This window comes from Homarus americanus, unplaced genomic scaffold (genome assembly GCF_018991925.1).
Source record: "Homarus americanus isolate GMGI-L3 unplaced genomic scaffold, GMGI_Hamer_2.0 scaffold39155, whole genome shotgun sequence".
Classification (NCBI taxonomy): Eukaryota; Metazoa; Arthropoda; class Malacostraca; order Decapoda; family Nephropidae; genus Homarus; species Homarus americanus.
The window spans coordinates 4,819,486-4,928,121 of NW_024737042.1; the positions used below are offsets into that span (position 1 = coordinate 4,819,486).

The following is a 108,636-nucleotide window of genomic DNA, read 5'->3' on the forward strand; positions in this document are numbered from 1 at the left end:
AAACTCAGTCAATTAAAATGAGCTAGTAGTCTCATTTTACTTTTATCCTCTTCACCACTGAATCGGTTCGTTAGACGCTTGGGCGATCGGTCACGTCTCTGTTACACACTGTTGGCAAGTACTGGGCTGCATTTACAAGGTTCCTTGCAAGGAATGTAAGATGTTCTACTTAGGCCAGATGGGTAAAGATCTTATAACTAGACTTAAACAGCATAAATATAGTTTTAGGACAGGCCAGAAATCCAATGCTCTGTTCATTCATATGAGAGATAATAAGCATTGCATTGACTGGGATAATGCCTCTTCAATATTACCTTGCAATTCAATTGTCAGTAGGAACATTATAGAATCCAGTCTCATTAAACATACCTAATCTGTCAACATGAATTTGAGTAATGGTATGTACAAACTGGATAATTTTGTGATTAAGAAGATTTGTAACCAGGTGAGAGGGTTGGGTCATCTTACCCTAGGGCCTAACTACGGACAGCTGCTTAGAGATGGCATGGTCAATTTTTTTATTTAGTAATGGTTGGGTCACTGCCTTATGACCGGAACATTGTGGACACCTGCTGTCCCCTAGGGACTTGATCTCACTCTCCTCTACTGTATATATTAACCTTGTCAAGTATTACTCCTTAGTCTGTACTCACCTCTGAATTACACGAAAGCGCTTGGGAACTTTGTGTTTTCTTGTTTCTTTGTGGTTATCAGCATATATATATATATATATATATATATATATATATATATATATATATATATATATATATATATATATATATATATATAACGGTCAACCTTAAGTAGATGAAGTATATTGTGCTGATAATTCACAATACCGATTGTTATCAACATAACCACACATTTGTTTGTGCCTACTTTACAGAATAAATTTTATAGTATTTATGTACTCAAGGACAATAATATAATCAACTCTGAACCTTGATGGGCCGCCGAGGCCCTCAGGTTAACCACTGCTGGGTAAAATAAGTAAAGTCTTGCGATAGAAAAAAAAACATATGTTGTGGTAGCGAGCTTAAAGAGAATCTCAAGAACAAGAACTAAAAAAATCAGGTACAGTATCATAGATGCTAAGTGTATATTTCGTTTCATGATATACTATATTTTGTTTCCGAGTGCGCAACTTTTGCCGCTCACCAGTCTTGCTGACTGCTGTAGTCTTCGATAGAAAACAACTTTTGAGTAGTTTCAGTATACCTTTTTCAATTATTTGTCATGTCATATCGTACACGTAATGAATGCAATGTTGATAAGAGTAATTACATTCTAAGTTTTATTTATAATGTAGATTAAAATTTATTAGAGCAGTAAAAGCATTACATGTGAGCGACATTTTTTGTGCTGTGTTGATGTAAACAATGATGGCCTGGCAAGAAACATAACATGACAAACAATACTGGCTTTACGGGGTCACATGACGATTGCTCCTAGTTTAATTTCCATCTAATGAATAAACACTCAAACGCTACCAGGGGGGGGGGGGGGTAAGGTTAGGTTAGCGTTAAGGCAGTTTAATCTTAAGGTGAAATAAGAAAGCCGGGAGAATAATTTTTAAGTGACCCGTTTTATGGACAGTGGACAGTAATACTGACGATGGCGGGCTTATCAAAGCTTCACAATATTTCTTAACAGCTGTACTACACAAGGATAAAAGTTCCAATAACCGTAATATTAACAATAAGCATAAATCTGCAGACTAGAAACGATAAACGCGTATAATGGCTGCTAAGATGGGAGACCGTGGTATGGCAGTCCGAGGCCAGTACTTGTAGAGGATTGAAGTGTTACTAGGCCTGGAGGGCAGGTACTATCTATAAAGTCTCCCAGTATAAAAAAAATGGCGGGTGAGAGAGATAGGAGAGGGGAGGGGAGCGTTGAGGGTGTTCTCTCAATTTGAGGAAACGCTGAGTAAGACTCAAATATTACTGAAGAGATGTCGTGCCTAAACGACCTCCCAGTACTCGAGAAAGACAGGAGTGAGGCCCAGAGTCTTGGCGCTGAACTGTGTACCATTATGGTCACTCGTCACCCTACACTCGCACCCTGCACATGGCCCGTACCCCCCCTCCACCACCACTGAATAAGTCTCACCGACCACCAGTTTGACGGGGTGATCAAACCTGCAGCCAATACCCTGCCAGCGGCCCTCCTCCACTAAAGTAGTCGCTGAGAGGACCTTCACGATGGTGTCTTTCACACTGGTCACACCGGGAGCCGTCAGCTGGGTTACATATATTGTTGTGGACACTTGAAAGTCACGAAGTATTTCCTGGTCATTGCTGGCGTAGTGATGCTGACAAAACAAGAGATTTGCAGAATTTAATTTGCTCTTTCTTTTGTCTCTGGCACTCGTTGCTGCAAACCTTGGCAGGGGAATATTAGGAATATTTTTAATATTCATGAGTATTGCAACACTCTCATCGCTGGTCAGGACACCAGATGGAAGCACGTGTTCCACAAATTCGTCCGTCTTCATAGTGAGGAAGCGAACCTGAGGCAAGAACTCATCAACTACCTTCCGAAGGCTTCTGCCGGTGGTTTCCTCGCCTGCCACCCACTGATGCTGCCTCAGGGGGACGGTTTCTCCCTTGACTGAGGGTATCTTGTGCTGCAAGTCCATGTTCACTGCAACATCACACTCACCCGTGACCTGAATACAACTCATAGTTGTTGCTTCCTGATCACTCATCTTCACCTGGGGCAGAAACTGATTCACTTTACTACTTAGACTTATGGTCGGGTCCTCGTCCTTGCCCGGTGTGGGTGTTGACACTTGTGAGGAGACTTTCGGCGGTGGTGGTGGTGGCGGATAGTTAGAGTGAGGGGTCCTGGGTGCTCCTCCCTCACCTCTCATTCTAACTTGCTCCCGACCCCTGGACCAAGAGTAAAGAAAAAGATACTTGACATCAGTCTACAAAGATTTAAGATTACAGATACATACATGTAGGGATTATCCATCATTTCTAAAGTAAATTTTGGAGACTAAAATTATTAAATTATAAATCAAACACAATACTATCGTATTTCCACGCTAACCTGGCCATCTTCTGTACTAATAGCTGATTGGTTCATAGAAAATTAAAACTAAATGTGTTCACAATTGATAAGCAGACCTGTTATTATCTAAAATAATGTTAAATAACTGGTTCGAATAAACATACCGGAAGGTTCTGTAAAGTCAGGAGTATGTTTCTGTTTCAGGAATAAATTGCCAAAATGTTATTACACGTAAATTTTGGGTTTGATGAAACATTGTCTTTTTTCTTTTTCTTTTTTGCATGAATCAACACCTCAAAAACTAAGATTTAGTTAACCAACTCTCAGCGAAAGCTAATTATGGAGGTGCTAGTTATAACGGGTAATTCATCAGGGCGGGGGTAGAAAATAGGAAAAAATGGCTGGAAACTCTTGTTCTAATTACACTCTCACCAAGTGATAATCGCACGGAACACGAAGGTTTCAGACGAGGCTGCGAGCTGGTGGTGGTGCAGTAGGTGGCGGAGGGAGGCGCGGCCCAACACGCCTATGTCCCGGGACACTAAAACGTCGTCTGAGGACACCATCAACTCCTGCAGAAGAGAACACTGGCCAGTCACTGTTTAGCGTGGTTCCAGCTGACTCGTGCATTCTTGGAACCATTTATGAGTTTTTTGTTTTACCTTTCTCGAGTATTAGATATACAGTATACCATATAGTGGTAATACCCAATAATTGTTGAAAACTTGGTAAGTGACATTATATTCCTTATTATATATTTCAACCACATCGACTAGTATCATGCATACTTCACAGTCATGACTTTATGATTTAACGACTAATCACCAAAACAGTTTTCTGGCTGACCGCTGCTACATAGGATTATTATAATTGTGTGACATGCAAGTTTTCTTCTCATAACCCTTTTTACTCGTTGCAGGGCGGAATTTTTTACGTGATTATCTAGTATTATCCTGATTTTGGAATGACATGTTGATCTAATTTAACCTCTCTCTTTCTAACTAACTTTATCTATCTATCTATCTATCTATCTATCTATCTATGTGTGGATAAAGACTTAGGCACAACCTAACCTAACTTTCACACACCACCACCAGCGTAAGGGAGGGACAGAGGGAGGGAGGCAGCAGGAGCCGGCACTCACCTGCCCACACCTGGCCAGCAGCTGAGTGTCGTCCAGCAACACGGCAGCCTCGTACACTCCCGGGAAGGTATTTGGTGTCACCTCTCGGACCAAGTACTAGAGGAGATATAGAAGAAAAACGAGATTAACGTAACACTGTGCATTATAGACTGTATACAATTAACAATATAACAACAGATCTCTCTCTCTCTCTCTCTCTCTCTCACATACAAACAAATAAAACACACACACGCCCCAGCTTGGTGTAAATGTGTACGTGTCTTGTACATTTAAATAAATCTGTTAACTTCAGGAGCAGTCGAAGTTAGGTAGCTTCATAACATATGGAGTTAACTTCAACGTCTTGATCAGACACGCACGGATTATACTTAACACAGCTGACGGCCACACCTGCAGCCGTTGTTGTCAGATACGGGCAGCACAAGCACCTGGATTTTGTACCATCTCTTGGTATCAGCTGACAAATAAAACTGACTCGAGTGAATGTTTACTGTGCCATGTTTTATCTGGCACTAATAGATGTTCATATCTGGCACTGATGGATGCCTATATCAGGCTCTGATAGACGTGTATATCTGTCACTAGTAAGTGTATCTGGCACTGACATGTATATACTTGGCACTAATAATTGTATCTGGCTTTAATAAATGTACAGTAGCTAAAACAATTATCTGTGCATACTTTGTGGGAAACACTATGAGACCATGGACGATAAATTTTGGTATATGAGGGCTGTCACTAGTCACATAAAATTTCGGAGCATATCGACCCCACCTGCACAGATAGTTGTTTTAGCTACTACCTGCCACTGACAGATGTATATAGCTGGCACTAACAAGCGCATATACCAGAGCCAGAATCCAATACGGCTACCGTGGATGACCATCTGGGCGTCTCACCTGCGAACACAGCTGGCACAGAGGATCCATCTGGTACTTGGCAGCCAGATGGTACACCTGTAGAGCCAGCTGCACCCCCGGCAGCTGGGTGTGGTTTAGGTACAAATGGTCAAGCAGCCACTCGAAAGCGTCAGGTGGATCCTCCGGCAAGGCAAGGACGTCTCCCTCAGCCAGCGGCCCGTACAGCATGGCCTCGAACACAGGAGAGCTCATGGCCAGCACCCAGCGGTGGGCCTGGAAGGGGAGGAAGGGGTGATATGTGTACCTGGCTAACATAAGCTGGACTCATGACATTGGTAAGCTATCACTTATAACACTAATACTGCGTTGCTACTACTGCTGCTGCTGCTGCTGTTACTATAACTACTCCTACTACTACTGCACCACTTACCATCTACTACTACTACTACCACCACTACTACTGTACTACAACTACTATTTTCAAATTGGCGAATACCACCTCGGGTTGCCACTGAGCTAACCCGCTGTACAAAGTGAGATATAAGCAGTCTCCTCCGTCTCCCGTACAGTATTTATATAAACAAGAGACTCAGCAAATGTTTCCTCTATAAAACATGTTAACACTAAACACGTGGATATGATGAAATAAAACTCTTGTAAAACAAAACAAAAAATGCGTTATAAAATCCTAATTATAAATGATATATTTATCTTACAGTGCTTGACAATCCATCATAATCGGATCAAATGAAGATTTAACACTGACAACCCAATCCAACGTAATATAACCTAACCTATCCTAAATCCAACTTGATATAACCTAACCTATCCTAAATCCAACTTGATATAACCTAACCTAACCTATCTAACCTAACCTAACCTAACCCAATCTAACCAAATTTATAATCTAGGGTGACAGCAACGGCATTATAAAATTATTACTGCTTTTTATAATGACACTTCAACACCTTTTATCTCCTAGCAGTTTAAGTTCCTCCTTCAAGCCGTCTCCTATGTGTAGTGTGGTGACCTGTATGGTGGTGTGGTGTTGACCTGTATGGTGTCGACCTGTATGGTGATGTGGTGTTGACCTGTATGGTGGTGTGGTGTTGAATGATGGTGTGGTGTTGACCTGTAGACCTATGATGGTGTGGTGTTGACCTGTAGATCTATGATGGTGTGGTGTTGACCTGTAGCCCTATGATGGTGTGGTGTTGACCTGTACACCTATGATGGTGTGGGGTTGACCTGTATGATGGTTTGGTGTTGACCTGTAGATCTATGATGGTGTGGTGTTGACCTGTACACCTATGATGGTGTGGGGTTGACCTGTATGATGGTTTGGTGTTGACCTGTAGACCCTTGGTGTGGTGTTGACCTGTAGACCTATGGTGGTGTGGTGTTTACCTGTAGACCTTTGGTGGTGTGGTGTTGACCTGTAGACCTATGATGATGTGGTGTTCACCTGTATGGTGGTGTGATGTTGACCTGTAGACCTATGGTGGTGTGGTGTTGACCTGTATGGTGGTGTGATGTTGACCTGTAGACCCTTGGTGGTGTGGTGTTGACCTGTAGACCCTTGGTGGTGTGGTGTTGACCTGTAGACCCTTGGTGGTGTGGTGTTGACCTGTATGGTGGTGTGGTGTTTACCTGTAGACCTATGATGGTGTGGTGTTGACCTGTATGGTGGTGTGGTGGTTACCTGTAGACCTATGGTGGTGTGGTGTTGACCTGTAGACCTATGATGGTGTGGTGTTGACCTGTATGGTGGTGTGGTGTTGACCTGTAGATCTATGGTGGTGTGGTGTTTACCTGTAGACCTATGGTGGTGTTGTGTTTACCTGAATGATAGTGTGGTGGCCAGGGAAGGTGAGGGTGATATCAGACAGGTGGCCAGAGTGGCGCAGGTAAGCGAGACGCTCCCCAGGTGTGGCCAGGAAACACTGCCACTGTCTACCTCCAGCCTCCGCCATCTTCGCTCACCTGGTGGTGGTCAATATCGACAATGATAATGATGTTAATTATGTCAATGATGATAATGGTGATGATACTGGTGATAATAATGATGATAATGATGATATTAATGATAATTTATTGTGATAATGATGATAATAATAATAATAATAATAATAATTAACAATAACAATAACTAGCATGATTGGTTAATTATCTTACACTGAGGTTAATGTTACGCGTCACACTAAGACTTGGGCTGTTGTGTTTAATGATTCTTAAAATAAGTCTAATGCCTTTTTGGTGATTACGGTGTCATAAGAGCCTCCAGTGAACGGGGTTGTGACCGGTGAAGAAGGGGGGTGTGGACGACAGGTGAGAGAGGGGGTGGGGCGACAGGTGAGAGAGGGGTGGACGACCGGTGAAGAAGGGGGTGTGGACGACAGGTGAGAGAGAGGTGTGTGGACGACAGGTGAGAGAGGGGGGTGGACGACAGGTGAGAGAGTGTGGACGACAGGTGAGAGAGGGAGGTGTGGACGACAGGTGAGAGAGGGTGGACGACAGGTGAGAGAGGGGGTGTGGACGACAGGTGAGAGAGGGAGGTGGACGACAGGTGAGAGGAGGGAGTGTGGACGACAGGTGAGAGGGGTGTGGACGACAGGTGAGAGAGGGGGGTGGCGACAGGTGAGAGAGGGAGGTGTGGACGACAGGTGAGAGAGTGGGTGTGGGCGACAGGTGAGAGAGGGGAGGTGGACGACAGGTGAGAGAGCGAGTGTGGACGACACGTGAGAGAGAGAGTTTGGACGACAAGTGAGAGAGAGGGGTGTGGACAACAGGTGAGAGAGTGTGGGACGACAGGTGAGAGAGGGGGGTGTGGACGATACAGGTGAGAGAGAGGGGTGTGGACGACGGTGAGAGAGGGAGGTGGACGACAGGTGAGAGAGGGGGGTGTGGGCGACAGGTGAGAGAGGGAGGTGGACGACAGGTGAGAGAGCGAGTGACGACACGTGAGAGAGAGTTTGGACGACACGTGAGAGAGGGGTGTGGACAACAGGTGAGAGAGTGTGGACGACAGGTGAGAGAGGAGGGTGGGACGACAGGTGAGAGAGGGGTGTGGACGACAGGTGAGAGGGGGGTGTGGACGACAGGTGAGAGAGAGAGTGTGGACGACAGAGAAACTTTCACCAATAAAAACCTCACCGGAAACTTTCACGCTCGAAAAAGAGAATTCCCGTCAGACATTTTTGCTACCGGACAAAATCCCACCATATCTTTTCATACCAGACAAAATCCTACCCCAAAAATACAAAAACGGACAAAATCCCATCACATTCTTTCATACCGGACAAAACCCCGCCTCCAAAGATCTAGAACGAAGAAAATCACGCCACATTAAACATTTACTTTTTTTCAATACATCCAAAATTCGTACTGGGTTCTTTGGGTGAGGTTTTAGTCACAAGCGGAGGAGACGCCAAGAGGAGAAACACCTTGTCACTGTTATCTTCAAGAGTCCGTATGCAGTACATGCCCAGTACAGTATGTCATCCGTGTGCAACTATATCTTGCGCTAGTCAGGCCGTACCTCGATTATGCGGTTCAGTTCTGGTGCCCTTATTATAGAATGGATATTAATTCACTAGAGTCGGTGCAGCGTAGAATGACGAAAATGATTCCGGGACTTAGAAACCTTCCATATCAGGATAGGTTAAAGAAACTAAACTTGCATTCCCTAGAAAGACGAAGAGTGCGGGCAGATGTGATAGAAGTATTTAAGTGGGTGAAAGGAATCAATAGAGGAAATATAGATACAGTTCTTATAATATCCGAGCAGGATAGGACTCGAAGCAACGGATTTAAGTTGGATAAGTTTAGGTTTAGGAGGGAGATAAGAAGGAACTGGTTCACAAATAGGGTGGTGGACGAGTGGAACAAGCTTAGCAACTTTGTAGTAAGTGCTGGAACGCTGGAAAGTTTCAAAAGGAGGCTGGATGGATTCATGGATGATAGAGAGTGGTAGTAACTCTCGACAGGAGCTGCCATGCACATTGCACAGGCCAACCGGCCTATTGCAGACTCCGTATTTTCTTATGTTCTTATGTTCTTAACAGCCCAACCTGCTAGTAAATTGACAAATGGCGAAGAGGATATGGTAAGGTAAGGTAAGGTAAGGTAAGGTAAGGTAAGGTAAGGTAAGGTAAGGTGAGGTTAGGTAAGGTGAGGTAAGGTAAAGTAAGGTGAGGTGAGGTGAGGTGAGGTGAGGTTAGGTGAGGTAAGGTGAGGTGAGGTAAGGTAAGGTGAGGTAAGGTAAGGTGAGGTAAGGTGAGGTGAGGTAAGGTAAGGTAAGGGTTGTTATGAAGAGCTCCTCTCTGTTCAGGTTGAAGCACTTGTTCTTCAGATAATTTTCGGATAATTTGAGTATTACTGTAGACACTCCAGCTTATTTTTTTTACGGGCATTATCCCACCTGGGCACAAGTGGGGGGCGAAAATATAATAAAATAATAATAATAATTATGATGATGATGATAATAATACTGATAATAATAGTAATAAAATTAATACAAATATACAAAAATAAATAACAATTATAATAAAAGAAAATAATATTAATATTTTTTTAATTATAAATAATAATAATACCAATAATAATAATAATAATAATAATAATAATAATAATATTAAAAATAAAGAGCCATAAATAAAATAAAATAAATATCAAGAGTGGGAAACGATATATGTATGTTGTGTTGCCAAAGTAAGAAAAACAATTGAGACCCAGCAATTGTGTGTAAATGAGGCAGAAAGTCAGATCAGCAACCTGGGACTTGGTCACAATTTTCGTGATGCCATATGGCAGCAGGGTCTACCATTAGACAACACATGATGCTTCCAATATCTTCCCAGGCGGTAGTACCTCCCTGTTTGATAGCTGCCTAACGTTACATAGGGTGTTTAATCTTCTTGTTATCCTAAATTTCCACCTAAAATATCGCCAGATGTCGACCCTAAACTTAAATTCCTCCACCACGGAAAATTTATGTAAAAGACGCTCAAAACAATCATTTTCGTGGGAAAGTTATGAACTTTAACTTCTTGCTTCCCTCCTCCGTGTCTTTCATCACTACCATGAGTAACTGTAACAACACTATCGTAATGAAGTTCTTATGTACAGTATAAGGCCGGGGTGTGAGAGGATTATAATATATGTTGGCTCACGCGCTGCAACGGCACAAACCCAGGAGTGACATAATGCCTCTGCCTGTGTTTATCTTCAATAGAAAATGAGGGAGCGGCGTTTAGACAACTTGACATTGATATTGTCCGCCCTCACTCTTCACCATATCCTAGACATATGAAAATTATTTTCGTGATTATGAAGGTGAATATATAAAGTGGTCCGTCGTCAAATTGAGACGAAACTATATCAAAATACCTGTGATAAACACAGCCGAGGTGAGGCAGGTGATGAGAGGCAGGCAGGAGGCACTACTGAGTGCCCTGGGCAGCTGCCAGACTCTAACCATACATGAACTAACATAGCGTACAATCCGGCCAGCGAACACTTGAGTTAATACACACTAATATGGGATCAACTAAAGATTAATCCTAAGCTTATTTCGCGATAAGATTAACCTAACCTAATCTAACACTAACCTAACCTAACACTAACCTAATCTAACATAACCCAACACCCAGATAGCGTTAGGGTGTTAAATCATTGCGTGAAATAAGCTGGAGTGGCTACATCTTCATATGATCTTATGTTTATGTGTCTGACTTCAGCAGCAGAACTCCAAATAAACAAGAGCACCTGGAGCTACTACGTCTATGAGGTAAGAGGTGAAAGTCACAGCTATGAAAGACATTAACCGGCCTGTGGTGAAACATCGCTCGAGTGCAGTGAAGGTGTTCAAGCGATGACATAATTAAGTGTACATCTCTAATAGAATCTAATCTACCACATAAAGTACGATAAGTTCGCATTACCGTCTTCCTTTCTTACTTAAAAAGTGTAAAATAAACACAGAAGCAATAAAAAATAATGATTATTAACTAATAGATAGAAATGTTAATGTAAATAAGAGCTGTAGCAATTAAATATATAACATGACAAACATATATGAAATATCCCTGCATAAACTTGGCAAACTCTCGTCTCTTACCAGATCACCAGACCAAAATATCTTACTGAATTTCCGCATGTACAAGTACTTGGTCACTGCTGGTGTTGTGAGCAGTCCTGGACGATGACGACATAGGGAGTCACAACACGTGCCTGGTTTTGTGTCCTCAGATCCTCAACGCTACCAGAGGAGAAGGGGGAGGAGGAGAAAGGGTTGAAGATATGAGGATGGGGTGACTCGGGTGAAGGATAGGAGGAAGGAGGAGAAGGGACTCAGGTAAAGGGTAGAAGGGAGGAGGAGGGGGGAGGAGAGCAAAAGAATAGGTATTGGCACAATGGGGGCCGTCACCAGTGTGTGGCCCTCCATGTCTAGGGCGCCTGAACTGGACGTCCACTCTTCCTCCTCATTGACCTTCTCACGTCCTGCTTTTATATCACGAACAGGCTACGAACTTCTGATAATGCAAGTCCTCACTTTCCTCCCCACTGTGAGGTGACCTCCGGGGCTTCCCGACCCTCTGGCCCCGTGGCTACCACCTTTTTTGTCGTCCTGTCCATTGTTGACTCTCTCGTGCTCCCGGCCACCAGGTCTTAGATACCTCACCTGCCCACAGGACAATCGTGTACTGTATACAAGGGTCGTCTAACGCTGCCATGCCCTTCAACACAAATTTAACTCACAAAACCTCGGCGCCTCATATACACATTAAAAAAAAAGAAGATAATTGTTCTTAGAACACTAATGGACTAGCGGATCCCTATACTATATGCAATTTGTATCAAGGTTAGGTTAAATCGCATAAAATAGACGATTGTCCAGATGAGAATCGTTCGTGTGAGATGTAATGTGATGGTGGAGTGACTGACCAAGAAAAATAACAGGAAGACAATAGCTGACGATGCTTATGTGACTTTTACCTCATTGCTGGTGCTCACTGAGAACCAATCTGGCCAAACTTTACGCCAACACAATATTTATCAAAACTTTAAAACACACTTAAACACTGTTGAAGTTCGTGATACCTTCACAGTTTGTGAAACCTTTACAGTCTATTCTTGAAGGTCATCAACGTAAGATGTTCCGTACGTCCACAATGTAATGTGAAGAGTTATATTGTGCCAGTTTGATGGTCACGTCCTCCACCATGTATATTCATCGGTTCCATGACAAAACCCCAACGGGGTTGTCATTTATCAACACTAATCTAACCTAACCTAACCTAACCTAAACATAAAAATGTTTTATATATGAGACTGGGGTTTTGTCCGTTAGGGTTTTATCCGGTCACCATATTCATCAGTGCGTCCTGAACGTCTTCGTTAAGTCCTCAGGTATCCTGCAGGACACCGTCGATTGAATCTTTCATCCATCCTGCAGCGTACTGTCACGTCTGATGAAACCAGCATGTAGTAATAACCTGTGTACTTTTACTTTTTTACTTTTATCCTCTTCACCACTGATTGGCTCGTTAGCCGCTTGGACGACCGGTCACGTCTCCGTAAGAAGCATTAATGTGTGACATTCATAAATATTTAGTAGCTAAGTAAAGGTTACGGTGACAGAGTATCATATCCTGTACAGTACTTATAGTTTTAAGCTTACTAATCAATTTACATATTACTATTCAGAAATTATGCCACATAGTCTTACTGGTCAATAATGTATATAAAAAAAATTAACCCCTGATATCTTTCTTTTCACAAACTTAGCATCTCTTTCAAGTCATCGAGAGGAAAACGATCAGTTTTCTACGTCGTCAGTTTACTCCTATTCCTACCACCACTAACATGAATAATATTCATTACTTTATTAAGGTGTCACATTTTGCCATCACTTCTTTCCTAATTATAAACAAATAAAACTTATTTTCAACCAGTTTATCAATTAAGATTCTCCATAAGTCTCTTTATTACCAGAAAATAAATAACTTCCTCACATTAGGATTGTCTTAGTCCTGTTGGTTGCTCGTGTGTTATCTACCAGTTATCTGAGGAAGTTGTGAACTTGTGATAATTCTTATTTCGGCTTCAGTACCTACTACTACTACTACTTTGCTATCACTCGAAATCGAGTATGACGATCATCCAGTTATGATATAATGATACGAGTTATTAGGGCTGTCACCTTCATTGGTGATTTTTGAGGTGACTAAAGAAGCCGATACGGGACCGGCAAGGTCGTTCACATGTGTTGCACAGGTGGAGGGTTACATCGAGTGCGGGAGGGGCGGCGGCAGCGTCTTTCCGGTGTTGGTGCTTGTCTGCCTCAGTTTGTAGTCGGGATAACTCGAAAGTATTGATACCTTCTCATGTGGTGCTCCTCCAAGCGTTACGATGTGGAGTAATCGTCTCCCAGGTGAGGGTCGATTTGGCGCTTTTTCAGGTTTGTCTTTAAGACTAATGGTAGCCTCGATGTTCTTACAGTTGGTGTCAGCAAGAATACTGGCATTTGTTCTCTTGTATTCCCAGCGAACTCGGAGGATGGAACATAGACTATGTTGGTGAAAGTTTTCAAGTGCCTTGAGGTGCCTCCTGTATGTGATTCATGTCTCGCTGCCATATAGCAGGGTGGGGAGGACCACTGCTCGATATACGTGCAACTTTCTAGATAATTTTAGCTCCCTACAGCTGAAGACACGGTTTTAGAGTCTGCCAAAGGCTTGAGATGCATATCTGATTCGATGCTGAATCTCTTCATCGATGTCCGTGGTGGTGGACAGGTGGGCGCCGAGATACCGAAAGTGGGGAACATTAGAGAGGGTAGTGCCGTTAAGCTGGATGGATGGTGGAGGTGTGGCTGAACCAGGGGCAGGCTGAAAGAGAATCTGAGTCTTACGTACATTCACCTCGAGGCCGAAGTGTGCATAAGCATCTGCGTAGGTGTTCAAGATCTCCTGTAGATCACGTTCAGTGTGAGCGACAAGGGTGAGGTCGTCTGCATACTGAAGTTCAGTAATGGAAGCTGTAGACACCTTTGTTCCTGCCTGGGGTCGTCTTATATTGAAAAGACCCTTCATCCGGTACTGGATGTCCACCCCACCAGCTAAATTGGCACTGGCACCAGTAAGGGAGGCAGCCAAGAAAATGGAAAAAGAGTTGGTGATAGTACACATTCTTGTTTTACCCCCTTTTGGATGGGGAAGAACTTAGACTGGATGCCATTGTGTTGGACACTGTCGTTCATGTCATCGTGGAATTGCTTCACAATGGCAATGGATTTTGGGGGGCAGCCAAAATGGCTGAGGGTCCGCCAGAGGGCTTCCCTGTTCCCCGAGTCGAAGGCTTTGGTTAGGTTGATGAAGGCCATGTACAGGTCAAGATGCTGTTCTCTGCACTTTTCCCTGTATTTGAAGGACAACAAAGATTATGTCAGTAGTGCCACGTGATGGTCTAAAGACACATTGAGATTCTGGGAGGAAGTTTTCCACCTCAGGAAGAAGTTTGTTTAGGAGCACTTGGGCAATAATCTTGCCAGCTACGGACATCAGCGAAATACAAGGTAGTTGCCACAGTCTGACCGGTCTCCCTTGTTCTTATAAATATTAATGATGGAGGCATCTTTCCCCTTTTCCCATATAATCTCCAGGCCCCGATGTGGGTCAGTGACCTGTGCCTGGGTGGACTAATCCCCGTAAAAATAAATAAATAATTAAATAAATAAAAGATGAGCAGAGGAGGGGCTGCACCAAGAGTGATTAGCCCATAAAATGTTTTAGTGGAATTGAAAAATTCGCCAATCTTGTGCTGATCTTCAAGTTTTTGCGTTTCACATGCTTTATTTTTAAACCAATCATTCTTTAGATTGCAAAGTTCGCCCTGGGCCGCTGCTTTCTTCTTGTGGAGGATATCAGCTTTGGTTCGAGACTGATGGAAGTTCTGCCAGTCATTTAAAGCAGCACGTTTATCATTGACGAGTACATTGATTTCCGGGTCATTTTTATCAAACCAGTCCTAGTGTATTCTTTAAAACTGGCTGAGGGTCTCTGCAGGTTTTTGTCACTACAGTGTCGAGAACACCCCATTAGGCGCTGGGATTTGGGTTGTTTGTTGTCGGATTGTTTATCAGCCCCTGTTCGAGCTGCTCTCTGAAGGCATGTGCTACCGCTGGATCCTCCAAACGTTTAGTGTTAAAACCTCTTCTGGAGGCTTGTTGTCTTCGCCAACTTGGGGCAACGTGAAGTGAGAGCTTGGGTCTAACGAGCCAATGATCAGTGTCGCAATAGTCTGAGCCATGCATGGCTCGGGTGATGAAGACCTGTCGGCGATCTCTTTCTCTGACAATAATGTAGTCAATGAGATGTCAGTGTTTGGATCATAGGTGTTGCCACAAACCCTTGAATGTGTCGGTTTGCCTAAACAAGGTATTGGTGATAGTGAGGAGGAGAAGGCCGTTAGGGTTACACTTGCCTAGTCTATTTCTCCCTATGATTCCCTGCCAAATGTCAGCAACTCTGTCAACTCTGGCATTGAAGTCACCTAGGAGCACAACCTTATCTTCTCTGGGGATAGAGGTTAGCACTCTGTCAAGGTCAGCATAAAAGGCCTCCCTTGATGTTATCTTCTGCAACAAGTGTTGGGGCATATGAACTGATGAAAAAGGCATGACGCGAGTGATTCAGTGGGAAGCGGAGCGTCATGAGATGCTTGTTGATCCCAACAGGCATTTCAGTTAACCTATGCAGGATGCATTGGCGGATGGCAAAGCCAACTCCCTAAATGCGGTTTCTCTCCATAGCAGGCTTACCCTTCCAAAAGAGGGTATAGCCAGACCCCAGTTCTCTGAGTTGACCCTCGTCTGGGTGCTTGGAATCACCAATGGCTGCTTTGTCGATGTCATACCTAGCCAACTCTTTTGCCACAAGGGCAATTCTTCTTTCAGGACACTCATTTGTGCCAGGAGGGTTCCGACATTCCGTGCAGCGACCATAAGAGGTTGTATAGTTTTTGTTTTGATCTGTAATTGTGATTGTGTTTTCGACTGCATAAGGATGACCTTATTGGGTGCGGTTGCCCAGTCAGGTTGGTTCTTTCTTTAGGCAGGCTATGTTTAGGGCACCTTTTCTCGCCCCCTCCCCATGTGGGGTGAGCAGAGTTTGTCTTCGAGAGGGCTGCTCAGTCCCACAGACAGGACCAGATTGCACTGCTGCCTAGATTCCAGTGCATAAACGACCATCTTATCTATGCCGGCCCTGTGCAGAGTTGTAAATAGATACTCCCGGCAGTCATCTCTGCCTGTCCCCGTCGCCACAGGACTTTTGGGGGTATAAGGGTTTGATGATGATGTGAAGTATAATGAGCTAGATGTTGGCTAAGCAGGAGTTGATTTATGTGGGGAGGCAGGAGCGCAGGCTGCAACCACACATCTTGGCTCTCCCTTTTCCTGATCCAGTTGTGCATTTGTTACAAGGACTGGGGAGAGGGAGAGTTGCAATGGACTGCCGATAGCCCAGTTTCTTGGGTTTCGCCTTAGTACCCTGTCGGTTATGCATTGCCTTCATCCGCCGGTATACTCTTTGGGTTCCCATGTTGGTCACCTCTTCCGCCTATACCGCCTTATACCTACCAAGGTTAATCCGCAAGGCAGCAGGGCAGTGGTTGGTAGGCGTCAGGATGTGTCCACATGCCAGTGGGCCTATGTGCCGTCCCTCTGGGGCCCATTGCTGCTCTGAGATCCCCTGCTGGTCTAGCCTGGGCCCACGATGCACCCAGTTACCGTGTGTTACCACGAGAAGGCTCAGCAGCGCTCTTGATGGTGAAGAGACTGTGTACTGGCAGGCGAAGACTTGTGCAAGTTGCTTCCCTGTTCACCACAAGGGCTAGCCAGTGGCGGTAGCTGAAAGCGAGAAGGAGCAAGCAGCGCTTGCACCTTAACACTAACATAATGCTGCCAAACTATACGCATTACACCACCCTGTGTGTACACAGACACACACACACACTACCACAACATTCAAACACAATATTAGACAAGCATAGAGGAGTGTCAATCGATGTGATGATGAAATAAGTGTACATAAGCAATACTTTTATTCAATATATAGTGGAGCTATTTTTTGCAAGTTGTTAGAAAAGAAATTTATTCCCGGGATGTCACTCTTCATTCCAAGGAGGGGGGGCGGGGGGGGGAGAGGAAGAAGAGGAGAAAAAAGGCGAAGAACGAGAGAAAAAGAGACAGAGAGGATAATGAAGACTTCTTATTCTCCGAACCAAAACAATCCATCAGCTGATACAAAAGAAAATGGGAATCTTTGCAGACTAAAACAACGTGTACAAGCAATGAGAAAAAGTCCAGTAACTCAAACAATAAGATGGTGAGGCGACAAAGCTGGCTACCGGGTCGTCGCTCCTGCCACCTCATCAACTGTTGTGTGAGTGTGAGTGTGGTGGGGTGAGAGGGAGTGGGAAAGAGAAGGAGAGGGGGAGGAAGAGGTGGGAAGAGTGGGGTAGAAGAAAAGATAATGGGAGAGGGATGAATAGGTGGGAGAGAGAAGGAGGGGTTATGGGAGAGGAGTGGAAACAGGGAGAGGAGGAAGAGGCAGGGAGAATGGGAGAGAAGAAGGATGGAGAGGAAGGAATAGGTGTAGACAGTAAGGAGTGAGAAGAGTCTTGGTGCAAGAGACAGCCAAGAGGGGAAGTGTTAGCTCTGAGAGAACCACAAGAGGCTATCAATGTCGCCCAACAACTAGAGAAGTAATGAATTAAAAACGAAAAACAAAATTACACTTGGAAGAAAAGAAAGATAGAGTATGAAATAAATGATAAATAAAAACAATATAAAAATTGGATCACCTGAGCATTAGCCCCCACCTGATGATTAAACACCCTGACGATACATGGGGACTTGGTTAGGTTAGGTTAGTTTAGATTATACTGTTTAGGTTAGGTTAGCTTTAGATTTAGGTGAGGATAGGTTAGCTTTAGGTTAGATTAGCTTTAGGTGAGGATAGGTTAGCTTTAGGTTAGGTTAGCTTTAGGTGAGGATAGGTTAGCTTTAGGTGAGGATAGGTTAGCTTTAGGTTAATAATAATAATAATAATAATAATAATAATAATAATTAACGGTTTATTGAAAGAGCTTGGCAGCCAGAAGGCTGAAAATATACAGTTACATATTTGGGGAATGGGTTACGAATTACAAATAATATACAAGTAATATAAGTGATACAAATAAGATATATAATAACTAGATGGGGAAAAGCTCAAACTACAGTTCATTTCAACATAGTGACAGTGCAAGGAGTAGTGTATACTGGGAGTGAATACACTGATTTATTACAAGTTATTGATAATTTTTACAATGGTTGGGACTGGTGAGGATAGGTTAGCTTTAGGTTTGGTTAGTTTTAGGTGAGGATAGGTTAGCTTTAGGTTTGGGTAGCTTTAGGTTAGGTTAGCTTTAGGTGAGGATAGGTTAGCTTTAGGTTTGGTTAGCTTTAGGTGAGGATAGGTTAGCTTTAGGTTTGGTTAGCTTTAGGTGAGGATAGGTTATCTTTAGGTTTGGTTAGCTTTATTTTAGGTTAGGTTAAATTAAGCTAGGTTAAGTTAGCATTGGGTTTGGTTAGATTTACTTTGGGTTAGGTTAGGTTAGAGTTAGGTAAGGCGAAGTCACATTAGTCATGGTTAGGTTAAATAAGCGTCAAAGTATATAATCATCTGGTAAAATAAGCTGGGGTTTAATCTTCAGGTAACTCCCTAAATAGAACAAAGAAACGTTGGCTTCACTTATGTCAACTAACATTCGGTGGTCTTTATTTATTTTTATTTATTTATTTATTGGGCACTCCCCTACATCCTTGTGTAAGGTGAAGCGCAGAAGCGTTTACAGCGCCCAACAGGGAAGCATGCTAAGTTCATGCTTGCATTCGGTGGTCACCATCCCATCTACTATGACCTTCTCCACCTTAACCTTTGACCTTCCTCGTCCAAGAAGCAAGAGACATCATTCAATTGTCTCAAAGAAAACGCGACAGCAAGAACTTCATGGATACGAAAATGATATGACAAACAGACATCCTGGCACGCTTGGCTGTTAACCTAAAGATTAACTCGCCCTCAACTTATTTCAACTGAATATAAACCACCCTAACGCTACCTAGGGGGTTAAGTTAGGTTAGGGTAGGCTTTGAGGTTTAGTTAGATTGGGTTAGGTAAGATAAGTTTGGTTTGGTTAAGTTAGGTTACGTTAATTTAGCGTCAGGTTATGTTACTTTAGCATTAGGTTAGCATTTGGGTAAAATAAGCGGGGGTGTCTAATTTTAAGGAGATCCCAATTGGCCGCCATATCAATACATTCGCCAATTTTAGCAGGTTGATAATATCTTCCAGTTCATAAGATAATTTTAATGTACCCTGTACATTAAAATGCCCGCACACGTCCAGTGGCGCAACGGAGACCATACCGACCGCCCGACCAACTAATAAGTCGATCATAGGTGAAGAGGAAAAGTAAGTCAGATAAGTAAGTTATCCCCCGTTACATTATGACAGACAGATAAGTATAACAGAGTTTATTATCTTCGATGTCAAGACGGAGGAACACACTCGAATTCGTTTTCTTTTCTTAATAATAATTCAAGGACGCCGGAAGTCACCATCCTACTTTTACTTTCGAGGAAAATATTTTACGTACAGCTTTGACCCCTGGTCATGAGGGTGTAGCGTTGACGTGGGTAGTATCGACACATAGTTGGGACTCCCTTATATTAGTTGGGGGGGGACAGGCAACGCATTAGTTTTGATCGAGTGTCAGTCCAATTTTGTCCTCAGTTTTGGCTGCCATATTTATAATTTGCTTAAGTAAATAACTTGACGCATTTCCAAATACCAATAAGGAAAATAAACCTACAGTTATTTAAAGGATATGAATGATCCCGGCCGAAATGACCTTGGTAGTTGACGCCCAGGAAATTAATTGGAAGAAAAATGATTCGTCGAATTCTTACTCGTTGGAGAATGTTAAGCTTTTTTAAATCTCCAAGTTAAACATTGAGGATATGTCCAACAGGCAGCAGGAAGTCTGACAATTGAAGGATTTATTTTTGCTACCGTTTTAACAAAAGCACAGGAGATGGGCCTCTGCAGAAAACAATTTGTGAGGCATGTATCGCCCCTCTGTCCGCCGAGGCTCCTCTTGTTCGCCATTTCCCGCCTGAACTACAACAACAATGAAGGGCGGCACCGAGCAAAGATGGCGACGAAGCGAAACATTACAAAAGTGCCCCCCGCCACTTTGTTTCTTGTACACGGCGGCCGAGGATTTATGGAAACCTCGGAGGCTTCAGCGGCAGTAGGGTCTGAGAGCTGATAAGGAGTAGAGGTGCGACGGACGACTGCAGGAGCGAAGATTTTTGAAGATTAAGTGTGCGGGACCAGCAGCTATAATAGTGACTACCTACACGGAACAACCAATTAATACATAAACCAAAATTCAACATGGTGAGATATATTTTCAAATGAGTTTTAGAGTTCTTATTTTGATCTTCAGTCTTTATTTATTTATTATACGTGTATAATTAACGGTGCCCCTTTTAATTAATGTTTGATAAACTGACGTACTGTATTCAAAACCGCGAGAAACTCCAAAAGGGGGAAATTTAAGTATGAGGTGTAGCGTGATATGTAAGTTCACTCAAACTTGACAATTATCATCTTGTCTGCTCTATTCAATGAAATTACAATTTCACCATTTATTTATAATATGTGTACTGTACGATTATGTCTAGTCGGGCCGGTCCTTGGGAGGAGTTCAACGGTGAGAGGCCCACCAGCAGAGGTTTTTGCCCAGGGCCCCATGAGTGTTAAAAGTGGGTTATAAAGCACACTGAATTATAAATGCATCATATTGTAATAATAATCTAACCTAACTTGGATTGACTAAGAAAATTTATTGTGACCACTCACTCAGGAACCGAATTAGCAGTCTTGATAGTGACCTGGGGTGAAGTACGGTATATCCCCAACCTGACTATGACTGAACCAGTTGAATACTTCCTTCCAGCAAACCTGAAGACTAAACTAATCAATTAGTGGCCTCGAAAGGTCTCAAGCAAAAATACTAGACCATGGCTGTCCAAAATCGAGACCGGTCTTGAGACCTACACCACTAATAGACATACTGTATATGTCATCTCTAGATGCAATGTCACATACTCTTTCTGTGTGTCAGGTGCTTGTGGTGGTGATGATAGCTGCGTGTGTGGTGGTGACTCAAGGGGACCCCGAGGCCAGCACACCTAAATATGACCCTCCAGTATACCCCAGACCCAGGCAGGCCGATGCCCTGTCAGACCACACTACCGACGACGAGGTCAAGAAAGGTTAGTCATACAGTACACCCCCACGTTTACGCTTCACTTGCTTGTCTTCGACTGCAGGTCAGAGTTACGTACTGTTGGTAGATACTGGTCATGTATAAGTTTATTTATTTCATCACTTATTTGCCGTTCTAGTACAGTACAGGAGGAAACCTGTGATGTTTGGTATAGGCTCACATGACTCTTGGGCCAACGGTGAGATACTCGCCTTACACTGTACCACCAACACCCAGATGCATGGGCACTAATTGTAATTGAATATCCCGGTTAACTTTGGATTAAAAAATAAAAACGTTAATTGTTCACACTGCGCAAGATGTATTAACTCCTATAGCTAAATAATCATATAATTTCAAGAGTTAGTGTCTGTGTAGAGTTAATTTGAGGCGTCTAACCCCTGTTCCCCGTCGTTTTATGTAAGAATACTAAGATTTTCTCTGATGTAACGGTCTATTGGAATGTTCATGTCACTCAAGATTCATGAGGAACTACCGGGTGTGGGGGAGGAGTGATACAGGGAGGTTGTTGGTAAAGTAGTGTCCTGCCATCTTCTCTCGCTACTAAAGACAATATGACATATGTTTCTGTTACACTTGTTTACTTTGAAACAACACAACCACAGGCGACAATTAACACACACACACACACACAAATCTTCGAGTTTTAAATATTTACAAGTCAGTTTCCGGCAAGAGTCTGGCGTCATATACCACTCAGGTGGCACTACAAAATATATAGATTCATTTTTTTTTGTGAAAGGTGATCAGCCAATATTATTTCTCGCTTAAAACAGTGCAACTACTTCCTTGCTGTGACAACTTATATTTAGCACCACACATGAGAAATTTAACGATGTTTGTGTACTTTTTTTTATTCATGTATCCTTATTCTTAAAAATTCAATCGGTTTGTTTTATTTGGAGTCCTACCCCAAAAATGATAGCTAGAAAATTGAACTTTGGACACCGGAATAATGCACCATATTTCTACTTATTCTAAATCACATTTCGTCTATAGCAGCCTTCCGTTAAATCACTTTTAAGGCTGCGACCCTACAGATTAATATTACAATGCATAGCTAGTTCATGTAGCACGAACATAAGATTCTGAGGGGAATTATTGAAAATGATGATTAGGGTCCAAGTAGAATTAATATAGCAAGCACAAAGCACCAACAATGAAGATGTTTTAAGATCAACCCAGTCAGACTCAAGACAAAGGAAGCGGCTATATTCAAAACCTTATCAATTATTTTTAAGTGTTCTGCAGTTGAGAAGAGAACCGAGCGGGGCTCACCCTGAAACATATTAAATCAAGTACCGTTTGTTTAGATGTGACACTTGACTCACGCCATACTATTTCCCGTGGCTGGGCTCTCCTGGGAACACCACCTCCCGCCCTTCTGATTATTATAGGTAGCTAGGGTGGTCGTGGATCTATACCTATCGCCATCTTATAATACTCCCAGTATATACTGTACAGTAGTGATCACGGCTACAGAGGCCATCATTCTGAAACTACTACCTACCTCTACAGCGACCATTTGGCAACACCAATTTTTTTTGGATGTTTATTAAGTCGGTCACCTGCGTGAGGCTAACGTCAATGTGCTAAAAAGAGTCACATTTAACATCTTGATGTTGACAAGTGAAGAGAAGTTAAAATTATTAGGCCTGTTGTGACGTCAATCGTGGAGGAAATAAAGATAATGAACAGTTGAAGACCCGTTATCGAAGTATGAGGCTGCAATCATCTCATTGCTTTTGCTACAGTATAGCGAGGGTATAAACCAATCACCATTATGTGTCAGTGTAGAGTCAAAGTCACTGACACCATTGCTGACGACCAGCCATTAACAGTGTGGCCACGGTAACACAAAGGCGATCCTATAAATAATCTTTAATCCACCTTTGATTTACCGACTTCATTTCCTTTATCCCTGGCGTGTGACTGAACTTTTATGTAGTTTGGTTTTCGGGATTAATAAATATAAGGATACACTACTAGATAAACACACCCTAGAGTTAGTGGAGCTCCTGCACTCAACACCCAGATGGAAGGGAATGCGAGGTAAAAGCGCCAAGTGTTATAATACTGCATTAAACGAGGTATACAAAGGAACAACACTTACACAACATCAAGTATTCCACAACAATATTATTACATTTCATCATGAATAACAATCAAGTGAAAAGGGGGATTGTGAACTCACAAAATTCCGTTATCCATAATTAGTTTTAAGAAAAAAAAAATCATATTTTCGGTGACAATGAAGAGAACTTTCGGTAACTGCTATCTTGTCCTCTTCATTATTGTCTTCATATTTACCTTCAACTTAGGATTCCTTGTTTTAACTCCGAGAAAACGATGGGGATGTCAGATAAGTTAAAGTATATATGTTTTATCACAAGAATTCACAAGAAACAATGACAGTATAGGTATTTTTAAGAACAATGTCACTTGTTTCCTGAAGGACTTGTCTCTGACGTCAGATGTTAATGTCAACAAACGACTACACTTCCGATGGTCGAGACGCGTCAAACATAATTAAGTGTGTCTCGGAGACTACTTCATCTAATTCACTGCTTAAGAGACTGGTATCAATTTAGAAGTTTTTTTTTTAGCATCTAATAACACTGCTACCCATGATATCAGATCTGCTATTTGTCTATACACTACCGCGATGATAACCGAGAATTGTCACTTGATATAGAGCCTCGCCTCTACACGCACCGTATATTATACGGTACGTGTAGATGCGAGGCTTGTCGGTCTTCGTATTGAATTGTAGATGTTTTCTTTACATGAGGCAAGTAAATTTACGGCAGGAATTTTGAATGGCAGTTTTATTTATAGTCTCTCTGTGGGCGCCTTAAGCATTGGAAAACTGCTACAACATTGTGTGGTCATTGGATAGTAGGATGGTCATAGTGGTGTAGACAACACAAAACCGCAAAGCATCAGGACTCTCGCTCTCGTTCACATTTTCTTGTGTAACTTCCTCCTGCCATTGTGTTGACCCCTTCTCACCCCCCCCTCCCAAACCTCAACACAATGGTTTTCACTCTCTTAGAATTACTTTCATCGCGAGGGAAGTTATGTCTCAGCCTTTCTTTTCACCTGCCCATAGCTCCAACTTTCTGTTTCTCTGTATTCAGAAGGTTGGCAACCTTAATATGGTTGTTTTGTCCACAGCTAAAACGTCGCTTCATCATAACTTCACAAGCTATGAATAATAATTACAATATTTATTCAGTAAAATTGTCATACAGGTTTTCAGTTGGATAGGCATGTATATACAGTAAACAATGCAGTTATACAGTACAACATGAATAATAGACAATGTAGGTATACGAGTACAGTGCACGTAGGCCGTGGGAGTATATACGAGTACATTCTCCTGTGTAGCGAGACAGTACAGATATACAACAATGGTAAACTGTAAGGCAATTTGACCAAGGCTAGCCGGCAAATCTGTCAGATGTTTATATCCGGGAGGACGTCTTAAACCTACACTCTCGTCTTGTTTATATTCATTATCTCCGTTCCACTTGGCGGCAGTTGACTACTAAGCAGTGGACGGGTTTAACTCCGTGTATATAGCTTCTGATTCTGTTAAGTGTGTCAAAGCTCCTATACCTTTACTTTTACAGTCCTTGATGTTTTTGTTGCGATGAATATTTTGGTCCGATAATTTCTGCAAGGTTGGACTGGTCATCCCGGAGGCTGGTGCGGGTCAACATAAGTGCCATCGGTAAAATATGTCAGCTTGTGTGTGTGGAAATAAATATCATGTATCTATAAAATTTATGTTTCCTTTTAGAAAGTTTCACGGAAGACACAAGCGACTTGAAAGAAAGATCTGCGTAGAACTCTGGTGAAAACTGTAAACTACATTTATTTATTTATTTTTTTTGTGGATAATACGAAGATTAAGCACCTTCAGCTTAATTCACCGGAAGATTATTTACCCTAACTAACCAATGGCCTAATCCTATAGGTAGCGTGAAGGTGGTTAATTCTCTACCTGCAGGGGAAGACTTCAACGACCTACTTATCACCATCACCATCATCATTATCATCATTATCATCATCATCCCCTGACACGTGTTGTTACTCCCAAGAAAAAAAATCCTGATAATTTGCTGTTGTAGTCGTTTATGTCTCTGATGTTACAAAATGTTGGTGGATCAGATGACATAATTAGACTGTTAAGGACTGCGAGATGTGCCATTACGAGCTTCTGGAACTACTGACACACTGCACCCTCATTTACTAACACCTTTAAGTTAGCTAGAGACTCAAAATATAAATAAAATAGTCCTACTAAATAATATAAATCGCAAAGATTAAAAGAGTAGAAACATGTTGATATATGTGATCAAAGTGAACCTGCCATAACGTTCCAAACAGATGGTCAACGTTTTCTTATACTGTGCCAATCGACTTATTTATCCATTATGCTATATACTTAATAACATTTTATATTAATAACGACTTTGTTGGTTTGGGTTTATGTACTCTGAATGTTTACAATGTTGTGGTCTTTCCTGTGTTCGTTACTTCCTCCCTGGCATATAACATGACCAGTTTCCCTCCCAGGTTCCTGAAGATGTTCCTCCTCCACTCAGCAACTTGTTATTGTCATCCCCTCCCTCATCTCTTATGTCCTACACCTCGTTCAGTCACACCAAATTTAAACTTTTGATAAATGTTGAAGATAAATTTCTCTTATGGTCGACCGGATACAACGCTCACCTGTTTCATGGATGGGTGGTTTGATCCGGCCACTCCCAGTTCACCTAGCTGTAGATGGGTACCTAAGTTTACAACTTGGGGAAGTGAAAGCGGTCAAGTGCAGTACCGGCCATGCTGCCTCCTTGTGTACCAAACGGGCAGTCGTGCATATAGGACCCATTTTCACTCTCACTGGAACAAAGAGGGAAAAGGAAACTATTATCCAGGCCCCAGGGTTTAAATTCTCATGTATTTATATGCCTTCGATAAATCGATAAATATTCCTCGTAAATGAAGATGTAAGAATTGCGCTTAAAAAAAATTATATATATATATATATATATATATATATATATATATATATATATATATATATATAATTCTTCAAAATTAACACTAAAAAAAGTCTGCGAACCTTTCATAAGGAAGTATTTTCACTAACCACCAGATATGAGTTACGTACAGATTTTTAGGAAAATATTTTATTGTATACAGTAATTGAGATCACCTGAAGATAAGTCACCCCAACTTATTGTAGTATATTAAACATTCTAATGCTAACCTAAGTTAACCCCCCCCCCCCCGGTAAACGTAAGGAGTTTTAGGTTGATCTGTCTAATCTTCATGTGATCACTTCATTGTCTCCTGACCGGTTCTAGGTAAACAACTAGTTAAGGCAGTCCCAGTGTGACTTACTCCAATTTTTTTATTAATTTTTTGTGTTTTAGGTTAAGGCAATCAGTTCATTGCATATTTACACCTTCAGGAACTGATAGATAGATGGTATATATATATATATATATATATATATATATATATATATATATATATATATATATATATATATATATATATATATATATATATATATATATATATATATATTCAGCAAAACATGTTTATCAATGTCTAACGGTAATCCCATGTACCGTGTACTGTAAATGAATACCTACCGATCGAAAGCGTCACGTCATGGTCACGACGAGATACTGACACACAGTTTGTTTATATTAAGATTTTACTTTCTGATAAAAAACTGTTCTGGTCTCATTAACATATAATAGTGTTTTATCTGTAACAATAAAGAGAATTAGGTCAAGTACAGAATAAAATTAACATCTCATGCACCATAAAACTTTATAGAAAAATTAAACTCCCAAACTTAAAAGAAAACTTGAAAACTCTCCCATACCTCATTGAAAACTTACTCTTCCAAGCAGCACTGGCACAGACACCACCACCAACAGTCACTCGCGCACTTTCACACTCGTAAACATCACACACGTCACGCACCTGCTAACACCCACCTCAACGAAACACGAATGCATAACACCTGCAACTATCAACAGCTATATGCAACACGTGTAGGAATATCTGTAGAATAAAATTTTATCATGTCTTCAATGTTCTGTTCTCTGCGTTTCCCGCCACCCCCAACACAGACCGGGAGCCACTGTTGAGGTCCAGCAAGATCCTTCCCTTCCTGCCAGAACGCTACCTGGGATGTAAGTAATGTTCCCTCCTTCAGGCGTAATCGTAAATACAAGTTCCCTTCTTCCCTCCTTCAGGCGTAAGTACAAGTTCCCTTCTTCCCTCCCTCAGGCATAAGTACAAGTTCCCTTCTTCCCTCCCTCAGGCATAAGTACAAGTTCCCTTCTTCCCTCCCTCAGGCAAAAGTACAAGTTCCCTTCTTCCATCTTTCAAACGTAAGTACAAGTTCCCTCCCTCCCTCAGACGTCAGTAGATAGTCCCTCCCTCCCCCAGACGTCAGTAGATAGTCCCTCCCTCCCCCAGACGTCAGTAGATAGTCCTCCCTCCCCAGACGTCAGTAGATAGTCCCTCCCTGCCCCAGACGTCAGTATAGATAGTTCCTCCTCCCCCCAGACTTCAGTAGATAGTCCTCCCTCCTCCAGACGTCAGTAGATAGTCCCTCCCTCCCCCAGACGTCAGTAGATAGTCCCTCCCTCCCCAGACTTCAGTAGATAGTCCCTCCCTCCTCCAGACGTCAGTAGATAGTCCCTCCCTCCCCAGACGTCAGTAGATAGTCCCTCCCTCCCCAGACCCCGCCTTCCCTCCCCAGTAGATAGTCCCCTTCCCTCCCCCAGACGTCAGTAGATAGTCCCTCCCTCCCCAGACTTCAGTAGATAGTCCTCCCAGACGTAGATAGTGCCTCCCTCCCCAGACTTCAGTAGATAGTGCCTCCCCCCCAGACTTCAGTAGATAGTGCCTCCCTCCCCAGACGATAGTCCCGCCTTCCCTCCCAGACTTCAGTATAGTGCCTCCCTCCCCAGACGTCAGTAGATAGTCCCGCCTTCCCTTCCCAGACTTCAGTAGATAGTGCCTCCTCCCCAGACGTCAGTAGATAGTCCCGCCTTTCCTCCCCAGACGTCAGTAGATAGTCCGCCTTCCTCCCCAGACGTCAGTAGACGTCAGTAGATGGTGCCTCCCTCCCCAGACGTCAGTAGATAGTGCCTCCCTCCCCCAGACTTCAGTACTCTCCCTACCCCAGACGTCAGTAGATCGTGCCTCCTCCCCCAGACGTCAGTAGATAGTGCCTCCTCCCCAGACGTCAGTAGAGTAGACGTCAGAATAGTCCCTCCCTCCCCAGACTTCAGTAGATAGTCCCGCCTTCCCTCCCCAGACGTCAGTAGATAGTGCCTCCCTCCCGGACGTCAGTAGATAGTGCTCCTCCCCCAGACGTCAGTAGATAGTGCCTCCTCCCCCAGACGTCAGTAGATAGTGCCCCTCCCCAGACGTCAGTAGATAGTGCCTCCCTCCCAGACGTCGTGTAGATAGTGCCTTCTCCCCCAGACGTCAGTAGATAGTGCCTCCCTCCCCCAGACGTCAGTACCTCCAGACGTCAGTAGATAGTGCCTCCCTCCCCCAGACGTCAGTAGATAGTGCCTCCCTCCCCCAGACGTCAGTAGATAGTGCCTCCCTCCCCCAGACGTCAGTAGATAGTGCCTCCCTCCCCCAGACGTCAGTAGATAGTGCCTCCCTCCCTCACACTCACTTATAACTTCCTTCCACCACTTCTGTGTCCTGAGAGTACCGTAAATGTATACAAGAAATTGGACTGTATGTGTTGTGTTCTATCTTCCTGTGTTCTTTGTGACGTCAGAAGACTTGAGGACTGGCCAATAACAACCTAACAGATGGCAACAGTTTTTTTACCTCTGGATCGGGTCGTGGCTTACGGACTCATCATATAAAAATTTATACATCATAACTTGAAAACTTTAAATTTATTTTGTCTATTATTTTCTGAATTATTAAAACTTGAAATATTTATCTTGGTTATAAACTGAACACTAAATTACTAAAGGATTTCACAACACATTTTAGTAGAACCTAAAACTAGATTAACAAAACAAAAAGATTCATACTAAAAGTGAGATATGACAAACGTAAGGGTTTTTTAACACCCGTCCGCCTCGGACGTGACTCACCTAGGCTGGAGGTGATGAGGAACACTACCGGGCAGCGACACTATTGCAACAAGAACAATGTATCTGAAGTTATATCAACTTGCCCACACAGTACAATACTGTAGCCACAAATAACGACACTGTACCAGCTAAGATAATAAAAAACGGTTGTGGACCATTAAACAGTCACCTACAATATAGAACTTATGACAGTTTCCAAGGACTGTAATTCTGACAGACAACTAATGAATGACGCCACCACTTATGACCAATGCTTATGACATGAGAAAGATGACGTCATGACGTAAGTTCCAATATCATTTCCTCCTCTGAGCAGCTCTTGGAGTCATCCCTGGACCTGTGGGCGTGTCTCTAGGCCTAGGTGTGCCCGTAGCCTCACCACCTATTCCAGGTATAGTAATTACCACACGTAAATATTCCCTAATTATTTAATATTAATTACCATTAATGTAGTGTTTCTTCAATGAACTTATCTGATTATTACACAAAAGCACTTAAAATGTATGTGTGTTAGTCTGCAACCCTAGTTTTTATCCAGTAATCTTATAATTTAGTCTTATCTTATTCATTGTCTTAGTCTGCAATCCTATGCTTTCATTTTGTAAAAATAGTTAACATGCAAGTAATAATCTTTTTTGTGGGAATTTTCCACAGATGTGCTTCACAACCCTTTGGTTCCTGGCAACGTGAGGGGTCCCCGCCCTGTCTGTGCTGGCTCAGGCACCTACTGCCTCTATGACAATAACTACCCGCTGTAAGTTCCTCCCTGTATGTTGAGTACTTCCTTCGCTGCTGTGAACACTTGCCTTCCCGTTGTATCTTCCTGAGTACTACATACCCACTTTGAGCACTTCCCTACCTGCTTTGAGAACTGTACTTACCTACATGTTAAGTACTTTTCTATTTGCTCTGAGCATTTCCTTTCCTGCTGTGATTGCTTTCCTACCTGCTGAGTACTTCTTTATCAGCTATGAGTACTTCTCTCCCTGCTGTGAGCACTTCCTTATCCACAATGAGTATACTTCCTACCCGCTGAGTACTGGCTGAATACTTCCTTATCCGTTATGAGAACTTTTTAACCTACTATGAGTGTGAGTAATTCAGCCCCACTTGAGTACAGTACCTTCCTAAACGCTGCTAGTACCATTCTATCCATCTTATCTCATCTATGTCTATCTTTATCTATCTATCCAATCTATGAACAGTATTTATCTATTCATACCTATCTATCTATATATCTCCCAGTGTACTTATGTCTTATCTATCTATCCATCCATCTATCTACCTACATAACTATATTTAACGATCTGTGTGTCTGTCATCAAGTAGGTGACCAGGACTTACTCTGTTCATCAAGTTATAACGTAAACTCTTAGGTCTACCTTTTCTCTTGTATGATTTTACCTGTGCCCTTTGTCAGAGCTAAAGGTTCATAAGAGTCCCGGCCCTGACATGGTGCATCCCAGTGCTAAGAGAGTTGTGCAACGAGCTTGCCGAGCCCCTGAAGATCCTGTTCTGTAAATGTCTGGATGAGCAAAAGGTCCCCAGTGAACGGAAAATGGCTAATGTGAGTCCTATTTTCAAGAAGGGCGATCGTCACTCCACGAATAATTATAGATCAGTGAGCCTGACCAGCATAGTATGTAAAGTACTTGAAGGCATTATAAGAGATGCCATGATGGAACATCTACGAAATAACCTTGTAAAGGATTGCCAACACGGTTTTATGCTGGGACGCTCCTGCTTAACCGACCGCCCAAGTAGCTAACGAGTCAATCAGTGGCAAAGAGGATAAAAGTAAAAAAAATAAAAGTTTGGTAAATATATATTCTACCTTATATGTAGTGTGTGTGTGTTTCAATATTTACATTTCCTTAACTCGTGTGTACTGGTATATATTTTGTATGTTTCACTGTTTAGTTTCACCGTGTTTTATTTTCTTCTTGATGGTCTCTTCTGATGTCTCTCAGCCATGCTGTGTATATCTCTCAGTCATATCTCAAGTTTCAGGATCATTCAGTTGCTGCATGCATCTCCCTTGTGTTTCTCACCTTCACCTCTCAGCATCTACCAGTCGTGTCTTTCACTTCTCAGCATCTCTCAAGTGTTTTCCTTGTGCCTCTCACCTCCATTTTCAGCCATGTCTCATCACTTCACAGGGACAAGGTCAACGCTATCAGTGATCGTTTCTACAATGACATCCGCCACATCTACAGCAACCTATACCGCTTCCACACCAACGACATTGTCTACTATGACAATGCCACCCTCCACTACAGGTATGACAAATGTCAGGTGTGGCAACACTATTGGCAGGTATAGCAACACTCCAGATATGGCAATTGTCAGGTATAACATGACAGGTATGGCAACTGCTGCAAATAACAGCACTACATGTATAACAACACTGCCAGGTATAATAACTGTCAGGTATGGCAACTGTCAGGTATGGCAACTGTCAGGTATAGCAACACTACAAATATGACAATTATAAGGTAAAACAACACTACATGTATGGCAACTGTCAGGTATCACACTACATGTACAGCAGCTGTTGGGTATAACAACACTACAGGCATGGCAACTGTCAGTGTGAGCTCTTTCAAGACAAGACTTGACCAACACTGGAGCTGGTTCAGGTACATTTAGGAGCCGGTGCATGCCCAGTACTTGCCAACACTGCGTAACAGAGACGTGACCGATCGCCCAAGCGGCTAACGAGCCGATCAGTGGTGAAGAGAATAAAAGTAAAAAGTAAAAGTAAAAGTTTGACAGCATTAAATGTATGGCAGCTGTTGAGTATATCAAAAAGATGGGCATGCCAACACTCCTGGTATGGCAATTGTCAGGTATATCAACACTAGGTATGGAAACTGTCAGATATACCATCACTACATATATTACAATTGTCAGGGATAGCAACACTTCATATGGCAACCAATAGATATAGCAACACTACAGATATGGCAACTGTGAGGTATAGCAACACTAGGTATGGCAACTGTCAGATATAACAACACTACAGATATGGTAAACAATACATGTATGCCAACTGTCGGATATACAAAAGTAGATATTGTGTCAAGTATAGCAACATTACAGGTGTGACAACTGTCATATATGTCAAAAGTACAAGTACATGTATAATAAATGTCAGACATGGCATTGCTACAGATATAGTAAAGAGTACATGCATGAAATGCTGTCCCATACAATATATCAACTTTCAGGTAAGGAAACATAAGCATGACAAAAGTAGACTACAATTATGGCAACACTACATGCATGACAAAATTATAGTGCAAGTGACTTACACCTTTGGCAACAGTACTGAGCCCAACTGAAGTAGTTACAATAACAGTACACACTGTACAGGTTACCCACCACTCCCTGACCTACAACATGAGGTGTTTGCTGTCCCATTGAACTTTAAACTTATTAATTTCGTGGTGTATAGCAAGGATCCATAAACTATGGCAGGTAAACCAGATCTTCATCCAGGCCACAGACATGACAAAATAAGGTGAAGACATTGGTAACCCCAAACTAAGAATAAATTCCATAAACCTAATGAGAAATGAATACATCTGTACCTTTAAATATCAAGAGATAATATACTGTAGTATGATCTCATTTAAGCTTTTTTTTATCTGTACTGTACATATTTCAAACATCAAAATAAGACCGTGAAGACTGCCCTGTCAAAATCATCTTTTGACCAGCTGATCTACAGTGCTGGTACTTTTCATGGAAGACTTAAATGATAATAATCACATTCTCGCCTGACCGTCATCATACAGAAATGATGGGCACTTTGTGTGTGAGAGCTCCGTGCAGTACGTGAGACCTGGCTGGGCACAGAACGTGAGGGGAGAATGGCTGGCCATCCTCAACACTGACAAGTTTCCCCAGACCATCCGCACTGAGATATGCAGGTGAGGCACCACCACTCATCTTCACATTCCCTCCCATCATCAAGCAAAATATGATAACAGCAAAACTTGTCATTTTCTAATATACATTTGGGGAACTCCATTTAAACTTTACTTGTGTTAAGAACATTAGGGTTACAGAAATTTTCTTGTCAGTATTTTGTAAATTATTACCATAAAAATTGGGATATTTAAAAAAAATTCACCCTTAAGGAAATAAGGATAATTTTCCCATTTTTCTACACATCAATGAGTATTTAAAAAATACTTAAATACTTTTTATGGAGTTTATAACACCCTTGTTTGTAGCAAGCATTAGGAACACGGCTTACCCACACTGCCAGACTTATTAGCTTCTGCGAGTACTGTATATAACGTGTCACCCTAACACTCTCTAGGTTCCTAAAACTCCTTTTTCATATACAGTACTGTATAATCTTTTGGTTCAAATTGTTTTACCAGTTTGTGGGGTTTCTGGCAATATGTAGACCCTCACAGTCACATGCGTTTCACAAGGATTCTTTAAATCTTTTCCCTCTGAGTGTCTGTTGTCATGCATTTCTGTTGAGTTAAATTGAAGTCTTTTATGAATGAATGTTATATTATATCATTAATTATTAAAACTTTTCTTTATTACTTCTTAAAAGGTTTATTTGTAACTTTTAATTGCCTTTTGCCCCCCCAAGAAAAAAAAATACATAGGCACATCTCCAATTGCATCGATGGGTTTCAAAAGGAAGATAGGTTTTGTGTTATGGATTTTTACGTTCAACAATTTTTAAAAAATGCATCCATTCTAGAACTCAGGGGGATGCCTGTACTGTATATACAGTAGTACAGTACACTGTATAAATGTATATAATTTATATACATGAAAATGAAGTATAATAACACTAATTACATAATGAACTACTGTACAGGTACAATAATGACTATTCAGAAATGCATTTTGGTTATTGAAGGTTTTGTTCTCCTTTAACAAAAACAATCCAATGTGTATAAATTATAAACGTCATCATAAAGACAAACAAAAATCAAGACATCAGAGGGAACTTCAGGTTTGCTCACTAGTGTTTTCTTAGATGTAAGAGAAATATCTACTGTCATACTATTCTTAAAAAGAAATACCCGTTATTTCTAGCAACAGTTTCAGATAAGGTAATACTACTACTGTACAGTACAGTGACCCCTCCGTTAATGAACTCAATCCGTTCCAGAAGGTCGTTCGTTTACCGAAACCATTGTTTCAATGGGTTTTGGGTAATTGGTTCCAGCTCACCGAAAATTTCCTAAATTCAACAAAAATGGAAGAAAAGTTCACTTACTTTGAGGTGTGTATGTAGAAGGCTCCTGGATGATGATGATGATGATGATGATGATGATGATGATGATGATGGGATTTAGAATGGGGGTGGAGGAGAAGGAAGAAGAGAAGGCATTGGGGTGGAAGAGAAGTCACCCCATGGCGGCATTTCACCCATAAAATTTTAGCTCTCTGGTGTAATTCAAGATTATTTTCTTTAAATCAACACTGCACTGCATTATATATTGTCAATATGTAAAATATATTTCAAAATGACCAATAATTTGCTTGGAAACAGAAAAAAAGCATTTAGTTGAAGAGAGTCTCAAGCAAGATGTTACCTCCAGTGAAAACAGAGAGAGACTAACTCCTGTTTGCTGTGTTAAGAGGCTGGATGCCGTGCATTAAACTAGTCACTTTACCTTCAATTATGTTCAATAATTGTTAAAATGACTAAAAAATTGAATATTCAACTTTTAAAATTATTGAATAGTATAAACTTCTTGATATTTACTAAAATAGTAAGGAATTTAAGCCCTAGAACCGATTAATGTATTGGCGGACTGATACTAAAGCTGGTTGCCCGGTCAGTGCAAGCGAAAACATGTTGAGGTCGGTTCGTAAGAACTTCGTTAACCGAATTTTTTTTCGTTAACCGAATTGAAGATCCTTATGGAAGGCAGTTCGTTAATCGAAATTACGGTAACCGAGGTGTTCGTTAAACGAGGGGTCACTGTACTTGGTCATTGTGGGCATAAAATAAAATTTTTTAGTTCTTACTGTATGTCATGAAATTCTTACAAGTATCATATTTCTTCCCTTACCTCAATGTAATCATGTCCATGGTGCATGTGGGTGACTAGATATGGAGGAAAGCGATGCGAGTACCTGCCTCCGTGCTACAAGTCAAGATGTGCTCAGAGGTTCAGCTATGTGCGCCTGCTGTGTGTTGACCCCTACCATCCCTCCATCAAGCCTGTGGTGGATGTCTTCCCCATCCCCACCGCCTGTTCTTGTTTCGTCGAGGACTTTACCTATTACTAAAACGCGAGCAGCTGAACAAGAATTATTCCAGAAAATTAGTGGCAGGAAAATAATTTGAAAAATTAAAGATTTTCATCTCCTAACATATAAAGATTCTATCAAGATACCCTACTTTTAAAACCATCTGGAATTTCAGAAACAAGGTTTTGTTAATTTTAAGAGTACAGTACTAAATATTAAATAATGGATGAAGTGCAGTCATTTTTCATTCTGTGTGGGTGGGAAGTTAAGGTTCAATATTCCTAAGGTTCAGTAGAATTTTTTTTCTTTTTCCGGAGGACAGCAGAGACTATAACTAAAAATTTTCAAGTCTTATTTTTTGTCTTGCCCACTTGCTACCGGTAATTTTGGGAGTATTATTTGTAAGTTTTTATAGAATGTATTCTGCATGTTGCTGGGCTGAGCTTTTACTTACTGCCACTATGTTGGCAAAAATTTTCTATAGTTAATCCATACTACACTTATCCCCAATTTTGTTGATTATTACAAGCTTCAAGTTAGGATCTGTTCTGTGCCGAGAGCTTTCACACAGCACTTACATAGTGCTCTTTGAGTCAAAGAATTTTAAGTATGTTCCTGGTTTCTAAAAAGACCTGTGACACACTTACTTTAACACATTGGTAGTGATCAAAGCTCAGACATTGTGTCATACTCTAACATATTGAATCTAATGAAAGCTCAAACACCCTGAGGCATTATTTCTGTGATTGATGACACTTTCCAGATACTACAGTATATCTTCATTTTTTCATGAGGGCACGTGGTGGTTACTGGGGATTTCTAGCATAGGTTAATGCAATTACAGTACAGTACTGTATAATACTTGAGCTGTACTTTCTTTCGGTAACAGTGTTTCTCAACAAGTGATGTAGTCAAACTTAATGACAGTGAATATCACTTAATTATAATTCTGTTACGTGCATCTTAACTAAGGTTCCTACTTCCTGTGTGCTTATTAAAATTGTTCCTATGAAGAAGTTGTAGGTTTTAGAAATGTAATCCAGGCATACTTTCTGATTAGTTACCTAGTCCTTATATACTGTATTAGTGCACCTTTTTTTACAACCTAGACTGTGAAAGCTCATCACTGTATTACTAATTTCTATGGTATATCTGTCTGTTTATATGTGGTACAATACTTGCTGTATTCATGTTCAGCATGAATATTTTCCTTAGGTGTGTCAGGTCATGGTCAAACACGATTATAAGACACCAAATTGCTCTGTATTATCCCCAAAATCTCTGAAGTGGAAGATTAGCTTCCACAAGGACATGATTGGTCACTCACAATTCATTTTTAAATTGGCTGTTCTTGAAGTGTGTTAAAAAATCAAATGAACTAGTTGATGACAACTTTATCCTACTACTCATACACAGTTCATGTTTACTGGTTCATTTGCCACATCTATTCAACAAGATGATTATTTATATATATATATATATATATATATATATATATATATATATATATATCTCTTCAGTACACTGACATTTAGTGGATTAGCACACTAAGCAATCTTAGAATACTGTAGTATTAACCCAAGTGAGTTTGTTGATTTGATATGAGTGGTGAACCAAATTTTGAGGGATGACAGTTTCACTAAATGAATATTCAATACATTGTACAATACCAGTACAATATCTTCTGAGTGAAAAAAATATTCCAGTAACTCATTAATTACTTATGACAACTGTCAGCTTGGAACAATTGTGTCATTGCACACTACTATCACTATGTAACCCTTCAATAAAAATTGTGAATCTTTACTCTTTTACTTTCCCTTTTTCTGAACATATAAGAATGCTAAAAATGTACTGAGTATAGTGTACTAAAATCACCGGTAAAATCTTCCGCTATACTCCAAAAAACTTCAGTTACTCACATGCTGGCAACTCTACTCACTTACATAGGTGCAGATTAAGTGGAACATTTACTTGTCCTGTGAAAGTGACTTTTAACATTTTCTTGCCCAAACAGTTTTTTTCTTGTCTTAACAAATTTTGTTAGAAATTTGTTTGGCCAGATTTTTATCGTAAAATTTAAACAAACACTTAAAACATCAAATATATTGTGTGCATCAACTCACAGATCACTTGTGTCCATCTAAATGGTTTCAGTGGTGGTAACCCTTGTTATGTGATGTCATAACACCTGTCACCTTGCCTCACACCTGAAGGGTATTTGGGAAGGTGGAGACAGCACCTGTGGTCACCTGTCCTACCCTAACTCTGACCCCCCCCCCCCTGGTTTACAGACATGATAAGCTGTGATATGGAATTCTTGAACAGATTTTGAAATACTGTTAAATTTGCACAAGAGTGTTTGTTAGGCACCACACATACTGTACACAACAGGTGGAGGTAGTATACATTCTAAGGGAAAGAGAATAACACACACAAACAAACCATGATCAACAACATGTCCCAAACAATAATGGATCTTAACCCCTTGTGTACAGGGTCTTCTCTCTGTGCTGAATAAAATTGTCTAGTGTAAGCCAAACAAAATATATTAAAAGAGTCCCCATAGTGAAGGGTTAAAGTACCCGGTAGTACTTGTAAAGACCTGTTAATTATGAATGAAAAAAAAAAATTAAAGCATATATTTTATTGTAATACACACATCAGTTGGATATAATCATAATGCCAATTACAGCCTCAGAGCTCTGATACTTGATTTGACAGTAAAATATTTGAAAACATTAAGACACCTGACTCGTATCTTGATAAACAAGTGCTTCAATGATGAAAATACAAAATTTATCACATAGAGATAATGCAACACTTAATATGCAGGGGCGGATCCAGGATTTTATGAGGAGGGTTTGGATTTTGGGTGAACGGAAATAAAGTCATAAGAAAAAAGTACCTGTCACTGAAAAAAAGTCATTATTTTGGTTTGGAAAAAAATTCAAATTTTCACGAAATTCCATTAACAAGTAAAGTGCAGGTAATAAAATCAAATGCAGTTTATGACTTCCACAGATTGACAACACAGTATACAGTATCATGGCATTATAGATAGTATATAAAAAAAAATCATGACTTAATAAATAACTTAATCAACATAAAGTAACAAAACAAAGCTTGTTGTCATATTGACCCAACAGCAACCAATGTATCTTTTCTCACATTTCCACCACAACTTGGTTTTGTGAGTGGCATACAGTATTTGGTATTAGTATACTGTACATGAAATCATTGTAGCAGATTTTTTAATCACTTTTATTATTGTCAATAATTTCCAGGGCAGTATGGGTAAATAATATTTATGGTTATAATCTCATAATGGCCCAACTCTAGGTATACATGGTTCCTCTGTGATCTTGATATCATGATGGTTTTACCTTTGTTAGCCAGCCAGGCCCAGCCGCCAACTTTTTTTCCAATCGCCTTGCCAATAACTTCGTAATTCTCACACACACAGGAATTATCAAAGGTACTGGCTTACTACACCTCAGTGGCATGATGAGTGAGAGGCCTAAGAAGGAGGGCAGCTTTGGGACACTGAGTGACAGTCAAAGTCAACCTCCTGTTACTATCAGGTCAGAAAGTGACTATTGGGGAACATTAAGAATCAATACTGTACTTTATAAAAATTGCCACATTTCTGTTATTGATCATGCATTAATTATGAGAAGAAGATTGGCACATTCATCTCTATATAAGCCTCGTATATACAAAAGACATCACCTCACGTCACCTGTTTGAAATAAACATTCCGACTGCCATTGTGGGTTTCTCCTTATGCTGTACATTGCTGTTCATGTTATGGTGCCCCTCCAGCCATGCATTTACTAGATACCACACTTTACTCATTAACTGACCCTAAATCATGCCAACTTGAGTAGAAAACAGCCTAAAAACCTGCCAACTCACCTCAGGTGAACCTTTGGGGAAACTGACAGAAGCTACAGAAGAACAAGGACACAAAGTAACCTCATACCTGACTCTTGGTCAGGAATTTTTACCGGATTGGACAACCTGCCGTCCCAATGACCTCATTGGACTTCCGTCAATTCATTTCAGCCTGATGTTGCCCATTTATATGAGTACTAGATTTTTTGGTGCTATTTTTTAGCAGGAGTAAAAAAATTCTGTCCATTTTTCATTGAGATTAGCCTTAAAAAAGGGGATTCGACTGACCAGAGGTGGGTACTAATGTAGAGATAAATTACCTACACCTAACATAGGACACTAATCCTGGTACTTTGATGACAAACAGACTGTGTAAGTGTTATACCACTAGCCAGGAATGTGGACGAGTTGGTCTTGGCACGAACTGACATTTGATCCGACATGATTTAGTCTAACATGACACCAGGCGAGTCTTACAAGTACTCTGTATGTGAAAATGGGGGGTTCAACTGACACCCCCCCCCCCCACCTGGATCCGCCACTGATACATATACTGTATCTATTTATTTTGTTACTGGCACAATTTCACAACACTACTGTATATACAAATGACAAGTGCATCATTACAACCAATAATATAATTACTGTAGTTCATATTAATAGTCATACACTGTCCCCACACTATGTTTCTATGGTTTTGGAGATTTAAAATACAGTAAATATTAATACCTGAAACCAAGCCTCTTCCCTAATCCTATACAGTAAACCCTTGTTATTCGCGAGGGTTAGATTCCAAGGAATGGCGTGAATAGGCAAAACCACGAATAGCAACTTACACTACCTTAGTGCACGACTGTATACCTATACCAAACAACCAACCAGCCACGGCAGCACTCATCCCCTCTTTTAACTTATCTAATAATTCAACTTTCTTTGTCAGGGTCATCACTGACTTCTGACTTTAACATTTCATTCCACTAGCACTGACACTAGGCAGTCTTTTAGGGGCCATTTCACACAGAAACACTAAAGTTTTGGGAATACAACACGAGATGCTGCGTGGGGTGACTCATTGTGCTGCGAAAAAAGGCTCGCAAACTAGCCACCACAACCGCCATCTGCTTATCGTGAATCGTCGAAATCATGAATGGCAAGGGTCAACTGCATTATCAAGATCAGTGAATCATTTAAAAAAAAGTTTACTAGTGAATGAACATGTAATAGTTATAAAGCTGTTAATTTCTAAAAAAAAAAAAAAAAAAAAAAAAAATTACTGTATGTCTCAATGGGTAACATTTGCCAATGCTGACAGATGATCATATACTCTACAAACCCAAAATGAGATATATAGTACTATTGATTTTACTCTTTATGTGGGTCTGTCAAGGTATCTGTGAAAAAAATATATTAGAAACTAACAGTGACATTAATCAAGTTTGAATATGGGTAGGGTGTTAGCCAAGATAGAACTAATTTATACTCAAGAAAATTTTTTTTATGGTAGATATCACCAAAGGAATAAAAATAGTTGAGGTGCATGTTGGATGTTGGCCAGTAAGAAACAATTCAGATTTTGGTGATTGGAGAAAATAAGTCACAAGTCATCACGCTCAGGCAAAGACATTGACCTTTGATGAAACAAGTTAACAGGAGAATGGCTTAGTTTGACAAACACTGGGTTAGCTCCTGGCCAAGGAGGAAAAAGTTAAATTTTGGAAGATGAAGAATTGTGTAAAGGCAAAAGCTGTATTCAGGGAGGGTAAAGGTTCCAGAGCTCCTATGACTAGTGCCTGTACTGGGAATATTAGTGTACTTACATCTTACTGCCCAAAAACCATCTTTACCATTGCCTCCCTCCCTGGCATGCATTTTTGCCGAGATCTGGATGGCATGGTCAGGCTTACCGAAATCTGTAGTAATCTTGGGTCAAGGTTTAAGTTCTACACAGCCCCATTATAGTTTTATTTTGTCACACAAATGGATAATAATAAAATACGTTTATATTCCTAAGTACTAAACTGCACTAATGAGATGAGGAATTTCTTGAAGTGATTTGTGCAAAAACTTAAGACAAATACACATACAACTCTCAAGATATAAGAATGCCATCACAGGAGGGACATTCATCAGCTTCTATAAAAGATAATATTCTACCATGATAATGTGATTAAGCTCTGAACATTTAAAACTCCACACAGTTCTCAGACATATAAATCCAATGGTATTATACTGATCATCAACAGTCTATATATTAGTTAATATATATCATAGTTACAGCTACATAGAGAAAGAAAGTCCATAGGGTATGGACAAATGGAGCCTTTACTGCTACAGTAGTTAAAATTATTGTTATATAAATTACAAGCATACATTAATATACCAAACCTCAAGGTTTATAAAGCAATTTCTCCTTTATTTTACTTATGGAACACAACCATTCTGAGAAATGAATTCTTCTCACATTAAATACTATGAGTTTCTTATACAATCTGTTCTCCTATAACGCGTGTTTTCATATCACAAATTGTTTATAATGTGACAAATATATTAGGGAACACATTTTTTACACTGTGGATGCGAATTGGGAAGAATACAAATTAGCAGACATATACAAAAGTAGGAATAAGCTGTTGTGCAGCTGCCACAGTGTGTAGTGTCAAACAAGGCAGGATGCTGGTGGACGTTTCTAGATGCTGCCCATGGCGGCAATTTGGTAGTGAAAAATCCATTTGGTTATGAATGAAAATGATTTGGGATTGACCCTAATTTAATTCAGTTTGCACATGTGATCATAAGGGATGAACTTGGAGGAGGGCAGTGATGATTTCACTGCTTGTATGACTAAATTATTACCGATACAGTGTAAACAACTTTATCTACACTTCAGTTATATACAGTAAAGGTAAGCTACTGGGCTAACTGCAGTTTTCCTTAATATATATATTTTTTAATTGTACTGTATGCTAAAAAATTGGGTACTGAAACACTCAATTTGATAATGAATCTCGGGAATCTAGTAATGATAGAAAAGTTAGACTTGGCAACCCCACACACCTCAGTCTTTGTTCATCCCAAATACGTAAAGCAAGTGTTATCGCAGACTGTGCTTTACACTTTACTATTTGTCTCCCAAACATTTTCATAAGTTTATTTACATTTCTTATGATCAGAAATATTTTGATTTAAAAAAAGTTTTATTATAAATAGCTCTTTAAGAGATTCACACTCCACTAATTACATAATTTTCTCTCTTCACAGCTACATTTTCTATCACAAAGCAACTTACACTAACACACTGTAACAAGCATTTTTCCCACTTCTAATGCTTTTATTCACAAAAACTAACATAATATGAAAGTGAAAGTGGATTCCTTAGGCATAACTGCCCGTTAGGCAGTGTGGATACAGCACACTGTATACTAAGCCTTTAGTACACAAGGATACAGGATTGCTATTACTGCACTCAACCGAACTCACTTCCGTAAGTGTTAAACTTAGGTACCCATTAACAGCTGGGTAAACTGGGAGCACCAGGAAATCAAACTAACGACCTCTGGAACAGGAGGCGAGCGCTGTATCCACTCGACCACTAAGCTCCTTGAACAATAATATCACAAATTGTAAAGCAAATTGTCAGTTATGTTGGTGTCTTTGAACCTACTACCCCATAACCCCTTTAGTCCCATTGAATCAACTGTTATCATAACATGATGTTCTTCAGGAATGCAGTATAGGAGATCTGACTATAACTGTTTTTAAATATTCTAAAAAATATTAATCATAGGTAATCAAAATTTGCTTAAAATAATGAACATACAGTAATGAGTACATGGGATTTGTCCTTTTTCTTCTCCCCTCTGCTACAACCAAATTTAGAGATAATTACTTCCATGTTACAGTAAAGGGTTTCAGGAGATTCTTACCTATGTCAGAAACAGACAATACCTGGAAGAGGAAGACAACATCACTGTAGTGTAAATCCATAAACATCAATGTGAAAATGTTGTCAGAATATGACAGACTTTAATATTAAACAGTGAATAATATTTTCTAAGTACTATACGTACAGTGGAGTCACGATAATTCGCGGATTAGACAGAGGTACTGGACTATTTAACTGCTAAGGTGAGCCGATTTCCTAAATTTGGTGATTTACAGTTAGGTCCCAGATGACAAAAAATATGTATAAACTATTCCAAAACTGTTTGAATGAACAGTAAATATTGTACACAATACAGTAAATAAAAAAAATACAGTAACACATAAATACTGTACAAAAAGTAGTTCTATATTACATAAATAACTTCTCCACTTCTCATAATTATCCTCTGCGTTACACCAACATCAAGACATGTAGGCACTGTTCATGTTATATAAACAAAGCACCAGGAATTTAATACAGCACAATAATTCATCAGGGGTTGAGGATGTTTTTTTGGGGGGGGGTCAAATTTACTATTTAATGATTATGTTTTATTAATCTGGTACTAAATGAACTAAATTATAAGGGAATTATGGTGAAATTGCATACTGTATCATCATTTAAAGAGTCGCAGAGGTGATGAAGCCTCCAGAAGATGAGAGGAATTTTCTGCTCAGTGCAGCCCTACCGCCCATTTCTCCAACATAGAATTCACTTCCCACTTTTCATTTTTCTTATATTATAGTTCTATATTATATTTTATTTAGTTCTAAGTCACATTAGAGCATTGAAGTGATACCTGTGGCGGACTGGCCCACCGGGATGCCTGGAAATTTCCCGGTGGGCCCCAAAGTGATGGTCCATCACTTTGGAAATAACGGTAAAAAGAAAAAAGAGTGGGCCCTTTTACAAGTTTTCCGGGTAGAAATTTTTGACCCAGTCCACCACTGAGCGATATTTATATTTTATTTATTCCTAAGTCACATTAGAACACTAAAATGATATTTCCACAACTTTTATGGTTTCTTTAGTAAATAAACACTGCAGCTGAAAATTAGGAATATTTGACAGTGAAATTAAAAAAAAAGTAGAATACAGTACAGTAATAGAGGTGCAGTACAGTATAGTCTTCATTTACATGGTCAATTGAACCCGTGAAGGTCCGCGTAAAACGAGAAACGCGTAAACGAAATAACAGAACATATGGGATTAATTGAAATAGAGACTGGGCCAACCCCCAAACTACACTTTTTCCGACACAATAAAACGTAGTAGTAAAAATAACATCTTAATTTTATGATGGTATGCACACACAATTAATATTTAGGAGAAATACAGTTGCTGGTTAATGTCCATTCAAATAATGGACTTAACCCTCCCCCCCCCTCTTGTATCAAGTGTCGATGGTTCATCAGTAATCCATTAATTACTTGGAAGAATTGTTAAGAGTGAAAGTAGGTCCCAGAAGACTGATGGTCCATGAGGTGGAAGTGCAAATGCTGTATGCAACACTCTGGAAAGTGTAAACTATGCCTTCTTTTGGTACACAAGTGGAACAAGAACTGCACCCAATAGCCTTCAATTCCCTAACTGTAAAGTTATATGCCCATTCACAGATGGGTTGGCTGGGGGTGCTCCAAAGAGTAACCGGTGTCCCTTAGGACAGGAAGCAAACACTGTACAGTACAGTACTGTATTTACTTGGCCACTGTACCCTACTCTAGGCTGGGTTAGGAATAAGCCAATTCATGTAAAGACGGTACTAAAACAATATGCTACTGTAGTACTGTACTATGATAAATTTTGTTTGATAGAGCCTGGGATTTGGTTGATAAGATAATACCGAAACTAGGCTTCAGTGTAGTCATCCCTTGGTTATAGTGCACTTGGTTATCGCGATTTTCGTTATCACGCCTCCATCAAAATCTACACACCTGCCGTTATAGCGCATTTTTCAGGTCGAGAATTTGGTTATCACGCATTTGCCTCCAGGTGTAATGTTAACGCCTTGTTTCACCTACATCTATTGAGGATAAAATCTTTCACCTACAAATTGACAATAACACATTCGCTGTAATCAGACATATCTAGTTGCCTCAACAATTGCAACCCCAGTTGCAATTGGGGTTGCAATTTCAAATTCTGTGTCATTACTAAGGAATAACGAAGTCTCTGGTGCACTATAAGATTGCGAGAAAACAGAGGACTTAGGTGTCCTGAAGAGAGAGAAAACGGACTCCTATGACGGGGGACTCAAATAAAGAAAGACATAGCTACATGTTTTGTGGACTACTACAGTATTGAGTATACCCTTTTCATCACTTTGTAATAAACCTAGCCATGCCTATGTGTGTTTATGATATTTACCATAACATTATATACAGTGGTCCCTCGGTTAACGAGCACAATCCGTTCCAGCAGGTTGCTCGTTAACCGAAAAACTCGTTAACCGAAACCATTGTTTCAATGGGTTTTTGGGTAATTGGTTCCAGCTCACCGAAAATTGCCTAAATTCAACAAAAAAGGTAGAAAAGTACACTTACTTTGAGGTGTCTATGTAGAAGGCTCCTGGATAATGATGATGCTGATGATGATGAGAATTAGAATGGGGGTGGAGGAGAAGGGAGAAGAGAAGGCATTGGGGTGGAAGAGAAGTCACCCCATGGCGCCATTTCACCCATAAAATTTTAGTTCTCTTGGTGTAATTCAAGAATATTTTCTTTAAATCAACACTGCACTGCATTATATTGTCAATATGTAAAATAAATTTCAAAATGACCAATAATTTGCTTGCAAACACAGAAAAAAAGTGTTTAGTTGAAGAGAGTCTCAAGCAAGATGTTACCTCCACTGAAAAGACAGAGAGACTGGAGCCTGTTTGGTGTATTGCCAGGTTGGATGGCGCGCATGAAACTAGTTTCTTTACCTTCAATTATGTTCAATAATTGTTAAAATGACAAAAAAATTTAATTTTAAACTTTTAAAATTATTGAGTAGTGTAAACTTCTTCATATTTACTAAAATAGTAAGGAATTTAAGCCCTAAAACCAATTACTGTATTGGCGGACAAATACTACAGCTGGTGGACCGCCAAATGCAAGCGAAAACATGTTTAGGTCAGCTCGTAAAAAACTCGTTAATCGATGGATTGCTCATTAACCGAAGTTAAGAATCTTATGGAAGGTAACTCGTTAACCGAAATCTCGTTAACCGAGGCGCTCGTTAACCGAGGGATCACTGTATATATTTAGTGGGTCTAAATGGTCGTAACATGGGAAACTTGGGGTTGGGTCTTGAGTGCCTGAACCAATTAGAATAAATCCCATAGGTTCTGTACTTTTGTTATCGCGTTTTTCGTTATCACGCACTCGGCGGGGTCCCAATTAGGCGTGATAACCAAGGGATGACTGTAGTGTTCCTGGGCAGTAACAATATACAGTAGAACGTCGATATAACATCGAGACAGGTTCCAAGAGAGGTCGCTTTAAACCAAATTCGCACTAAATCGAAGTGTTATTTCAATGGAATAATTTAGTTTGGTACTTGAGAGAAACACAAAATACTAAAAAGACTGAGTCTACCCAGATGCACCTCAGCCCTTCTAGAATAAAAAAAAAACATTGTTTTTTGTAGTATTGTTAAAACAAACACTCATAAATCAACACAGCTAAAATTAAGGGATGCAAAATGGTCTGTTTACTGGCTGGGAAGATGGGGGGGAGGGAGGGCGGAGGTGAGGTGATATGTATGACAGTTGATGCCAAGGTCTAGTGCTTATTTATTTATCTGTCCTTAAGAGTGACTTTAAGTTTTTATCTTATAAAATGTCACTGAACTGACATGAGAGAATATAATTAACATTGCTGGATTTCTTATAAGATAGTGATTAATTTGAATATAAACATGTTATAGCTCGCATTAGACATACAAAGAGCAAATTTTTTTATCTCTTGTGCAAAATATATGACGTTTATATTCAAATTCTTTGCTGTCTTGCAAGGATTCCAGCAATACAAATTATATTCTCCTAGCTTTAGTCTGTGACATTATATAAGATAAAAACTTTAAGCCTAAAACACCAAACCCTGACTGGGAAGATGGGTGGGAGAGAGGGAAGGGACAGTGACATGTTTGACAGTTGGCGCCAAAGGTCTAGTGAAGTATTTATTTGTTTATTTATGTCCTTTAGCTTGAGTTTATGTTTTTTTTTATAAAATGTCACAGAAGTGACCAGGGAGAATATAATTTACATTACTGGAATTCTTATAGAATAGTGATTAATTTGAATATAAACACTAGACAAAAATTTTAGTAATCAATTAGTACATTATTTTGAGTACATGTACAGTACAGCTTTGCCTTTAGCACAGTGTAGCGTGCCCAGAGAAACATTAGGCAAAAAATTTTAAATATGATGCGCCAGATTGACTCGCGCAAAATAGGAAAGATTCGCTTTAAATTAAAACATTGTCCTTAATTGTGAGTGTCGCTTTAAATCAAAAATCTTAAATTGAATCGCTTTAAATCGACGTTTTACTGTACTGTACTGGACTAAAAAGCTCCCAAATTTATACTGAGAGTTGCTTACTAGCTAAATATTAATACAGTGGAGTCTGGATTTACGAGGTTTTGGTTAACGTGTTTGGTCATTTATGCGGTGCCTTGCCAGAATCGAAATGCTTTAATTACGCGGTAAATTTGGTCATTTACACGGCGAGTAGCTGGAGGGTCCAGACGCGCCACGCCATTTTGAATTCAAGTGGCCCGCCATCCCGTCAAGTGGCGCGAGTAAGGTTGCGTAGAATTTCGCTGTTGCGTTATCGGTGACGTATAGGACTGTGATTGGGCCACGCATCCTTACCTCCCTCGTTTTTCTCAGTCCGCGTATACAGTTCTCTCCTGTGCCCGCTATTCCCCTCACAATGGCTTCTGCGGGACCCCCTCCACCAGAGAAAAACATTGAATTACCTGGACCAAGCCATGATTGTGTGAAGGAAATCATCGAGTTGGGGGAGAAAATTAAGCTCATCCTTAACAACGACCCAGACAAGCATCGGTATGAAGCGTCTAATAACCATCTGACGAAATTTATGGAGCCGTATATCCAGATCTATCTCGACAATATCAATGCTAGTCGTCAACGTAGTATTGAGGACTTTCTCGCCCGCAACCCACCACAGCCAGCCCAAGTCAGTGATAGTGACGATATGGACTTTGAGGAGTTTGTCTGGGAGGCCCTGCAAACCTCTGCGAGTAGTGAAAGTGAAAGTGATTCACTGGAGGGCAACTAATCTGCCCTCTGCCTCGAAACCAGTCGCCATCCAAGTGTGCTGACCCATCTTTTCTACTAACATAAGTGTTAAAAACCAAATATTATTGATATTTCTCTTAATTATTAATTATGTGTGCATACCATCATAAAATTAAGATGTTATTTTTACTACAACGTACGTATTGTGTTGGAAAAAGTGGAGTTTGGGGGTCGGCCCAGTCTCTTTTTCAATTAATCCCATATGTTCTGTTATTTCAATTACGCGTTTCTCGTTTTACGCGGGCCTTCACGGGTTCAATTGACCGCGTAAATGCAGATCCCACTGTACAGATATCAGATATTATAATGCTACCCATAGTGAAATGTGAACACTAGACTGTGACTATCACAACAGCAAGACTATTGTACCCCTCTTCTCTTGTATGATTAACAGTAACATTTCACATCCTTACCTTATTTGATTCATCATACTGAAAGTGTACTTTTCTTCCCGATACATCAACCTTCGTTACATTGCTGGACACATTTAAGATGTACATGTAATCTGAAAAAGAATGACAAACTAAATTTGATAAACAAGAAACTACAAATTTATCTATATTGTTACTGGCTATGTAGAGATTCCCTTCAAATATCTAAGTTACATTCTCTGTTCTCAGAATCCTGAACCTGTATTACTCAATGTTCATTAAAAAAATTTTTTAATTCCCCACAAGAATTACTTATATATGTGTTATATTATTTCCGGGCATGAAACACAACCACACTTTCCAATACAAAATTAATATCACACTTGGACTTCTTCATTCTTCACACTGCTCACTTTCTTAGCTCCCTTCCCCCATATACCAACATAGTATCATATACTTTCACTCCCTAGTTGAAAGTTAATTACAGAAGGGCCTACCATGTTCCAGGTACTTAAAGGAAACTACAGTACAGTACAGTGTTTAATTCTAAGAGTCAACTTATTCCTGCAATCTAATGCTTTCAAAATTACAGTAACAGCAATATGTCTTATTACTTAACAGTTCCTGACTGATTTTATCAATGTATTCTATCATCAGCCTCTTTATCTAGCTTTATAGCTCCTAAAGTTCTGACAAAAACAAGATTTAAATGCTTTCACAGGAAGTGAGTGATTAGCAATGGAAAAGCTTAATTTTTAGTAGGATTCATTTGGACTAAATTTGTCTCTCTGACCATGTGTTTGCTACCACTTATATATGCTTAAATTTGATTCAATGGTCAGTAACACAACTAATTATCAAAATTACACATTTCTAACCCTAAATACTTAATCAGCATGTTGAAGAATACTAAAGTAGATATTTTGGAAACAAAATAGAAACAACTTTGTCTTAGATTTTATAACAACAATGGCAGCTCAGCACTATCCTGAAAAGACAGTAGCCACATACAGTACTATGAACCACCAGGTACCATACATATAATGCTGACATCTACTAGACCTCCAGAAGGTAATATTTTTTGTTAATCTCTGTTTATAATGAAGAGTCCTACATATTAAATAATGAGTCAAGATATCTTCAGTCTTACTCACCAAGGGTGATAGGAGCAGTATATCCAGCTCTGGTGCAGTTAAAGTTGACAATGCCAGGGCCCGACACAAATTGCACATGGGAGTACATCTTACTTTCAACAGTATCTGTATAAACACTCATTAATAGTAAATAACTCGATCAGAAACCTTGAAACCATTAAGGTAATTACAAAGGAAAAGTCTAAGGATTATACCCAATGAACTAATGTCTCTAAGGTTATTGTAACAAAAAAAAAAAAATTAATGGAGTTCACATTGTGCAGTAACATAGTGAGAAAAGATTAACAGGTAATGCCTTAACCAACATGACATACTTACCAACAGCTTCTCCATCATCCCAATAGAACTCTCCACTGGCTCGGCCAAACTCACTTGGTGCCACCAGGACACCAATACCATTTTTGCGGCTGTTGAGCAAAATATTTTATTATAGTCACTAACTATGATGAAGATGTACAGTAGATAAAAGTTCTGATTAATGAGATATTTTTATGACATAATACACTGTACATGTGCCTGTACAGTACACTAAAAATTCTACTTATTCCATGGATTTATTCTCTAGCCCACTAAATTGTTACACATATGGCATAGTCTGTGAAAGCTTACTTCAAATTCCATTAAAGATACACACAACAGTAAATTAGTTTAAACTGTTTTTATGGATAATTATGGCATTTATATCATTAATATTCAGTCAATTCCCATAAACAGAGTACAGGGTAGTTGCATTCCTGAAACACACTCTCTCTCCACTGAGTCTTCTGCACTGTAAAGAATGTCATGATTACCTAATAATGATCTCACCTATTATGTCAAATACGTACTGTAATATAAAACTTGATTGGGTAAATTGCTCTGTGAATCTATTAAACAAAACAATGACAGCCTTTCCCAGTCCTAATTGAGAAATGGAAGTATCAGAGCTCAATCGTTGAACTGCTTAGTGCATGGTTGTGTGTTGGGGACGATGGCCAGAGTGACCAGTGGGGCCATTGCTTGAATTTTTTTGCCAGATCTTGAAATATTTACCCCAACATTGAAAGCTTGAAAGAATATTTTGAAAACCTCCTATATATTGAAGAATTCTATAAATCTGTTCTAAATTTTTTATACATTTTCTGTATTAATATTTAAGACTCATAGTTAACATAGAAATGACAATGTTCCTTTGTCATTTCATTTGCTAAGTAATTTGTCACCCCTGGGCCCATGATTCGGCAATTTCACACCTCTAACAATGTGAATTTTCCTTCTTTCATTTTGAAAGAAATGTTAATACAGTGACATCTCCATTAACCAGAACAATTGGTGCAGAGCACTTCCAGGAATGAGAGATTTCGGGGTAACAAGACAACTCTCTCAATGCCGGAAAAAGTCCCTCATCCCTGTAATTTTCGGGGTAACGGAAAAATATTCTCGGAAGTTCCATAAATTGCGCATTACATTATCTCTTGAACCCTGAAAAATATAGCCCATTCCCGGAATTTTCCGGACACCAGAAAATTTTTCTCGGAATTTAACAGAAAATGACTCCAATTTTCATCTCTCAAACCTGGAATAAAAATCCCCCATCTCCGAAATTTTCCAGGTACCTGGAAAATGTTCTCAAAATTTTCCAGAAAATGTGTCCCTCGGAAAATCGTTCCCAAAGCCGTAATTTTTAATTTTCCGGAAAATTACGGCTTTGGGGATGATCTTCCGAAGAAATTTCAATTCTGGCTATCGGAGAGTTCTGGGTTTGAGGGATTCCGGCTAATGGAGATATTATATACCTATACTTTTTAAGTTGCTGCAGTGTAAAAGCAACAATTTAAATTAATTATACTTAGTAGGCTGCATTACAGTACAACAGGTCTACTTCTTTAGATATTAAGTAAAATCTCTGCTTTGATTTACTCAGATATAATTAGTTTGGTTTCGTCTCAAACCATCCAACAAACAGATTTCATTTTGTTTTGTAATGCAGAATACCAAAAGTCTATTTTCATATGGTTATCCATTATTTTTAGTGTATATTTTATATATTTTGTACATTTTGTAGAACTGTATTCATTAAAATTAAAATACAGTAATTGTACATGGATATAAATTTGTCATCCATTGAATTTTTTAAAGAAATATGTAAAGATTCTGACACAAATCCGGAAAACTTTATTTTTCGTGAGTGGCATCATCACTGACAGCGACCCACTGTCCAGTAAGGGTGGGGCAAACTTTGCACCCTCCACCTTGACTGTATCAAGAACTTTGGTCCAGAATTCTAAATATACAGGGGGGTCCCCGGGTTACGAACGGGTTCCGTCCCTGAAGGCGTTCTAAAGTTTAAAATGTACGTAAGTCGAAACACAAGCTATGTGCATACTGTACTTACAGAAAAATGTTTAAAATCCCACTAATTCATAGCCTAAGTCACTTAATTTAAGAGAAAAGAAATAGAATGACAAAACACAGTAAATGATAGCAAAAAATGAGTCATCAGGTAAATAAAATACTGTAAATTTAAAGTTTAAACCTCATTCGTATTGACGGGCGTTCGTAAGTCGGATGTTTGTAAGTCAGGGACCCCCTGTACTGTAAACCCTTTTAATCTAAATCTATAACGATGAAGAATTGACGCTTATTAAGTCAATGTCATATTGTTTACAGAGTAGACTACAGTCTAAAACTACACACACTCATATGCTAGAGTAAATGTTTCACCAATGTACAGGATGACATTTCACAGAACAGGAAACTTGTTATATCAGAAGGAATATTTAGTCCCGTCATACTGTACTGACAAACACAATGGCTGTTAATTTCATTGAACTGACAAGGCTGTTCACCAAAGAACATTTTTATGAACACTAGTATGTTCTCCAGCTGGTTGCGAGAACATAATTGCTGGGTCATCTTTACATGTATCATCCTCAGAGATATTGAAGACATACATAAATTTTTTTTTATTTCACTACATTCAAAATTTGTATTAACGTCTCAATAAGCTGTCTCTAGGTAGTGAGGCCTTGTGGAACCTTACTGTACCACGATCCACAGGAACTTTACCTGTCAGTGGTAGTGTTGGCAGGCTTGCTGACTGGAAGGATGTATCCTCCACGTACCAATAATGGGATCTTATCTCTAGGGGCATCCAGGTTCATGTAGTCTCCTTCACCTTCAATGAGGTTACCATCATACCAGTCATACCAGAAACCATGAGGGATGTATGCCTGCACACTAGTTACATGCTGAAAGTGACAACAAGATGTCTGTGATCACAAATTTGTTATACACCAAGGGTAGCAAAGGAGATAAAATGAAGTAGTGAAAATATTCATTTATTGAGTAAAATAATAATTTTCTTCAATACAAATCCAACAGAACATTAAGTTATTTTAATAGAAAACTAGCAATATTTGGTAACCTGACTGCTTGTATTCATCAGATTTACATGTGTGTGTGTGTGTATACAGCATGCTTGCTAGTGTCCCCTTCAATATATAAACCATTCTCTAGATTAGTATTTTTACTATGTTTGTTCAATACTAACCAACCAGAAAAGATATCAAAATGTTTATATAAAAATCTACATAGTAAATGGTAACCCAACCATACTGTTCATTCTGTTCAGTCCCCTTCACTAGTGCATTTACAGGGGCTTGTCATTTAATCATTCGACAAATCATCACATTGAGATATTTGTTTTAATGTAGTTTTACTCTGATTCCATACTATGTTTACTTTTGCGACTTTCCTTTTGTCAAATGTAAACAGACATAGGACTGCCACACTGCAGAAAACCTGATGAGCCCCTGTAAACAGGGAGGTACTACCGCCTGGGAAGATATTGGAAGCATAATGTGTTATCTAATGGTAGACCCTGCTGCCATGTGGCATCACGAAAATTGTGACCAAGTCCCAGGTTGCTGATCTGACTTTCTGCCTCATTTACACACAATTGCTGGGTCTCAATTTGTCTCTTACTATTGACAACACAACATACATATACAGTACTGTATTGTATTGTTTCTCACCTTTGGATCTTTTGTAATTTTTTTATTTCTTTATGGTTCTTTATTATTATTATTATTATTGTTATTATTACATTTTCGCCCCCAGGCCCCGATGAGGGTAAGTGACCTGTGCCTGGGTGGGCTAATCCCCGAAAAAAGAAAAAAAAAGAAAAAAAGAACTAGTGAAGGGGACTACATGAACAAAACCACAAAACTTACAGATGTTCGTTTTGTTCTTATCATTCTGGTATTAGTTTTGTCAGAATATAATTACATTACTGTACATATTACAGAATCCCCAACTCTCTCTAACAACATTCAAAACAGTCAGGTGTCCAGTAATCTGACATTCTACCATACTGCAATTTGGGATAATTCATAATGATGGGAGTCTCAGAAACATATTACGGTATACATGTACAGGTATATACAGTATATTTAGAATTTTAATATTCAACATGTAGCTGTAGACAATTCACAATGGGTGGTGGTGAGGGAAGAATACTCCTTTAATATTTTGTAAAATTCACTATAACACAAGGGATTTAGCCCTAACATTATGAAATACTGACTCTACAGTAAACTTCTATTCTATTAATCTTGTAAAGTTATGTGAATAAGTTCTTGAAAGTTTTCATAATTTAAAAAAATAACAAATTTAAACCAAAGAAACAATACTCAACAAATTTTAGTGTATCCAATAAAATCATGTTTCTTACCTCTTTAAGAACAGGGCTGATCATGAGTGCTGGACCCCACATAAACTGTGTATCAATGGCATATGTGCGTCGATCCTTGAGGAATCTGCAGGAAGAACCCAAGTGAAAACGTGATCTCATGATTTTTATTCACTTTATCCCGCTAGATGATTTCTTTCAATGTTCAGAGACCTTCAATGATGACCTTTGGACTTGACCTTTGTTCACTGTTAACCAATCATAAACTTGATGTGTAATTTCATATTGCAGAGTAGTAGCATTTTCCCACAATTTTAAAAGAATCCATCAAAGGAAATCAAAGTCCCCCTTCCAGCTCCACTGTCCAAGGTCAAAAGTATATTGTGTAAAGGTTGAACTGTTTCGTAGACTATGAAAAAGAAAAAGGGCGTCTTACCAAAACACAAATACTGTATTGTACTACATATCTAAAGCAAATTGGTCAGGGCATTACTGGAATACTGTCTGGATATAAAGACCTAGCTATTACAAATGTATACTTTTTTCCATATTAGCTAAAAACAAAAAAGGCAACAACAACTCAAAACAATAAATACTCGAGGAGGTCTAGACACAAAGGAGAAAGACAGAAACCAGAAAGTATTGCAAGAGATAACAACAGCATGATTGTGAGCAGACAGTCCATCTTAGAAAGGCTAGACAAGAAAGAACTAAAAGTGGAGTTATGCATTTTGTGCAAAACGTCAACCGTAAGAGTTTAAAGTTTCTGTTTCTACTTCAATACAATAAACTATATTATAATATCCAGTACTTAACAAGGACCCCAACTATAAAATAATTTAAAAAAATTGTAATCTAAACTCATTTTAGGCAGCTTGTAGCATAACTTTGTCAATAAATTTGTTAAACTAAACTAATTACATTCTAGCTTAGTAGAGCCTGCAGTTTTTCTTTAGTACTGTATTTGTGAAATAATATTAATTTCCTTTCCATTTTCATGTGTATAATCTATGTTTCTATACATGTAATATTATTAATATAAGTTTTACCGAGGAGAAAGAATTTATTAAATAAACAGGATGTCAAAATTGGTCAATTAAGTACTGTAATATTATCAGCACATTTTGAGAATCCAGCATGGCCTCAGACACAAGACTTCTGTATTTTTAAGAATTTACTGGATAATTTCTTTGAACTGTCTTACTTACTTATTCATATAAATTAATTTGATATACAGGTGCTCCTCTACTTACAAACGAGTTACGTTCCTGAGGCTTGTTAGTAAGTCCAATTGTTTGTAAGTCCAACTTTACAATTGTAGATGCCAAACATAATGTAAAAAATTAAAAGATTATGGATATTTAGTACAGCTATACCCTTTAATACAGCCTTAAAACCTGGCTCACTCTTCTCCTCTTAAGTAATGTTTGTTCTATCTGGAATTTTCTTCAAAATAATCCAGTCTCATCCACATTAAACACTTGTTCTAGCAGGTAACCCCCCTCAGTGATGATGTTTGTATCTCTGAAAGTTTGTAGGAGCACCTGTACTGTACTGTATATTAATATATAATGTACCATAAAGTATTAAAAGGTGTGACCAAGAGCCTGAACAACACAAGTGAGACAGAAGGAAACTACACCTGTACAGTATATACATACTGGAAGAAGAGTGGCCTGGCCACTGGTTCTCCTGTGAGATGTGCATTGAAGAAAAGAGAGTAGAGGTATGGAAGTAACATATATCGCTGAGTTAATGCATTACGGGCTGCTACCACCACATCCTCCCCCAAAGCTACTGGGTCTTGATCCTGGAAAGAGTAAAATTAAAAATATAACCCATGAGTGTACAGGGAACTGACGAAGCTAAAAAAATCTGGGAGTATTTGTGGAACTATTATACAAATAAAGTACTGTACTGATCTTTAACTACCCTGACATAGGTAATTGTTAAGGACAATTAACATTTTAAACAAGATAAAGAACCTTTTTATCCAGTTCCTCTAAACATGCACACAGTTGCAGCTATAAATGGTATGCTATAAGACATGTGGTGCTCCAGATGGTGTCAGTATATACTTACAAAAGCATCATCTGTATTGTGGTTTCTTGAGAACGGATAAAATGCTCCCAACTGCATCCACCGCAGGCACAAGTTGGCTGTTGTATTACCATTGAATCCACAAATATCAGCACCAACCATAGGTATGCCATACATATTGAAGTTCAAAATTCCTGGAAATGAAAACATACACAGAATATATAAGACAAGTTCAGTGACAGTTGATCATGTACCAAGGGAAAAAATCTCAGAGGCTGGGAGCAGTTTATCTAAAGTTATTTTTTTAGAATATATAAATAAATACACTTGTTACAAATCACATTCTTTTAGAAACCTTTGCATTTTTCTCTGTACTATACTACAAACTAAGAATAAAATTGTACTTTAAATTTTTTATTTAAATCTAATTAAATGAAGCCATTGCAAGCACTGTACAGTTGAAGTCAAAAGTAATGATCCACCCCTCCAACTACCACAAGAGGGTGGGGGAGGGGCTAGGGGTGGCGGACCCGGGTAATGTAGGAGGGAGCAAGTCGAGGGCCACATATGTAGTGAGAGCGTATGTGGTCTTAGAATTTTCCTTAACACCTGAAGAAGGTGTTAAGGTTGGTGGATGTGACTTGACGTTGACGGCCTTAATGACCCTGGAAGTTGATAGGCCTAACGCCCAACCAACCAGGAGGGCAGGTGTCCGGGGAGGTGTCATATGGACTTAACTTTCCCTTAGTTATCTATGCCTTTAATTGAGATTCTGGGGAGGAATGCAATTGAGCATTTGGCAGGTAACGTGTCATCAGAGTTGATAAGGCATCTGGCTTTTGTGAAGGAAAGCCCCTGATATGACAACATAAAGAGAGGAAAGGGCATGGCTTGCTCACCACCAGTAACACTAAACTAGGTTGTTACTTGATCACTTCCACCTCTTGCCACTTCCGTTTAAAAAAAAAAAAATCACTACTGGGTATTACCGTAATTGATTAAAAAATAAGAATGAAATGTTGGATAGAGGTGACTTGTCCACCCTGTAATATGTCTATTAGAGTTGTGAAAATAAATGCGAGGTGATGAGGTGGTAGTGGAAATGGTGTTTGGCCACTGCTCCACACCCAGTTCAGGATGGATGCTAAAGAATGCCAATTGGCGAGTCGCGGGCAAAATTATCGGTTTGCGTGTGGCTGGCTACACGTGTCAGAAATTGCAAGGATGGCTGGGGTCACCAGGCAGACCGAAACGTTGGTTAACCTGCTGGAAATTGGGAAACCTGCCATGGTGAGTATTTTTGATAGTTTGCTGGCACTTGATATATTAAAATGACTAATTTTGGGTGTGTAATGTAAATAAAACATACAGGTACTCCTCGACATACGACCTACTCGACTTATGACCACCCGGACATACGACCGCCGCAGTCGTATAAAATATTTTTCAAATTATGTATTTTCGAGTCACGAAACTAGTGATCGCGCTGTGGACTGAAAATTTTTTCGCTTGCAATTTCCTTTTAAAATGGCTGGCAAGCGTATACGTGAGAGTTCTCGTGGTGCTGAGAAGAAAAAGAGACCCATTTTAGATTTTCTATGTATTATTTTCACATTTTCGACTTACGACCTAGTCGTCGGTCCCTAACCCCGTCGTAAGTCGAGGACTGACTGTATTTTAACTCTTAATTCATATAAACGATACAATTTTAGGCCAGGGAGACCGCAACTGACAGCTGAGGACATTGGAAGGGTTATTAACATTCTGTATACAGTGGAGTCTGCATTTACGCGGTCAACTGAACCCGTGGAGGCCCGTGTAAAACGAGAAATATGGGATTAATTGAAATAGAGACTGGGCCGACCCCCAAACTCCACTTTTTTCCGACACAATACATACATTGTAGTAAAAATAACATCTTAATTTTATGATGGTATGCACAAACAATTAATATTTAAGAGAAATACAGTCGCCCATTAATGTCCATTCAAATAATGGACTCAACCCACTCCCCTCCTTCCCACGCTCGCTGGCTCCTCCCTCTCTGAGAAATGTTTGGGTGAAAACAGTAGGCTTACATTTTTAGTAATAAATAATACCTCAGACTAAAGTTAGGATAATATAATTGACATTGCTGGATTCCTTGCAAGACCAGGAATATTTCGAATATACACGTCATATATTTTGCACAAAAGATAAAATTTTTGCTCTTTCTAATCAAAATTCTTACATTAGATCTAAAATTTGTATGTCTAACGCAAATTCCAAATTCTTCAATCCCTCCCTCTCTGATGAACAATTTGCACTGCATACCCCCCCCCCCCTTCAAATGACCCTCCCCCAAGTCGATCATTCCCTCTCTCCACCCCACGTGACTTAACGTGCAGAAATAACCAAGTCAAGAGCAGGGGGTAGGTGGTGGAGTGGAGGATTACTTTTGACTGCGACTGTACCTATTTATGGTGCACTGTTATTACTCATAATGAAAACCTAATCATATAAGCTCAAAGGAGTTAAATCTTATACAGTATAAGGTATCCATTAATTTAGTCTAAAACTCTGGAGTTGGTCTTAATTCCAGCCCAAATGTCAGTGCCTAATAAAGCAGCATCTAAAGAAATCTTTTTGCCAATAAAAATTATCACAACTCTCTTTATATCCAGTCTGCCTTGTCCTATTATTAAGTCTGATGGGTCATACTGGACCTCCTGTACAAACAGTACCTTGATTTCTGGACACATTCTCCAAGACATCCCCCTAACACCAAGGTGCACAGCCTTAAGCCTTAGGCCCCGGGTGACGTTCCAGAACGTCCACCTATTCCCGTCACTTTGGGGGGGGGGGGTTGATTTTTTTCTCTATTTATCCCTGTGGGAGGGAAGGGGGGTGTACTGCCAGCAGCACCCTAATCCGGGGCTTAAGGGTTAAGCCAGAATTCTCCTAAAAGTCACTAGAAATTAAATTTATTATTTGGGCTTCATTCTAAAAATCAAAAGTCCATTTTCAGCATAAATAACCTTCAAGATTAGTAAGAAACTTTGTCGTCTCTCTTGGAGTGAGCTCTGTATCTATGCACTAACATGTTTACCAGTGTAGAGAAATTAACGCTACTGTCACCCAAATAAAGACAGACTGACAGACAGCACTACACTCATACACACTCCACTTTTGTGGGCATATAAGAAGACTTTCTAAAACTAAAACTTTTGCTCATCCAACCACAACTTTCTCCTTGGTTTGCACAAACCATAAACATTGAGTGAAATTCAATGAAAAACCTATATACAGTACTGTATACTCTTTTCAATACATTGTACGGTTCAGTAAAGGCGGTCCCAGACTTATTACAGGGATACGCTCCTGGATCCTGATAGTAAGTTGATTTATTGGTAAGTCAGAACAGTGTTAATTCCACAGTAAAGGTTAGGTTAAAGCACAACCCTGCCCATAAAAAACAACAATAATATCCCATACATAACAAATAATGTAAATAATATAAATAAAGTGATGTTAAACAATAAAGAACAATGAAAAAAAAAGGGATTTTAATTTAAAAAAAATTGTGATAAATGAATTAGGATCCTGTTCATAAGTAGAGATGACCCTAAGTCGGACGGTAGTAACCCGGGGAACGCCTGTATATGTTTTAAATACACACAAGTAATAACTGTTTGTAATTGTTAAATTCCAAACAGTTAAAATTCATTATTACCTTTACTTTCAGTTTTATTCACAGCTAGAGTTCATTTCTTTATAAATTTCTCTTCCCCAGGAAGAGCCTTATTAAGCTATTAGATTCAGCTGCATTGACTGGCATATTGTTTTGTATGGGCTGTGAAATACCAATAGAGTATTAACAAAAACACAATCTATTCACTTGAAATATTATGTACTGTACCTTAAAATAGGAAATACCTGTACTAAGTTAGGTCACCTACCTGCAATAGACTGCCAGAGGTTGAACCAGTCAGAATAAACATCCCCAGTCCAGTGACCACCATAGTGACCTTGTCCAGGATACGTGGAACGGGATATTATGAACGGTCGTTTGCTTCGAATTATCTGTAAGGCACTGTCATCAAAGCTAAGTTAAAAACTGTCAAAAGCTGAATTAAATACATTCAAAGTGCTTAAAGTATATAAATGGGTAATTGTCATGACATAATTCTGAAAAACTTGGCTAAAAATTTAATAAAACAGATTTGTAAGACATATTCTTTACTTCTATTGACCAAGAAGGATAATCTTTTCTATTTTGATGATTTTCTTTTGAACTAAAGAAAAAAAGGATTATAATAATTTTGAAGTTAAAATCCAGGCTGACCATATGATTGGTACTTTGATCCTAAAGAATGCAGACCAAGATTAAGCAATGGAAGGAAGGACGGATGAAGGAAGCAACTTAAGTAACACAAGACTAATATTGTGAGGAAAGATGAACCAAAAGCACCGTCTCTTTCCCTACATAAAGACATAGTACAGTACGCCCAGATAATTTGCGGATTATTATTTTGCGGTCCTCCATTATTCGAGGATGACACCCTGGATGCGCCCAAGAATGTCTAAGGGTAGTTTTAAAGTTGCTGGCATTTTCATGGCCAGGACAGGGAGCCATTCGTTCTAGAAACAGTAATTTCCTTTACCTGTATTGTATATATGTGTGTGTGCGTGTGTGTGTGTGTGTGTAGACACACACACACAAAACACATATAAATAAATAATAATGGGAAAATCCTCTCATAAATAATTTTAATCAGAAAAAAATTATTAAAAATGTTGAGTCTACCCACAATTCCACTCCGTGATTTGTTATTAATAGATCACAAAGTAGACTTGAGGGAAGACTCAACATTTTTTTTTCCTGATATTTGTGAGACAATTTCCCATTATTTGTTATTTGTAAGTGTGTGTGTGTGTGTGTGTGTGCGTGTGTGTGTCTACACACACTTACATACAGTATATACAATACAGGTAAAAGAAATAATTGTCCTTTGGGCAAACACATAAGGGAAAATACATTTCCTTGTACACAAGTAAAAATGTCTCCCCCCCCCCAGTCAGCAAATGTTATTTACGAATTTGGCGATTCACGGCCATTTTGAGAACCTAATCCCCGCGAATTTGAAAGGCATGCTGTACTGTAAAGTCACCGTGAATAAATTACAAGTAAAAAAAAAATAGATATAATTAGCTTAGGGTTACAATCGCTACAAAAAGTATCTGCAAAAATTTTTGCTAGACAATACTGCATGACACAATGGACAAAGAATTTTGACAACCCTACCGAGACAATAGGAGTCACAGTGTACATTCTGACATCCATTGGATCCCTCCTTGCAGATATTTTCTGTAGTGAGTGTACATACTGTAAACATATTGAAATACAGCATGACCTTACAATTCGCAGCCCTCAATTATTCGCGGATGACACCCTGGATGTACCCAAGAATGTTTGCGGGAAGCTTTAAAGTTGGCGGCATTTTTGCGGCCGGGATGCGGAGCCCATGAGTTTTATGGCGTCCTGCAAGCTCTCTCTTGTCGCAGGCGGCAGGGCTATGCGCGCTCACTCCGGGTTAAACACTTGTCCTTCGTATGTGTGCTACTCTGCTCTTTTAAAAACTGTGCTCCTTGTGCTTGTGATGGCTCCCAAACACCCTCAACCACCTTCATCCTGCTGTAGGAAGGTACCCAAACATGAGAAGAGAGAAAAGAAGGTCATGTATTTTTCCCATACATACGCCTCATAATTTACACTTGGCAACGGGAGCGATTAAGGGCAATGAGTGATTGCTAGTTAGCGCGTCATCGGCAGTTGTAACTCTCCTCACTCCCTTCCATATTTCACTGGATTTACTGTTATTATTCGTGTTTAATGATAGAATAGCATTTAATAGTTATTAATCATGGCATTGCAGCTAGGTTTGCTTGTCATTGTAACCACCAGGCTACTGGGCCAAGCTGTGAGGCGTTATGTTTTTTCAACTCGTATTTTCAGGTAGCTATACGTAACTTTCTTCATTTATTTTTACTCAGTTACATACCCACACCATCCTAAATACATACAGTATTGTGAAAAATAGTAAAAATAATTGTCCTGAGGGCAAACACGTAATGGGAGGAGAGCGCAGTGTGTGGCTGGTGGGGAGCGTTGCTAGGGAATCTACATTTCAGCTGATCTTCATTACTATGGTAGAGCTGGAAGTGTATGCAATGGTGATTGTTAAACCTCATTTGGCTTTTATTTACTGGTTTGGCAATAATATTTTTGGTTTTAACTTATTTATTGGTATTATTTTTATTTATTCCTCACATTTTCTGGTACTGTATATATTATTTTAAGAAATCTATGGCTGTGAGGTGTTATGGTTGCTTTTTAACTCATATTTTCTGGTAGATATACGTAACTTTCTTCATTTATTTTAACTCGGTTACATGCACACACCATCCTACATACATACTGTAGTGTGAAAAAGAGTACAGCACAGTATTACATCACAATTACCAACATCCTTCATGTTGGGTTGACTAGATGGTTACGAAAGAAATTCTGTTAAGTTGGCATTACGTATCAACCCAGATGGTGTTCAGATGCCATTCGTTCTAGATACAGTAATTTTTACGAGGAAAAAGTTGCCATATGGCAACCCAACGAACCCAACTTCAATAACAATGCATGAAGTTGACTTGAGGGAAGATTCTCGCATTATTTTCTACATTTTGATGTCTTGTTTCTGATTATTTGTGAGAGAATTTTCCCATTATTATTTATTTATGTGTTTTGTGTGTGTGTGTGTGGCTAAACAACACACACACACACACATATATTGTATACAGGTAAAAGAAATAATTGTTCTAAGGGCAAACACATAAAGGAAATATACATTTCTTTGCACATGAGTAAAAGTGTACCACCTCCCCCCCCGGGTCAGCAAATGATATTCGCGGCCATTTTGAGATCCAAACTCCCGCGAATTTTAAGGGCATGCTGTACTGTACTGTATTCTATAATTTATGGGTAATGACAAACACAAGCTAAAATACTGTATGATGTTTCCATTGAGAAACTTGAGATACTCGTTACCTTCTTTTGGTAACAATAAAAATGAAAGGTTATTGAGGAAGAAACAAGAAATGTTTTTTATTCTGAAATTTAACTAAAAAGATGAAAAAATTATGGGGATTATGAACTTGTGTGATAATTGGTGGTACTATGCAGTACAGCAAATTGTCTGTCAACTGAAAATATGTTTCAAAATATTGTAATTTGTTTTACAAGAGATTTTAAGATTCAAAATATGAAATTAAAAGAATAAAATAAATTCAACTTATTAAATTTCCACAAATTGAGAAAATTGGATAATCTGGCAACTGTAAATGGTGTGAGTGATGTGAGTGTTGCTGTCCTCATGGGAGTTTTAGGAGTATGTTATATGGTGATTGTAGACTTTATAACACATTAAAAGCTTATTAGTTGACTTAATAACATTGAGGGTACTGTAGAGTAGAGTACAGTACTGTATTAGAAAATAGTGAAGTAAGCTAGTGTACTGTAGAGGTATTTGCATAAACTAATAATACCTGTACAGTATAACTAAACTAACACATGTTCATGATAGCATTAACTTTATGTATTTATCCATTTTGCACACGCCTCTTGGTTCCAAACTTTTAGCTGACAGCTAAATTACTTTACAAAATGAAATATAAATTAAGGTAGCCTCTGACTTATCCAATAAAAATATGTTGTTTGGTACATGCATGACCCAAGTAACAAAAGTAAATACATAAACTCATAATGATACTGACGCATTTGTAGCAATGGTTTCTGTAAATCCAAAGAGATTGTGCAGGTTATAGTGGAGGCCTAAGTGGTGTCTGGCACTCATACACAATGTATGGTAAAACAGAACATCACCGTGCACTGGTGGCACAAAGTCAGGCTTTTCCAGTTTAGTTTCCTTGCAACCATTGAAGCTGCCTGACCAGAAGTTGGATGGTTCATTCATATCCTGAAAAAATAAAATAAAATAAATAAATATACTGGTATATAAACAAGTATACAATATACAGTACCCTCGATAACTTGGCATTTGATAACTCGCAATTTCATATAACTCGGCATGAACATGGTCTCAGAAAGTATTATAGTATAACTCGGGAAATGCCGAGATATATACAATTATCGGGAAAAATCTTGGCATATCTGGCCACCTATCATACATCTGTGTCACCTACCATACCTCTGTGTCACCTACTATGCCTCTGTGTCACCTACCATACCTCTGTGTCACCTACCATGCCTCTGTGTCACCTACCATACCTCTGTGTCACCTACCATACCTCTGTGTCACCTACCATGCCTCTGTGTCACCTACCATGCCTCTGTCTGTGTCACCTACACACCTCTGTGTCACCCACCACACCTACACCCACCATACCTCTGTGTCACCTACCATGCCCTCTCACCTACCATACCTGTGTCACCTACCATACCTCTGTGTCACCTACCATGCCTCTGTGTCACCTACCACACCTACCTACCATGTGTCACCTACCATGCCTCTGTGTCACCTACCATACCTATGTGTCACTAAATCTGGTGTATGAACCCCCTCAAAAAAAAACTTTATCTGTGGATAATTGTAATGTAATGAAAACCTGCGTCTTCTCGCATCTTTGAAGTTCAAAGTCCTAATTCTTGGACAAAGTTATGTTATAAATGTAATTTTGGCAAAAATTGCAAACATGCTTCCTACTGAAGAATTACTCACAATCCAAGCCCCATCAATTGGTATCTGATTGTGGAAGCGCATCATCTGACGACCCCAGTAGTAAGCAGCCAGTGGATGTGTGAAATCAGGCCAAGTAGTGGCCACTGGGTTCCACACCTATAAGTGAAAGAGAACCTGTTAGAAACCCTGATGTTACATCTGTTACAACTTTCCCAAGAAAATTTTTGTCAGCCCAGGAAAAAAGTAAGCAATCATGAAGTAAACATACATACCAAACAAAAGGAAAAAAAATAGAATTTTGTGTGTAACTGGAATCATTTCTTAATAACTGTTTAATCACTATTTCATTGTTTTAACATTCTTCAACACAAAAAGGATGGATAATTAAACTGTATGATCTCTATATTAATAAGAATATAAATTTTCCCCCAAAAAAATAGGTATGAAAAGACCTTGAAATAGATTTTATTTTATTATTATTGTCAAATGGGTGTTGACAGCTGTTGGCTGGCTAGTACTGTACTGTAATATGAAACCACACCTTGAGAAATCATATCACAAGTGTCAAATGCTGAGATATAAATATACAAGAGCAGATCATCCTTAGATTTACATAATTATAAGTTAAGAAAATACAAGGTGCTTGGAAAGTAGCTACCTACGTGTATTGAATTTTTATAAAAAGCAGAAAAATTATGGGAATGAGAAATAGTTTTCAGAATATTATACACAATTTTATAGCATTTAATGTGGCATGCCTCAGAACCTGGCAATGTGGCAGCACTGGAGAGAGAGTGATCACGGTATATAGTGTGGGGTTCAAATGTCAAAGTGCAACAGTGGCGGAGGGTAGAACACGGAAGAAAAGCTTCTCTAGACCATATAACAACCAGAGTGGGAAAATGCATGAAACATCATTTTCATAAAAGACGGGGCACTCCCTCACTTTATGATACCTGTCCAACAATGGCCAGAAAGAAGTCCCAACCTTACACTATGCGATTTCTTCTTATGGGGACAGGGAAGGGAAGAGATATACAAGTAAAGACCCCAAACTTTGGATGATTTGGAACAAAAAATCAACACATTTTTCCAGCAACTTCACAAGGCTTCCTTCAGAGGGCAGACAGACACTGTTGAAGTCCAACTGCATCAATATGTTGAAAATGAAGGTGGATATGTGGAGGTGTGAGGTATTTAATATTAAATGTTATAAAATTATGTATAATATTCTGAAAACCATTTCTCACTCCCATCATTTTTCTGCCTTTTATAAGCAAAATAAAATAGGTAAATACTTTTCAAACACCCTGTACAGTACTTGGAAATACCTTACCTTGCCAATGAAGGGCATATTGGAAGAATTGCGGATGAAAACACCCAAGCTGACACCTTCATCCCAAGGTGGGTATGTGTGAGGCTGCTCTGCTGCACTGATACCAGGGTCGATAATTGGAACATAATGCATCCCAGCCTATTATATTGGACAAAAAATCTCAAATTTAGTTCCAGCCTATCATTATCTAGGAAGTAATTTTGCCTTTTTTGTATATTCCTGATTAGTTACACAATCATTGATGGCAATGTGTGCCACAACTAAAATTTCTGAGTCAAACAAGATCACTACTTTCTAAGTGAATATAACTTGTATTTGTGGTAATATTTAATTAATTAAAACCTGAAATACTTTGCAAATGGAAACTTACATTACAGAGAAGAAAATAATCAGTCACGATTTAAAAATAGATGGATGGACAAGTTTATGTAATAAAAATAATGTTATACAGAATGTTTCAGGTCTATAGTATACTGAACAGATCCAAAACTTTTAAAGAGCTAATGTAGTCATGTAATACAAGGATATCAATAAATAATCCTGCAAAATGTCATTGCTTTACAGTGGATGTTTTTTGCATAACCCTAATAACAATCGTGGGTGGGATTTAAGGATGGACATATACAAGTCAATATAATAACTCCATATCACAATAAGGGCAGAGCAAATTCCCAGCATTTATAAACAGTACAGTACGTGTATAAACACTTTCAGGCATTTGAATGCACATAAACACATACAATCAGCAAACTGTTGGTAAATTCAACTGTTTCCTTTTCCATAAACAAAAAATCTGGACAAAATAGCTTTACATAAATAACTACAAGAATATTCATCCACTTACAAGGTGAACTTCATTGACAAATTCTGAAAGACCTCCATAATGGACATCATCGACTGTGAAGTCCTTGTTATCTTTCATGTAGTCTATATCATTCCACTGAACATCCTGTGTCAGAAAATGCAATGTAAAAGACAAGCATTAACATCTGAAGCCTCATATATATTATTCAATGTTAATATATTGCCCAAACTCAAAAATCAAATGTACAGGGTGTATTAATATTTCAATATATTCAATCAAAAGAGTTGTGAGAAGACTTGAGGAATTGGAACTCACGAAGGGGATTCCAGCATTACGAGTCCGTTGCCATACCTCATGAGTTCTATTCACAGACCCATAGCCATACCTATTCAAATAAGTTACTTAAATGCTGAACCAATGCAGACATTAACTTTTCTCCAACACAGACAGGGGGAGAGAAAGTTATGTAGAGTTAATTTTGGCTATATTTAGTTTAAAAAGGTCATAAAGTATTATGATAAACCTGGAAGGTACCATCACCGAGTGGGCCAGTGAATCGACATGAGCTGAGTGTATACAGTACTCGTATATTGTAATTACCAGGGCCGTCCCTAGGGTATGGCAACCGGTACGACCGCCCCAGGCCCCGGCGAGTGGGGGCCCCATGGCCCTTACCTAACCCATGGACACCAGAATTAGTGACCGCATTAAGCTGACCTCACCTTACCACCCAGATTCAGGAGACCACCTGAAGGATTAGTGACCAGCATAGTTAGGCAATGCATCTGCTGACATGAGGTCAAAGGTAAGATTAAAGATTAAACCACCCCATCTTACCACCCAGACTGAGAACAATGTCATTCTTTACTGTGCTCTCTGCCGAAAAGGAGTGAGGACGTTGACAGCGGTCACCTGTCAGTGTTGTCCAAACTCTGAATCTCCAGTTGTCCGTGATTTGTGTTTTGTGAAATTGTTGATCTACATTATTTTACTATCGTTACACAGCCCTCGTATTTTATTATACCATGGCCAGCAGGGATAGAGACAGATACAGAAAATACATCTCGGGTGCAGAGAAAAGGAAGAGAGAAGAAATCGAAATGTTAATGAAAGGTTCCCTAGAATTTTTTTTTCAAAAACACCAGAAACTAGTGCAAAAAAGGACCTGAGCGGCTGTGATGGTGATAGTGTGGGTCATACTCAAGCTGAGGAAGAGGAGAGTACTGAAAAAAATACTAAGGCTTTTAAAATGGACAGCTCTACCTACGCTAGCAGGCAGGCTGATGAAAATCTATGTGATCCAGCCAATTGGCCACATTTACTGGACACTACGACAATTGATATGTTGGTGGAAAAGGGACCTGTTAAGGTATCTATTGAAAATTATGTGTTTCCCCAAAAATGGTGTAAATCGACACTTTTCAGAAGACTTTAACATGCAAAGATTGCCAAATGGGGAAATATATGAAAGATGTTATAACACAGTAAATTACATAATACTTGGCATAGTAATAGTATGATAGGAATTAACTGTACAGTGATCCCTCGGTTAACGAGTGCCTCGGTTAACGAGATTTCGGTTAACGATTTACCTTCCATAAGATTCTTAACTTCGGTTAACGAGCAATCCCTCGATTAAAGAGTTTTTTACGAGCCGACCTCAACATGTTTTCGCTTGCATTTGGCGGTCCAGCTGTAGTATTAGTCCGCCAATACAGTAATCGGTTTTAGGGCTTAAATTCCATACTATTTTAGTAAATATCAAGAAGTTTATACTATTCAATAATTTTAAAAGTTTAATATTAAAATTTTTAGTCATTTTAACAATTATTGAACTTAATTGAAGGTAAAGACACTAGTTTCATGCGCGCCATCCAGCCTGGCAATACACCAAACAGGCATTAGTCTTTCTCTCTTTTCAGTGGAGGCAACATCTTGCTCGAGACTCTCTTCAACTTAACGCTTTTTTCTGTGTTTGCATGCAAATTAATTATTGGTCATTTTGAAATTTAATTTACATACTGACAATATATAATGCAGTGCAGTGTTGATTTAAGGAAAATAATCTTGAATTAAACCAAGAGAACTAAAATTTTATGGGTGAAATGGCGCCATGGGGAGACTTCTCTTCCACCCCAATGCCTTCTCTTCTCCCTTCTCCTCCACCCCCATTCTAATTCCCATCATCATCATCATCATCATCATCCCAGGAGCCTTCTACATACACACCTTAAAGTAAGTTTACTTTTCTTCCTTTTTTGTTGAATTTAGGCAATTTTCGGTGAGCTGGAACCAATTACCCAAAAACCCATTGAAACAATGGTTTCGGTTAACAAGTTTTTCGGTTAACAAGCAACCTGCTGGAACGGATTGTGCTCGTTAACCGAGGGACCACTGTGTGTGTATATGTATATGTGTGTGTGTATATATATATATATATATATATATATATATATATATATATATATATATATATATATATATATATATATATATATATATATATATATATATATATATATATATATATATATATATATATATATATATATATATATATATATATATATATATATATATATATTATATATATATATATATTAAGAATGCAAACGGGCCCCGCAGTGGATGAATTGCCCTGGGCCCCGCATCCCTCTAGGGACGGCTCTGGTAATTACAGTACAGTATTGACATGGGTTGTACATGTAAAATGTATGATAAAATTACAATAGTACAGAGTACATAATAAACTAATACTGTGCCAGGGTGGGCTATTCCCCAGAAGAAAAAAAAATCTCACCAAACAAATGTTTTAGCTAATATGATATTCCAAGGGACAAAGAAGTGAGGATGTTGTAGCTTTATCTTAAATAAGATTAACAATACTGTCGTGTTAATGAGGATGGACTGTATTATGTGGTAAATGTGCACAAATGTACAGGATAAGCAATGAGGTGTTACGAAGTTTGACAATTAAGTTTGTGAACTCGCTGCATGGCTCAACAGGCAGCAGCACCGTAACGAGTGTGTGGCATGCGTGTGACCTTGATCCTTTCTCGGACGTGTGCAGTGGCAGCTATTGTGTTTAGAGTGTTTTCTGGTTTTATTACGATAATGACAGATATTGTTTTAGAACAAAGAATGAACATCAAGTTTCTTGGGAAACTGGGCCTGAAATTTGGCACATGTTAACCCAAGTTTATGGGGATAATGCACAAAAAAAACATCAGTTTACAAGTGGATTAAGCGCTTTTCTGAGGGAAGAGAAGACGTAGCAGATGATGACAGAGAAAGACAACCAACAACGAGCAGGACTGAGGAAAACATTGAAAAGGATTTGTTCCCCCAGGGCAGGGTGTGAACCAGATTTACTGTCTCGACGTGCTTAAGAGACTCGGTGAAAAAGTTAGATGAAAACACCCAGAACTTTTGCTGGAAACAAGGTGATCTTGCATCAAAACAATGCCCCACTGCACATGCAATTGATTGTGCAGGAGTTTAGAGCCGAGAAACAAATTACCTTACTGGAACACCTCCCTCATTCACCTGAGCTGGCCCTGTGTGACTTTTTTCTATTTCCTTCGCCAAAGAAACACATCAAGGGGACACATTTTCAAGACATGTATGACATTCAGAAAAGCATGACGGCAGCTATAAAAGCTATTCCAGAAAATGCGTCCCAAAATTTTTTCCAGGGGTGCAAGAAATGCCGGCGTTTGTGTATAGCATTGCAAGGGGAATACTTTGAAGGGGACCACAGCGCCAATCCTCAGTAAGGCACGTACCGGCACCTGCAGCATGAGTTCGCAAATTTAGCTGTCAGACTATGTACAAGCCTTCAACAGAAACAGTAGTCATAGGCCGTGTAAGATCTAAAGTACTGAGATAAGAAAATGAATTTGCCATGTTTTTTTTACCGTGTAAAATCAAGTGATTAAATCCAGTAATGAAAATGTTGATGAGCAATATACAAACACTATAAGTTATTATAAATCTGGTTTACTGTAAGGTACACATGATAAAGTAGCCACGAATTAAGGAAAACGTTTGTAAAATACTGAAAGTACCACTAGCTCCTGCTGTAGTGTCTATTACAGTACTGCACTACCAATAGAAAGTAAGTGATATGTTGCTGATGGGTAATGTTATGGTTTGTGAAGTGAAAGTGATAAAATAGGACAACATTTAGAGCCTGTTGGAAAGGAAGTTCCACAGCAGAACCCATCTATTACAGCAGTGAGAATGAATGAACAATAATAAAAGCAGGAAACATCATTTTTTGTATGTATGTGTGGTCATGATACCTGCCATAGAGCATCATATCAGGAAAAGATTTGACAGAAAAATTTAAATACATACGAGTGTCATTAAGTGGGTACAAAGTTTAACCTCGTTTTCATTTTTAGTAGACGACAGATTTTTCCACAAAATATAAGAGAGGCTCACCTGCACTGATGATAACCCAGGGACCAATAAGGTGGTAAAAAAGGACGTCCTATCACTTCAGTGTATTGGCTGATTACTGCATTAGGGGTGGGACCGAGGAACACGTACAGGTCAATAATACCACCCAGGGCTCTCATAGTAAGGGCTGGATGAGGCTGCAGAACAACATCTAGAAGAGAATGAAAACAAAGAAGACCCTTGAAATACCTCTTGTTTGACATTGAATAAGAATTGATTAAAACTGGAGGGGCTAATGGTCAATGGTAATGATGATATTATAGAAATAATCAAAACTGAAAAAATAATATCCATAAAGTGTTGTTCTCTCTACATGGTCACTTACCTCTACTGCATTGGTTATGATATACTAAATGTAAGTTCGGTATACTGTATAAACTTTCCTGTTGACTCATTTATATGGGTTTAAATTCACCTCATGGGATAGGTTCAATTGGGTATTGGTATGTATTGTTTGAAATCAACTAACAATATAAGAATACAGTAGTATTGGCCTAAACACTATATAAGAGTTTGCATTTTTTAAATAATTATTGTAAAACAGTCATGAGGGACATATGCAGATACTCCTTGAAAACACTTTAGAGAAACACATACAGCCCCTGCTACCCCCTCCATGTCACTGTATATAATAATTCTTTCTGTCCATCATTTATTTTCAGCCTTGTACAGCCTTCAGGCTGTTGTACTTTTGTCAATAAACAATTAATTATGATTATTATTATTATTATTACTATCAATAAGAACTTATGGAGAGAGATTTCTACATGGCACAACACTGCTAAGACATAATATAATGCAGCATGATGCTGCTATGTTACAACAAGACATAATCTCCTCCTGAATTAAAGCTTACCCAGAGCATTGCTGTTGAGCAGAAACACACCATGGGCATTACCGCCTGGCTCTAGCGCCAAGTAGAATGGGTGACTCCCATACAAATTATTCTGAAATTAAAGTTTCATATTTACAACTAATAAACAAATTGTGAAAAAATTTTAAGATACAGGACCAGTACAATATGTTATACTGTACTTTCCGTGATATGGTGTACAGTATCCAAGACACACATAAGTTACACTTCTACAGTTTTCTGCAAATAACAAATAAATCTCTGATCAAACACTGTAGTATAGCAGCTAATACAAAGGCAAAAGTTTTTAGGGAAATTATTTCAAAAGTAACTCGATATTGTGTATAGGGCTCTTGAACAAAGAATTATAATCTATGAATTTTATTACGTGTTCTTTAGAAAATAGGATAGAAAAGTACACCTCTCACAATAAAACAAATGGATATCATCAACTCAAGCAGAAAGAAAGAAAATATTGCAAAAATTCTCACATATCCTGAATGAATAGCTACATCACTCTTTAATTCTTCACTCATACAATTTCATATAGAAATTATCTCCACTGCACACATTTAATAACTGTATTCCTCTAGCATTCTCCAGTGATGTGGTCCTAGACCCTAACAATTCAGTTAAGAGATAAACTCTTCTTCTTATTTGGTTTATTTTCCTCCTTTATATTCTACACTATCATACATCTTCAATTTACCACACACCCCCACATGTCCATACCATAGCAATAAATAAATATTTATGTGCATAAAGAGGTTACATCTATCTCACATTTTTTATGGACTTGGAGAAGCTTTGGGAAGGCACTGACCCCAACCACTGGTGCTTCGTCTACATTCCACAGAACACGACGTTTCCAGTATGTGTCAAGCAGCAAACCCTCAAGGTGTTCACCAAATCCATAGATGTATTCAGAGGGTAAGCTTGTTGACAGCTGCAAGAACTGCTCTGCATAGGTTAGGGGAGCCATATCCAAGGTATCAAATCTACCAAGGAGAAGGAAGACTGAAGTTACATTACCATATACGATAATAACGTATACTAATGTGAAAATGAAAATGCTTTGACAATTGATTAAGAGATGAGAGGATAAAGATTCAAATATCAACCCCTAACTGGCAACTAAGGATTCCTCATTCCCTCCCTCCATATTCATAAAAAAGGAATGCAAGGAACAAAGTTTCCACAGATGATGGCTGGCGTCCCTACAGCAACTTCCACCAAGAACAGCTGCCGTTTAAGGGTTAATGGGTAAATACAATTGTAAAAAGGGCAGGGGAAGGCAGAGACTAAGAATGACAAATGAAATTGAAAGGTGGCACTGGGTCACCAAAGATACAAAAACATCCAAAACATTTTTGGAGTGGAGGAGCCAAATTGAGGGCGTGGAAGACTGAAAAGAGAAACTCATGTGAATCGTACACAGAGAAATATTACTTTAATTCATTCAAACTTTTCTCCACTAACAGCAAAAAATAGGTATGGAAGACAATGGGTAAAGGTAGAAATTGTATTAAAAGTAAAAAAAAATACAAAGTTCTTACATAGTAGATGGCAAGTTATTGTTGCAGTGTATCAAGGTCAGGGTGCCAAATGTGGCAATAGTATAAATAGATGCAAGAGAAAACATCACATATTAATTTAACCCTTAAAGGTCTAATGAATCTTGGGAAGTCTCCCTTTAGAAACTGAAAAGTAGGCTAAAAAATGAAAATCATAAAATTAATGTTCTTACAACTTCACAATGTCTTCACATGGTTCCGTATTATCACACTAAATACTGTACAGTAAAACCTCGCTAAGGCGAACTAATTGGGGGGAACGGGTGCCCGGGATAAGAGGTTGTCTGCCATAGAGCAAATAAAAAAAAAGACCTCTATTTTAAACAAAAAACAAGTACAACCCCTATGTATCCAATTTTTATGAATGAAATACATGCTTTTTAATAAAAATTAATTTTAAAAAAGTAATGTACACAAAGTGCTGTACACTTACCACCCAAAAAATGGAAGGCAGGTCCAGCTGGACATGCCTCTGACTGCAAGAGGCTTGCAGTCACTCCGAGTCCGAGTGCTTTGAAATTCTATTTTCTGAGCATATTTGCGAGTAAGCAGCACCTTTTCTAGTTTTTCAATCACCTTTAACTTTTCGTTCACTGATAAGGTTTTAGGCTTAACCTTCTCACCACCCTTATGGACACCAAACACCTTCAGGGGCCATGGTTATTGTCTAATTTTTCAATAATAATGCAAAAATATGTTTGCTACATCAGCCTACAGCATAATCACATTACTGGCAATGTCAAATAAGTTTCAAAATAAAGTTCAACATGTCTAAATGGCAATAAAACACATCAACAGAGCGAGAGAGCAGAAGTGACGCTATCACGGGTGACGCTAATTTATGACTGAGCGTGTGATGCGTTTCCCTTTGTTTACGAGAGTGTGGCGTTGGTGGATCACGAGGTCTTACCGTCTTGCTCCCATGAAATTTTCGCTTATGGAGGACATGTCATCTTACAACAAATTATGTCCTACTTTTTTCTTTCTTTTTTCAATAATTTTGTCCAGCTTAAGCGGGGTCCGCCTTAGTGGCAGGGCTTGGGAGATGGGGTTCTAAGTGGGTAATCCAGAGAGGTAGATGCACAACCTCCCTCCATAAAGAGAACTGTTATACTGATTATTTGCTTAAGATGCAGTCAAGGAGAAGTGTGGGTAAGCGGGGATGAGCTATTGCCACAATAATAGTCACACTACTCACGCGGGAAAATTTTAAAAATGAAATGCTAGATTCACAACATCAGACCCCTACTACGTTGGGAGCTCTGGGACGACGTCAGACCTTTAAGGGTTAACAGGCATGCCGAGCTGTAAATTGCCAACACATTACTCACATAGGGAGACCATTACTTTTGCGGGTGATGGTGAAGGCGCCATCTACTTCATGAATCTCAAAGCCATAACTTGTCTTGTTAACAGGTTTAGTAACATCAGGAACATGTGGTATTGGAGTCTCCCATCGAGCTCGTGCAGGGTCAGTAATCTGTAATGACCGAAAAGATTGAACTGAGACACCAAAGGTCACATTAAAAAAAATGCTAAAAAAATAATCATGGAGCATGTATTTATAGTGGAATCATTTTGTACAAGATGGTGAAAACAAAAACAAAATTGATGACAGCTGTGATCATGTGTACTGTACTATGAAGTGATGTGAATCAATGTGGATATTAAAGATTCACATTGTACAGTATATTGTACTGTACTGTACATGTACATTGAGGATATGAGTAAGAACAGGTTGAATCTCTGTAATCCAGTAACCTTGGGACCTGAGCAGAGCAAAATCATAGATTTTTCCGATTCATAGGAGTTTACATTTATGCTCTAAGATGAAAATTAAGAGAACTACAAAACAGTGCAGGTACTCAGAAATAGTTTAGATTCCTTGCACTTATTAACCTTGGCATTAATGATCTATGTAATACAATATGTACAGTACTCTTTCAGTGCTCCAGATGCATTCCTGGATAATGGAGCCTCATAGGAAACAGCTCTATAAGAGGACAGTATAACATGGCTCCAATGGAGATGCATTTGCAGCAGCACTATGTATCACCTATGAGCCATATATGAGAGCTTCATTAAGTATCGGGAATAGAACTGAGGTAATAATGATACTATACAGTACTGTACACATAATAACACCCTCATTCCTTGAGAGCACACAAATCAGATAACAGATGAGAGTACTGCTTGTTCCGTGAGCTTGTGCATAATATGAAACAATGATCAAATAGGCAGCATTCTAAGAGGTATGCCTGTACAATACAGTACTTGTAGATTATAAATTGTTTGATACCACAGATGGAGAAATTAATCTCTCAAAATAACGGAGAAAGATTTTCAAACAAAGTCAATGAAATGTCAACACTGAGTGTTGCCACTGTTTTGTTCTAGCATAAAATCCTGACAGATATCAGGTACACTGTAATGTACAATAGTATTATTTAAACATTTTGTATCAGCTTTAAGATCTTTTTATATACAAGTATATTCCCTTAGTCTGTCATAATACTGTATTGTGTTTGTAATGTTTTTTTGTAATTTACAAAATTTTTATACCAAAGTTTCTGACACAACCAGTGTACAATTTATATATTTTATTTCCCAAAGGCGTTGAGACCAAGGGAGTTTCCGGCTCATGGAAATCCAGACTGGGGACATTAAACTATACATGTTGAATGTCCATTAACTCTCCTAGCCCTTCTTATTTACTGTAGTACTTTCTACACTGGACCTACAATCCTCTTCCCATACACTAGTCCCTACAACCCTCTCCATATTTTTCTTTATCTTTGAGTTATATGAAGCTCTTGATCTATCTCGCACAGTTAATAAGACATTTGATCAAACCAACTTTTTAAAAGATATGACAAAGAATATTTTTGCATACCATTAAGCTCTTGTGGGAGATGGAGATAAGAGAAAGGCAATGGTCACCAAGGACTCTTACATGCTTATGACCTTCCTCATTACACATGAATTATACCCAGTGAGTACAGTACAGCATTGTATATGAAACACATGTGTGAATATATAAAAATGTAATACGTTTGTGTGTCCATGTATTTAAAAAAAATTATCATCACACCAACTTTAACTGTACAAAATATCAGGTATTTTAAGGAGATACACACACAAACAGGTTAAAATAATAATGTGCCAACTCTTAACCCCAAATATGGTGTCACCTTGGGGAATTCACAAACTAATTAACATAAAATCATAATGACATTATTAAGATAAAAATGAGTATAAGATTTGATTCTTTAAGGATCTACTGGTAGAAAGATCATCTGCCTTATCATACTTTTAGTCGTATAAACTCTTCTCAGTGAATTTATAAAACGATCCTCATAACCTAACTAAAGACTACAGTACTGGGGTATACAAGTACAGGGTACCCTTAAATAAATAAAAAAATCTAGTAACATGCTGTACCTTAATTCTCAATCTTGTTTCAGTTTCAAAGAAGACATCCATCTTGAGGACATTAATATCACCGAAAAACCCACTTGCTGTATCTCGCTTTAAATATCCAGTGTATCCGTGGTCCTCAGAAGTGTAATTAACAAAGGAGTAGCCTTGATAGTCTCGTGGATAATAACAGAATGGTACATTGAGGGGTAAATCTTCAAGAGCTGGACCATGAGTGGGTCGATGTAAGCGAGGAGCCGGGAAAGGGTGTTGCCTCTCAGGAATCTGTCAAGTAATGCACATGGTTGGTAATTTTCCTGGTTGTACCTTAATCTAAATTACAAATGGTTATTAAGAAAGAAAAATGAGGTGACACATGAAATCACATTCCTGGCACTTTTCCATTTCCTAGAGGGCTCTGAAATGCATAGTCGCAGGGTACATTACCCAGGCAGAAAATGCTTTATCAGTACAGTATTGTACTGCAAAACAGCTTCTTGTCTACAGAAAACCTGGACTGAATTCTTAGGGTTTACTCAAAAGACATAGATACAGACTCTGTACAACACAAACATTAAAACTGCACCTATATCTAGTTTAGCAGTTAAATTATGGATTATTTCTTTTACAGATTTTACAGATATGAATCCTTCTTTGGACAAGTGCTCTTACTGATCGTGGTGATTCAGATCCATCTTAAATTGTACAGTTTCACTTCTTCCCTTCTCTTACCTTTGAATTCTTTTGTATAATTTTCATGGTACAATATTGAGGTGTGATACACATACTTGCACAAGGGAAGAAATACAATCACTAATAGACCAAGAAATATGTGCATGAGTCATCCATAAAAAAAGAGAAACTATGATATAAGTTACCTCAATAACTGAGGAAGTAAGTAACACATTTTCATAATAAAAATCACTATCTCTTACCTCCACTTCCTCTTTCCAGCAACATCCTCTCTCTTCACATGATGTCTGACTTGCTTCATTATCTGGATGACAGTCAAATCGCATTGTCAGAGGAATGTCAGTACACTGCTGGCTCTTGTCAATTTTAGCAGGTATGTTTCCAGAGACTGGAATGACCTCAGGTTCTTCATGTTTTTCATTTTCTGATGGTGTCATATAGAATAAACAATAAATGCCACAGCTCTTGTCATATGGCAAATTCTTGACCCATTTGCCATATTCCTTGGCATGTTGCAAATCATTAGGCGTGACAGTATATCTGTGTTGGCTCTTGGTATTACCATGACTTCTAAATGCACATTGAAAATTTGCAGCTAACAAGAAAGTACTTGCTGTCAGCAATAGTCCTGTTAGAATTGCTAATGCAGTCCAAATATATCCAAAATGTTTCTGTAAAAGATAAAAAAATTATTGGCCAAGTTGCATAAAAAAGAATGCCACTGGCAGTTCTTGCATAGTTTACAAGTAGAGTACTGTACTGCATTCTCCTACTTCTTAAAATGAGACCATTTTTATTTACTCACGTCAAAACACAATACCAATGGCAATAATAAACAAAACTGATTTTTAAATCTGTACAGTATTCACTCTCAAGTTAGCTGTAACACCAATGCCATGTGCAGCCATGACCATAACTGTTTATTGTTGAGAGTTTAAGTGTGCTTCTTTGCATATTTATCTCAGGAACCTTTGGTAATTTTTACTGTATTGAAATAAAAAATGAACAAATCTAATAAAAAATTTATTTTAATCATATAAACATTAATTTCCATTAAAGGTGGACAAAAACCTTTGCCACATCATGGCCAAGTTCATGAACCTACCTTAGCTGGCTTTATTTTGGCGTCCCCAGGATCTCCAAGAAGGACATCTGCTGCCTTGCCCTTAGGCTGCTGAATCTGATACTGCACCATGGTCCTTGTTTACACACAGTCCATTCGCATACTGTAATTCTGAATTAAGTGCTGTGAAAATATTTTTTGGAATCTGCACCTATTCCCTCCCTACTGATAATCAAAATAAAAATGGCACACAAAACTATTAAATCCTTGATAAAGATCCATTTATTAAAAATATTTCACAATTTTAAATAACAAGAAAATATAACCTAAATACCTGTATATAAAACAAATTGTTGGACGGTGAATATACTAACCATCCTGAAATGTTATACCTGTAGTGTATTTACCTAATAAAGTACCTGTATCAAAGTTTGCTGTAACATAAGAAAATAAAAATAAATACGGTGATTACTGTATTAGCCTAACATTGATATACTGAACAGTGCTTCAATTTGTGTCATAATGTTAGAAAAAATCATAGAAAATTTCACAATTTACAAGAAAACTTAATTCTTCATTCTTTTCAAATACTTTACAGTGCAGGAGAGTAAAGTACTGTATCTCTAGTAATGTATATACTGTATGGAAGGCCACCCCTGAAACCTCATACAGGTACAGTACTGTATGATACTGTTACAGTAATCATACTAGTGAACTGCCAAGGGTGGAGAGGATGAAGTCTATGTCTATGAAAAGTTAATTATTAGCAGTCTTACAAAATAAATGCTTGATCAATATCATTATTATTCTTGTTTCTAATAAAATCACTGTACAGGTAAAGTAGTTTGTTTAACTACAGTTATACACCTGACAGTTATGATATTAAAGTTGAAATAACTATCTACACAGCCACATCAGCATGTTTGTTTGGTTGAGTTTGCAATACTGTACGTAAATTCTCTGAAAAAAAAAGTTAAGACAAGAGTAGCTTAAGAAAATAAAGTATAAAGCATCCCTCTAAAGGACCACCATCTTATAATACACTACAGCATTGGACCCAACCAAATACTGATGAAAGCTAATGTGAAATGACCAAATCTAACCTGACCTAACTAAATTTTGTTTTACTATAATCAGGTTAGGGTTAGGTTTAATGAGTCTGTTTTATATATTGTCATCTATGGTCTACGCCTTGAAGCCTCCCTGAGAGATATTATGCTTTTGAGACAATGCTGCTATAGCAACTTTAAACCTCACTTTTGTCAATTTATACTAGTTTTCTTCTTTCTTCCCACTAATTATCTATATTACAAATTAAAACTTTATCAGACAATAAGGTGGTGTCCCTCTCATTAACCATTTAAAAAAAAATCCAAGCTTTAGAAAATACAGTATAACAATTTTCCTGCAATTTCATATCATATGAAAAGCCTTTTCAGATTGCAAACAAAGCCAAAGCTGCTCCACTGTTTACCAAATAGTGAGTAGTTCACTAACCTGACCCACCAGTGACCAGTGTACCTTCACATTACAGTGTACCTGGACTGTTATCAGAGGTCAGGCTGGATTATTGATCCAATATACAGACCCTTCCTCCCCTGGTTTACCACCCTCACCAGGTTTCATAAATACTGTCTATAGAATCCATTAAGATTTCCTTGTAAATAACACGGTCCAAACACTTGGTTGTGCCATGCGTTGATTCAAATACTAAAACTATTCAGTTTTCAATCTGAAATCTGTGTGAGAAGCACTTAACATAAAACTGCCGATAATTATGGCTGACAGCAACAGTGCCTGCTGTGCAAGCACCCAACCCTAACAAGGGAGGTAGGGTGAGTCACTTTGTACAGAACCGTAAGTTTGTTATATTCAACCGTGTTTTCCTTTAACATGTTGCATGCAATGACAGATTTCTATATACCCAGTAAAAACTTCATGAAAGTTCACATTGGATCAACAAGCACACAGACAATGTTTGTAAATAAAACAATTAAAAAATGTAAGGCAATTTGATCATGGATAGCTCAAGGTGGGTTTTAGAAGCTTTTCAACTGCAATATTGCAATCATGTACCTCAGTACAGGGTGTCGTACTCGGTGATGAACACAAATACCTGGTGGTAATGGGTGTGAAACGGGGATGTGTTGGGCTGCGTAGTGGCTCAGCTGATCCTGAGTGTTGTTGTTGACACCCGACAGTTGCCACTCTCACTGGCATCTCATCTATTCCTAACATTATCATCCAACAAAAAGTTTAATTCTCCCTTGTTAAAATACCTATTATAGTTATTATTATCCAAGACTCACCGTTAATGGCCATGTATGTGGTACCTTTGACAAAACTGTAAATTATTTTTTGTTAGTGAAGCCGAGGCATCACCTACTGTTACTCTGTAACTATGGAAGTCTTCCTTTCGGACCAGAGTTGTTTGCCAGGCCAAGTGAACTGAGAAGATCTTGTTCTCGTTCTCTATTTAACTATATTCTAACGACGGGATGAACCACTGAGGTTTCTATTGTTGTAATGTAGGGTATATTATTTACACAGTGAATTTGTCCACAGAGAATATAAAGGGCACTTAGGCTTGTTGCAGACCTATAGTAAGTTGCGTAACAGGGAACGCTATTTTTTTGTACACTTTAAGTAATCAACAGCAGGCGTGTACAGTATCTGTATTCCATATATATATATATATATATATATATATATATATATATATATATATATATATGTGCAAGTAAATCACTGTAGGTGCGCGTGATCTAGGTATATGCTGATAACCACAAGGAAAGTAGTTCATTTCGTGTAATTCACATCTTCAGGGGTAGGGTACAGACTGTACACTGAAGTTACATGGGTGCCTTGTGATCAGCATATGGATACCGCACCTACAGTGATTATTGCACATATATATATATATATATATATATATATATATATATATATATATATATATATATATATATATTACGGTATGAAATACTGTATTTGCCGTTTATATCAGTTGCAATTAGTTATCTATTTTCTAGGAGCCATCCCAACGCCTTATTAAAGCTGATCCAACAACTCGGACAAACTTTGGAGCATGTGACATTGTATTGGCACTCACATTCTTAACAACTGAAATGTCAACACCCCACATCCTGTGACACAAGCATATGTTCAACACAATCACTCGCTTGAGTAGGAAACACACATAAATTAAAAATTAATGTTTCATTTGATGTTAGCATGCCATTCGCTACAGGGATCCTGTTTCCCTTACATTTTGCAAGAATTTATGGTTTAGTCCATCTTAATAGAGTTATATACAAATAAGTAGCGCTATAATTACCATGACCTGCCAGTACGAGGGCGTGCCACACTCCCTCAACCACTAAAGATGGCTGTAACTAAAATTACCTGAGCGAGCAGCATTACCAAGTCACACCCTGCCACGTTGTACCTTCCTGCCGATAAATACTGAAATCACCCACTTAACCCCCAAATTAGCACGGACGAACAGCAACCAGAAATATTTTACTCATCTTTTCTTATGACTGGTTGTTGATGCACTAAAATACTTAAAATAAAGCATTCCTGTTATAGTTCATGAAAATCAAACTTGACAAAGCTGTAAGTGATGTGTGTCACTCACAGCAAGGTATGAAGATTATACCTTGGCTCCCGTTGACGATCTACTGGAACACGACAAAATGGATGTTTTATTAAATAAAGGAGAACTGGAAAACAGCCATGCACTAACTTCAAACCTGCGTATTACAATCGCTTCCAGTAAGATTGAAATTTATTACGATGAACTGTTGTATCATGTATGATGAACAATTATCTCTTTAGTGGAGAACAATACAGCTGTATTGGCAACAGATTCACTGAACTTCATACTGTAAGTGCTGGACATGCGAACAAACTAACAGACGCAGGAGGGGCAGGAGATAATGACACTCGGATTTCATAAAACATTCATTAAGGTTTTACATCGGCATTTAACTAAGCAGTGCTAAGTGCCATCTCACAAGGTAGTGTGTTAATCCGATTCTATTTATCATATATTTCAATGGCTTAGTTGATGTGTTCCTGTTCGTGACAATACGAAGACGTTCCGACATTTAGAATTTCATAAAAATTCATCAAATTAATTTTTAAAATAGTACTAAACGATCTCCAGAAATGGTCACATACAGTAACAGTTTACTGTACTATTATTGTCTTCAACCAATTCGAATCCGAGATATACATCTCCCTTAATTCTTATTTCTTAATGGCTAAGCGTATTTAATAATCTTCAATACGCGTTGAAGTACTTAATTGTTGAAGAGCAGTAACACAAAACATCAACATTACTCATCCAGTTATATTAAGGTGATGACTCTTGGCAGGACAGGAGCAACAAATCTCGAGAAGTATTACTCGAAGAATGAAACACCAAAGGAACAGACCTTTGTGAGAAGACCCACAGTAAACACAGGGGTGAATATCATAACAATAATGAAATCAACCTGACGAACCAGATGATGGTCTTGTAGTGGACGTCTCCCCTACAAACTGCATAGCAGCCCACCACCTGCTATCACATTCCAACGTGCCGTTGCCTAGCAACGAAACTATTCACCGGCGACTTCTCGGGTTTTCCCACCATGACTCATAGCGGCTGCTGCGGGGTATATAAGCTCTGTCTCTCCATTGAGATTCATTCTGACCATTCTTCTTGAACAAGCAACACCTCCTCCTCCGCCCCTGCCTGGCTGCCCCTCTCATCTCCTCGCCTGCCTGGCGGTCCTCGCTCCCGCCGGCGTGCATGGCGACCCACCAGCTGTCCTCTGAGCTTCCTCACCAACCAACTCTCATTCTGCCCATTTTCCTGAACAAGCAACATCTCCTCCAGCAAGCTCCACGCTGTTAACATTTCATTCAACCAGGAGGCCAGCAACAGGCAACATCTTCTCTAACGAAGCTCCTGCACATCTACCTCCTTCACCAAGCTACTCACCGAGGGTCTACGTCTCTATTGACCAGCTCCTCACCACACGGCACCTCCAGCACCAGACTGTCTATCATATAACTTATATATTATACAAGAAAACCACATTAGAGTTTCCTTCCATCCTGAGTGCTAGACAACATTAATATTCGATACCCCTACAGTCTGATCCAGCGAACAGTCACTCACTCAGACACAATTCTCCAGTTAATTGTGCAGGTTGTCTGCCTCCACATACAATATGGCAAGCCCACAAGATGATAAAACACACGCCATCGAAAAAATAGAGGAAAGCAATGAAACTGATACCTAGTTGAAGATTTGAGTTATGCAGAGACGTCAAAGATTACCCTAGAAAGCCAAAGGTTCCATTAACGGTGTGCTACGTGGCACGTGTAGATGACTGAAATGTTGAAGATGACAAAGAGATTAATTGTAAAACAAAGCCTGCCCGTTACTGACACCACAAACGACTGTATAACAACCTCAAACCAACCAATAGCATAACTTCTCAGCAAGGTTTATAGACATGTAGAATCGATTGCCTGAACTGGGTCACGTCTTTGAGCTTTCTGATATCCGAGAGATGACTGGATAAGTATTGGGCGGCTCAATGATTTTACAAACCCCTGACTTCGTGTCAAATCGTTAGCAACCAGCGATTATTGTCCAATGAATGGCTAAGGAACTGAATATACAGGCCTGATGCTGTTGTCTTGAATGAAAAGGTGATTAAAACTTCACTAACTGCGTAAAGCCGCACTTCAGAAAACGTCAGCCAGGACAAAAGGACGCGCTGGGCTGATTAAAGCCGACTAAATATGGTGGGAGAAGTAAGTTATATATAATTCATAATAACACCGAGGCTGAGAGAAAGATGAACATAATGATACTCATCTTCCACATGATAGCGTTTCGGTTATCGCAGTAATATATAAAATATGCACAATGTACATACAGACGACACCACACATTTATTTAATATTTACTAAATATTCACTAAGTAAACGAACAAACACCAAATTTAATAACGATATCCCACTCTTGGCCGGCGAGAGGATCAACTACGAAGTTAATTACAGCAGCGAAAACACACATCAAATTAAATATAAGGGTACAGTTGGTCCGCCGCTCAAGAAACACAAGACTTCAACTGATTTTTCATGTTTCCGTGAGGAGAGAGACTCTTATTAAACACAGCTCATGTTCTGGCTGCGACTGGCGAGGATGGTGAAGTTGGGGTCCGGACAAAAGCCTCAAAGGACAAAAGCACCCTACGGCAAAAGCCCCGGACAAAATCCCCTCAGTTAAAGTGCAAAGTCGGTCAAAAGCCCTCATCTAAAGTGCAAAATAGGTTAGGTTAGGTTCATGATCTGTACTCTGTAAATAATAAAGAATAAAAATTATTTAACTTTTATTATTTGTGCTCGGGTTTTTTGTTCAGGGGGCTTTTCTCCAACATTCAGTAAAGTTAGTGAACGGGTCTAGCAGGGGTGGTCTTGTTTCGAGAGTGGTGGACCCAGAGGTTCCCCTTTATGCAAGACATTTTGAACCTTTCTTAATGATATCTTAAACTTTGATATTTAAACCCCTCCGTGAAAATTAAAAGAAAGGCATACATTCTAGGTGTATGTCATATGGTGCCACTAAAAAAAATCCTGACTATTAAATTTTACAGGAAAAGTATAAATACAACAGTAATTGTGAATCACGATAATTGGTTCAGGGAATTGGCGACAAAACTGGTAACTTTACATGAAAACCTGATGACGCTCGACAACCGACAATTGTTATATGAAAACTCTAGTCATATAATACCAACTTCTAGGTATAAGCAAACACAATTAAACGTTCTCCACATATTTTTTGTAAGCAACCAAACAGTTTAATTAAAAAAATAACCACTAAACTACAAATCTGCAATAATTTAGACAGAGACTTCTCAGTATTTCATGTTACATCAAGATTTTTGCAATATTAATGTAGAATTAAATTGACTTGAAGATTAAAAGGCCAAATTTATCAGTAATATCATTGTACAGTACCAGGACCTATAGCTAGGCTGCCTAACTAAATACTGTTTATCCTATGTCTAGGATCTGCTCGGCAAATTTCCAGACTTTTTTTTTCAACAAATCCCCCTGAACAAAGGCAAATCTTGTCCACATCAGGACTGGTATTTTACTACAGTTTCATTGCTTGCCTGGTGTGCTGTGTGTAATATCTCGTTTTAGGAGTACATGTATTTAACTAATTATATCTATAATATGAAAAATAAATAAAAATCTCTTGGTAGTTTTCTTTTGTCAATATTTCCATGTTTTACTATAACACTGACCCTCCAGGTTGCAACCCCTCAAAAATATTATCCATGTCTGAACCGAGACGCTAATCTTTTACAGAAATAAATAATCTTAAAGACTCGGCTTCTGCACAGGCATATAAATAAATGCGTCACCTGAAGATTCGCCCACCAGCACTCGTCACTCACGTGAACTTTAACCACCCCAACACTACTTAATGAGCTAATCTCTAGGTGACGATGGACCTCAGCAGTTACCTAAAAATTGGCCCTCCAGTGTATCCCAAGTGAAGTGAATGGTCTCAATTTCGCACTTAGTGGTCTCAACTGCACCACTGGTTAGTAATTAACATCCCATATAAGTTCATTCGGTTAGTATACTGTTGTCTCCCAGGGTGCCAGACTGGCTCCCAACACGGTCAGTTTCCCTTCTAGCGTGAAAAATTTGCTCATAAGAACATCAAAACCAACAAATCGTCCTCTGGCCCATAATGTTTCTTTTCAACAGTATTAGATCTTCTGTGAAAGTGCGTCTCATAGCCCGAAGCCCTTCAGGGTAAGTGCGTATGCAGCAATTTTTTTTTTATCATTTATTGGGCACTTCCCTACATCCTTGTGTAAGGTGAAGCGCAGGAGCGTTTACAGTGCCCAACAGGGAAGCATGCTAAGTTCATGCTTGCCTTTATGTCTCATGAGTTAAGGGCGTAAAAGCCTGAAGAGTCAATGGCATAGAAGCCTGAAGAGTCAATGGTTTATGTCATCAAGTTATTGGAAGCTCCAACACCTTGTCCCTGAATACGAATTCGCAACTTTCGATTTACACCAGGTACCTACTTTACTGCTAGGTGAACAGGGACTAATGGGGGCTAGGAAGTATGTTCAAACAACTTCCACCGGCCCAGGAATCGAACCGGTGACATCTCGCTTGCGAAGGCAAGAGCGGTACCACTGGATGCAGCAATTTGTATACGAAAACCTTCGGTACACATGGAGGTAGTATGGTCAGCACCGCACTCAACCACCTTCACTTCCCAAAAATGTCAAGTTAGGTACCCATTTACAGCGGGGTGAACTGGGTTACGCTGGGCGAGCACCAGGCGGCGTCACACTGGCACTCTTTTGTCAACTTTTTTTTTTCAACTTTAGAACCCACTCGCCAGTTTCCACCGTTCGACAAACTGTCAACACAAAAGATGGATCCAACTGACGAGGAAAGCGCAGCAATTCTACGCCTTTTTTGGTGTATGAAGAGTCTAGAACTCTTGGTGATCCCAGAGACAGCGGCGCTGCCTTATATGGTCCACCAGGAACTCCTCGGAGAGGCGTGTCTATAGTGTAGTGGACGTCTCCCCTACAACTGCTTACAACTGCGTAGCCACAGCCACCACCTGTTACCGCATTCCGACGCGCTGGCGTCTCCTAGCAACCAAGCGAGAGCTGAAACCAGATGTTACCGTTGCTTAGCAACGAAACTAGTCACCGGCAACTTTCTGGGTTTTCCCAACATGATTCATAGAGGATTGGCGGCTGCTGCTGGGTATATAAGCTCTGTCTCTCCATTGAGATTCATTCTGCCCATCTTCCTGAACAAGCAACACCTCCTCCAGCAAGCTCCACGCTGTTAACATTTATTTCAACCAGGAGGCCAGCAACAGGCAACATCTTCTCTAACGAAGCTCCTGCACATCTACCTCCTTCAACATGCTACTCACCGAACGTCTTCTACTGAGCAGCTCCCCACCACACGGCATCTCCAGCACCAGACTGTCTATCATATAACTTATATATTATACAAGAAAACCACATTAGAGTTTCCTTCCATCCTGAGTGCTAGACAACATTAATATCTCGATACCCCTACAATAGTCTATACTTGGGAAATTATTTTATCTGTTGGCTCCGTCATGTTGTTGTTATTCCCGAGTGGTCAAAACTTAAACAACATGACATTTTCTTACTTCTTTAAAATCACGAAAATAAACATAATAATGAGTAATCTTGGGAAAAGTAATTACTTTATAATAATTTTAGCTTTATATTTTAAGTAAAAATTAGTTTATTTTTGCAACTATTTGTAGTATAAATTATATATATTGACTTGACTCTGGTACGTTATCCGAGATGTCAGTGCAGACGGTCTGTACCGTCTGACAAACAGCCAACGACAACTCCGACGATTCGTGGAAAAAAGTTGACAATAATGAAAAAAGTTGACAGTAGAAATGCTAGTGTGACGCCGCCGTTAACACAGAAGTCGAGTGCTGCAACCATTCGGCTGCCGCACCCTCAGCTTCGTCGAGGGTGTATCAAAGGTCCACGACCTATCATCTGTTTTATGAAACTAGACACCGCTATTTTACTAAAAAAAATCTAGTTTGATCATACCGCCTAAACTCCATATTTTTATTTCACAGATCTTAGAGATTCAGGACTAGTAATAACACACCAACACCAAAGACTAACAAATATTCTTTACAAACATTTTGCATCTCAACGCAACAAATGGCAAAAAAAAAAAATGTATCCCCATAACATCCATCCAAATCACAACACTCGTTCGTCACCTCAGCGATCCAGGGACGTCAAGGGAGGGGGAAGAAAGGGAGGGAAGGTGGGTGGGAGGGAGGTTCGCCACCAATAAGTCACACAAGATTAATCACCAACTTGGCAACAATGCGAGGCGACCGACGCTCTGAATCGAAGGCGTTGATTCGTCTTTTATGGGACTTATTTTTTCAGCCTCGGTTTTTCACGTTGTTTTTTCAGCATCACGTTCATTCATCATGATTTCACGGTGTTTATTTTTCTTAACAGTCTCCTGCCTATGAAACTTGCATACAATACAGAGCTTTTGTGTTCTTTTGTAGTTGACGTTTATTCATAATCTTCTGTTATCAAGCTTTATTATCATTATTCATTCTCCTCCGTCTTTTCATTATTATTATTCAGTATCATTAATATCAGCAGTAGTTGTGGTGGTGGTGGTAGTATTAGTAGTAGTAGTAGTAGTATCTTATCCTTAGTTGACGTGTAATTAATTATTATTATTATTATTATTATTATTATTATTATTATTATTATTATTATTATTATTATTATTATTATTATTATTATTATTATTATTATTAACAAGTGAGACAGAGACACATTTATCTAGTTTCTCGGTCAGTTCGAGGCATAGATATGGTGAACAAGATGGTTTTGAAACTGCTTAAAGACTGTACCATGGATAGAGGCATTTTCTCGTCTTCAATGAGGTTTTGGTTTAGTTTAGGTGATTAGGTTAAATTTGGTTAGATTAGGTTAGATTTGGTTAGGTTAGGTTAGGTTAAGCATTGGTTAACATAGGGTAGGATGAAGTAAACTAATGAAATTAGGTTAGATGTGGTTAAGTTTACCTTGATAGGATTAAAAAAAGGTTAGGTAAGGTGAAGTTAAGGTAAGATGGGTTAAAGTAATTTATATTATGTTAAGTTAAAGTTAGGTTAAAGTAGATCACATTATGTTCTGTTAGATTATGTTAGGTTACGCTTAAGTTCTCGTGTACAGGACTCCCTCTGTGCTGAATTAATCGTCTCCAAATATAATATAAAAAGTAGCGTCCCCAGAGTGAAGGAATTAAACAGCTAAGTTACCCATGAGTACTGTAGCTTATAAGTGTACTGTGTAAGATAACAGAGACACTACCCCATCACCACCACAACCCCCACCACACCTCCACCACATCTCCACCACCACATCTCCACCTCCGCCACCACCACATCTCCACCTCCGCCACCACCACATCTCCACCTCCGCCACCACCACATCTCCACCTCCGCCATCACCACGCCTCCACCACCACTCCATCGCTCCACCTTCACCACCACACCTCCCTTCACCATCACTCCACCTTCACCACCACACCTCCCTTCACCATCACTCCATCGTCACCACCACCAACACTATATCTAACGCCAGTGTCCCCATAATGATCACCCACGCCGACGCTGCCCACGCCGACAATTCAACTTATTTTTACTTACTGTACACACACACACACACACACACACACACACTAGAGTACACGGGAACTTAAAATCATAGGATTTGTTACGTCTACTCTCCCTCCTCCCACTGCCAACCTCTCCCGTACACACTTCCTTCCTCCCTCCCTCCCTTTCTCACTCACTCATTTTGTTTCTCCTTTCATTTCGTCTCTCTCTCTCTCTCTCTCTCTCTCTCTCTCTCTCTCTCCTTTTCCTTACTTCACCCACCCTCCTTCCTTATTCCTCCCTCCATCCCTCTCTCCCTCCTTACTTTCCCCTTCCTTTCCTCCCTCCTCTCTTGTCTCCTTCCTCTTTCCTTCTCTCCTCTCACCCTCCTTTCTTCTCACTGAGAAATGCAGAGAGACCTGGTAGTTGTAGCATTAGTAAATATGACAAATTTTGTGATAAGAGGTACCGGTATGGCCAGCACAGAGACAGAACCGGACAATGTGATGTAGTCGTTGCCAGAATTAGGCTAGGATACAGACACATCTGGCAGGTTAGTGACGCTGTACCCATACCGGAACACTCAGCATGTAAACTTTGTGATGAACCTTTAAAGCATACACTTGAACACTATATTATTGAATGTGACGCTGTCAAAGACTTCAGGCCACCTGGTTTGTTGTAACATGAACTACTGTATATAGTTACTTCATTGAATCAGGGGTGCTTGAGGACATTCTTGCTGTCGATCCAAAATTTGCTAGCCCACACTGATTAGTCCTCAAATGGAATATAATTTCTTCAGTATATGAACCACTATTTCTTTGTGTATGAACCTCCGTCCTGCGTGGCAGTGAGAAGTGATACCACCCTCAGTGTCAGACCTGACTGAATTACTCAGAATAGGCAAAATGTACTCCAAGCTTTGTCAATAAATTTGTTAACCGTTAAAACCTCCTCCTTACCTCATCCCGTTCACTTTCCCCCTTCGATCTTCCTCCCTCCATCCACCCCCCTCTTATTTCCCTCCTTCCTTCTCTTCCCCTCTCCTCAACCTCCCCTCCCTCTGCCAGGTGGTGAGGGTGGCCGCCCCTGCATCCCTACCATCCATCATCACCCCACACCCCACTCCTCTCTCTCTGTGGGAAGGTCAGGGGATAGGGTAGGGGAGGAGAGGGAAAGATTTCTCTCCCATAAATGGCTGATCCTGCAATAAACAGCAGGCTGTGTTGCAGGACGTTTAGCGCGGACAATGGTCCCTCCTCCTCCATCCCATTCTGTAAGGGGGGGTGATGTATGGGGGACGCCTGGGTCGTGGTGGGGGGAGATGAGTTGGGGAGTCAATGACATTTTGGAATGGTGTGGAGGTGTGGTGTGGTGGGGATGGTTGGGTGTGGTGGATGGGTTGGTGTGGTGTTGGTGGGGTGTGGGGGATGGTTGGGTGGTGGAGGTTGGGTGTGGTGGAGGAAGGTTGGGTGTGGTGGTGGTGGAGGGTGGTGGTGGGGGAGGTTGGGTGTGGTGGAGGGAGGTGTGTGGAGGAAGGTTGGGTGTGGTGGAGGAAGGGTAGGAGGGTGTGGGTGGTGGAGGGAGGTTGGTGGTGGGTGGTGGTTGGGAGGAGGTGGTGTGGTGGAGGAAGGTTGGGTGGTGTCTGTGTGGAGGTGTGGTGGGGAGGGGGTGTGTGGTGGAGGGAGGTGGTGTGGTGGAGGGAGGTTGGGTGGAGGTGGTGGAAGGTTGGGTGTGGTGGAGGGAGGTTGGGTGTGGTGGAGGGAGGTTGGGTGTGGTGGAGGAGGTTGGGTGTGGTGGAGGTTGGGTGTGGTGGAGGAAGGTGGGTGTGGTGGAGGAAGGTTGGGTGTGGTGGAGGGAGGTGTGTGGGTGGGTGGTGGAGAAAGGTTGGGTGTGGTGGAAGGTTGGGTGTGGTGGAGGAAGGTTGGGTGTGGTGGGGAGGTTGGGTGTGGTGGTAACTTTAACCCCTTAGAGTACAATGCCATCGTACTCAGTGGATAACAGCATGACAACTCACTCCACACCCACCCATGACCACCCACCCACACCCATGACTGTTTATCTTTTACACCACACCCACCCATGACCACCCCACACCCATGACCGTTTATCTTTTACACCCACACCCATGACCGCTTATCTTTTTACACACACATCACTTATGACCACCCACGTCTACACACTTACACCCACCCATGACCACCCACGATTACACACATACACACACACACACACACACACACACACACACACACACACACACTCCCCCTCCCTCCAGCAGGTGTCATCTTACCACGGCCACAATGATAGGCCACACGCTGACGGCTGGCGACGGTCGAGAACATCCTCCAGGTAATTTGCATGTGGCGTCTCATTTGAATACACGCGAGGCCCCAGCATGCCCGTGAAACCCTTTGATGGGTAGTAGCTCGTGCCTGGCCGCTGCTCAGACGCTCGTGCCCAGCCAGAGTGAAGGGTGGGAGGGTTCATTTGAATACACGTGCTGCTGTGGCCTGTCTCAATGAGCCTTTATCCGTGTTATGCTGGGCTGTCTCTTGACGAAACTCTTTCTTTCACCGCCTCCTTCCCTACCTCCCTCCCTCCCTCCTCACCTTGACTCTATGACCGGAGTTAAATGTTTTCTCCGGGTAGATTTTTATGTTTTATTTTTACTTTGCTTCTTCTCTTCACTATTTGTCAGCTCACTAGCAAGTCGGGTGGTCAGTCATTTCTTTGTTAAACACTGATGGTAAATATTGTACTGTGCTGGGTCTTGGATGTACAGTACAGTACCTGAACATGTACACGTATAAAGACAACTACAGAAATTAAATACTGAAATACATACATACATACATACATACATACATACATACATACATACATACATACATACATACATACATACATACATACATACATACATACATACATACATACATACATACATACATACATACATATACATACATACATACACATACATACATACATACATACATACATACATACATACATACATACATACATACATACATACATACATACATATATTACATACACACACATACATACATACATACATACATACATACATACATACATACATACATACATATACATACATACATACATACATACATACATACATACATACATACATACATACATACATACATACATACATACATACATACATACATACATACATACATACATACATACATACATACATACATACATACATACATACATACATACATACATACATACATACATACATACATACATACACATACATACATACATACATACATACATACATACATACATACATACATACATACATACATACATACATACATACATATACATACATACATACATACATACATACATACATACATACATACATACATACATACATACATACATACATACATACATACATACATACATACATACATACATACATACATACATACATACATACCACCAGGTGTGCACCACTAAGCGCTGCCTCCTCCTGCCCCTGCACCTCACTATCTGTTCGTCTTGACAGAAATATATGTACATCTTTTTTTTTTTAGTTATTTATAGATAGACGGAGACGGATGACATAGGCATCTTCCTCTTTCTACTCCCTCTCTTATTTTGTTTCTCTTCTACTTCTTCTTATTCCTTCTCCTCCCATTCTTCCCTCTCCTTCTTCTCCTCCTCCTCCTCCTCCTCCTCTTCTTCTTCTCCTTCCTTATATGGTTGTAAAAACAAAAACAATACACATTCTTGAGAGAGATAGAGAGAGAGAGAGAGAGAGAGAGAGAGAGTGTGTGTGTGTGTGTGTCATTTCAAAGATATAATTCAATTCAATTTCAATATTTATTCCTTGATAGAGGAAGCGGGATCCTAGTGCTGTCACTAGGTACCCCTGTACAATAACACCAGAAGCATCTGGCAAATGTCGCAAGTATATATAAATATTACAAAGGGGCTTGCTAAATCCTAAGGAAGGAAGGAAGGATATTCCTTCAACACATCATCAATATTATTTACATAATATCTGGCCAGTATGGGGAGGATCATTGTGTCTTCATCAGGGGGTCGTGGAGTGGCGGTCCAGCAGGCGTCACGGAAGCGTTGTGTGTGGGGACATCTTAGGAGGTAGTGGATAAGGGTGCGGCTGTCGGAATTAATTAGAGTTAGGTGTGTGTGTGCGTCAAGTGATGAAGGGAAGTGATAGGAGGGACACTAGATGACGTTATAGTAGGTAAGAACCAATCGGTGAGCGTCATGACACATATTCGCGGAGTCTGACGTATGTGTACACCACTGGGCCGTCTAGACTCGTGTGGAAGGTGTTTGTGGTGCTCCGCCAGGCAGGACACACACACACACACACACTACGCTCTATCGGACACTCCTCACAGGTGGTAGTACGTGAATGACTGCACTGTGCGGGTTACAGTGGACAACACCTCACCGGAACTACTCATCGCTACAAGGCACCCTGGACAGGTTACAGGCATAGACTACGGAGAACAAGGTCGCCATCAATCACACCAAAACCATAGTCATGCACATCAATACCGCCACCACTCCAGTGCAAGCTCCAGCAGCTACAGTGGGTGCCCATCCTCTCCAGTTAGTGGTCTGCCAAACTCCTGGGTGTAACTATAGACCACAAATTGGACTGGAAGGCCCATGTAAACAACACAATCAAGGCAGCCTCATACCGACTCTACATGCTATGATGACTCAGGTCACTTGGCACCCACGCCAGAGCTGAGGAGTATCTACAACGCATTTATTCATCCAAAATTAGCGTATGCGTCACCAGCCTGGTCGTTCTCAACTCTACCCAACAACGTCAGCTAGAGAAAGGTACAGAAGAGGGCCTGCAGAATCATGCTCGACGCAGACTACTCGGGTTACAACAACGCCTTCCACCCTGAAATGCCATCCTCAGTGACCTCCACCACCATGCACTAGCAGGGTTTGGCAATGGACTACTGCACCATCCTCGTCATGGATACCTACTGCCACCTGCAGTCCCCCGCCCACCTCGCGCAGTCCGCCACTACAACAAAATTCAGTCCATAAGAGCCCGAACTGATAGATATAAGAATAGCACCATCCCATCTATTGTTAAAATAATACACAGCTCCTGATCTATGTACTGAACAGCCCTGTAAATGTATTGAACGTATATTATTATGTCTAAATCATGTGTAAGTTTGTATATTTTCAGCCACCGGCTGCAACTTTATTAATAAACCGTTTATTATTATTATTATTATTATTATTATTATTATTATTATTATTATTATTATTTTACACACATGAGTCACGTGTACCAGGTGTTGTGTTACTCCCTTACCTGTGTCCCGACTGTTAATCTAACCTAAAATTATCTAACCTAACTTAACCTAACCTAACCTAACCTAACTTATCCTGACCTAAGCTAACTTAACCTAACTTAAGCCAAACCAAACTCAACCTGCAGGGTTAGCGCTATGGTAGTTATAATGAAAATGACACCTGTCGTCTTTGGTAATTAGTAATTACCTTTGACATAACACAACACAACACAACATAGAATAACATATATCATGACATAACATGACATAAAATAACAACATAATACAATATAACTTAATATAACATAACATAAAACATGACATAACACAGCTCAAAACACAACACATCATAGCATAAAATAAATATAACAAAACATAACATAACATAACACAAATATAACATAATGCAACATAACATAACATAACAGCACCTTCACACCAGCACCAGCATCCGAGTCCTCTAACCTGACGCAGACATCATTTTCAACCCTCCTCCTGCCACACCTGTAATACTGCAGAAGGAAGAACAACATAGTTTTCCTCTTACTAATTGTTACAAGATAATTGATGGAATATATTTGGTGAAAGTTAATAACGAACACCTGAACAGTAACTCCCCAGCTTATTTGTCCTCAAGATCAACCACCCTAACGGTAACCTAACCTAATATAACTTAACCTAACTAAATATAACCAAACCTAACCAATATAACTAATAACCAATATAACAACAATCAATTAAAATAGCCAAAAATAACCAAAACAATACCTAACTACCAAAACAATAATACCATTTCCAACAAACCACATATAAACCTAACCAATATAACCTCAAAAATATAACAAACCAACCAATTAAAATAAAACCTAACTAAATATAGCCAAACCTAACCAAATAGCCAAACCTAAAAATGCAACCAACAACATAGCCAAACCTAACCAAATAGAAACAATATGAAACCTAACCAATATAAAACCATAACATAACCAAACCTAACCAAATATAACCAAACCAAACCAAACTTAACCTAACCTAACCTAACCTCCTGGGTATAATGTTAAGGTGTAATAATTAAACGTGAGGTAAATTAAACTACAAAGGAAAGCAGTCTTGGGTCATGAGAATCAAAGACTCTGTTGAGACTAACCTCTGTCTCTGATGGTGTGGCAGGGTGTAGGTGGGTACTGGGTGGTGTGGCAGGGTGTAGGTGGGTACTGGGGTGGCAGGGTGGTGGGATGGGTGTAGGTGGGTACTGTGGTGTGGCAGGGTGTAGGTGGGCATGGGTGGTGTGCAGGGTGTAGGTGGGTACTGGGTGGTGTGTCAGGGTGTAGGTGGTACTGGGTGTGTGTCAGGTGTAGGTGGGTCTGGGTGGTGTGGCAGGTGTAGGTGGGACTGGGTGGTGTGTCAGGTGTAGGTGGGTACTGGGTGGTGTGTCAGGGTGTAGGTGGGTACTGGGTGGTGTGTCAGGGTGTAGGTGGGTACTGGGTGTGGCAGGGTGTAGGTGGTACTGGGTGGTGTGGTCAGGGTGTAGGTGGGTACTGGGTGGTGTGGCAGGGTGTGGGTGGGCACTGGGTGGTGTGTCAGGGGGGTGGGTACTGGGTGGTGTGGCAGGGTGTAGGTGGGTACTGGGTGGTGTGTCAGGGTGTAGGTGGGTACTGGGTGGTGTGGCAGGGTGGTGGGTACTGGGTGGTGTGGCAGGGGTGGGCGTGGTGGGGGCTGGGGGGGGGGTGTAGGTGGCACTGGGTGGTGGCAGGGTGTAGGTGGGTACTGGTGGTGTGTGGGAGGTGGGTACTGGTGGTGTGGCAGGAGGTGGGTGACTGGTGGTGTGGCAGGGTGTAGGTGGGTACTGGGTGGTGTGGCAGGTGGGTGGCACTGGGTGGTGTGCAGGGGTGTAGGTGGGCACTGGGTGGTGGTGGGTGTAGGTGGGTACTGGGTGGTGTGTCAGGTGTGGCGGTGGTGGGTGGTGTGGAGGTGTAGGTGGGTACTGGGTGGTGTGCAGGGTGTGGGTGGGTACTGGGTGGGTGTGTCAGGTGTGGTGGGTACTGGGTGTGTGGGTGGTGGGTCTGCAGTGTCAGGGTGTGGTGGGTACTGGTGGTGTGTGTCAGGGTGTAGGTGGGTACTGTAGTGTCAGGGTGTGGTGGGTACTGGTGGTGTGTGTAGGGTGGGCACTGGTGGTGTGGGTGGGTGGGTACTGGGTGTGGCAGGGTGTAGGTGGGTACTGGGTGGTGTAGGTGGTGGGTGTCAGGGTGTGGGTGGGTGCTGGGTGGTGTGTCAGGGGTGTGGGTGGTGCTGGTGGTGTCAGGGTGTGGGTGGGTGCTGGGTGGGGTGTGTGGGGTGTGGGTGGGTGCTGGTGGTGTGTAGGGTTGGGTGGGTGCTGGGTGGTGTGGCAGGGGTGTGGGTGGGTGCTGGGTGGTGTGTCCAGGGTGTGGGTGGGTGCTGGGTGGTGTGTGGGGTGTAGGTGGGTGCTGGGTGGTGTGTCAGGGTGTGGAGGTGGTGCTGGGTGTGTGTGGGGTGTGGGTGGGTGCTGGGTGGTGTGCAGGGTGTAGGTGGGTATGGGTGGTGTGGGGTGTGGGTACTGGGTGGTGTAGTGGGTGCTGGTGGTGTGTCAGGGTGTAGGTGGGTACTGGGTGGTGTGGGGGTGTGGGTGGGTGCTGGGTGGTGTGTGGGGTGTGGGTGGTGCTGGGTGTGGTGTGTGGGTGCTGGGTGGTGTGGGGTGGGTGCTGGGTGGTGTGGCAGGGGTGTGGGTGGGTGCTGGTTGGTGTGTGTGTGGGTGGTGTGGTTGGGCAGGGGTGGGTGGGTGCTGGTGGTGTGTCAGGGTGTGGGTGGGTACTGGGTGGTGTGTGGGTGTAGGTGGGTACTGGGTGGTGTGGCAGGGGTGTAGGTGGGTACTGGGTGGTGTGTGGGGTGTGGGTGGGTCTGGGTGTGTGTGGGGTGTGGGTGGTGTGGGTGGTGTGTGGGGTGGGTGGTGCTGGGTGGTGTGTCAGGTGTGGGTGGGTGCTGGGTGGTGTGGCAGGGTGTGGGTGGTGCTGGGTGGTGGTGGGCTGTGGGTGGGTCTGGGTGGTGTGTGGGGTGTGGTGGGTGCTGGGTGGTGTGTGGGTGTGGGTGGGTGCTGGGTGGTGTGGGGTGTGGGTGGGTGCTGGGTGTGGGTGGGTCTGGGTGGTGTGCGGGTGTGTGGGTCTGGGTGGTGTGGCAGGGGTGTGGGGTGGGTTGGGTGGTGTGTGGGGTGTGGTGGGTGCTGGGTGTGTGGGGTGTGGGTGGGTACTGGGTGGTGTGTGGGGTGTAGGTGGGTGCTGGGTGGTGTGTGGGTGTGGGTGGGTGCTGGGTGGTGTGTGGGGTGTGGGTGGGTGCTGGGTGGTGTGGGGGTGTGGGTGGTGCTGGGTGGTGTGTGGGGTGTGGGTGGGTGCTGGGTGGTGTGGGGGTGTGGGTGGTGCTGGGGTGTGTGGGGTGTGGGTGGGCTGGGTGGTGTGTGGGTGTGGTGGGTGCTGGGTGGTGTGGGGGGTGTGGGGTGGTGCTGGGTGGTGTGTCAGGGGTGTGGTGGTACTGGGTGGTGTGGCAGGGTGTGGGTGGGTACTGGGTGGTGTGTGTGGGGTGTGGGTGGTGCTGGGTGGTGTGTGGGGTGTGGGTGGGTGCTGGTTGGTGTGGCAGGGGTGTGGGTGGGTGCTGGGTGGTGTGGCAGGGGTGTGGGTGCTGGGTGTGGTGTGTGGGGTGTGGGTGGGTGCTGGGTGGTGTGTGTGGGGGGTGTGGGTGGGTGCTGGGTGGTGTGTGGGGTGTGGGTGGGTGCTGGGTGGGTGTGTGTGCAGGGGTGTGGGTGGGTCTGGGTGGTGTGGAGGGTGGAGGTGGTGCTGGGTGGTGTGTGGGGCGTGGGTGGGTGCTGGGTGGTGTGTGGGTGTGGTGGTGCTGGGTGGTGTGGGGGTGTGGGTGGGTGCTGGGTGTGGGTGGGTGCTGTTGGTGTGTGGGGTTGTGGGTGGGTGCTGGTTGGTGTGGGGGGTGTGGGTGGGTTGTGGGGGTTGTGGGTGGGTGTGGTGGTGTGGGTGGGTGCTGGGTGGTTGGGTGGGTGGTGTGGTTGGGGTGTGGGGGGTTGTGGGTGGGTGCTGGTTGGTGTGTGGGGGTGTGGGTGGGTGCTGGGTGGGGTGTGTGTGGGATGTGGGTGGGTTGCTGTGTGGTGTGGCAGGGTGTGGGTGGTGCTGGGTGGTGTGGGGGTTGGGTGGGTGCTGGGTTGGTGTGGCAGGGTGTGGGTGGGTGGGGAGTGTGGGGCGTGGGTGGGTGCTGTGGTGTGGCAGGGGTGGGTGGGTGCTGGGTGGTGTGGGGTGTGGGTGGGTGCTGGGGTGGGGGTGGGTGGGTGCTGGGTGGGGTGTGGGGTGTGGGTGGGTGCTGGTGTGGGGTGTGGGTGGTTGCTGGGTGGTTGGGGTTGGGTTGGTTGCTGGTTGGGGTGTGGGGTTGGGTGGGTGCTGGGTGGGGTGTGGGGTTGTGGGTGGGTGCTGTGTGGGGTTGTGGGGGTGGTGCACTGGGTGGTGTGTGGCAGAGTGTGGGTGGGTGGGGTGGGTGGCAGGGGTGTGTGGGTGCTGGGTGGTGTGTGGGGTGTGGGTGGGTGCTGTGGGTGTGGGTGTGGGTTGGGTGCTGGGTGGGTGTGGGGCGTGGGTGGGTGCTGGTGGTGTGGGGTGTGGGTGGGTGCTGGGTTGGGTGGCAGGGTGTGGGTGGGTGCTGGGTGGTGTGGGGGGTGTGGGTGGGTGCTGGGTGGGTGTGTGGGGTGTGGGTGGGTGCTGGGTTGGGGTGTGGGTGTGGGTGGGTGCTGGTGGTGGGCAGGTGGGTTGGGTGCTGGGTGTGGCAGGGGTGCAGGGGAGGGTGCTGGGTGGTGTGTGGGGTGCAGGAGTTGCTGGGTGGTGTGGCAAGGTGCAGGAGGGTGCTGGGTGGTGTGGCAGGGTGCAGGAGGGTGCTGGGTGGTGTGGCAGGGGTGGGGTGCTGGGTGGTGTGGCAGGATGCAGGAGGTGCTGGGTGGTGTGGCAGGATGCAGGGGTGCAGGGTGGTGTGGGTGCAGGAGGGTGCTGGTGGTGTGGCAGGGGTGCAGGAGGGTGCTGGTGTGGTGTGGCAGGTGGGTGCTGGGTGGTGTGTGGGGTGCAGGGGTGCAGGTGGTGTGTGGGGTGCAGGGAGGGTGCTGGGTGGTGTGGGGTGCAGGAGGTGCTGGGTGGTGTGTGGGGTGCAGGGAGGGTGCTGGGTGGTGTGTGGGGTGCAGGGAGGGTGCTGGGTGGTGTGGGGGTGGGGAGGGTGCTGGGTGGTGTGGCAGGATGCAGGAGGGTGCTGGGTGGTGTGGCAGGTGCAGGGAGGGGTGCTGGGTGGTGTGGCAGGGTGCAGGAGGGTGCTGGGTGGTGTGGCAGGATGCAGGGTGCTGGGTGGTGTGTGGGGTGCAGGAGGGTGCTGGGTGGTGTGGCAAGGTGGGGTGCTGGGTGGTGTGGCAGGGTGCAGGGTGCAGGTTGGTGTGGCAGGTGCAGGTGCTGGGTGGTGGGGCAGGGGTGCAGGGAAGGTGCTGGGTGGTGTGTGGGGTGCAGGGTGCTGGGTGGTGTGTGGGTGCAGGGAGGGTGCTGGGTGGTGTGTGGGTTGGGAGGTGCTGGGTGGTGTGTGGGGTGAGGAGGGTGCTGGGTGGTGTGGCAGGATGCAGGAGGGTACTGGGTGGTGTGGCAAGGTGGGAGGGTGCTGGGTGGTGTGTGGGATGCAGGAGGTGCTGGGTGGTGTGGCAGGATGCAGGAGGGGTACAGGGTGGTGTGGCAAGGTGCAGGAGGGTACTGGTGGCGATAGTACAGGGTCGTATGGTAACAACAGAACAACGAGATGGGAGGAAAAAGAGAGAGAGAGGGAAATAGAAGCGGTAAATCACTAACGCCGAGCTTCACAGATATCAGGGTCTCTCCCCAACTCCCCACCTTCCCTCACCTCCCTCCTTGCTTTTCTGATCCTCCTCACCACCACCTAGGATAAGTTTCCCTTACCCAGGAGCAACATACAGGGGCGTTGGCCTACTGAAGGAAACACCACGTAGGTCCATCAGCGCTACGACCTAAAGTGGCGTGATGGGAGAGAGAGAGAGAGGAGGGAGGAGGAGAAGCCTACCGTGTCCATAGGCCTATACGATTCCTCAGCCCCCCCGTTAAAAATAATCCAGTGGAGAATTTCGGCCCCGGTGTGCATTGCCAACTGTGTGTCCAGCATCTGGAAAGTACTGGCAAGAGGGGGTAGGGGAGGTTGGGGGGAAGGTGAGGGGGAGAGGGGGGATAGGAGAGGGGGAGAAGGGAAGGAAGTGATGAAGGAGAGGGAAAATGTGGCAGCAGGAAGAGATGGCATGGTAAGCCTCTCGTAGGTTTAGCTAGGTGTTATGGTGACAATCTCCTAACCAGCAATCCTGATGGGTTATAGGTGGCAGGTAGTAGAGTGGCAGATTATAGGTGGCAGGTGATAGGGTGATAAGATTATAGGTGGGGTGGTAGAGTGATAGATTATAGGTGACAGGTGGTAGAGTGGCAGATTATAGGTGGCAGGTGATAGGGTGATAGATTATAGGTGGCAGGTGGTAGAGTGATAGATTATAGGTGACAAGTAGTAGGGTGTGGCAGATTACAGGTGGTAAGTAGTTGGGTGGCAGATTATAGGTGGGGTGGTAGGGTGGGAATTATAGGTGGCAGGTGGTAGAGTGATAGATTATAGGTGGCAGGTGGTAGGGTGATAGTACAGGTGGTAGAGTAGTTGGGTGGCAGATTATAGGTGGCAGGTGGTAGGGTGGCAGATTATAGGTGGCAGGTGGTAGAGTGATAGATTATAGGTGGCAGGTGGTAGAGTGATAGATGACAGGTGGTAAGTAGTTGGGTGGCAGATTATAGGTGGCAGGTGGTGGGGTGGCAGATTAGGTGTGGTGGGGTGATAGATTATAGGTGACAGGTGGTAGAGTGATAGATTATAGGTGGCAAGTAGTAGGGTGGCAGATTCAGGTGGTAGTGGTTGGGTGGCAGATTATAGGTGGCAGGTGGTAGGGTGGCAGATTATAGGTGGCAGGTGGTAGAGTGATAGATTATAGGTGGGGTGGTAGAGTGATAGATTACAGGTGGTAAGTAGTTGGGTGGCAGATTATAGGTGGCAGGTGGTAGGGTGGCTTGGATATAGGTGGCAGGCGGTAGGGTGGCAGATATTACATCATTTATTTGACATTTCTTAACAAGTTGCTTCTCAGCCCTCTCGACCTTCATGACCTGCTGACCTTCCTGATGACCTACTGACCTCATGACCTGCACCTCCCCTCATGACACCTGACCTCCCCTCATGACACTGACCTCCTCTCATGACACTAACCACCCCCTCATGACACACTGACCACCCCTCATGACACACTGGCCTCCCTCCTGACCTCTGACCTCCTATGACACACTGACTTCCCCTCATGACACACTGACCTCCCCTCATGACCTCTGACCTCCCCTATGACACACTGACTTCCCCTCATGACACACTGGCCTCCCTCATGACACACTGACCTCCCCTCATGACACACTGACTTCCTCTCATGACACACTGACCACCCCTCATGACACCTGACCTCCCCTCATGACACTCTGACCTCCTCTCATGACACACTGACCTCCCTATGACACACTACCCCTCATGACACACTGACTCCTCATGACACACTGACCTCCCCTCATGACACACGACCTCCTCTCATGACACAGCCACCTCATGACACTGACCTCCTCATGACACTGAGCCTCCCTCATACCTCTGACCTCCCCTCATGACACACTGACCTCCCTCATGACACACTGACCTCCCCTCATGACACACTGGCCTCCCTTCATGACCTCATAAATTAACTGTGGCTTTTCTTAACACATGTACTGTACAGATGTTATTTGACATAGTTACAGGTGTGAGGTGGAGCGACAGGTGAAACAATGATGATGATGATGATGATGATGATGATGATGATGATGATGGTGCATGTGTGTATAAATGTGTATTAATATAAATAATAATAACTTAGTCACTAATAGGGCCCAATAGCATTCACACTAAAGCTCTGTGTGTCACATTTCACAACACATTAAGAAAACACACACACACACCACGCACTAGCAAGGTTTGGCAGTGAACTACTGCACCATCCTCGTCATCACTGCCACCTGCAGTCCCTTGCCCACCTCGAGCAGTCCGCCACTACAACAAAATTCCGGTCATAGTGATAGATATAAGAACAGCACCATCCATCTATTGTTAAAATAATAAAAACAGCTCTGATTTATGTACTGAACAGCCCTAAATGTATTGAACGTACATTATTATGTCTAAATCACGTGAAAGTTTTATTTTAGCAGCTACACTGCTCTATTAATAAACCGTTTATTATTATTATTATTATTATTATTTTACACACACACACGTACGTTAAGAAACACAATTGCCCAGAGGGTAACAGTTTTTTATAGACTCGTTTTGTGTGTGTGTGTGTGTGTGTGTGTGTGTGTGTGTGTCAAGAGTGAGAACAATAGGTGGTGACATCGTCTAGACTGTCTCCAGGTACAACTCCGCCCACGTCAAGAAGACCATAAGCAAATAATAATGTACATAAAGTGAACCAAGTCTCTCTACTGTGCCTTAGTCTGTATCACAAACCAACACGACCAGGTTAATACAAATATCTACACACAAACATATATGTATACCCACACAGACACATATGTATACTCCACGGACACATACCCACAGGACACATGCACGCCTAATATACAGAGTTAAAGGAACACATTCATTTGTGTTGTACTTGGAGGACGGATCACCAAGTACAGGTGTAGATAAGAAATAGTGAAGATTAGACACCCCACCTTATTTTACCTGATGATTAAACACCCTAATGTTACCTGGGAAATGCTAGATTAGATTAGGTTAGGTTATTTTAAATTATATTAGGTTATTAGGTTAGTCTAGGTTAGGCCAGGTTAGGTTAGATTGTGTTAGATTACGTTTTTTCAAGTTTGATTAAGTTATTATGTTAGGTTAGCATTCGGGTGTCCAATTTTCAGATGATCCAGACGGAGATACAATCATCCCCAAAACACAAGACTAAGAGTAAAAAGTTCCCAGAAGAAAGTACTGTACCAGCCAACTGTTCCTGCATGTTAAGTCACTCTTCAGATTCACCGAAGTCTTTGTAAATGTCCCTAAGTATATTTGACGAAGTTCAGCCACTTCTATTTTTATTACACTCATTATGTGAAGTGATAATGATGATGGTAGTGGTGATAATAATGGTGGTGGTAGTGGTTAATGGTGATTGTGATAGTGGTAATAGGTGGTGGTAGTGGTTAATGGTGATTGTGATAGTGGTAATAGTGGTTATAGTGTTAATGATGGTGGTGGTAGTGTTAATGATGGTGGTTGTGATAACATAAGACCATAAGAAAATAAGGAGTCTGCAATAGGCTGGTTAGCCTGTGCATGGCAGCTCCTGTCGAGTTATAACCTCTCTCTATCGTCCATGAATCTATCTAGCCTCCTTTTAAAACTTTCCAGTTGCTAAGCTTGTTCCACTCGTCCACCACCCTATTTGTGAACCAGTTCCTTCCTATATCCCTCCTAAACCTAAAATTATCCAACTTAAATCCGTTGCTACGAGTCCTATCCTGCTCGGGTATTATAATAACTTTATCTATATCTCCTCTATTGATTCCTTTCACCCACTTAAATACTTCTATCATATCTCCCCGCACTCTTCGTCTTTCTAGGGAATGCAAGTTTAGTTTCTTTAATCTATCTTGATATGGAAGGTTTCTAAGTCCCGGAATCATTTTCGTCATTCTTCGCTGCACCGACTCCAGTGAATTGATATCCATTCTATAATAAGGGCACCAGAGCTGAACAGCATAATCGAGGTGCGGCCTGACTAGCGCAAGATATAGTTGCAATATGACCTCCGCACTCTTATTACTTACACTTCTAGATATAAAACCTAATACTCTGTTTGCCTTATTTCGAACATTAACGCACTGTTTTCTAGGCCGTAGGTCCGGGCTTACAAGTACCCCTAAGTCTCTTTCACAAGTCGACTTCTCTAGGTTGATGTTGATAAGGCTGTATACATTGACAGTATTTGTTCTTCCAATATTAAGTACCTTGATGTAAGTGTTGGTGGTAGTGGTGGTGGCTGGTGGTAGTTACTGGTGATGGGTAATAGTAGGTCTGATGGAAATGATAGTGGTAAACAGAGATGGTAGTAGTTGTGGTGGTAATGATGGCAAGGGTGGTGAAGATTGTTGTGCTGGAAATGTGTGTTGTGGTGGTGTGTGGTGGCAGTTGTGATGGTGGTGGTGGTGGCAACAGGGGGTGAAGGAAGAGGGGTTGGTGGTGGTGGTGAGTACAGTGCAGTAACAAGGAGTAACGGGAGGGATAATGGGGTTTGAAGTCCTATCGTAGGGGCGGCGGGAGGAGGGCGGGATGGAAGGGCGGAAGGAATGCACATGACACAGCCTAGCCGACGAGCGTGTGTGTGTGTGTGTGTATGTGTTTTAGCCACGATCCTCACCATACACATATCACTTAGCATTACCATATATAAAACTAATCAGCTTTTATTACAGATGCATTTAGCTGAAGTAATAAGTATAAAAAGAGTAATATTTTACAGATGAGGAAGACTGCATGTGGTGTGTGTGTGTGTATGTGTGTGTGTGTATGTGTGTGTGCGTGTGCGTGTGTATGTGTGTGTATGTGTGCGTGTGTATGTGTGTGTATGTGTGTGTGTGTGCGTGTGTGTGTGAGGCGGTCGACGGTGTAGGCAAGTCTGGCGAGGCCTAACTTATGAGAACTAAGGGTTGCGAGTGACCGTGTTGGGCCAGAGCCGTCTTCTTGCCTTGCCCGTCTCCCTCCCCTACTCCCCCTCCTACACCCTTACCCCCTTACAGACACCCCCTACATCCCCCTAAAGCCCCCCCCAATACATATACTCCCTCACCCCCCTCTAAAATACCCAACAATATCAACAACAATACGTATTAAATGATATTTCTTATTTACTCTTTAAAATACATCCAGAATTTTTATAATGCATTTTGGAATTTCACGAAGTTGGTTGAGTGGCATGTGGTGGTGGTGGTGGTGGATGGGGCCAGCGTGTAGGCCTACCACCACCAACAAGGAAGACAACGGTATACTTTTTTAGGCCTGTCCTCCACCCTGCATAACCCCCAGGCCTATGAAGGGGGAGAAGGAGTGGAGGGGGAGTTGTACCTGCATGCCTGGCCATCGCCTCCCTCATTGTGGCCAGGGGAGGGAGGGAGTTTTATCTGGATATTTGGCCATCTACCTACTTCCCTTCGTGGCCATCGAGTGTACCTGCATGCCTGGCCAACTCCTCCCTGAAAGTGGCCAGGGGGAGTTTTATCTGGATACTTGGCCATCTACCTACTTCCCTTCGTCAATATGTGGCCATGGGATGTACCTGCATGCCTGGCCACCTCCTCCGTCAGAGTGTAGCCATAGTGTGTATCTGGACACACAACTACCTCCCTCAATCTCTTAGTGTGGCCAGGGGAGGTATACTTGCATGTATGGCCACTTTTCCTCCTCCCTCGATGTGGCTAACATGAATGGATATGACCAGACTGGGTGAACAGCTATCCAAAAGTATATATGGCCAACAGGGCCGACAGGCTAAACATGGCCAACAGAGCAAATATGGCCAAAAGGGTAAATATGGCCAACCTAGGTAGAAAGTGGCCAGTCTGGAGGGAATAAAGGAATTATGTTACCGTGGTCATCATCAGTGCCTGGGAAGGGGTGGTGGGGGAGAGAAGAGGAGGGGGTGAACCTGCATGTCGGCTAACCTGTTATGCCGTTATCT

At 40.9% G+C, this 108,636-nt stretch overlaps 3 protein-coding genes across 10 annotated transcripts; 1 reads left to right on the forward strand and 2 right to left on the reverse strand.

Annotated features, from left to right (window-relative positions):
* Positions 1-1,567: 1,567 nt before the first annotated feature.
* On the reverse strand, positions 1,568-35,804 carry LOC121872611. Of its 3 annotated transcripts, XM_042375494.1 has the most exons (7): positions 35,660-35,804; positions 26,173-26,343; positions 6,867-7,008; positions 5,065-5,298; positions 4,166-4,261; positions 3,454-3,593; positions 1,568-2,897 (listed from the first exon to the last, which is right to left on the reverse strand). In XM_042375494.1, exons 3-7 carry the CDS (start codon positions 6,996-6,998, stop codon positions 1,967-1,969), a joined length of 1,533 nt encoding a protein of 510 aa, XP_042231428.1. In that variant the 5' UTR covers positions 6,999-7,008; positions 26,173-26,343; positions 35,660-35,804; the 3' UTR covers positions 1,568-1,966. The 3 variants fall into 3 exon arrangements, with proteins under 3 accessions (XP_042231428.1, XP_042231429.1, XP_042231427.1); XM_042375495.1 differs by lacking the exon at positions 35,660-35,804 and having other exon boundaries at positions 26,173-26,386; XM_042375493.1 differs by lacking the exons at positions 26,173-26,343; positions 35,660-35,804 and adding an exon at positions 10,414-11,015.
* On the forward strand, positions 20,371-37,295 carry LOC121872612 (neurotrophin 1-like). 2 transcript variants are annotated; one of them, XM_042375496.1, is made up of 8 exons: positions 20,371-20,537; positions 21,268-21,418; positions 27,594-27,656; positions 29,917-29,991; positions 30,255-30,354; positions 31,760-31,879; positions 33,401-33,535; positions 35,699-37,295. In XM_042375496.1, exons 1-8 carry the CDS (start codon positions 20,535-20,537, stop codon positions 35,877-35,879), a joined length of 828 nt encoding a protein of 275 aa, XP_042231430.1. In that variant the 5' UTR covers positions 20,371-20,534; the 3' UTR covers positions 35,880-37,295. The 2 variants fall into 2 exon arrangements, with proteins under 2 accessions (XP_042231430.1, XP_042231431.1); XM_042375497.1 differs by lacking the exon at positions 27,594-27,656.
* Positions 37,296-38,472: 1,177 nt separating this feature from the next.
* LOC121872613 (lysosomal alpha-glucosidase-like) lies at positions 38,473-82,560 on the reverse strand. 5 transcript variants are annotated; one of them, XM_042375502.1, is made up of 22 exons: positions 82,454-82,560; positions 80,187-80,315; positions 79,324-79,752; positions 78,413-78,673; positions 76,303-76,451; positions 74,221-74,395; positions 73,401-73,491; positions 72,527-72,695; positions 68,396-68,465; positions 68,120-68,224; positions 67,276-67,413; positions 65,979-66,095; positions 65,014-65,216; positions 61,146-61,279; positions 57,250-57,401; positions 56,829-56,977; positions 55,210-55,294; positions 53,544-53,725; positions 50,814-50,902; positions 50,496-50,600; positions 49,384-49,475; positions 38,473-43,682 (listed from the first exon to the last, which is right to left on the reverse strand). In XM_042375502.1, the coding sequence occupies exons 2-22, from the start codon at positions 80,274-80,276 to the stop codon at positions 43,620-43,622; spliced, it is 3,048 nt and encodes a 1,015-aa protein (XP_042231436.1). In that variant the 5' UTR covers positions 80,277-80,315; positions 82,454-82,560; the 3' UTR covers positions 38,473-43,619. The 5 variants fall into 5 exon arrangements, with proteins under 5 accessions (XP_042231436.1, XP_042231432.1, XP_042231434.1 ...); XM_042375498.1 differs by lacking the exon at positions 82,454-82,560 and adding an exon at positions 82,261-82,385; XM_042375500.1 differs by lacking the exon at positions 82,454-82,560 and adding an exon at positions 82,261-82,353 and having other exon boundaries at positions 80,187-80,327.
* Positions 82,561-108,636: the final 26,076 nt, after the last annotated feature.

What these genes read in the sequence shown, in the direction of transcription:
- LOC121872612 (XM_042375496.1), top strand. An exon ending in CGACGACGAGGTCAAGAAAG is followed by an intron (nt 21,419 to 27,593) that starts GTTAGTCATACA and finishes CCCCCAACACAG; the next exon opens with ACCGGGAGCCACTGTTGAGG. An exon ending in ATCCGCACTGAGATATGCAG is followed by an intron (nt 33,536 to 35,698) that starts GTGAGGCACCAC and finishes GTGGGTGACTAG; the next exon opens with ATATGGAGGAAAGCGATGCG.
- LOC121872613 (XM_042375502.1), bottom strand. Translation starts at nt 80,276, where the DNA reads ATGGTGCAGTATCAGATTCAGCAGCCTAAGGGCAAGGCAGCAGATGTC. An exon ending in CAATTGATGGGGCTTGGATT is followed by an intron (nt 65,217 to 65,978) that starts GTGAGTAATTCT and finishes TTATTTTTTCAG; the next exon opens with GATATGAATGAACCATCCAA. An exon ending in GAAACCATTGCTACAAATGC is followed by an intron (nt 61,280 to 65,013) that starts GTCAGTATCATT and finishes CTTTGATGACAG; the next exon opens with TGCCTTACAGATAATTCGAA.
- LOC121872611 (XM_042375494.1), bottom strand. Translation starts at nt 6,998, where the DNA reads ATGGCGGAGGCTGGAGGTAGACAGTGGCAGTGTTTCCTGGCCACACCT. An exon ending in TGTGCCAGCTGTGTTCGCAG is followed by an intron (nt 4,262 to 5,064) that starts GTGAGACGCCCA and finishes TATCTCCTCTAG; the next exon opens with TACTTGGTCCGAGAGGTGAC. An exon ending in TTCCGTGCGATTATCACTTG is followed by an intron (nt 2,898 to 3,453) that starts GTGAGAGTGTAA and finishes CTCTTGGTCCAG; the next exon opens with GGGTCGGGAGCAAGTTAGAA.